General features: G+C 40.6%; 1 protein-coding gene across 1 annotated transcript; it reads left to right on the top strand.

Annotated features, from left to right (window-relative positions):
- The first annotated feature begins 39275 nt into the window (after nt 1-39275).
- On the top strand, nt 39276-40214 carry LOC122733943 (olfactory receptor 1019-like). The gene has a single exon (XM_043974642.1). The coding sequence runs from the start codon at nt 39276-39278 to the stop codon at nt 40212-40214; it is 939 nt and encodes a 312-aa protein (XP_043830577.1).
- Nucleotides 40215-144179: the final 103965 nt, after the last annotated feature.

Below are 144179 nucleotides of genomic sequence, written 5' to 3'. Positions count from 1 at the left end.
ATCCTGTGTTCTAAGAAGTGCACAGAATTTGCCTGCTTTGGAATGCCTTAATTTCATCCTACTATTTGAATAAGAACATTGGAAATGCCACAATGAGTTAGGCCCATGGTTCATCAAACCCCCAATTCTGTCTGATAGGGATACCATGGAATCATTTAAGGAAGAACCTGGAAATTGGGCTATAGGCCCCTGGCTTCAGGGGATGAGATATGTTCCTAGTTGGGGGGGGGGGCTACTTTCCCCCTACTTTCACTTGGGAATTGAGTCTCCTAGGGCAGTAGTATCAAATTCAAATAGAAATTGGGGCCACTAAACAGTACATAAGGATCCCTAAGGGTACATATTGATTTAGAAAAATCATGTATTACCATTATCTACATTCCATTGTATCTTTATTTATTTTGTTAAATCGTTCCCATGGCATTTTGATGTGGTTTGGGCAACATTCTGAAGTGCTATAGGCTGCACTGACTATCCTAGGGGATGACTACTCCAGGTTTAGGCCAGCTAGAGAGCTGGGCCTGGAGTCAGGAAGACCTAAGTTCAAATCTGGCCTCAGACACTTACTAGCTATGTAACATTGGGCAAGTCACTTAGCCCTGTTTGCCTCAGTTTCCTCACGGGTAAAATGAGCTGGAGAACGAAATGACAAACCACTCCAGTGTCTTTGTCAAGAAAACCTCAAACGGGGTCACAAAGGTTGGACATGACTGAAATGACTCAACGACTTCAGGTTTAAGGTACTCTATGGTTTTGAGCTTCATCAGCCAGTTGACAAAATTAACTCAAAGCAAAAGTACATATGAAAATATAATAGTAGGAAGAATAGAAAGAAAATTCACCTCCACCCACAAAAACCTAGGATAAACTTTCCCACAAATACACATCCTTGATGAGTGAGAGTGAGTGAGAGTGAGAGAGAGTGAGAGAGAGAGAGAGAGAGAGAGAGAGAGAGAGAGAGAGAGAGTGTGTGTGTGTGTGTGTGTATAAATAGTTATGGAGGTAGAATCTAGCTCATCAGAAGGCATCACTCTTCAGCCTTTTCTTTTGTGACTCTTCCAGAGTTGTACTACAGAGAAGAGTAGGCCTAGGGAGTCCATCTGAGTGACATTCCCAGCCATAGACACTATGCCCAGGGGTAACAGTGTGAAGATACCATGAGAAAATCAGACAGTAGTGCTGGAGGTGTGAGCTATCTAGGCTCCTCGTGTTCCTTATATGTTTGCCTCTCCACTAGGGTATTCTATGGGTAGGCCTACCCTTCCTACTGATTCTCTGTATATTTGTGGGAGAGGATATAGATATAGAAATATCTATCGTTTGATCCTCACAACAACTCTGAGAGGTAGGTGCTATTATCTTGTTGTTGTTTTGCAGGGCAATGAGGGTTAAGTGACTTGCCCAGGGTCATACAGCTAGTAAGTATCAAGTGTCTGTGGCTGGATTTGAACTCAGGTCCTCCTGAATCCAGGGCTGGTACTTTATCCACTGCACCATCTAGCTGCCCCTAGTAGGTGTTATTATTATCCCCATTTTACAGTTGAGGAAACTGAGGCAGATGGGGGGTAAGTGACTTTCCAGCCTACAGTCACAGAGCCAGTTTGAGGCCAGTTTTGAACTCAGGTCTTCCTGATTCTAGGTCCAGTCCTCTTTTCATAAAGTAGATTCTACTTGCCTCTTAAAGGAATCAGTGTGACTATGTCTTTACACTTCTTTAACAAGCTGTGAATGGGCCCCTCACCAGTTTCACACCCTTCATAATTGGTGAATAGGCCACTGGGGTATAAGCCAAACAAGGTTTCACACCCTTTACAAGCTGTGAATGGGCCACTCAAAATTTTGTATCCCTTATAGTCTCTGAATGTAATACTCTTGGTGGCCATTCAGGGTCTGAAATGAGCAAAGTCTGAAATGGGCTTTGCCTCATATGCTTACACTAGAATATTCTTAACTCTCCTTAGTCACCTCTTATGAATTTATTATCCGTATATTCATTCATTCATTCATTTATTTTTGGTGGGGCAATGAGGGTTAAGTGACTTGTCCAGGGTCACACAGCTAGTAAGTGTCAAGTATCTGAGGTCAAATTTGAACTCAGGTCCTCCTGAATCCAGGGCCTGTGCTTTATCCACTGCAACATCTAGCTGCCCCCTGTCCATATATTTATCTAAGAGTTCCTGGATCCTGCATTTTTCCAACTTATGTGTATTGTTGTTGAAATTCTAATAGTGCTTCTCCAAAGTATAGAAGTGGTATTGGACTCCAGCCAAACTGTCAAGGCTTTGAGTAAGGCTGTCAGTGTCCCTATGTCTGTCTTAGCTAAGTCCAGAAGCCTATGGAGAGGTTCATCACCATCAGATTGGCCACCAGAGAATGGATTTGTCACCAGCAACTAATGAAGGTATGGAGGGTGGAATGCCCCCAGAAACCAAAGCCTTTCTGGACATGATGAATTCCCTGCTGTGCAGGAGTAGGTAGAAAACACCCAGAAGCCTTCTGGCTTTGGGCCTCTTTGAAGGGAGAAATAAAAAAAATCCTCCCTCTTTTTTGTTATTGGTCCATTTCAAGGCAATTAACTTTTAATCCAAAGAGACCAAGCCTGACACAATTGGGTTCTCCCTCAGCAGCCCCAGACTCCCAACTGAAGACATCAGGGACAAGTTTCCCTCTGCCAACACCAAAGGACAAAAGGGAAAGTTGTCAACACATTCTCCCCATGAAATCAAACACACACATGAACACACAGGGACACATGCTTGAGCCCTCCCTACTTCCTCCCTATGCATGCATACATACATAAATACACACACACACACACACACATCTACATATTGTATAAACTGAGCCAGAGAAGAATCTTTCAGAATTGAGACTTGCTTCCAAAGCTTTCAGTTTTGTATCTTCTTTGTTCTTTCATTCATTATTTCATTCATTAATTCAACGAGCATTTCATATCGAGCATCTTCTATTTATACAACTTGATAACTTTTACTTTCTTTAAAGAACTCTGCCTTGGAATACTCCCAGAGATTCTCGGTAAGTGGGCTGGTATTTTTCATCTGTGAACTGAATGTCTGACAGAGATAGAAGTCACTGTGATCTATCTAGTGGAAAGAACACAGATTCTAGAATCAGTGGACTTGGGTTCAAAGCTCCCCTCTGACACTTACTGCCTATGTAACCTTGGGCACTAAGTTACTTCCCTTCACTGGACCTCCATTGGCTCTGTTCTGAAATCAGGGGTTTGGACAAGATACTCACTAAAGGACCCTTTGACCTCTGAACTCCTACACAGCTTTTAGAAATGATTTCACAAGGGGGTATCCTCTCCCTTGTAATTCTCTTTGCTGAGAATTTACAGGAAATCCTCTGAAAATTCAAGGCCATTAGAAAAGGTACCTTTGACTGTTTTTATTGTTATTTCATAGGCTTTCAAGATGAAAAGGTCCTTCAGGGTCATGTAGTACAGAGTCTTCCTTTTCTGGTGAAGAAACTGAACCCCTTAGAGGTGGTATCACATAGGAATGAGGAACAGATGTATCAGATTTGTACCCTGAGCCTCTGACTTGAAAGCCAGATTTTTGCCATATTTTCAAAATTCTTTCTGCACAACCAACCTGTAAGGAAGGGAGCACAATATTCCCATTTTTACTAGGATGCAGAGCAATCCAGAGTAGGAAACTGGGGGTAATAGAGGTCACAGGATTAGTGAAAGAAGGAACTCAGAGATACTCTTAGTTCAACCCTCTCAATTTATTTTGCAGATGAGCTAACTGAGGCAAAGAGGGCAAGATAGATGAAGTGACTTATCTAAGGTCACACAGATTATAAGTGGCAGAGCTAGAGTTCAAACACTAGTCTATTAATTCTAAATTAAATGCTCCTTCCACATCAAAGTAACAAGCCCAAGGCCATAGAGTAAGAAAGCATCAAAGGAGGGTTTTGAAGCTGCAACTGAATGCCTGAACAACCACGTGTCTGTGTATGAGCAAGTATCAACTTTTTAGAAAGTGAAATTCAGTGAAATTGTTCATGGAATCCCAACCCTACCAGATAACTGGTGAGACTGACTTTTTCACTTTTGAAGGAGGAGTATTTGAGCCCCAGGTGGGGGCAGCTAGGTGGTGCAGTGGATACAGCACTGGCCCTGAAGTTGGGAAGACCTGACTGTGTGATCCTGGGCAAGTCACTTAACCCCAATTGCCTCAAACATCCCAGGCCATCTCTAGTTATCCTCATACATATCTTGCCACTGGATCCAGATGGCTCTGGAGGAGAGAGTGAGGTTGGTGACCTTGCACAGCCCTCCCTCACTTAAATCCAATTTAGTGCAAGTCATGACATCACCCTGATGCCATGGCCTTTTTTGGGAACAAAGGACGAATAACTATTTGAGCCCCACGTAGAAATAAGTCCGTGCTTTCATGAGCTGAGCCAGACTGATATGATTCATTTATCTAGATGGAATGGTATAGGAGTGAGACCTCTGGGTTGGAAGGAGGAGATCTGGGTGCTAGTTCTGCCTCTTTGGGTAAGTCAAATGACGTCTTTGGTCTCTGTTTGCTTATCTATAAATAAATTCTTTGTGGGGGTAACCTGTTTGGGGGTCCTAGATCCCTCTAGAAGTCTGGTGAAGACTATGTCCCCCTTCACAGAAGAACGTTTGTAGATGAATAAAATAAAATACTTATGATTACACAGAAAACCAGATCTGGGAATCTTCAACATGGAGATAAGAATTACACTCATGTGAGATGATATGAGAGAGAAGACAGAAAGAGTGGGAGGGAGGGAGAGGAAGGGAGAGGGGGGAAGGGGAGAGGGGCCCCAGGATAGGTAGATATCACACATCAACAAATATATATTTCTCTACAACACTAATCATAGTTTTCATGTACTTAATGTTTCTTAAGTACTTGCTTCATAATGACTGTGAAATAGGCAATGTGAATGCTATAATACCCATTGAAGAGATGAGGAAACTGAGGCATAGTAAGGTACCCTGCCCAGTCACATGGCTCAAGATATCAGACAGCCTGGTGGCAAATCCAGTCCAATAAACCACACGGTGACAATAATGCAGAGTAAATGATAGGCAGAGCAAAAAAGAGATAACAAAGTGTCAAGAAAAAAGAAATTCGTTCTGGATGAGGGTGGTGGGAGGAAGAGAGATGTGAGTGTGCGGGGATGACATTTGAACATGTCTTTAAGAATAAGTAGAATTTTAAAAGGTAGGAGAAGTAAGGAGGCAGAGGAAAAGGGATGAACAAAGGTGTAGAGGTAGGAAACAGGGACTTAAGATCATGATACCAGAGCTCTAGACCTTAAAGGAATCTATCTAGTCTGTCTCTCTCATTTTACAGAGAAGAAAGCTGAGGTCCATGGGGGGAAAGAGATACGTGCAGGGTGATATAGGTAGTAAGTGACTTGAACCCAGGTCCTCTGAATCCCAAAGCAGTGTCCAGTCCAGTGTTTCATACTGCCTCTCAACTACTGATTGGGTAATTCTATCCCAAATTCCAGCTCCCTTCCTGCTGCTATTAGGAAGAAACTGAGGCACAATTGAGCTCATGGCCTACCAAATAGTACCATGTGGTGATGTTTTGACCACCAAATGGAGCAAGCCAATGGGAAGGTAGAGTATGGGCCAGACATCTGCCGTGGGAATAGTGGACTCCTGGAGAGTAAGGTACATAGTATGTGTGCATGTGTAGGGGTGGGGGTGGGGCAGGTTATTCTTCAAAAGGACAGAACTCTCAATGGGCCTTCTTAACCTCAGAGGTAGTGATGCTGCTAAAAAAGGGAAAATCACAGGCAGATCAGGAACCAAATCCTGAGGTTCTTTTCACTGAGATCTGAAGTGCCCAAGAAAGTTCTGGGTGTTCTGGGTGGCTAAAAGAAGATGTGAAACTCAGAGAGAAAGAAAAAGCAGAAAAATGAAAGTGGTTAAATTTTTTAAAAGATTTTTTAAAAGGAAAGTGGGACTTACACAAAGAATGGATCGCGGGATTCTAGATTTAGGGCTAGAAGGGCTTCCAGAGACTGTCTAGTTCGACCACCATATTTTATAGAGGAAGAAACTAAGGCCCAGCCAGGAGAGGTGACTTGTCCAAGGTCATACATAGGATCATAGATCCCAGAGTTGAAAGGAACCTTAGAGGCCATCATTTTACAGAGGAGGAAACTGAGACCCATGGAGGGAAAGTGACTTGCCGAGGTCATATATCAGATCCTAGATTTATAGCTAGAAGGGACCTCAGAGGCCCTGTAGTCTAAGCCCTTCATTTTACAGATGAAGAAACTGAGAAACCAGAGATCATGATATTGGATCTCTAGAGCTAGAAAGAACCTCAGAGGGCATCTAGCTGAGCCCTATCCTAAGAAACTGAGGCCCATGGCAGGGAAGTGTCTTGCCCTATGTCACATGTAGGATCCTACATCTATAGCTAGAAGGGACCCCAGGAGTATCCAGCCTCCTCATTTTATAGAAGAGGAAACTGGGGTCCAGGGAGATTAACTGACTTGCTCCAAATCACACAGTGGAATTTGAATCCCGGTCTTTTAAAAAAAAATTTTTTTGGCAGGACAATAAGGGTTAAGTGACTTGCCCAGGGTCACACAGCTAGTAAGTGTCAAGTGTCTGAGTTCAGATTTGAACTCAGGTCCTCCTGAATTTAGGGCCAGTGCTTTATCTACTGCTCCACCGGGCTGCCCCCAGAACCCAGGTCTTTTGATTCTAGAATCAATGCCCTTTCATCTATACTTTGCTGCCTCTCCTGGATGGTGGATAGTCCAGTTGGAGTGGAGTACTGGGTACGTGGTGAGGAGGAGTATGAGAAGTTGGGCAGCAAAAAAACACTGCTGATGATTTCTTGGGCTCTCTTCTCTTAGATAATGCAGCCTAGCCTCAAGGAAGATGGCAATGAAACTGCAGTGAGTGAGTTTGTACTGTGGGGGATTTCAGAAGACCCTGAGCAGCAGAAACTCCTGTTTGCTCTCTTCTTGCTCATGTACACTGTGACCTTGGTGGGCAACCTGGGCCTCATCTTTCTCATCAGGATCTATCCCAAGCTCCATACCCCCATGTACTTCTTTCTCAGCCATCTTTCCTTTCTTGACTCCTGCTACTCTTCAGTCACAGCCCCCAGAATGCTGGGGGATTTGCTGTCAGGGAACAAAATGATTTTTTGGTCTGGATGTATGACACAGTTGGGCTTGTTCATTGTCCTGGCCTCAGCAGAACTTTACCTCTTGGCCTCCATGGCTTATGACCGCTACGTCGCCATCTGTAAACCACTGCTTTACCCTGTCCTCATGTCCTCTAGGGCCTGTACTTCTTTTGTGGTTGCTTGCTATACTGCTGGGATCATCAATTCCCTAACAGTGACGAGTTCCATCTCACGGCTCTCCTTCTGCAAGGCCAACGTGGTCAAGAGCTTCTTCTGTGACATCCGCCCGCTGCTGGCCCTGTCCTGCTCTGACACCCGGCTCTGTAATATCCTGGTCTTTGCCTTTGGGGCCTTCATCCAGATGAGTTCACTCCTTGTGATTGTGGTCTCCTACACATTCATCATCAGTGCCATCATGAGAATCCGTCTAGCTGAAGGCAAACGCAAAGCTTTTTCCACCTGCGCCTCCCACATGACTACTGTCGGCCTGTTTTACGGGACACTTATATTCATATATTTACGGCCCACTTCCAACTCTGCCCCAAATCAGGACCAAGTGGTCTCCATCTTTTATACAATGGTCATTCCCATGTTGAACCCTGTTATCTATAGTCTGAGGAACCAGGAAGTGAAACAGGCACTGAAGAAGATCCTATTTGAGATCCTATATAAGGGCCCAGCTCTTCAAGCATAATCAGTGACTTACATCTAAACAAGGAAAAAGGACCTTTTCTGCACCTAAACTCTTGTATCTTCATCCAGTTTTAGCTCATTGATTAATTCATGGTAGTAACAAGGACAAAGTCATTAATGTGGGGGTGACAGCAGTTCAAAAAATCAACTTCACAAACCTAAAATGGGAGAGACATGATCAGGCAGCAGTTTGTCTGAATTTGGGGGACCTAAGTAGCCCATAACCTTAATGTGATGTGATATGATAGGACAGACAAAAAGGCTCAAACCTGTTCTCGGGCTGCATAAAGACGTATAATGTCGAGGATTGGTGACGACAGTCTTGCAGTCGTATGTCCTGTTTAGATCACATTCTGAGTCCCCCGTTCAGTTCTGGGCGCCAGAGTTTGGGAAGGATATTTCAAACCTGTAAAGTATGTGCTGGAGGTTGGGAGGGCAGACAAACAGCATGCGGAAGAGATTCCAGTTCATGCCATATAAAAGTGGTTTAAGGAGTTGGGGATGTTCAACATGGGGAAGGGAAGACTTTCTAGGGACATGGGAAGCACACTAGCCATCTTGAAATATGTGAATATCTGAATTGTGGAAGAGAGATTTTTCTGTTATAATAATAGAATTTTAAAATATATATAGATTTTATAATTATTTTGTCTCTTCCTTTAAAGAATCCCTTGACAATTTGATTGGGATAGCGATGAATCTATGGCCTAATTTGAATTGTATAATCATTTTTCATATACTGACATGGCCCAGTCTCGGACACTGAACATCTTTCCACTCATTTATGTCTTCCTTACTTTTTTTTTGGCGGGGCAATAAGGGTTGTGACTTGGCCAGGGTCACCCAGCTAGTAAGCGTCAAGTGTCTGAGGTTGGATTTGAACTCACATCCTCCTGAATCCAGGGTTGGTGCTTTATCCACTGCACCACCTAGCTGCCCCCCTTCCTTAATTTTTATAGAAATTGTTTTGTAGTTATTTAAATCCTGTGTGTGTCTAGGAAAGTTGTTTCCCAGATATTTAATGCAGTTCAATGTTATTTAAAGTGAAATTTCTCTTTCTAGCTTTTCCTCGTGGTTTGTTAATACTCTACAGAAATGCTAATGATTTTGTGAACTTATTCTGTGTCGTCCCCTTTGCTGAAGCTGTTTTGTTGATTGCATTTGAGAGGGGGTTATTTCCTAGGGTTTTCTAAGAAGATTCTCATATAATTTCTGTCAATATGTTCTATACCTGTCTTTCTAGGTACCTACATTCACAAACTGGGATTAATACTTAACTCTTTTCTTTCTTAAATTCTCCATATCCAATACTCAGATCATAGATGTAGAATTAGAAGGCATCTCAAAGGTCATTTAGTCCAAAAGCCTTATTTTAAAGATGAGGAAAGTGAGATCCAGGTATGGTAAGTATAATGCTGGGCCATGTAACACAGGTAAAACATATCAGAGGTGGGATCTGAACCCAGATCCTCTGATTCAAAATCCAATGCTCTTTTTACTGACCAATGTGGCCTCCCAATTATTTGCTAAGTTTTCTTTATTCTGTCTTCTTAACATTGCTCTCATCTTTTTCTTTTCTACTCATAACCATCATTCTAGTTCAGACCTTTATCTTCTCTCACCTATATAATAGCCTCCTAATCAGACTCCTTACTACCAACCCCTGCCTTCTCTAGTCCACATTGCTGCCAAAGGGACATTCATAAATCACAGGTTTGACCTCGTCGCTCTGTTTCTCAAGCGTTCCAGGGGCTCCCTATTGCCTCCAGGGTCAAATACCAACTCCTCCATTTGGAATTTAAAGCCACTCATAATAAGGCTCCAGCCTACATTTCCAGGGCTACTAGACCTTACTTTCCTTCATGCACTATATACTCTGGTCAAACTGGACTACAGGCTTTTCTTCTAATACAACATCTCATCTCCCATCTCTGGACCTTTTCAAGGCACCTCCACAAAATGCATAACTCTCTCATATCTCCCTCTTGAATTCTTAGCTCCCTTCAAAGCTAAGCTCAAGGGTCAGCCCCTAAACGAGGCCTTTCTTGATGCACCTGGCTAACAGGTGTACTTTTACTTTCCTTGTATGAGAAATTATAGATATAAAATAGTCTGCAAACCTTAAAGCACAATGTATTTTTTGCTACTGCTACTACTGCTGCTGCTGCTACTATTATCATCCTCCTCGTTGTCCTTGTTGTCATTGTATGTATTGTTTCCCCTGATACAGAATGTAGGTACAGGGGCTGATTTGCTTTTCTTTTTGTATCTCCAGTTTCTAGTCCAGTGCTTGGCATATATAGTAAACACCTAATTAATACTTGTTTATTGTGATTGGCTCGTTAATATTATCCATAAAAATGCAGAAGTAGCTGGTTGAGATTATCCACAGAAAGAGATAGTATTTCCCCTTCATTGGCAATGCTCATTCCCTTAATTTAATTTTCCTGTCTTATTGACACAGCTGACATTTTTAGTATAGTCAAAAAAGGAGATTGTGAATATCCTTGCTTCACCCCTGACCACCCCTGAAAAGCTTCCAGAATTTCTCCTTTACGAATAATGATAGGTCTTAGCTTTAATTAAATCTTTTCGATCATATTATGAAAAGGTCATTCCATCTCTTTACTTCCTCGAATTCTTAACACAAACGAACGCTGTATTTTGCTAAAGAGCTTTCTGCATCTACTGAGACTATCATGTCATTTTTGTAACTTCTATTATTAATAAGACTAGCTATGCTAATTGTGATGCTAATGTTGAACAATGCTTGTATTCCTGCTAATAATAATAAAAAATCCCAACAACTAGATTTCATATCTGACTAGCATCATGATCCTGGGGTAAGTGGTTCTCTGTATAACTTTGTGTCGTTGTAGCTGTGGATTGCTCGTGGGCCTGGGATGAGTCACACACAAAAAACATTTGTGGGATAGATTGAGGTGACCCCTCTCCACTCTGAACCCCTACTTGAAATGAGATGGTTCCTTTGGGGTTGGGAAAATCCCTTTGTGACTAGGCATATGAAGTTGCATACTGAGCTACAAGACAGTGTAGAAAGGATGCTAATTTTACAATCTCTTCTTATAACAAAAACACTAGCTAGCATTTATATAGTGCTTTAAGGTTTCTACAACACTTTTCAATAATAATTGAAAATCTCCACTCGATCCCCACAACAACCCTGGAAGGTAGGCACTATAATGATCTCCATTTCACAGATGAGGAAACTGAGCCACAGAAAAGTTAGTGACTTGCCCAGAGTCACATAGCTCATGAGTGTCTGAATACAGATTTGAACTCAGGACTTCCTGACTTCAAATCCAACACTCTATCCACTGTGATACTTAGCTGCCTTTTTCTTATTGGGATTTTCTGGAGGGGCATGAGACAAGGAATGCAGAGTTGGAAGATGTGCCAAGAATGGATAAAATACATCTGCCCTAACCTACCCCAGCTTCCCCTGATCCCTACATACACTGTAACTGATCCTGAACAGGGCTATGTGACAGGGGATCCTACTGGGATAAGGATATAAATTGAAGAGCTGGAGAATTAAGCACCCCCCCATTTCTTTTGTGGAAGCCCAAAATGATAGTCATTTTGACTTCTTCCCCAATTCTCCTATGGTCCATTCGAAAATTTTTTATTTTATTTTATTTTTTTCAGGGCAATGAGGGTTAAGTGACTTGTCCAGGGTCACACAGCTAGTAACTGTCAAGTGTCTGAGGCTGGATTTAAACTCAGGTCCTCCTGAATTCAGGTCCAGGGCTCTATCCACTGAGCCACCTAGCTGTCACCTCTTTGATCCATTTTTAAAAGAAAATAATTTTCTGAAATATTTGACAAAAGAGCAAAGTTTTAAAAACATCCCAAACCACCACCTTATTCCCCTATGCATCTACCTTCTTCATCAACATGTGTTTCTTTATTTTGTTCTTCTCCAGTACTCATATTCTCTGTGACATCCACTGTGTGGGGTGGGCCATCTATGGAATATATACCAAGACATTTGCCAAGGTTGTGATGTCCCGGGAGAGATGGTTTACCTGTGTGGAACAGAGGTAAGCGTACTGAAATTGGAATCAGAGGACATAAATTTGAATCCTGGCTATAGCCTTCCTCAGCCACGTGACCTTGGGCAAGTCACTTCACTCCTTTGGGCCCCTGTTTCCTCCTTTATAAAATGAGAGGTTCTGACTAGATGATCTCGCCCCAAGGCTCCTGTGAGACTAGGCCAGAATGCCTGTGGCAGCAGGTGTCCATATCAATGTCGGTCTCCTTTGTTCTTGCCACTCTTACACAAAGAATTCTTGATTTCCATTTCGGTTTCATTCTTTTGGCACAGATCACATTCTCTTATTTAACTTGTGAGTAAGCACTGGCCCCACTTTCCCATCTGCATTCCATAGAACTAATGTCTCTTTTCAAGGTCTGGCTTAAAAGTGAAAGGGATGTGTTATCCATTGGGGACAACAGTGACCTTCTATTGGCAGAATGAATTCTTTCAACTGTTTCTCCTGGGGTGGAACTGGGTTGGTACCAAGTCATCCTTACTCTCTAGAGTAACCCCCCTTGGCACATAGGGAGGGAAGGAGGAAGGAAAAGAAGGAAGAAAGAAAGGAAGGAAGGAAAGGAGGGAGGGAGGGAAGAGAAAAAGAAAGGAAGGAAGGAAAGAGGGAAAGAAGAAAGGAAGGAAAGGAAGGAAGGGAAAAGGGAAGTAAAGGAAAGAAGGGGAAAAGAAAGGAAGGGAGGGAGGAAGGGAAGAGAAAAAGAAGGAAGGAAGGAAAGAAGGAAAAGAAGGAAGGAAGGGGAAAAAGGGGAAAAGAAAGGAAGAAAGGGAGGGAGGGAAGAAAAAAGAAAGGAAGGAAGAAAAGGAAGTAAAGAGGGAAAGAAAGAAGGAAAAGAAGGAAGGAAGGGGAAAAGGAAGTAAAAGAAAGAAGGGAAAAAAGGGAGGAAGGGAGGGAGGGAGGGAGGGAGGGAAGGAGGGAGATTTTTAAACATCTACTAAGCTCATACATTTAGGAGATTATGTTGGGGGTGTCAAGGGGAAGGTAGTACATGGATATGAAGCTCTGGCCTGCATGGTCACCAAATACATAACTTCCGTGTCAGAATCCCAACCTTTAGGCCAAAGGCTAATATTAAATAAACCATCACTTGAACCTCCAATGTAATGAATGTAACTCCAATGTAACTGAAATGAATACGAAAACAGGCCCAACCAACTAGGAGGAGAAAGAAAAAGGCTCTTACCAAGAAATATTCAGATCCTGGAATCCATTTTAATCATAGAAATTGGGGTTTTTCTTTCTTTTTTTTTCAGGGCAATAAGGGTTAAGTGACTTTCCCAGAGTCACACAGCTAGTGTTAAGTGTCTGAGGCCAGATTTGAACTCAGGTCTTCCTCAATCCAGGGCTGGTGCTTTATCCACTGTGCCACCTAACTGCCCCAGAAGAGTTTTTTTTTTTTTAAAGAGCTAGAAGGTACTTTTTTTTTAGTGAGGCAATGAGGGTAAAGTGACTTGCCCAGGGTCACACAGCTAGTCAGTGTTAAGTGTCTGAGGCCGGATTTGAACTCAGGTACTCCTGACTCCAAGGCCGGTGCTCTATCCACTGCGCCACCTAGCTGCCCCTAGAAGGTACTTTTAAGATCACCTTGTCTAGCCCCCTCTTTTGAAATCTGGGGAAACTGAGGCCCAGAGAGAAGAAAGGACTTGTCTCTGATCACACAGTGAGGGAGGGAGAGAGCTGTGAGAAAGCCATAGGTCTCCTGACTGCTAGTATTCTCTTTCAGCTATACCACACTGCACTGTGTGTGACAGAAGAGAGAAATGTACTGGGCAAAGATTGGCATGAGAAGAAATGAGGTATAGTGGATAGAGAGCTAGTTTTGAAGCCAGATAGACCTGAGATCAAGCCACACCTTTGATGCAGAAAAGGGGAAAGGAATAGCATTTCTATAGTACCTAGTACATGCCAGGCTCTGGGCTAAGAACTTTCCAAACATCTCATTTGATCCTTACAACAACTCTGTGAGGTAACAGAGAAATAGAGGTCAAGTGACCTGCCCAGGGTCACACAGCTAGTAAGTATCTGAGGCTAGATTGAACCTAACTCTGGGCCTAGTGCCCTAACCATTGTGCCACCTAGCTGCCACAATGTTTGCATGACCCTGGGCAAGTCACTTCATTTCTTTGTGCCGATGGCAGCTCTTTAAGACAATAAGTTGAAGAACAAGTTCCAATCTCCTTTGGCAGAATTTCATAGGATCATAGATTTAGAACTAGAAGTGCCCTCATTGGGTCATATTTGTTACAGGGGTTTTCTTTTTTTTTCCAATTGGGTGGGGATGTGGGAAGAAAAGAAAAGAGAGGTGGTTAGTGGGAATGACAGCTGGTATCTCAACTTTGAGCTAAGGATTAAAGAATCCTTAGAGCATAAATAAGCTTTATTTTTATTATATATATTATATATATATATATATTATAACATGCTTGCTTTTTCTTCTAAAAGTGAGAAAGAGCCAACAAAATAAGCATCTCCATATACAGTGCAGCAAAAGAAGACGACACAGAAAACTGCAAAACTCTCTGACATTAGCTTGCTTTTCTTTTTAAATATCTCATAAGTTCGACTTACAGCTTTCAGAGCGGTTCTGTCCATCTATGCCTGTGGGAGTCACTATCCCATGCCTTAGCCAGGGATTAAAATGAGGTATCCTGGAGATGATTGATGGAGGCCTAAGAGTGGACAGGCCCTGCCTGAGCTCCAGACACCCATGCTCCATATTGATTGATGGGATAGAGAAGATTCCAGAGGATGAAAAACAGCCAAATCCATAGCAAAGAAACCAGGACTGAGTTAATATTAAGGTCAAGACCCTTCGGAAGAAAGTTGGGCAGAAGGAAACTCAAGGAGGAGACAAATGTTCTGTAACTATTGAAGTCCAAGATTAATGACAAGAACCTTTGTCTGTGAAATCATTAACCTTTACATCTATTGCAATACTCCTCCATACCATAGATTCCTTTTGTAGGGCTTTATAAGAAAGGCCCTTTTAAGCACCTAAGAAATTACCATGTTATTTGGGGAGCATAGAAAAAACTCTGTGGTATTTCTATAGCAGGGGATCTGGGGTAAAGGAACCCCAGGAAGCCAGGGGGGTTGTTGGCATCAATGATTTAAGACTTGTCTGATCTTATGTGCTGTGGAAGTGACAGAAAATCCTAAGACAGGGTCCCTGCCCTGGCAGGGGCTTCAAGAAGCCTAAACTCTTAACAGGGAAGTGAAAGATATCAAAGAAACAACACATAAAAACACATTGTGAGTCTAAACTGTCTATATATATATATATATATATATATATATATATATATATATATATATATATATATGTATGTATGCATGTATGTGTATATATATATGTATGTGTATGTATGTATGTATATGTGTGTATGTATGTATGTATGTATACATGCATCTTTCTAACAGGTTGTAGAGGGCAGCACCAAGATACATTCGGTATTGTTCAAGGCCATTCAAAATGGAGCTTTTTGGAGGAGAGGGTTGAGGATGACGGTGATTGGCAGTGGTTAGAAGAAATGGAGATACCATGACAACCATGTGCCATGATGACTGCTCAAATAGGCTTGATGTCAACATCCCTATTCCATGCCATTTTTCAGATGGGGTCTGATGGCTGAACAAGACTCTGTTGTTTTTCTGGGTCTACAGAGGTGAAGATGTGAGGCAGTGTTTGGCACTAGGTATGGAGTAAGAAGACCTGGGCTCCAATTGTGTCACTGACATTTACTAGGGTTAGGGACCTGGCCAAGTCACTTTCCATGTGTGAGTCTTAGTTTCCCACCACAACTCCCACTCTGTATAATGATAATCATCATACTTACCTCTCATAGTGGAGCTTGGAGGAAAGAACTTTCCATACATATGTGGAAGGTGCTATAGAAATGGGAGCTATGGTGAGAATTTTAGAGGAAGACCATATGACAAGGAGTCTCTCCATAGATGTTTTGTTTTGTTTTGTTTTGTTTGCAAACTGAGATGGTTTCATTCTACCTGCATGGATGTTTTTTGTTGGTTTGTTTATTTGTTTGTTTTGTTTTTTTAGTGAGGCAATTGGGGTTAAATGACTTGCCCAGGGTCACACAGCTAGTAAGTGTTAAGTGTCTGAGGCTGGATTTGAACTCAGGTCCACCTGACTCCAGGGCCGGTGCTCTATCCACTGCACCACCTAGCTACTCCTGCATGGATGTTTTAAGAGAAGATTGCCCAGGAGATGCAACATTAGAAAGAACATCTTATAGCTAAATCACATTGGGTTTCCCTGTACAAACAAGTATAAAAAATCTCCTTTATCAAAGGGAAATTAAGAGTACATTGTCTGCTGTTATGAAAACATTTTTCAACACTACTAAGATGGGTATATTCCATCAACTTTGTAATAGTGATTTGCATGACAAATAGTTGAAGTTACGTTTAGGAAAACTCTACTCTCTGTTTACAGGTGCTTCTCTCATACATAAACAAGAGTGTTTTGTGAATTAATGGAGAGAAGAAGATCACATTCATCTCTTTCCAACATGTTTGTGGACACAAAGTGTCTGCTCTTCCTGCTTCCTTTTTGGAGGTTAGTGCTAAGCAGCAAGTGGTTCTTATTGTTTCTAAACTATCCCCATGCCTGAGATTTGTGGTAATGCAGGACCAGCTTGCCATCACTGCCAAAACACTCATAGAGTGGTCCAACTTCTTGCTCTTGTGAAGGAGCAAAGGACTGATTCACATAGATCAACAGCTGTTCAGAAGCCACAAGTTTAACTCACTTTGTGATGAAGTTAATGAGACCCTGAATGGTTTGGGTTTGTTCCACAGCCCACTTCTTTGTTTTCATTATGGGGTCTGTACAAAGTAGTATGTGAAGGTGGTATTTCTAACAGGCCCCACTCCTCTAGTTTGATGAAATATACAGCAGCTGCACCTGGGGGTGGGATGGGTGGCCAAGAAGAGGGGGGCTGAGAATCACAGTTTGCTGGAATCATGGAAAACCCCTACAATCAGGCTATCCTTTTTTGGGGTGTTTGCCTTGGCATATGCTGTCACCATCATGGGAATCTTTGCTAGAGTCATCCTCTTTGGCATCAGCCCACATCTCCAAACTTCCTTGTACTTCCTGTGAAGTTTATAATTTGTACAATTTCCATTTCTCCTCCATTGTGGTCCCAAAGATGCTGAGGGACTCTGGCCAAGTACAAGATTATTTCCTTTGGTTGGCATGGGGTAAAGTTGCTGTCGTTTCTGCTCTGTCATCACTGAGTGCCGCCTCTTGGCTTCTGTGGTATACGACTGCTATGCTACGCTATGTTACCCACCTGTCACTATCCCGTTGCTATGTCTCAGACATATTGTGTCCAGCTATTGGCTACATTCTACATAGGTGAGGCCTTCAATTGCATCTTCCTGGGAGGTTTGAGGTTTCTATTTAACTTCCATGGCTTCAATGTCATCACCAAAAGCTTCTGTGACATTCCCCTCTTTCCTGCTCAGACACACCTGAAAGACTTCCTTTTGTTCCATTGAGGGCATCTCCCAGATAAGTTCCCTGATTGTCACTTTCTTCCCATCACTGTCATTGTTGCTATCCTAAGGATCCACTTGACTGCAGGTAAATTCAAAGCCTTCTCTACCTTCTCCCACTTGACTGCTATCAGCCTCTTTTATGAGACCCTCATTTTCATGTATGTGCAGCCCTCATCTAGCCACTCTCTAAACTCAGCCTGAATAGTCTCCATTTCCCATGGAAAACCTCATTAGCTATATCTTGAGGGACAGGGAAGCGATAGGATTCATAAAATAGATGCCTTTTTTTTCTTTCTTTTTTTTTGCGGGGCAATGGGGGTTAAGTAACTTGCCCAGGGTCACACAGCTAGTAAGTGTCAAGTGTCTGAGGCCGTATTTGAACTCAGGTCCTCCTGAATCCAGGGCCGGTGCTTTATCCACTGGGCCACCTAGCTGCCCCTAGATGCCCTTTTAAGGATTAAATCTAGTCTGGCTAAGAAACCCACTAATGAGGCATTCGATGGTTATTTTCCTTTTATCTGATGGAAAGTTCCTTTGGTAAGGTCTAATGGAAAGGGCTCTTGGTAAATATTTTCCTTTGGTCTAATATAAGTTGAGGAGCTCTGAATTTGGGTCCTAGCTCTGTCATTAATGTCTTGTGCACCATGGTTACAAATAACTCACTGAACAAACATCAGTCACTGGCCGTTAGAATAATCTGTGATACTAAAATCTCCTTCAGACAGCTCAAACTGGATGTCTGAGATGGTGGCTGTCTGAGACACTGCCCCCTCAACCTTAGGGCACCTTTCAGAGACCCAGACATAACACTTAGTGCAGGATGACTTGGAGAAAGTCACTTAAATGTTCGGAGCCTGTTTTTCTTCCTCACAAAGATGGCAATAAGAGTTGTTCTGGAAAAAAAATCTTTGGTGACCCTTAAAACTCTCTAGAGACATGAGAATTCTTATCATTAAAATTCCTCCTTGACGGCTGTGCTGTTTGTATATTTTATGCATTTGTCATCCCCATTATCTTATGTTTGAGGGACCAGGAGATTAAGTAGACAGGGAAGAGCACTATGGGTAACATTTCAGCTCCCCTTCATATGGGATCCTAGCTCTAGAGTTGAAAGGGACCTCGAAGGTCATCGAGTCCAATCCCATCAATTTGACAGATAACAAAACTGAGGCACAGAGAGGTGAAATACCCTAGGGTCAAGTAGCTAGTATGTATCTGAGGTGATATTTGAACTCAGGTCTTCCTGACTTCTTGACTCCACATCCAGTATTCTCTCTATGTCCTATACTGTATTACTCTTTTGGGCTGAGAAGTTTGTATTTTATCTTTTTTTTTTTTTTTAGTGAGGCAATTGGGGTTAAGTGACTTGCCCAGGGTCACACAGCTAGTAAGTGTTAAGTGTCTGAGGCTGGATTTGAACCCAGGTACTCCTGACTCCAGGGCCGGTGCTCTATCCACTGCACCACCTAGCTGCCCCTGTATTTTATCTTTTTTTTTTTTTTGCTGGGCAATTGGGGTTAAGTGACTTGCCCATGGTCACACAGCTAGTAAGTGTCAAGTGTCTGAGGCCGGATTTGAACTCAGGTACTCCTGAATCCAGGGCCGGTGCTTTATCCACTGCGCCACCTAGCTGCCCCCCCCCTGTATTTTATCTTTTTTTTTTTTTTTAATTTTTAATGAGGCAATTGGGGTTAAGTGACTTGCCCAGGGCCACACAGCCAGCAAGTGTCAAGTGTCTGAGGCCGGACCCGAACTCAGGTACTCCTGACCCCAGGGTCAGCACTCCATCCACTGTGCCACCCAGCTGCCCCTGTATTTTATCTTAAAGGCAACGGGGAGATTTTTTCAGCAGAACAATATGGTCATGTCAGTATCTTAGGAAGATTATTTTAGATTGGAGAGGAGAGAAAGAAACATTTATTAAGGGCCTATTATGCACAAGACACTGAGTAGAAAAAGACAAAAATTATAGTTCTACCTTCAAGGAGTTAATATTCTATCAGTCTATAATGTATATACTAAGAAGTAAAGAAAAAGTATTGACAAAGTCATTTTGAGTCAGGTGAGGAGGAGAGCACATTGTACACATGAAGTATCACCTAGACAAAGTCATGGAGGAGGGAGATAGGATATCATTTTGTCTAGGGAACAGATAGTAGGCCAGTTTGCCTGGAACAAATAGTGCATGAAGGGGAGTAATATGAAATAAGACTAAAAAGGTAAGTGGGAGTCAGATTATATAGGGATTTAAATGCCATGTTGAGGTGGTATTTTTCCTAGAGGACATAGAGAGCCATTGAAGATTATTGAGTAACGGAATAACACTGTCAGCTCTGTGTTTTAGGATAATCCAGATGTCAGCTGTGTGGAAGATAGGCCAAAGACAGTAGAGAATGGAAGCAGGAAGACCAATTAGGAAGCAATGAAAATGGAATAAGGAAGAGGTGATGAGGCCCTGAACCAGAAGAATGGCTGTATGAGAATGGGGCAGAGATTTGAGAGCTATTGTGTAGGTAGAATCAAACCTTGGTAGCTGATTGGAAATGGGGTGGGTGGCGAGGATCACCATAAGTCTGTAAACCTGGCTGCTTACAAAGTTGATCGTTCCCTTAATAAAAATAAGGATATTTAGGAAAAGAATGAGTTTAGGGGAAAATATAATGAATTCAATTTTGGACATGTTGAATTTGAGATATCCATTGGACATCAGGTGCTGATAATCCAGTAAGCTGTTGGTGATGCCAGACTAGAATTCAGGAGAGAGATTAAGGTTGGACATATAGATTTGGGAATTATTTGCAAAGGGATGATAATTGAACCCTTGGGAGCTGACGAGATTACTGAGAGAAGGGGGTGAAAAGGCCCAGAACATTTTTTTTTGTGGGGCGCCCATTGCTAGAGGTTAGGATGTAGATGATGATCCAACAAAGGTAACTGAGAAGTGGTCCAACAATTACCAGAAGGGGGTGGTATCCCAGATGTCAAGGGAGATGGTATACAAGATGAAGGGATAGTAGACTGTGTCAAGCTACAGAGTGATCAAGTAACATGAAGACTGATGAAAGATCATCACATCGGGAAAGGTCAAAAATCACTGGTAACCTTGGAGAGAAGGTTCAATAGAGCTCTGAGCTTGAGGCAGATTGAAATAACCCAGATCTGGTCATAGATTGAACCCTAAGATTGAGTACATACTGAACCCTAAACCCAGCTACCCACTGACCACTAAGAATAGCATCTAGATAATGTTCTAAAGCTGGCAAAACATTTTAGATCTGATTTAATTTCCACTTCTTACATCCCTGTGGGGTATATGCTACAGGTATTACTGTCCCTGTGCTATTGATAAGAAAACTGAGGCTTGAAGAGGTTATGTGATTTCCATGGCAAGTGCTAAGTGTGAGATTTGAACTCAGGTCTTCCTGATTCTAAGCCCAGTACCCAATCCCATACTCCATGCTGCCTCTGTCTCAAAGAACATTACCCCAACTGATTCACAACCATAGCCAGAGACCAGTTCCTAAATCCAGTCCCAAATGAAGTCTGAACTTAAATTCCAGCCTTAAACTGAGTCCTAACCATAGCCCTAGAATTCTCACCATAGACATAGACCGAGACCTGACGCTGTCCCCTGGCTACAAATGAATCCCTCGTACTAGCTCCTAACCTAGTTCACAGATTAAACCATAACCAACAGCCCCAGCGTTAGGCTGGTGCTGATGCCTAAACCCAAGTGAAGGGTAACTCCTCAAACCAGGTACTCCATGACCCCTAGTACCATCCAAGGATTATTTAATATTAATATCGATTAATTAATTAACCACAAGCCAGAAACATAGCAATAATTCCAGTCATAGACCAACCCCAAACATACACTGATCCCCATTCTTGAGGCTCCAAACTAAGCCCTAACCCCAAACCCAGAATGACCCCTAATTTTGATCCCAGAACAGGCACTAATCCCATCCCCAGACTGTCCTTCCAAAATGCCAGGATCACAAAATGTTAGGATTGGAAGGAACATTAGTGGCCATGTAATTCCACTTATACTCCTCCAGAATGATCTGCCCCACAAACCCTGCTCCCCCTCCCCCCGAAAATGGTCATCCAGCCTTTGCTTGAAGACCTCTGATGAGTAGGAACTAAGTAGCGCCTAAACCAAGCCATTGCACTTTTGGAGAGCTGTAACCATTAGGAAGTTTTTCTAGACAATGAGAAGCAGCACAACGGAGTGGATGTAGAGCTGACCTTGAAGCCAGGAAGTCCAGCCCCTGACATATACTGGCTGTATGACCCTGGGCAAGTCATTTATCTTCTCAGTGCTCTAGAGAGTTCTCAGAATCTATAGGTTTCAGAGAGGGCGCCAACCTACATTGGTAGGAATTTCCTCACCTGGGAGTTCCCTATGTCAGTGAAATCATAGATCCAGTCTCTTTCTTTATCCCTTCCTAATATCAAGCTTATATTTTCCTCTTTGTAATGGCTAGTTCTCTTCTCTGGGGCCAAATTGAACAAGGCTAGTAATGCCCCTTCTGTCTTCTCCTTTATAGGGTAAACCTCTTTAGTTTCTTCACCATCCTTTGCCCTCTCTTGAAGCTCTCCAATTTAACAACGTCATTCTTAAACTGTAGTACCCAGAAGTGACTATGATATATCCCAGATGCCCAGGTCAGAGGACAGAGAACTTTTTGTGTGTGGGGGGGGGGCAGTGGGGGTTAAGTGACTTGCCCAGGGTCACACAGCTAGTAAGTGTCAAGTGTCTGAGGCTGGATCTGAACTCAGGTCCTCCTGAATCCAGGGCTGGTGCTTTATCCACTGCGCCACCTAGCCGCCTCCCAGAGATAGCTTTTTATTCCTAGGAGCTAGAGTTCTTTAGATGCAGCCCCAAATCCCATTAGCTTTTTTGACTGCTGAGTCACACTGTTGACTTATATGGAGCTTGCAGCCCACCCATAGCCCCCAGAACCTTTTTCAGACAAATTGTTGTCTAAGCATACCTCTTCCAATCTTGAATGTGTGAGGTTACTTTTGGGAACCTAAGTCTATGATTTCCTATTTATCCTTATTTGTTTTCATCTTATTTGTTCTGGCCCAATGTTCTAGCCCATGTGTTAGTCTATTTTTCAATCCTGACTCTCTTCCAGTGTATTAGCCATGTCTGCCATTGGTTACCTCTGAAAATTTGATAATCTTTGCCTTTATCTAAGTCATTGACAAAAATGTTAAACAGTAGAGATCCGTGGAACAGTCCACTGGAAAGCTGCCCAGTTTTCATCAAGCCATTCATTATTACTCTTTGAGTCTATCCTTTCAATCAGTTCCTGCTCTATCCATCTTTTCTACAGGCATGATGTAGGATAGGTTGTCAAATACTTTGCTAAAACCTAGGTAAACACTATCTCTGGCACCTTCCTGGTCTACTTTTTTAGTAAGTCTGCCCAGAAAACTAGGAAAATAGGAAGGTGAATTTGATATGATTTGTCTTTGATGGCTCTTTGAAATCAGCACTTCCTTTTCTAGGTTTCAGAGAGGGCACCGACCTACATTAGTAGAAGGAGTTTCCTCACCTGGGAGTTCCCTATGCCAGTGAAATCATAGAAATCCAGTCCCTTCACTTATCCTTATCCCTTCCTGATATCAAGCCTATATTTTCCTCTTTATAATTGCTAGTTCTCTTTTCTGGTGGAATTTTGCCAAGAATTGAGTCAAGATCACTGGCCTAGAGTTTGCAGAATTCATCTTCTTTCCTTTTTAAACAAAATTGCAACCACATTGAAACATCTCCCTTCTTGCAGCCCTTCTCTGGCCCAGCAATCCCATTCACCCATTCTGTTAGTAGCCAGAGATACAGTCCTTGTGTGGGCAGGTGACTTGAGTTCATTAGGGAGAGCTAAGTACTCTCTCACTCTCTGCTTGCTTATCTTGTTAGCTGTCTTTGTTCTGTCCTTTCCAGCCTGCAGATCATTATTCTCTTTGGAGGAAGAAAAGAGAACAAAAATAATAACTGAGCAGCTCTCTGCTCTTCTCGCCATGAGCAGCTGCCCTATCCCTTCTTTAATTGTCCGATTTTCTCTAATGCAGTGTAAACAACTCTTTCTGGTGTCCTTAGCTCTTGCCAGACCCAATCCATTCGGAGATTTAGCATCCTTGACATTGTCCTTATGGTACCTACCGGGCCATGCTTCTGCATTCTACCTGCCCTTTCTTCCCATTTTTGTACAATTTTCCAAGAATCTTAGTTGGTTGGTGAGTTCCTTTGGCATGCACATTAGTCTCTTTAGACAACTGCTGTTTTTCTTCCTCATCAGAATTATTTCTCTTTGTGCCTCTTGAATTTCAAACTTTCCATCTGTCCTTGGCTGACTTTCCCTATAGAATTTTAATCCATGGGATCTTACTTATCCTTACTCAGAACCCTTTGAAATTTGTTTTCCCCAGGAGTCTCAGTAAGTATTCTTTTCCTTCAGTGTAGCCATTCTCCATGTTATCTAGTCTGGCATCTTATGTGCTGGGTAAATGTCAGATCATGCCAAGATTTCCTTTCCTCTATCAAAAACTGCAGGTGACAGTTGGAACCTCCCAAGACTTCCCATTATTTCCACTCTATTAATCAGTTCCCCCCATTGGGATGATTAAGATCCAGAAAAGATTTCTCCTTTCTTGATTCCTTCACCTTATATTGAATGGAAATTAATTTTTTTTTTGGTGAGGCAATCAGAGTTAAGTGACTTGCCCAGGGTCACACAGCTAGTAAGTATCAAGCATCTGAGGCCAGATTTGAACTCAGGTCCTTCTGAATCCAGAACTAGTGCTATATCCACTGTGCCACCTAGCTGCCCCTGAATGGAAATTATTAAGGCAAGTCAAGAAGTTATGTGCTCTACTTTTCTTACACAAACACACACACACACACACTATCCAGGTAGATATCTGGATATTTGAAGTCACTAGTATATCTAGTATATCATACACTTGCATCGCTTGTATGTCATTCTCCTATACTAGACTTTCCCCAAAATTCCTTAGCTGTTTCCTCCTCTTGTTCAGGTGGTCTATAGCAAAACTTCTTAAACTGTGGGTTGTGACCTCATATGGGGCCATGTAACTGAACGTAGGGGTCATGAAAAATTTGGCAACAGTAAAAGGTTGTGTATACCTATTTTATATACCTATATACCCAGGGTTGCATAAAATTTCTCATGCAAAAAAGGAGTCTCAAGAGGAAAAATCTTAAGAAGCCCTGATATATAGTATACTCTGATGACATCATTTTTGTGTCTTCTTCCACTGTTCTTAACAAAATGCTCTTTCCTATGCATGGGGCAGCTATGTGGCTCAGGGGATAGAGTGCTGGGCCTGGAGTCAGGAAAACCTGAGTTCAAATTTGGCTTCAGACACTTAATAGCTGGGTGACCCTGGGCAAGTCACTTCACCCTGTCAGTCTTAGTATCATCATCTGTAAAATGAGTTGTAGAAGAAAATGGCAAATCACTCCAGTATCTTTGCCAAGAAAATCCCAAATGGGATCGCGAAGAGTCAGACATGACTGAACAACAATAACAACAAATGCCATTTCCCTTGGGTACCTGAATTTATTTACATGAGTATACTTTCTTTTGGGGTATCTAGTTGGCACAGTGGATAGCTTGTTGGGCTTGAAGTCAGGAAGACTTCCTCTTCATGAGTTCAAATCTGGCCTTAGACACTAAGTAGCTGGGTGACCCTGAGCAAGTCATTTAACCCTGTTTCCCTCAGTTCCTCATTTGTAAAATGAGATGGATAAGGAAATGGTAAACCACCCCAGGATCTTTGCCAAGAAAACCCTTCATGAAGAGCCAGACACAACTAAAACAACTGAACAACCACCACCACCACCAAAACCTTGAAAAGGTCAAATTTGGAAGAAAGTTTCTATTTAGAGAGGCAACTGATAGAGCACTGGGCTTGGAGTCAGAAAGACCCAAGTTCAAATCCAGCCTCACACACTTCCTAGCTGTGTGATCCTTTGCAAGTCACTTAGCCTCTCATTACCTGACAACATGGATCCACTGGAGAAGGAAATGGAAAAGCACTCCTGTATCTTTGCCAAGAAAAATCACAAATGGGGTCCGCTGTGCCACCTAGCTTCTATCTCAGCAGCTATTCTTCCACAATTGTGGCCATTTTAATGTTATTTGGGTCTGGTATCTATACAGGGGCAGTTTTTCCCTTCCTACATTCTCTTTAGTTTAAACCTTTTGAACATTAGTTTTTCAAGACACCAGGTAAACAGATTTTTTACTAGCCTTTCTTTGGCACACTCCATACCTGGCCAGGAGCCTGTAATTCTGATATTTTAAGTCACGGACCAAAAAGTTAAGTCCCATTCTCAAGTACTAGCTTCTTAAACAGTTAGCTGTTCACTTCCCAAATCAACTTTTCTGGGCAGCTAGGTAGCGCAGTGGATAAAGTACTGGCCCTGGATTCAGGAGGACCCGAGTTCAAATGCAGCCTCAGACACTTGACACTTAACTAGCTGTGTGACCCAGGGAAAGTCACTTAACTCTCATTGCCCCACAAAAAAGAGGCCAAATCAACTTTTCGCTTCTGCAATTCTTCAATGAGCTTTGGTGATGAAAATAACACCTGTGCGCCTGTGAGCTATAGATCACTGCTGAAAACTTTGTAATATAACTTGTAATATTTGACAATGCTTTCAAGAATCACAAGAAATGAGCAGCAGCCAGTCATTTTGATAAGCCTTTGGAAGATCTGGTGTACCTTAGATTGATGCCCCAGGAAGACAACAGACCTCTCTGTTGTCACCAGGTCAACAAGTAGCTGCCCCAGCAGGGAGTCACCAGTCTCTACTATTCTTCTTTCTTTCTCCTGACTCTTACTAGGTAATCTCTTACCTGAAAGCTTATGTTGCTCTACTGGATCATTCTATGAAAGACAAGTAGCTGTTTCCTCCTCCTCACAGCAGCTGTGTTACCTTTGGCAAGCCACTGAACTTCTCTCAGCCTTAAGTTTTCCATATGTAAAATGAGGATAATAATACATGTAATACTTATCTTGTTGTAAAAGAAAAGTGGTATATACATTTTACAGCATTATCTAAAAAAGTTAGTATACATTCAAAGTCTACCACTTTCATGAAAGTTCGTCCGATGCCCTATCTGAAAATGCTCTCTCCTTCCTCCAATCAAGATGAATTAGAAGGTGGCTTAGCACTCTTGTGGTATAAGAAATGATGACGTGAATGGTTTCCAAAAAATCCAGGAAGACTTATATGAGGTGATGCAAAGTGAAATGAGTAGAACCAGGAGAAGAGTGTACACAGGAACAATATTGTAATGATGATCAACTGTGAAAGAGTAAGCTACTCTGATCAATACGATGATCCAAGACAATTCCAAAAGGACTCATGATGAAAAATGCTATCTGCCTCCAGATAGAGAACTGATGGACTTATGAGTACAGTTTGAAGCATATTGTTTTCACTTTTATTTTTCTTGGGTTTTTTTGGTGACATGGCTAATATAGAAATATGTTTTGTGTGACTTCACTTGTATAATGAGTATCATTTGCTTGTCAGGTATATGGTTTTGCTCAAACTCCCAGGTCTTTTTCAGATGTCTGGGTAACGAAAGTATCTTAGCAATACTGCGTCTCATGCCTTTCCCCACCAGGCCTGGGATCTGTTTCCCAAACTCTTCATCCATTCCTGTACCGGGGCAGCGAGGTGGGTCTGGCATACACGTCTAATTTGTAGTCTGTGGATAGATGGTGATCATATAACCTAACCTCATCTTACAGAGGAAGAAAGTCAGGACGAAGGAAGGAGGGACCAGCCCAAGGGAAACAAGCAACAATGGCTTTTTTTTTTTTTCAGTGAGGCATTTGGGGTTAAGTGACTTGCCCAGGGTCACACAGCTAGTAAGTGTCAAGTGTCTGAGGCCAGATTTGAACTCAGGTCCTCTTGAATCCAGGGCCAGTGCTTTATCTACTGCAGCCCCACCTAGCTGCCTCCACCTACTACTCTTTTTTTTTTGTTTGTTTGTTTGTTTTTTAGTGAGGCAATTGTGGTTAAGTGACTTGCCCAGGGTCACACAGCTAGTAAGTGTTAAGTGTCTGAGGCCGGATTTGAACTCAGGCACTCCTGACTCCAGGGCCGGTGCTCTATCCACTGTGCCACCTAGCTGCCCCCCACCTACTACTCTTTACTAAAATTGCATCTGCCATCTGGTGACAAGCAAAAAAAAGACCAAGAAAGCTTTCTCCAATATAGATATTTTAAGGATTAGGGATAGGGACTGGACCCGTGACTTTCTGGATATAAGGAACTCCCAGATGATGAAACTCCATCTCCCAATATATGTTAGCACCTTCTCTGCAATTTATGGTCTTAGAGAGCTTAGAAAACTGAGAGGTTAAGTGATTTGCCCAGAGTCTCACACCCAGTATATATCAGAAGCAAAATTTAAACTCGGATCCTCCTACCTCTTCATTCACTACATCAATCTTCCTCTCAGGAGTAGTTTAGAATAATCTGTTTTTTTATGTAACTTTTGGGGCAGCTAGATGGCACAGTGGATAGAGCACCAGCCCTGGAGTCAGGAGGACCTGAGTTCAAATCCGACCTCAGACACTTAACACTTACTAGCTGTGTGACCCTGGGCAAGTCACTTAACCCCAATTGCCTCACCAAAAAGAAAATTTAACTTTTGTTTTATATTATTTTTAAATTTACAGGAATTAATTTTCTTTCACTCCCAAAACTGTCCCCCCCCCCGCCCACTGGAAAAATAAAAAGGAAAAACAAAATCTTGGTAACAAATATGCATGATTAAGCAAAAAAAACCCCAACAATTCCCACATTGGCCATATCCAAAATATATGTCTCATTCTGCTTTTTGGGGTCATCACCTCTCTGACAGGAAGTGGGCAGCATGTTTTCTAGTCTTCTGGGATGGTGACTAGTCACTGAATTGAACAATTTATTCAATAACAACGGTGTAAAAACAAACAACTTTGAAAGATCTAAGAATTCTGTTGAATTCATATACCATAATTTTTTTTAGCCATTCTCCAATTGATGGGTAGCCCATTAGGTTCTAATTCTTTACTACTACAAAATAACTATTACAAATATTGTACATATAGGTTATTTCCCTTTTTCTTTGATCTCCTTAGAGTATAAATCTAGTAGTAACAGCAATGGGTCAAAGGCTATGCAGTTTAGTGACTTTTTGGGCCTAGTTCCAAATGGCTTTCCAGAATGGCTGGACCAATTCCCAGCTCCACCAACAGTGCATTAGTGTGCCTCTTTGCCAGTAGCCCCTCCAACATTTGTCATTTTCTTTGTCATCTTTGGCAATCTGATGAATGTGAAGTACAACTCAAAGTTGCCTTGATTTGAATTTCTCTAATCATTTGTAATTTGGAGCATTTTTACATATGGCTGTGGACAGCTGGGATTTTTTTTGGTGAGGTAATTGGGGTTAAGTGACTTGCCCAGGATCACACAGCTTGCTTGTTTTTTTTTTTTTCATTTGAAAACTACCTGTTTATATCCTTTTATCATTTATCAATTGAGGAATGGTTCTTATTCAGTAAGAATTATTTGTAATTAGCACATATCTCCCATGAAAATTAGATACACTAAATTGTTTTTTTTTTAAGTGCTTAACAAAAAGGACCAGGTCCTGTAGCATTTAGATCTGGAAACGACTTCAGAAATTACCTAGTCCACCTCCCCTGCCCCCATTTCACAGAAGAGAGAAATGAGACCCAGAAAGACAAAGTAATTTACCAAGGGTCATAGAGCATCAGTATTCAAATCCAGATCTTCTCACTCCTAATCTCATGGTCTTTCTAATTGATGCTCCGATCAGATCTAGGGTCTGTTAATTGTGTGTGCGTGTGCGTGTGCGTGTGTGTGTGTGTATGTGTGTGTGTATGTGTGTGTGTGTGTGTGTGTGTGTGTAGTAACAGCAACATTGTGTGATGAATAATTGTGATAGACTTGGCTCTTCTCAGCAGTGCAATGATCCAGGACAATTTCAAAGAACTCATGATAGAAAATGTTTTCCACATCCAGAAAAAAGAACTGTGGATCCTGAATGCTAATTGAACCATACTGTCTCTACTTTGGGGCTGTTTTTTTTCTCCTTTTTTGAGGTTTTTCCCTTGTGCTCTGATTCTTCTTTCACAATATGACTAATGCAGAAATATGAAAAAAATTTGTGTGTGTACACATACATATGTATATGTGTGTATATATATATATATGTATATATACAAATAAATAGCTCTATTTTGATGTCTCTATCTCAATATAACTGGTCTCTTATGTATTTTACCGTATTCATTTACAAGCACAATTCTGAGAAGGGATCCATAGACTTCACCAGGCTGCTCCAGGCATCCAGGACACAGAAAAGGTTAAGAACTCTTGGTCTAATACATCACGTTGCTTCAATAGTTTGCATTCAGTTTTAAGGTGAGTTAACATTCCCCCCCCCCATCTTGATTATGCCATTAATTTGTTTAGCAAACTGGTTTTTCACATTTGGTGCAAAGCTGTCAGGCCAGCCCCTGTCCCTATTATCATATATTCTGTCAATCTAGCTTTCTCCTATGGGAGGATTTTCAGTTTGTTTGTTTGGGAGTGTGTGTGTGTGGGGGGGAGAATGAAGAGGAAGCTTCGTTTTATGCAATTAACTTGCCGACAGAAGGCTGGAGTGGGGAGGGGAGGAAGGGGGAGATTTAATTGCCTCTTTTCTTAGAAGTCTTTGATGCTTCTCAGGGATCCAACTCCCTGGGCCTCCAAAAACTGGGAAGACCTATGCGGCTCCCCAGGCACTGGGGAAATGTCTGTGTATAAATGCCAATGAATAGGCAGAACTGTCTTTGCCTCCTGGGGAGACCAGAGGACTGATGCTTTAGGCCAGGAGAAAGGCAGCCCGGCACGCACCACTACAGTCTGCCTGGCTTGCCTTATTTTGCCTTGGGAACAGATCACTAAGACCTTCATCCATTGTCTCATTTTTCCTGGGCATTTGGCCTTTCCCAGAGGAGATTTGTAAGTCCGGGAACAATTGTTCAAATGGTATTTGACATCTTAAAGCCTGTTTGTTTGTTTTTTAAGGCAGTTTGTAAAAGCAGATTATTGAGGCAGATGCCTCGGCATATCCACCAGCAATTTAAGAGATTTCTGTAAGGTACTGTTGCTCTTTCCTCTGGGGGAAGGTGAGATGGGGACATGGTATCAGAGAAAAGACCAAAAATTTAAAGCCTGCTAATTGAATAAAAAGAGGCTCAGACTTAATGCCAACTGACATGGGTTTCAGCCTAGCCTTCAAAACGGTTACTAGCCAGTTGAACCTGAATAAGTCATTTCCCCTCTTGCAGTTTCCAATTGCCCATCTGTAAAATGCTTCTAGAACAGCTTGGTGGGGCAGTGGATAGAGTGCTGGCCCTGGAGTCAGGAGGACATGAGTTCAAATCCAGCCTGACACTTACTAGCTGTATGACCCTAGGCAAGTCACATAACCCTGTTTGCCTCTATTTCCTCATCTGTAAAACAAGCTGGAAAAGGAAGTGGCAAATGACTCCAGTATCTTTGCCAAAAAACCCTCAAATGGGGTCAGGAAGAGTCAGACACAACTGAACAACCACAAAAATAGAGAGAATTAATACTGGCAGTACCTCCCTTATGGAAGTGTTGACCTTGTGAAGGAAAGTACATAGCGAGCTGCACATTGATACAGAAACATGAGCTACTGTGATAAGTAAGGGTTCTTTCAACTCCTGTAAAAAGTAGATGTATCAGGGCATCTAGGTGGCACAGTGGATAAAGCAACAACCCTAGATTCAGGAGGACCTGAGTTCAAATGCAGCCTCAGACACTTGACAGTAACTAGCTGTGTGACCCTGGCCAAGTCACTTAACCCTTATCCCCACCCCCCTCAAAAAAGTAGATGTATCACCATTTATAGTGGGCATCCTGAAAAACTTCAATTTAGGGTTAAATATTAGGGTTGGTTTCTTTTTCATTGCTATTCTTCATAGAAAAAGTCAAACTTTACCTGGACAATATTATTAGTCCTACCTCTGTGACCATGAGCAGCTTCCTTCCTTCCCTTCTCTGGGACTCCGTTTCCTTATCTGTGAAATGAAGGATCAAACTAGATCAGGAGTTCTTAACCTGGGGCCCATGGACCCTGCATACACGGATATGTTTCAGGAGGTTCGTGAACCTGAATGGAAAAAAAATAATTAAAGTATTTTCACTAACTAACCTTTAGTTTCCTTTGTGATCCTATGCATTTAAAAATATCATTCTGGGGGTGGCTAGGTGGCATAGTGGATAAAGCACCAGCCCTGGATTCAGGAGGACCTGAGTTCAAATCCGACCTCAGACACTTGACACTTACTAGCTGTGTGACCCTGGGCAAGTCACTTAACCCCCATTGCCCAGTAAAAAAAAATTTTTTTAAATCATTCTGCAAAGGGATCCATCTATAGACTTACCCAGATGGTTAAAGGGTCTGTGACACAAAAGAGGTGAAGAACCCCTGGCCTAGATGATCCCTGACATGCCCCCATATCTCTGTAAATGACAATTCTGTTGTCTCATAATTGAATACAATTGTGGAGGTTGAGATGGAGATTAAGGTATGGATCAAACTAAATAGGCTCGGATTCCTTCTAACTGAGGTTTTGTGATTCTGGATATAATTGAGGACGACTTGGGGCAGAGGTAAGTCAAGTATAAGTAATTTAAGTACAAATTATTTTCCAGAAATCTAAGTGACTGCATTTTTTCTGTGTATATATGTGTGTATGAATGTATGATGCATACAATTTCAGCATTAGCAGCATGGAATGAAATCACTTGTAAGAGACCAAGGCATAGCTGGGGGTGTACTGGGAGAGTGCCTCCCCAGCAAGCAAGAAAAGAATTCATGTGGAGAGGCTTGGGGGGCAGAGGGAGTCATGATTCAGCAGCCTCAAAGCCCAACAGTGTGATATGGCAACGAAAAAAAGCTAACACCAACTTAATTTGCATTCATAAATGCACAAGGTCCAGGAGAGAGGAAACGACGCTCCTATTGTCTTCTGCTCCGGTCAGCCCACACCTGGATAACTCAGAGGATGGATTTCAGAACTGCTATAGTCCAAAGGGTTTCTACTAGAGTTGCCATCTCTCTGGTGATGAGCCTTACCACACTTAGCTAGGCTGGTCTTTGAATGCTGGACACCCAAGTCATCTCTGGGTCCACATTTAAAATCTTTCTGATGTAGTAGGACCTGGAAGACTTCAACACTGCGGGAGGAGCCTCTGGGAGCCTCTGGGTTCTGTTCTGGCCATGTTAATAAAAACGTTAACATAATGAAGAGCATTCAGAGAAGGCTGGTGAGGACACTCCAAACCAAGTCATATGAAGAATGAGTGAAGGGATTTGGGACTTGGCTAAAGGGGTGAGGGGGGACTTAATAGCTGCCTCTAACCCTTGAAGGGTCCTCATGGAGGAGAGGACAGAACTAGAAGCAATGGGTAGAAGAAGTAGATAGGCAAATTTAGCTTGATTTAAGGCAAAATTTTCCAAGAATGAGAGTTTGCTCCAAGTGAAATGGGCTGCCCGAAGATGTAGTCACTTGAAGGACATTCTTGGTTAAGTCGGGATTGGCCTACACGGCCTCTGAGATTTCTTCCAGCAAACCCTGTCCATTAAGGAATAGAGGGGTTAAGAGCCAAGTGTGGTGGCAGGAACACAAAAACCAAGGGATTCTGGGTTTTCTGAGGGATTATAGTAAACGTCTAGCCCTGTGTTCTTGAAGACCATCATATTTGGCAAAGACCAGTGAAAGCAGGTGGGCCCAAAATTCTGGGTCTCCTCTAACCTTGGCAAAGTGGTTCCCATTCTGAGAAACTGGAGAAGCCCTGGTCTGAGCTGGCAGATTTGTCCATCCAGGGCAAGGCCTCTGTGCCCAGGGCAAAATTGGCCCCCTTCATGCCCCCACCCCATCAGGGTTGCTTCTTTTTCCTAGCAGTAGAGGGCATGAGGATTCTCTTCTAGCTCATCCTATGCTGTTAGCTACCGACAACTAGAATCGCCTTAGTAGAGCTTTAATGTTATCGAGATAATTATTTTCTTCACTTTACAGGTGGACTAATGGTGGCTTGTGGAGGAAATCTGATTTATCCAACTTGGGGGTGTCCAAGCTAGGATTTGAACCCAGGTCTCTTTCCTCTTCCAGAGACAGAGAAAGAGAGAGAGAGAAAAAGAGAGACAGAGAGAGACACAGAGACAGACATACTAGAAAAGCAGAGAGGTCTATTTCTCTTCATCATTCATACAAGATTGATTGATTGATTGGTTGGTTGGTTGATCGATTGCAGGGCAATGGGGGTTAAGTGACTTGCCCAGGGTCACACAGCTAGTAAGTGTCAAGTGTCTGAGGCCGGATTTGAACTCAGTCCTCCTGAATCTAGGGCCAGTCCTCTATCCACTGCGCCACCTAGCTGCCCCTCATACAAGATTTATTAAGCCCCTACCATGTACAATGCTAGCAATGGCCCAGGGTGGGGATAGGGAGAAGGGGGAAATAATGATGACAGTTCACACTATTATAGGGTTTTTAAGTTTTACAAAGTTATTTCCTCATTGCAAGTATTATTATCCCCATTTTCCCAAGATGGATACTGAGGCTCAGAGAGGTGAAATGACTTGCTCAGCATCATACAGTTACATACCCATGGTCATTGAGTAAGATATAATTCTTAGCCCTGATGTCTGCAGCCTAGTGGGGTAAAAAAATAAACACATACAAATCACTATGAGACAAAACATAACATGATGAGTTTCTAAGTGCTATGAAGGCCCCCAAAATAGAAAGATCATTATTGATTTAGTAGAGAAGAGGGAGTAAGCAGATCAGGGGCAGATCCATGGAGTAAGTAGCATTTGAGCTAAGCCTTGCAGGATGGGTCAAATTTCAGTAGATAGATATGGCTAGGCAGTAAGGCATCTAAGACCTAGAAAACAATGCAAGTAAAGATGCAGAAAGCAGAGAGTGGGGACTTGTATGAAGGATAGCAAGAAGACCACACTGGCTAGAGTAGGAAGTGAGAAGTTAGAATAATAAGGCCCCAAGAATAAACTAGGCCAAATTGGGAAGGGCCTGAAATGTTAGGCTAAGCAGTTTGGACTGGTCAGTTTGGACTCCTTTAGGCAATGGCTAGTCATGGAAGGGTTTTGATCACTCGGACAGCAAACACAGGATGGCAGGTGAAAGGAAGGGGTGGATAGTTCCGTTAGTAGCTGTTTCATTAGTCCAGATCAAAGGTACCCAGTGCTTGGATGGAAAATAGATGAGAGTGGCAGGAGTCTTGGGGCTGGAAGCTCACTTAGGAGGAAATGGTGAGGGGAAAGTTTATGAGGGCATGGATTATTAGGGTGGTAGCTGTTTGAGTAGAGAGAAGAGGACAGACATGAAGGTGGAAGTGACAAGATTTGGCAACTGTATGGTGATATGGGGTGAGTAGGGAGGTGACGCTCTCTGAGAAAGGCAGCTCTGATCCCAGGTAGGGTGACTGGCACATGGTTCATGGATTATTAGGCAATGGGAGATCCCTTCTAGGTATTCCCTCAAATAATACTCTGGAGACAGCTACCTATCTATCCTCCTCCCATTTGTGGTCATGAGTTAGGCGTCCAAAGACAATGAAGTTCTAATCCAGAACCCAGCATTGACCTGGCTTATTCACATCTTTTCTTGTGAAGACTGAGTAACAGTGACCTAAATCAGTTACCAATACTTTTTTGCAGGGCAATTAGGGTTAAGTGACTTGCCCAGGGTCACAGAGCTGGTAAATGTCAAGTGTCTGAGGTCACACTTGAACTCAGGTCCTCCTGAACCCAGGGCCAATGCTTTATCCACTGCGCCACCTAGCTGCCCCCCCAATACTTCTTAATAATAATTGCCTGATATATCATCAGCAGCATCATAATAACAATGCTTTTCTATTCACTCTTTCCTATAGCAAATTCTTTCACATCCGCTATCTCAATTTAATCTTCCCCACAGCACTGGGAAGTGGGAAGGACAGGCAGGATTATTTCTATTTTACCAAGAAGTAAACTGAGGCTAAAAAATTGTGCTTTGTCCTGGATCGCACATCACATAATTAATAGGTAGAAGAGATAGGATTTAAACTCAGGCTACAAGATCTCTATGGTTTGCCCACTCAAACTCTGCACTTTCAATGGGCAGAAACTTTTCCTGGGCATTTGCCAGGTAGAAGGGAATACAGGAGATAAAAGAAAATGTGGATCATTTCCAACCTTATCTCACATCACATCCATCCAAATTATATTATGCTCCTGACAAACTGCTCATCTCTATGTTCCACTATCATCTAATGTGATTTCCCACCTCTATTTCTTTGCCCATGTATAGAATGCTCTCCCCTGCACCTTTGTCTATTGAATTCCTTCACATCCTTTAAAGATCATTTAAAATAGGAGCAGGCATCAATGGTTGGGTGTCAACCTAGAAGGCTGTCTTTAGAGGAATGCCCCAGAGATCTGTTCTGTGTTCAGCCCTGTGCTGCTTAACATTTTGTCAATGACTCAGCTAAAGGTATGCTTATCAAATTTGTAAATGACACTAAATTGGAAAAGATAACTAATACAATGGATGACAGAGTTAGGATGCAACAATTTTCTCACCAGACTACAACGTTAGGCCAAATTTAATGAAATGACATTTAATAGAAATAGAAAATCTTATTCTTGGGTTCAAGAAATAAATTTCTCAAGGACAAAATGCCTCATCAAAAGTTTGTCTGAAAAAGATCTGGCGGTTCTAGTGGATAACAAGCTCAATATGAGCCACCAGTGCAATATGGCATTCCAAAAAAGCTAATATAACCATAGACTGCATTGAGAAGTATGGTGACTAGGAGTAGGGAGATGATAGTTCCATTATTCTACTGTGGTCAGGCTATATCTTCACTTTTAGGCTCTTCATTTTAACAATGACATTGATAGTCTGGAGAGTGCCCAGAATAGGGCAAGCAGGATAGCAAAGGGACTCAAGTCTGTGCCATATTGGAGGAATTGGAGATATTTAGCCTGGAGAAGAGAAGATGGGAAGGGGTCTTCTTTTTTAACTTAAATTTTATTTTTTCAATTAACAAGCATTTTTTCTCATTCTCACTCACGTCTCCTTCCCTCTTCTCCCCAATTTATAAAGAAAAAGAAAACCCTTGCAAGCAAATAGTCACAACCAAACAAAACCAATTCCCATATTGGCCATATCCAAAAAGGAATGCCTTAATCTACATCTTGATTCCATCCCCTCTCTCCATGTAGCATGCTTCATCAGTTCTATGGCATCATGGTTGGCCACTCCACTGATCAGAGATCTTAAATCTTTTGAAGCCAATTGTCTTTAAAGTGTCATTGTTATAGAAAATTGTTTGGATTCTGCTCACTTTACTCTGCATCAGTTCATACAAGTCTTCCCAGTTTCGCTGAGACCACTGTGGGAGGGAGATCATCAAGATAGATGTCTTGATGTGCTTAAAAGACTGTTATATTGAAGAGGGATTAGGTGTGCTCTAGTTGGCTCCAAGGGAAAGAACTAGGAGCAGGGGTGGGAGCTGCAGGAAAGAAAATATAAGCTTATAAGGGAAACCTTCCTAACAATTAGAGCTGATCTCAAAGTGGAATGGTCTGCCCCATGAGGGAATAATTTTCCCATCACTGGAGCTCTTCAAGACCTATTACTTGTCTGGTCTATGGTAGAGAGAATTTTTTTCAGGTATAGGTTGAACTTGATCTTTTTTGTGAGACAATTGGAGTTAAGTGACTTGCCCAGGGTCACACAGCTAGTAAGTGCCTATGAAATGCCACTTTCTCCTTGAAGCCTTCCATGATCTCCCTTGATTGGTTACAGCCTCCCTGGAACCTTATGTAGCACTTTGTACCTTGCTAGGGAACTTATCAGGTAATGTTGTGTTTCATGGGCAGCTCTGTTGGCATCTCTGACCCCTGTCTCTTAGTATAACATGAGTTTGATGAAAAGCAAAGACAACATCTTATTTCCACTTTGTACCCCACTCAGTACACAGAACAGGTGGGTATTGTGTTTACCCTCAAAATGTTTAGACTTCGTGAAGATAAAGATAGAAACCAGTAAGGTCATATTTACAGAGTAGAGTAGGGATGTGTAAATAAGTAGCTATAAATCATGAATCCCTTGGTCTTGAGAGAGCATCAAATAAGCTAATTAATAGGTGGTTAATGGAGGGGCAACAATCAGGATAGGCTGCTTGGAGATGGTGGCATGAGTCCAATTTTGAAGGAAGTAAGTGGCTTGTATTTGTGAGGAAGAGAAAACAAGAGTACGCATCAGCCTGGCATAGTGGAAAATGTATGGGACCAAGAATTGAGAGATCTAGGTTCTAATCCCAGCTCTGAGGCTAACTTATAATATGGGCTTTGATAAATCACATCCCCTCTCTGAGCCTCCATTTCCTCATTTATAAATTGAGGGAGTTGGATCAGATGGTCTTTATGGTCTCTTCTAGTGATGACATTCTCATGGTGATTTTTTAATATGTCTTGGGTAGATCTCTTTCCTCTCTGATCCTCAGTTTACCCATATGACAAAGTACACGGTTTAACTATGTGGTCTCCAATGTTCTTTCAGTTTCTAGTCCTATGGATCAATGATGCTCTCCAGAGAGGCAGCAGGGTATAATGGGTAGAGAGCTGATTTCAGAACCAAGAAGCCCTGGATTCAAGTCCTGCCTCTGACACATGCCGGCATGTGACTCTGGTCAAGTCAAGTACCTTCTCAGTGCCCCAGGCAACACTCTAAGATTATATATTGCAAATGTCTACGTGCCTTGGCATGGGTAGTTTTCTCACCTAAGAATTCCCCATTCAAATGAAATCCCAGGTTCAGTTCACATCTAATGAATGAAGTACTTTTTTAGAAGTATCTAAGTGTTTACTGTGTGCTAATTGTGCTAAAAGCTGGGCCTACCAATAGGGAAGAAAAAGACAGGTCCTGCTCTCAAGGGGTTCACACTCTAATTGGGGGAGATAATACATAGAAGAAAGGGCCAGTAGAAAAGCCCAGAAGTTTAAGAGCAAAGGGAAAGATGGCAAGGCCAAGAGGGCCTTCTTAAGATGCAATGGAAGGGGGGGCGGCTAGGTGGCGCAGTGGATAGAGCACCGGTCCTGGAGTCAGGAGTACCTGAGTTCAAATCCGGTCTCAGACACATAACACTTACTAGCTGTGTGACCCTGGGCAAGTCACTTAACCCCAATTGCCTCACTAAAAAAAAAAAAAAAAAAGATGCAATGGAAGGGCCAATGATAGGGTGTGAAAGTCCTTCCTCTCACCAGAAAGAGTTCTACCTCATCCAAGCTGTGAAAACAGCTCCCTGGTTGGCTTTTGAGATGGGCCAGGCCAGGGATGGGGAGAAGGACATTAGCATGGAGGAAGGGCACCTATGGCTTACTTTGGGGAGTCTGTTGTACCTTTCTTTCTTTCTTTTGTTTTTTGTTTGTTTGTTTTTTGGTGAGGCAATTGGAGTTAAGTGACTTGCCCAGGGTCACACAGCCAGTAAGTGTTAAGTGTCTGAGGCCGGATTTGAACTCAGGTCCTCCTGACTCCAGGGCCTGTGCTCTATCCACTGCACCACCTAGCTTTCCCGAGTCTGTTGTACCTTAATGGTCATCCATTTGCCTCCATCCTCACCAATCCCCTCTCTCTCTATCTCTCTGTCTCTCTCTCTCTCTCAGGGACCATGAAGAAAGGGAACCAAACATCCCCAATGGAATTTGTCTTCTTGGGAATCACAGAAGACATTGCTTGGCAGGGTCCCCTTTTTGGTGTGTTCCTTGTTATTTATTCAATCACTGTGGTGGGGAACCTGGGTTTGATCACCCTGATTCGGATCAACCCCCGTCTCCACACTCCCATGTACTTCTTCCTCACCAACCTGTCTTTCCTTGACTTCTGCTATTCCTCTGTCACAGTCCCAAAGATGCTGGCCGACTTCTTGTCAGAACACAAGGTCATCGGTTTCTCAGCATGTGTGGCCCAAATGAGCCTCTTTGTCATCTTTGCCTCAGCTGAGTGCTACCTCTTGGCCTCCATGGCATATGACCGTTATGTCGCCATCTGCAGTCCCTTGCTCTATTCTGTCACTGTGTCCCTGAAGATCTGTGTCCTTTTGGTGATCGCGTGCTATGTGGCTGGGGCGATCAACTCAGTGACTTTGACCACCTCAACTTTCCTTCTTGACTTTTGCAACTCCAACATCATAAATAGCTTCTTCTGTGACATTCCCCCACTGCTAGCTTTGTCCTGCTCTGACACCCGTGTCTGTGAGCTCCTAGTCTTTGCCTTTGGAGGTTTCATCCAGATGAGTTCCTTGGGCATCATTGTGGTTTCCTATACATTTATCATCATTGCCATCCTGAGAATCCGATCAACCGAGGGCAAGCGCAAAGCCTTCTCCACTTGTGCTTCCCATCTGACTGCTGTCAGTCTGTTCTACGGGACCATTATCTTCATGTACTTACGGCCCACATCTAGTTACTCCCTCAACCAGGACCGTGTGGTCTCTGTCCTCTATACTGTGATTATCCCCATGTTGAACCCCATTATCTATAGTCTGAGGAACAAGGAGGTAAAGGGTACCCTGTGTAAAGTTTTAACTTCAGGCTTGACTCAGCACTAGGAGGATCTGAGACAGGGAAGGGAAGGGGGGCATTGTCATTTTGTGGTTAGTTTTGTCTACGTAAAGCAGTAATTCTCAAACCTTTTAGGCATGGGGGCAAAAGTCCTCATAGACCACCCACTGGACCCTATCCCATTTGCCACAGCAAAGAAAATTCATCAAAATTAATAAGGACATACAAATTGCTTCAGACAAATGAGGTGATATTTAGTTTGTGATAATATTATTTGTTTTAATTCCCTAACCTCATTTTTATCCAGCCGTAATCAAAAAAAGGCATCTTCTGCTACCTTGTTATGGCACAGAGGTGGCCCTAGGTAATACTGAAAGCTGTGCTATTGCAAATTAAGCGACAGAGGAAAGAACACTGGTTGTAGAGTCAGAGGAATTGGGTTCCAATTTGACCTCAGACATTTACTGCATGATCTTGGGCAGGTCACTTTGCTGCCCTGTACCTGAGCTTCCTCTTCTATAAAACTAAAGAGTTGAACTAAGCGACCTCTTAGGTCCCTTTAAGCTCTAAATCTGTGATTCTATGACAGATGACCCAAGGGGGAAATACCTCAAGTAGAACCCTGGCAACAAATTGTTATCATAGATCCACTTCTTCTTCTTCTTCTTGTGGTTTATTTTTGCGGGGCAATGAGGGTTAAGTGACTTGCCCAGGGTCACATAGCTAGTCAGCGTCAAGTGTCTGAGGCCAGTTTTGAACTGAGGTCCTCCTGAATCCAGAGCCAGTGGTCTATCCACTGCACTACCTGGCTGCCCCCATAGACCCACTTCTTGACAATGGCAGTCACTGCTGTGAATAATCTGGCTACATGAAATTTAGATCTAATTGTATCTTCCTGGCACTCAATTTCCCCTTGTGAAGATTATAGAGAGCTCACTAATTTGCCATTCAAACACATAACCTAATCAGCGTGTCCTTGTCCATTGCTCCCCAATACCAGTATTATTGCATAGGAAAGACATTACAACTCGGACTCCCTAGGGGAATTATGGGAATATGGCAGTGTGTTAGGGTTTAGAAGAACCCAGATACCCCACAAACACTTCAGTAAAGTGCTAAAAAATGCATCAGAAGAAATGACTATAAAGAAAAATCATTGCAAACTCTTCTACATAATTCAGGTCTGCACAAAAGCTTGCCAGAGTCCCACAGAGGCATAGAGGGGAGATAAGCTAGGGTAGGTGGAATGCAAAGTACACAACCTCTTGGTTCCTCAAGAAGAGATAGGACCAGAGCAGCACTGAGCACAAAGTGATCCAAGATCCCAATCTGAAGCAGGGGAAAGAGGCTAGAGCAGTGCTCAGCATAAGGCAATGCAGAGACCTCATCTCACAGCAGGAAACAGTGCTAGTTCAGTATTTATACAACGCATGTATCCAGACAGCCCTGACCAAAGTCACAGCAAGAGACAAGACCAAACGATACCTGCAGAAAGCAGGGTCTAGTCATCCTCTAAACAGCCAGGAGTCCTGAAGTAGAGTATAACCTAAGTAAAAGCCCCCAGGCGAAAACCTAGAGATATGAGGAAACAAGAAAATATCAAATGCAATGAAGAAATGAATACCTTTAACTGAGTGAAGACCAGGGAGTAGTCAAAGAATAAATCATAGAAATAATTAAAAATTGCATTGAGGATAATGACAACAATGAGACAACATACCAAAGTTTATGGGATGTGGCCAAAGCAGTTCTTAGGGGAAAATTTACATCTCTCAACACATTCATCAATCAAAAAACAGAAAAGTCACAAATCAATGAATTGGACACACAAATTAAAAAAGCAAACCTAGAAAAGTAACCAAAAAACTCCCTCAAATCACACTAAATATAAATTCTGACAATCAAGAAAGAGATTTAGAAAGTTGAAAGCAAAATAAAATCCTAAAAATTCCCCCACATTAAACTGATAAATAAAATGAGGAGCTTTGGGGGGGGGGCGGAGAATGAAATACATAAACAGCTAGTTTGTTGAGAGACAGAGACAAAGACAGAAGAAACCAAATTATTTGTACTTATGCCAGAGGAAATAAAAGAAACTATCAAATTTTTTTTGTTAAAATATTCCGTTAAAATAACTTAGATGAAGTGGCTGATTATTTACCAAATATAAAATACCCACATTAACAGAAGAACATACCATAAATGAACTCCCAAAGGAAAAAAAAACTCCAGGACCAGAAGGATTTGCAAGTGAATTCTCTCAAGTGTTTGAAGAAAAAAACGAGTTAATAATATTACATGAACTATTTCCAAAACTAGGACAAGAAGGGACCCTTCCAAACTCTTTCTGTGATACCAATAAGGTTTTGATACCTAAATAAGGGAGAGAATACAGAGAAAGAAAACCTTAAATCAATATTCCTAATGAATATTGATGCAAAACATTAAATATTAGCAAATAGGGCAAAACAATATATTGAAAATATTATGCACTATTACTATGGTGGATTTATATAGGAATTCAGGGTTAGTTCAATATATGAAAAATTATCAACATAAACATGATAACAAAAAATAATGAAACTATATCAATAGATATGGAAAATATTTTTGACAAAATTCAACACGTTGCTGTTCTAAAAACACTAGATAAAAGAGGAATACATGGAATATGAAAAGCCATATGAAAAAATGTTCCAAATGCCTAGCCAAATTAGAAAATACAAATTAAAGCAAGTCTGAAGGTCCATCACATTGGCAACGATGACAAAAAAAGAAAATGACAATTACTAGAAGAACTGTAGGCAAACAGGCATAGTAACTAACACACTGTTGGAAAGCAATGTGTAACTAGGCCTCAGGAGTCACTGTACTTACTATGCATACCCCTTAAACTAGCACTATCACTACTAGGTTTATATCCTCAAAGAGATCAAAGAAAAATGAATGGATTTCTCTCCTCTCTCTCTCTCTCTCTCTCTCTCTCTATATATATATATATATATATATATATATATATATGTATATATATATGTATATATATATATATATACATACACACACACATAAACTTATTTAGAGTAATTCTTTTTGTAGTGGCAAAGAACTAGAAACTAAGAGAGTGTGTCCATCTCTTGGGAAAACAAATTATGATATGTGAATATAATGGAATACTATCGTCCCATTAGAAATGATGAAACGGATAGTTTCAGAGAAATGTGGAAAGACCTGTATGAACTGATGCAGAGTGAAGTAAGTGGAACAAGGAGGAAAATTTATACAAGTTGTAAGGAAAACAACTTTGAAAGACCTGAGAAATATGATCAAGGCAATGACCAACAACAGTTCTAGAGGACTAGACTAAGATGCTAACACATCTTGGCAGAGCGGTGATGGAAACATAAATTTTCAGACATAACCAATGTGGGAATTTGTTTTGTTTGACTATGTGTATTTGTTCAAAGGTCTTTGTTTTTTCCTTTTTTCCTTTTTTGGTTTTTTTGGTTTCCAATAGTAGGAGTAGGAGAGTGAGGGCAATAAATACCAGTAGCAAAAGAAAAGAAAGGAGAGTCACTGAGGCATCTTTTCAAAAATTGCAGAGAAGAGAACAAAAAGAAGGTCAGAAAGGAGCACAAACGAGCAGGACAGCTTTGACAACTTTGCTTTGAACTTATGATAAATTTTAAAAGTAAGGAAAGCTATACATAACAAATAGCTGCAATTTCGTGTACAATCTTCCTTTCTCTTTTCTTCTATGTACATGGAAATGCCCATTTCATTTGGCATTTAAGTTCAGAATAAAAATAAAATTAAAAAGACAGATTCCCACATGGAGTGTCTCTAGCTTTGAGCTCAGTGCCAAGCCCAGGCAGCTAACTCTGGTTTTGCCCTTACATCTACCCTAACTCACCCTCCGCTTCTCATATGCAAAATCAATGACCATTATTCAGAAACTTCTATGTTTCCTCAGGAAAGAGTACCAGAGATCTTGGAGCCATAATCTATTAGTTGCTGCCACTCCTGGTATCTTCTGATGATCCCACCACATATCTTTTTTTTAAGGGTCAATGAGGGTTAAGTGACTTGCCCAGGGTCACACAGCTAGTAAGTGTCAAGTGTCTGAGGCCGGATTTGAATTCAGGTCCTCCTGAATCCAGGGCCAGTGCTTTATCCACTGTGCCACCTAGCTGCCCTGGTCCCACAACATTTCTAACCACTCTGAAGCTTTCTCAGGGGAACTCTCTGCTCTTATTGCTTCCAGACACGGAGGCAGGAAGGCTACACACATCTGTGACTGCGATGTCTAGTCACACTTGGAGGTTTTGGCATTGTTTGTCTGTTCTAGTGCTGGTTTTATTGGTGCCCCATTTTCTACTGCCCATGAACTTCTATCTGATGCTTTTGTGCAGTTCTGGATTTGAAGAAATCACTTACTATAGTTTCTCATTGGATTTCTTGATCATTGTTTGGTCTGGTGTTCAGATTTTCTGCAAGAGTAGGTATGTGGTAAGGGGCAGCTAGATGGAACAGTGGGTAGAGCACCATACCTGGAGTCAGTTAGATCTGAGTTCAAATCTGACCTCAGACACTTACCAGCTGTCTGATGCTGGGTTAGTCATTAATGCATCAGTTATTTGCCTCAGTTCCTCATCTGTAAAATTGGGACACACTGGAGAAGGAAATGCAAATCACTCTAGTTTCTTTGTCAAGAAAACCCCATGGGCAAGTCCACTGGGTCACAAAGAGTCAGACCTGACCAAATGACTAAACAACAACAAGGTATATGGTAGGGGGCAGCTAGGTGATGCAGGTAGCTAGCTGGCTGCTTGCCTCTATTAAGGCAACATCTTGGCTAGAAGACTTGCCCCTTGTTTTGTCTTCTGAAGATTTCATTTCTTTACCCCACCTTGTCGTTTGCTTGCTTTATTTGGTGTGTCTGTCATTGTTTTGAGATGATAAAGAAAAGGTGGGCTCAGTTATAACCACTCAATCATCTTGCTGTAATGCTGGCTTAGCATAATATTAATCCCTGATAGCTATACAGCTCTGTTATACTCAGATATTTCAAAGATCCATGATTTCCTTATTTTGGGGGGCTTACCCAAACAATGCAAAGAGTCCAGCCCTTCGTAGACTATCTTCATGAGTTGCTCTGGCTAAAAATTAATTACCTAGCTCTTTGGTGATGATCTTCTCTGAACTCAGATGATAGATATACAATCCTTTTCTGGGTCCATACTCAAAACCTTTACAGGTAGGAGTTTCTAGGGCTTGTCTTCAAGAGCCTAGGTCACCTCTAAGCCACAAGGAGTAACTCAAGGAGGATTTTAGAGTAGACTATCTCTCATTTATTAAAAATTGTGAACTTGAACAATTTTGTCCCCCTCCAGAGTGGTATGACCATTAAACTATAAGTTGTTTGCCTTGCTATGAATTTTCTTCTGGTTCTTGTTAATGAACAACCAGCAGTTTCAATGGAGCTGTGACCATTGTGCATCTACTATAATAGCCTGTCATTATTTCACATACACATGCCCATGTGATATGTCTAGAGTCTTACCATTTTAAAAGATTTAGTGTTCAATTATCTCATGGTGCCAGAGTTTGCTTAGCCATTGCCATTATAAATTGATTCCATTTTTCCATTATTATACATAGCTAATAAGTACTGGACAAGAACTTGAGTCTCTTGACTTTAAGCCTTAGCTCTTTTACTGACTCATTGTAGCTCTAGTTACAAACTACTAGATTGCTTTTCATAAAGACTCAATTACAATGCACCCATTTCTCTACAATCATATGAGCTTTGATCATTTATTCCAATTTGTTTACTAATTTAATACATGTATCCCTTCCCAAGTCTTTTTCCAATCTCTCATTGTGGTATGGAAGTGACTTGAATCTTCAGACATTGTGGCTGATTTTAGGAGAAAAAATAGCTTTGAGTCTGTGCTCAACTACAGACACTGCCTCCATTTCCTGAGGAAAAGATTAAGTATGGAATGATTGAATAAATGAATGAATGAATGAATGAATGAATGAAAAGATATGTATTAAGTATTTCTATGTGCCAGGAATTGCTCTGAGTGCTGGGCATACAAAGACAAGTAAACAATAAAGTCCTTGCTCTCAAGGAGCTTATGTTATAAAAGGGAAGATGACACACACAGAGAAGCTAGAATTGGAAATAAGCGTGGTGGGCAAGGGCAGGGTCACACAGTGGTATGGCTTGGAAATTCCCAGGAAGTGGTGTGGTAGGTCTATGATCAGAAAAGATAAGGTGAAAGTTCACCAATCAGAGTCCAGTGACCCAAGCCTGGGAGTCTAAGATTTGGTGGAATAGGGAGAAAGAGGAAGCAGCATGGCTTACAGATGGCAGGAAAGGCTCGACATTAAAAGAATGGTCCCAGAACCCAAATCCGTACGCCTCCAAGAATCTTGATTATAGTCATTCCGGGGCAGCTAGGTGGTGCAGTGGATTCAGGAGGACCTGAGTTCAAATCCAGCCTCAGACACTTGACACTTACTAGCTGTGTGACCCTGGGCAAGTCACTTAACTCTCACTGCCCCACAAAAAGTAGTCATTCAGCCTTTTCTTGAAGATCTCCAACAAGGGGAAACCCACTACTTTCCAAAGGAGTCCATTCTCCTTTGGGTTTACTCCAACTATTAGGAAATCTTTCTTTATACGAAAGGAATAGCAATGTACATCACAAGCCTCAGTGGAAACTCTGATTGGATAACAACGTCTGCAACAGAGATTTCCTAAGATATGAGCGTAATTAGAGAGATTTTGTTTCCCGTAAGGCATGAATACGTATTTCCCAGCTTGAAATTTCTTGAAAAGTGCATTAGGAAAAAAAGAAAGAAGTTGGAGTTGGTCAGAGGTCCTAATATGACTACAACCATGTGTTTGTGAGCCACTCCCCCCTCCTGGATCTGAGATGGTGTAGGCAGGAATCTTTCCTGTGAAGTGCTAAAACAGACAGCTGGAGCTTCATTCACATCCCACTGAGAGAGAGTGATGAGTACAACTCACGAGATTCCACTAGCTTCTTGAGCCACTTCCATGAGTGGCTGAGCCATTTTCCCTTCCTGCTTTACTGGAAGTCACAGGGACTTATTCACATGGAAGGCAACTACCTGACTTCCCCTCCCATGGGTTTGGAGTTGGCACAGAAAGTGGCTTAGAGATCAGTATCTGGCTTGAAAGTGGGGGAGGCAATTTGGGAGTCATAAATAAAAATGACAGCCATGTATTTGATTATAAATTGTTCAGCATCGTGATATGTTAATTTTGTATGTGTTGGGTGTTTGGGATGCTTACCTGAGTCTATAAAATAATCTGAATGAGCACTGGGTATGATGTGCACCTGTGAATGGTACCTATGCACTAGGGGAGTGTGCAACAAGTGAGAAGTAAAGCAAAGGTCACCAATTCCATCTGGCCTTTTGTTTTTGTCTTTCTTTTGAGTTTATTTACATGGAAACCAAGGGGATTGAAAAGAATTCTTTAACTGCAACTCCAGCCAGCTCTTGCAGTTTTGTTAAATGGATTCCCCAGGATGATTTGAAGGGGACTTACATCAAGCATCCATCTACAAGATACAATAAGAGAGATAAGGAATTTTTCTTTCTTTTCTTTTCTTTTTTTTTTCAGGACAATAAGGGTTAAATGACTTGCCTAGGGTCACACAGCTAGTAAGTGTCAAGTGTCTGAGGTCGGATTTGAACTCAGCCCTGAATGCAGGGCTGGTGTTTTATCTACTGCGCCACCTAGCTGCTCCCGGGGAAAGGAAGTTTTGACCATAACACATTTTGCAGCCGAGGAAACCTAGGTAGACTTTCCTAGTGTTGCCTAGCTAGTCAGTGTCTGAGATCATATTTGAACCAGATCCATGAGCTACATATCTGAACTCAGATCTTCCCGTCTCCAGATGTAATACTCTATCCACATGAGAGGTAGAGGGATCTGTTCAGATGAAACCAGGTAGCATACACATCCATTCTCACCATCTCCAGATACATAACATGTATCTGTAACACTCACTACTACCCAGGTGAGATGGATGGTTTTTAATCTTCTGAGGGACATGCCTGTGCTATGACCATGTATGTGAAGGGAGATGTGACTCCTGAATGGTTGAGAGAAAGCTACGTGGGACATTGTAAGAGAATTTGTTGGAGACACACTCTGAAACATGGCCTTGATAGAAGCAGGTCAAGAGAGGTAAGGAGATAACATTTGAATCGTGAATGGGACACCCCCCATCCCCAGTACCCATAATATCTTCTGACTTTGTGCACTCACAAATTAAGAGGGTGAAATCATTCCTTCTCTCCTTGGTTCAGCTGAGGTGTTTTATCTCACTCCTAGCCAAAGAGTTCCTTTTCTATTGTCTGTTCTTTGATCTATTCTCATTTGTACAAGGTCCACAAATTCTATTAACTGTTTTGCTTGGACAAATGGGTTTACTAATTATTTGTGATATGGTTTATTTTGTAACCAGCATCGGGTGAAAAAGGGCTAAGCTGGCAACGTAAGCTAAAAACTACCTTTCCCCTTGAGTAAAATAATGAAAAAGTTTTAATTTTGAACCCAGACTTGTAATTCTGGACTAGATACATTTGAGGAGTAGCAGAGAGATAGATTTCTAGCCTGAAACCTTTCCTTGAGACTGGAAGAGAGATTGCCCAGGCTTGGCACTTTTGGACCCTGCCTACCCTCCCCTTAGGTAGGCTTCTAATAGTGCCAACATAACCCTTATCACCCTCTACAAAGGCAGGCCAGATCCATGAGCTACATCTTCTATTTAATTAGACAATGTATGTGTGTGTGTGTGTGTGTATGTATGTATGTATATACATATATATATATGTCTCTGTGTATATACATACATATGTTATATATTATTTATTTTTTTATTTTATTAAATTTATTTTTTAAATTTTTGGTGGGCAATGGGGGTTAAGTGACTTGCCCAGGGTCATACAGCTAGTAAGTGTCAAGTGTCAGAGGCTGGATTTGAACTCAGGTACTCCTGAATCTAGGGCCAGTGCTTTATCCACTGCACCACCTAGCTGCCCCTATATATTATTAAGAGCAAGAACTGTGTTAGGCAATAAAGATGGGGTGGAAGCAAGAGGCTCTTGAAAGAGTTGTCTGAAGGTCTAAATACATTCCACATCAACTTTAGTGGCCCCAAATGTGCCAACATCTGCTTCTCTCACTCACCTGTTTTTTTTCCTCTTCTTCCCTAGACTTCTTGCTTTCCCTTTACCACTCTTTCTATATCTTTCTCTCTCTCATCCTCTTTATTAACTCCCTCCCATCTCTTCCTTTATTACCCTAATCTTCATTTTTCCTGCTATATGAGGAAGTTTCTTAATCCCCTTAATCTGTTTCCTAAGATGGAAAGCAGAAATAACAACACCTGCAGTATTATTATCAACAACCTAACAGGGTTTTGTGAGGCTCAGATGAGATAATGTGCTTTGCAAACTTTAAAGTGCTATGTAGATGTCAGCTATATTATTACTCTTTTCTCTCCCCATTTCCCCTTTCTTTTACCTCACTGCCACTCCTTGATTTTCTTTTCTTTTTGCTTTCACTTCTTCACCTTTCTCCTTTTCTCTTCTCTCCCTCTATGTCATAACTGGATTGGTGATACTAGAGCTGATGCTGATTTAGGGGTTGCTCACCTAAACCATCCAAGCCCCAGTTGTTGATAAATAATGCAATCATTCAAGGGCTTTTTAAGATCTTTAATCCTGTGTGAATGGAGGAGAATATAGCCATGGTGATGAAACTGAGTTTCCTCAATATAACAAATAATCCTTAACCTTACTTCCTGCTTTGCAGGGTGTTTTCTGTATTTGTTTTGGGGGCATCTAGGTGATGTTGCAGTGGATAGAGTACTGGGCTTTGAATCAGAAAGACTCGTCTTCATGAGTTCAAATCTGGCCTCAGACACTAGCTGCGTGACTCTGGGCAAGTTGCTTCAATTTCCTCCTCTGTAAAATGAGTTGGAGAAGGAAATGGCAGAGGACTGCAGTATCTTTGCCAAGAAAACTCCAAATGGGGTCACAAAGAGTCAGATATGACTGAGCAACAACAAAATTGTGTTTGTTTAGACTAATTGTCTCCAAAGTGGTGGGTAAGGGACACCTGGGGACTTTGGCTTAACACCAAGATGTATGTGATAAACCAATTATTGGGTGGGAAGATGGATCCCATCTGACTCTCTCTGCCATACAGTGCTACCATTTCCACCATAGACAATGTTATCAGCCCAACCGCACCTACTTTTCACCCATTATAGTCCAAAAAAGTTTGGAGACAACTAGTTTAGGTCATTAAGTTGTCAAGTCAGTGAACATATATTAAGTGACTACTATGTTCTGGGCCCTATGATAAGCTCTGAGGATACAAAGAAAGAAAAAATAATTCCTGATTTTAAGAAACTCAGTCTTATTGAAGGAGACAGCATGCAGACAATTAGGTACAAACTAGATACAGACAGGATAGCTTGGAGATAATCTTGGAGGGGGGTGTGACTCTAGCATTACAGGGACCAGGAAAGGCTTCTTATAGAAGATGGCATTTTAGCTGGTATTTGAAGGAAATCAGGAGGTTTGAGATGAGGAGGGAGAGCACTCCAGGTATAGGGATAGCCAGTGAAAATGCACAGAATTGGGGGCAGCTAGGTGGCACAGTGGATAAAGCACCAGCCCTGGATTCAGGAGGACCTGAGTTCAAATTCCGCCTCAGACACTTGACACTTACTAGCTGTGTGACCCTGGGCAAGTCACTTAAACCCCATTGCCCTGCGAAAAACAAAAACAAAAACAAACAAACAAAAAAGAAAATGCACAGAATTAAAAGATGGAGGTTCTTGTGTGAGGAAGAGCAATGAAGCCAGATTCACTAGATCCCAGAGTACATGAAGGGCATTAAGGTCATTCCCATCACTACTAATTATGAGAGAATGAAACTATGATTCTCAGATCCGGGTCATTCTTTACTGCTACACCTCCATGTACTTCTCCCCCCCCCCCCCTCACTAACCTGGACCTCACTGCCTTCTGTTTCTTCTCCATCATGATCTCAAAGTTGTTGGTTTGTTCTCTAAAAGGGGAACCTTCCCCTGTCCTCCCTCCACCCTCCCATCAGTTATATAATACCAGTGGCTTTTTCCACTATTTTTCCTCAGCTGAGCATACTCTTCTGGCTGCTATAACCTATTACTACCATGCTGAATATCTGTCAACTGATCCTCTACCCTATCCATCATCTTGTCTAAGGCCAACTATATTTTCCAGTTGGTGAGATTGGTCAACATAATGGCCATGAAAACCTTTTCTCCTTTCGTCAGCCTCCCATCCTCCTGCTCTCAGTACTGCCCCTTTCTTTTTTTAAAAAAATAGACTTTGGGGGCAGCTAGGTGGCACAGTGGATAGAGCGCTGGCCCTGGATTCAGGAGGACCTGAGTTCAAATCTGGCCTCAGACACTTGATACTTACTAGCTGTGTGACCCCGGGGCAAGTCACTTAACCCTCACTGCTCTGCAAAAAAAAAAATAGACTTCAATTATAATCTTTTTTTTTGTTACACTGACTAGATTTCCACTTGTCTCTTTCCTTCTCTTAGAGAACCATCCCTTATAACAAAGGATTTTTTTCTAAATAAAAATAGGAAGAAGGGAAAAAACAATCAAAATTGATAAGTGCATCAAAAAAAACTGACATATGCAATGTCCCACACCTGTAGATACCCCTACTTCTGAAAAGGAATGAGGGGAGATGTTTTCTCATTTCTCCTTTGGGATCAAGATTGTTCTTTATAATATTGCAACGTTCATTTTTTTCTTGTTTTGTAGTTTTTTGTTCTTTCTATTTCCATTGATGTGATTGTTGTGTATATTGAAACTGGGTTGCGTTTACTTCACTTTTCAGTTTGCATAATTGTTCTCGTTTCTCTTGTATTCATCATATTCATTCTTTCTTACAGCACAGTAATATTTGGTTTCATTCATGTACCACAATGTATTTTAGCTATTCCCCCAACAAACGGGAATCTTCTTTGTTTCCAGTTTCTTTGCTACCACAAAAAGTGTTACTGTAAATATTTCAATGTATATGGAGCCTTTCTTTTGCTCAATAACCTCCTTGGGAGCAGCTAGGTGGCTAAGTGGATAGAGCACCGGCCCTGGATTCAGAAGGACCTGAGTTCAAATGCGGCCTCAGACACTTACTAGCTGTGTGACCCTGGGCAAGTCATTTAACCCCAATTGCCTCACTAAAAATATAAAAATAATTCCCCTTCTTGAAAAGATGGAGAAACAACGGAAAACTCACAGTTTGGGGTAGCTAGGTGGCACAGTGGATAGAGCACTGGCCCTGGATTCAGGAGGACCTGAGTTCAAATCTGGCCTCAGACCCTTGACACTTACTAGCTGTGTGACCTTGGGCAAGTCACTTAACCCCAATTGCCTCACCAAAAAAATAATAATAACCTCCTTGGAGTATATGCCTAGCGGTGGAGTATCTGAGTCAAAGGAAAGGAACATTTTAGCCACTTTATTTGCATAATTCCAAATTATTTCCAGAAGACTTGTACTAACTCACAACTCCATCAACAATATATTACTGGGGCAGCTAGGTGGCACAGTGGATAGAGCACCAACCCTGGATTCAGGAGGACCTGAGTTCAAATCCGGTCTCAGACACTTAACACTTACTAGCTGTGTGACCCTGGGCAAGTCACTTAACCCCAATTGCCTCACTAAAAAAACAAACAAAAAACCCCAAACAATATATTATTGTGTCTGTATGCCTTTCCATAGACACTCTAACATTATTCCCACTACAACAAAACTCTGGACTCATTCTTCCAGAGGAAGGTCAGCTACATCTCTCCCTCCAGGTTCTAGGGTATCCCTGAGGTACTGGGGGTGTCTTTCTATAATTCTATAAATTTGTGCCCCCATTCCTTCTCACTGCTAATTGCTCATGGCTAGCACCTTAGTTCCACTTAACCAATTAAGATTAATTAGCTTTTACAAATGGATATTGTCTGAAAAGATATAATGAGATGTCCAAACATTTCCCCCCCAGGATCTGGGGGCACAATCTTCTTAAAGCAATTTCTATGTAATATTAGCCCTAGTGAGATTACTCATAAATGCAGCACAATCACTGAGTGAATCACCATAGCCTGCTTTTGTATGCCTCTGAGACATGCTGGGTCAAACAGCTTGCGTGGGACTTTGCATTTCTCTTATTATTAGTGATTGGGAACATTCTTTTTTTATAGCTGTCAATAATTTGCAACTCTTCTTTTGAGAACTGTTTGTTCCTATCTTTTGAGCACATTTATCAGGGAATGGCTTTTGGTCCTATATATTTCTGTTAGTTGTCTATATATCTTGGACATCAAACCCTTATGTGAAGTATTTGATATAAAGATTTTTTTTCAGTGTCAACTGCTTCCCTTATTATAAATGCCTTAATTTTATGCAAAGCTTTCCAGTTTTATGTTATCAGAATTATCTATATTGTCTTTTGTATTTGCTTCTAACCCTTGTTTAGTTAAGAATTCATCTGCTCATAGTTGTGAAAGGTATATGATCTTATCTTCAAATTTAGGGGCAGCTAGGTGGTACAGTGGACAGAGTGCCAGGCCTGGAGTCGGGAAGACCTGAGTTCAAATCTGACTTTAGACACTTACTAGCTGTGTGATCCTGGGCAAGTCATTTAAACCTGTTTGCCTCACTTCCTCATCTGTAAAATGAGCTGGAAAAGGAAATGATAAACCAAGAAAATCCCAAATGGGGTCACAAGGAGTGGGACACAATGAAAATAACTGAAAACAACAATAACTTCTAATTGTTTTATGGCATGGTCTTAAATATTCACATAGCATATGAATATTGAGTTTAATATGGAATAAGATGTTGATCTAAGCCTAATTTCTGCTCATTGATTTCCAGTTATTAGAGTAGCTCTTATCAAATAGGGAGTTGTTCCCTAAATAATTCAAGTTTTCATGTTTATCTAACATTGGTTTCTGAGTGCTACTATTTCCTATTCTCTCTTGTCTAATCTGTTCCATTGATGTACTTTTTTTAAACCATTGCCAAATTCCTTTGAAGAATGCTACATTATAGTACAGTTTGAGGTCTGAAAGTACTATTTCTCCTTCATTCCTGCCTTTTAAAAAACTTCCCTTGATATTCTAGATTTTGTATTCCTCCAAATGAATTCCACTTTTAAAAATCTAGTTTCACAAAGTATCCTTTGGGCAGTGTGATTATATAGCATGAAATCTATAAATTACCCTTGGTATATTATCATTTTATTATATTGGTATAGCCTAGCCATGGACACTGTTTCAGTTATTCTTTATTTAAGGAATATTTGTATTTGGATCTATACAAATATTTTGTGTTCTTTGGTAGTTTGACTGCCATATGTTTTATGCATTTTGTGGTTATTTTGAATGGCCTTTCCCCTTCTATTCTTTTCTCTTAGATTTTGTTGTTATTATATAAAACTATCCATTTTGTGAATTTATTTTGTGGTTTGCAACTTTGCTGAAGCTATTAATTGTCTCCATTAGCTACTTTGCTAATTCCTTAGGATTTTCTAGGTAAACTATCTTGTCATTTGAAAATAGGGATAGTTCTATTGCCTCTTTGTTTATCTTTGCACCTTCAAAGTTATTTATCTTTTCTCATTGTTATTGCTAACATTTCAAGAACTATATCAAATAATAACAATAAGAATGGGCATCTGTGCTTTATTCCTATTTTTATTAGGAAAGTTTCTAGTTATATATTACATATAAAGCTTGCTTGTGTTTCAGATTTTTATTATATAAAAAGATTACTCTCTGCCTAAACTTTATAGAGTTTAGCATAAATTAGTATTGTACTGGGGGGGGGGCAGCTAGATGGTACAGTGGTTAAAGCACCGGCCCTGAATTCAGGAGTACCTGAGTTCAAATCCGGCCTCAGACACTTGACACTTACTAGCTGTGTGACCCTGGGCAAGTCACTTAACCCCCATTGCCTGCAAAAAAACAAAAAAAAAGCCTTATAGAAATTAGTATTGTACTTTTTAAAAAACAAAACAAAAAATCCTTTTTTTCATCTATTGAAATTCCTATAGTTTTCTTTTTTTTTTTATTCTTTTTTTTTTTAAGTGAGGCAATGGGGGTTAAGTGACTTGCCCAGGGTCACACAGCTAGTAAGTGTTAAGTGTCTGAGGCCGGATTTGAACTCAGGTACTCCTGACTCCAGGGCCGGTGCTCCATCCACTGCGCCATCTAGCTGCCCCTATAGTTTTCTATAACAGTGGGATCCACTTACCGCTCCACCAGCACTGAATTATTTTTTGCAGCCCCATAGACATTGAATTTTTCCATCTTTTACCATATTTGCCAATGTGATGGGTGTACAGCGATATCCCTGGGGTTGCTTCAATCTGCGTTCCTCTGAGAATTAGCAGTTTTAAACACCTTTTCAAAGGGTAGTTGAAATAAGGGGCTACATAATAAGAAACTTGGACTAGATGATCTTTATAGACAATCCTTTATACTGCTAATCTATTACCCCCTACTTTTAGTGACGGCAAATTGTTATTATTAAGAAGAAGAAAAGGAGGAAGCATTGAGCAAGTGGTTGTCATGCAGATTTGTTTATAGAAATGAGGGGTTGAGAGAGCAATTCAGAATCAGGGGATTGCCAGGAGAATTTACAAAAAAGTTATCCTTAAGGAGCCGAGACTTACTGATTGATGCTGAGTACACAATGAGGTGGCGGAAACTTTTCAACACAGCATTGCTGGCTGGGTTAAAAAAAAAAGATGGAGCATTTACCAGCTGACCAGAATGGCGTGATCCGCCAGCTAGAATTATATACCATCAGCTAACTACCTTTAATAAATTAAAAGGTGAGAAATTCCCATACACTGAGTACTTATCTAAAAATAACCTTGAGAATTCACCAAATAAACAACTGATCCTAGAACATTATTATAGACAGAATTGCTGCCCATAGCTGCCCAGATATAACATTGATTCATAGAAGTTTCAGAAAAAATGTTGTTAATATGTAATCTTTAAACTACAGGGCATGAAAAGCTTTCCAAATGCAGGGACCTAGTGGACGAAATCAAAATCACATCAGCATAGGATGAGGACCATATCACCCTCATCATTTTGTCTCCTCCTGGACTTATTTCATTGTCATTCCCCTCTTGGCTCTGCCTCTAATGCTCCAGACTTCTTTTCCCACAATATCTCAGCAGTAGTCTTACCCTGGAAGAGGCCTTCAACCCCCTCGCTCCAGCCCTGTAGCAATCTCCCTTTGCTGCTGTAGTCCCTTCCTCTGATTGGTCAGCTCCTTCTGGAAGCTACATTTTAAGGAAAGGCCCAGGCCAGCCCCCCCCCCCCCACACACACACACGCCTTCATTACCCTCTTCATTTCTTCATTTCTAACATTCCTAGGCTCTGTTCCTAACTCTCAACTTCTTTCTCTCTCATGCCCTTGTGTGGAATACCTTTGCTCAGCCTCTCCAACTTTTCAGCTTCCTTCTCGATGTCATCTTCTCCCATCAGAATGTAAGCTCCTGGGGGCAGCTAGGTGGCGCAGTGGATAAAGCACAGGCCCTGGATTCAGAAGGACCTGAGTTCAAATCCAACCTCAGACACCTGACACTTATTTAATAGCTGTATGACCCTGGGCAAGTCACTTAACCCCCATTGCCTGGCAAAAACCAAAAAAATCCACCACTAACAAAAGAATGTAAGCTCCTCCAGGGCAGGGGCTATCTTTCTTTTTTTTAATTTCTATTTGTAATCCCAGTGCTTAGCACGGTGCCTGGCATTTAGTGTTTAATAGATGCTTCCTGACTTGACTTGTCTCAAAGATGCCTTCAATGATTCTACCGAAGGTACTTCAATTACTAAAAACCAGTCATTTTAGCTGCCTTTGCAGGATAGTGATTGTCCTCAGACCATGTCTTTTAGAATCCTATCAAAAAAGATGAGAAGAACAAAATAGAGGTAACAACAACAACAATAATAATAATGCTAAGTTGCATAGCCCATGAAGGTTTGCAAAGCACTTTGCATACATTATATCATTTGATATTAACAACAGCTCTGCGAGGCAGGTGTTATTATTATCCCCATTTTACAGATGAGGAAACTGAGGCTCAAAAAGGATAAATTACTTCCCCAGGGTAACTGCCTCTAATGTCTAGGTTGGAATGTGAACCAAGTCTTTGTGATTCCTCTTCTAACACACAACCCACTATTTTACTCTGTCTAAAAGATCACAGGAATGCTCAAAAGCTACCAGTTGAACCCTGTCTATTAGCTGTTTTTTTTTTAAACAAAATTAATGAAGTCCTTTTTGTTCAGCATTTTGGAAAGGCAGAAAACATTGTACAACCATTGATATTCATACAAATATATAATAATAGATTGGCACACATGTTGCAAGCTTAAAGTGCTTTTATGCTATTCATATATAAATGTGTGAGGACCTGATCCAAATGTACTATATTCTAAAAGATTACCATAAGATTTAACTAAAATAATTTCATATGCAACATGATTCATCTGACACCTTCAGAAAGGATGTGGAAATGTCCATTTCAAATGTGAAAAAGCATTACAAGAATTGGTCTTGCTTGTACCAGGTGGGAAGAGAGAATGTGCCCAGTGCCTGAGTCTAGTGCAGAATAAAGACTAAGGGCTACCAATCAAATTCTCATTCCCTACCTGTCATGCACATCAGAGGTTGCTCTGGGGCCAGGGTTGTCACTCGCTGGCCACCGTTCCTGATTAAAATGTAATTTGGAAATATTTAACCAAATAAATAAAAACACAATAGAACATAGATAATGTTAATATGGAGCTTTCTAAATCAATATCCAGCCTTCAGGGAGACTTAGGCACAGCTTAGGCACTAAGCTCTCCCTGGCTCTCAGAGCTCACTACCTTTTCTACCTTCTCCCTTCTCCCCTTAGGACAGCCTTTTGGGAATGGTACTGTTTTAATCTCATTGGTCATGGGGTTGCCAAGGGAATTATCCAATCAGAGTATGGTTTGTTATGCCCCAATCCTATTGCAGGATTGCCACTCCATTTTGACCTTGTCCAGGCTGTGTTCCCTAAGTACTTGAGCCTCCATGCTCAAATTAGAGTGAGTGTTTGATCCAAGTAATAGTGAATACTAAAAGAAAAGGCTCACTAAGGATCAACTCTCATTTATCCATTCATACAAGCATAAGGCACCTTATTCCAGCCAGCACCCTGAAGAATGGCAGAGCCACTTGCCTCCTTACCAGGGAAGTCTAGGAATTACAGCATCGGTTGGATATGGACTTAATATGGAGTCATAGTCATAGCTTTAAAGCTGGAAGGGAGCTTTAAGTGCATCTAGTCCAACCCCTACATTTTATAAATGAGGAAACTGAGGTCAAGCTAAGAGACTTACCTAGAGTTGCACTGCCAGTAACTGTGTGAGGCAGGATTTGATCTATGTATTCTTTTTTTTTGGTGAGGCACTTGGGGTTAAGTGACTTGCCCAGGGTCACACAGCTAGTAAGTGTTAAGTGTCTGAGGCCGGATTTGAACTCAGGTCCTCCTGACTCCAGGACTGGTGCTCTATCCACTGCGCCACCTAGCTGCCCCATGATCTATGTATTCTTGACCCTTCAACCATAACTCTATCCACCATATTATGTGGCCTCTTAGCTAAGAATAGGGACTTCTTTGAACCTGACCAGTTACCACCATACCAAATTATCTCACTGGTATTATCCTTATGGACACTAATCCCACTGAGACTCTAAGAGAGGTAGGTAACAACAGGAAATGGATTGGCTAAGTATAGAACAGCATTCTGTCCATCACTACACACTTGATGCCAGTAGTTTTCAGAGTGCTTCAGAAGGCAGGAAGCTGAGGCCTGGGGTCGACTATGATGATAGGGCTGCTATTGCTGTACTAGTGGGACTCAACCTGATTTCCATCTGATTCTGCAAATCCTTCAACAAGTACCTCTGGCCTGGTAACCATAATCCTTTGGAAACATAGGTATTTTTAGCACCTTGTAATTCAAACCTGAGTGCTGATCGGCTGACTTGTCAGGCTAAAATAATGGGCCTCCAGTGTTACCTCTGCAATTGACAGCTCGGCTCAGTTTATATCAACATATGTAAAATAAAAATCTTGAGAGCCATTTTTGTTTTCATCCCCAGTGAGACTGAGAGATAGATAGATCTCCCTTGAAATAGTTGTCATAGTATTATTAAAACCAGAGCTTCATTGACAATTGCCCTAGGCATAGCCAATGAAATACTAGATCATCTTTCAATCCATTTTTCCTCCTACATCTCTGAGAATTAAAATAGACATCCTAGTCTGGTGAAGAATCAAACTTTCAGCCAAGACAGAGGCTGGAATTTCTGCCCCACCTCACTACAATTTACCCCTCTATATAGTAAATTCCATCAGAATTAGACTAGATCTTAGTACTTATGATATCGTAATAGTAAAGTCAACTCAGCAAATGTTTATTGAATTGACCTCCCTCATTTTATGCATGAGTAAATTGAGGATCAAAGAGATTAAACAATTAGTCCATAATCAAATGAGAATGAGTCTTACTGAGTACAGGCTGGGTACTCTATCCACTGCAGTACCACCTAGCTGCCTCCAATATGTACTACATTGATATATTATTTAATGGTTGATGAAACCTTTATGAATTTCAAGTAACTGAGATAAAAATATTTTCTTACTATGAGAAAGGTAGAAGATTCTAAAGTCAGTTAATCAAGGCCTCTCCTCAAGGATCTAATCCATTTGGGGACAGTTGGTCATTATGTGACAAGGTAAAAAACAATAAAAGATTAAATGATTAACAGTCCAAGAAGACCCATGAGGTTGACATTGGTTAAGTGTAATCATGGGATCATAGATTTGGAAGTGGAAAACACCTTCTGTGTCATTCAATTCAATCCCATCTTTTTACAGTTGAAGAAACTAAGGTGAAGTAACCTGGTTACAGCAGCACAATTAGTAAATAACAGAGCTCCGTTTTAAAGCCAGGTCCTCTTCCAGTGCCCTTCCCACTGGACCAAAAGGCTACCCACACTAAGAGCTCTGGGAGTTTGAAGGAGGGAAAGAACACCTCAGACTCAGGGATTCAAGAAATTCCTGAAGTGTTGGGAAAATGCCATTACTAATCTCCCACCTCAATTCTGATTTACAAGAAAGTATGTGTATTTGCAAAGGGTAAGGATACAGGGAGGGTAGGGAGTAGAAATGAGGGAGTATATGGAAAGGGCAACCAACTGACTTATATGGAAACAAGTCTGAGAAAGAGAAGTCAAAAGGATGGGATCCTAAATCTAGGCCTAGAAAGGACCTTAGTGGGCATCCAGGCAAATTCCTCATGGTACATATGAGGAAACTGAGACATAGAAAGGTTAAGTGACTTTCCCAGAGTCACACAGTTAGTAAGAATGTGAGGTAAGATTTGAACTCTATACTTAGTTCAGGATTTTGAACTCCAAGTGCAGCTCTCCATCTATTGTGCTACCTAACTACATGTACTTGACCCTCGTAAACAAACATTATACTGATTCCAAGTCAAGTCCCTATCCACTAGTATACCACATTACTATTCTACATGTGAAAGAGCTATTTGGATTGGCTCCACGGACTGATTACTCCCCTTCCTGGGGCGATCTCCAATGACTTATTTTATGTGTATACATATGTATGTATGTATGTGTGCATGTATGTAAAACTTCCCCTCAGCCTCACAGCACTCACAAAGGGAGGGATCCTAGGTTGCCTCCAGCCACTGACTCCCAGTGGAATGAGCATCCTTCATTTTCCTCATCTAGAATAGGAAGGCCACCTCCCTCCCTCACATAAATGTTCTAAAGGTTAGTCATTGATATAGTTCTCCTTTTAACCCATTCCCACCCCAACCCCTGTGAAAGTTGAACTCTACCAGCACCCTCCAAGGGCAAGACAATCAAATGTTCTATGATCATCCTTATGAATCCCCAGACCAGACTCCTTTCCAGGGCCAACACTCCTAAATGTGTGAATATTGTCTCTCCCTATTTCAATGTAGACTACCTGAAGTCAAGGACTGTCTGGCTTTTGCATTTCTATCCCAGGGGCTGGCACATAGTACATGTTTTGTAAAAATTTTTTTTCATTCATTCATTTATATTACACAATCCTGCTACACAGGTCAGTGGAACCAAAATTGTGTCACACATATAAATAGAAGACCATCTAAAGACTTGGATGAGAGACGCCATACATGAACTGTCTAGCCTTGCTCTCAGTATCAGCCAAGTTCACCAGCCAACGGCTCAGTTATGTAATTTCCTTTTCTTTCTAGGCGTAACCTTGTAGACATGAGGTAGTTCTCCACAAACTATCTGCCTGGCCTTCCTACATACTCCTTGGTTTTCTTCAACATAGCCAAATGCACAGGGCAGGAATCAGAGACACAATTCACTGTTACTGTGCAATAGTTCCTGCCCCCTTGATTTTTTGGTAAAAATTTAATTTGTTTCAACACCTATGAGTAATTCAAGTGTTTGCTTGAAAGAATCCAAAACACAGAGGTTAACAAGATAACCAGTAAAAGAATTGCCATGTAAGGAGACTTTCCTGTGGGTATACAGTACAAGGTACATTTTTCATTTAGATGAAGGAATAGCTATTGAGAAAACAGTTAAAAGCCAAATGAAAGACAAGAACTTAAAAGATAGATTGTCTCTGGTGGAGCCTAGTAAAAACTCATAAAACATTATAGACAGAAAAGACTTTGCCTCTGAGGAATAGCTTGCCTCTTTGTCCCTGTGCCACCCCACAAGTTAAGACAGTACACAAAACACGTGGGCACATCCTTTGTTCGGCCCCTAGATGAGGACAGAAAGGGGTGACTGGGGGTTCCAATCCCTCTCACCCATCAAGTAAATGAGGATTTCAATCAGCTCAATGAGATTATGGGATGTGTACCTCTGTTTGGTGGCACCTGAAGGCACCCACCCATGGAAAGTAGGCAAATGCCCACCTTGCTGAGAGGATGCAACTCCTATTTCAGGTTCAAGAGGACAGACTCATCACAGGAAGTGACCTTTGCCCTGACCTATGGAGTCAGAGGAGATAGGTTCAAATTCTACTTACTACCTGTGTGACTCTGTGGACCTCAGTTTCCTCCTCTAGAAAAGGAGAGGATTGAACTAGAAGCATGGTAAGAACCCTTCCAGCTCTAGACTAGGATCCTATGTTTTTCGCTTCTTTACCATGTTGCCCAACGTATTTTTCACCATCCTTCCCTCCCCTCCCCTTTGCATTGCTATCACTTAATATCAAAATCGCTGTTTCAGTGAGGTTCGGATCAGTGATTTCATCACGTGGGGATCTCCCTTAACCAATGCCAAATTAAAACTTGCCTAAAACGTATAGTTTTCGAGAGTTGTCAGGGGGCACTGAGGCATTGTGTCTAGGGTTACATCCCCAGTATGTGTCAGAGTATAGGAACTGAACTTAGGTCTTCCTGGTTTCAAAACTAACTCTTTCTCTCCAGAGCTCACTGTGGCCTTGAACGTTGTTGATTTAATTTGGAGGGTCTTATCAAACTATTCATAGAATTTCTCATTCTCTCTAAATAGATGTTGGAGGATAAGCTGCAAATGTTTTCATGGTGGTCTTCTTGCCAATGCTTATCATGACCACTGCAAAATGACAAAGTGACGAAATATCCCAAGAAATGATGTTTCTTATTGTCCTTGGATAGATGAAAAAAAGCAACTCCATGAATTCCTTTATTTGCCTCTCCAAGGAGAACCTGCGAGCCACCCTTCCATTTAGCTGCAATTTCCTGTTGCCTTATGGTTTCATTTATGGGGAGAATGTCAAGCCTGATATGATCCAGCTCATCTGGGAATGTGTCGCCACTCCTAGATAATGATCTGAAATTTAGAGGAGCAACAACTAAGTTAATATCTATGCGATTCTTAGCAGCCACTACCTCCTTTGCTGCCAGTATACCATGTCATGGCAGAAGCAGAGAGGGGCTGCTGGGACCCGAGAGCCATCTTGTTTTGCTCTTGTTTCCTCGAGTGTTTGCGGCCAAAGAATTACTTGCCAACTGCCCCCTGACTGCCAACGTGTGCCCATGCTTGCTTAGCAGGCTTGTCCTTGATTAGCAGAGGTAGCCAGTTGCTGGGACCGCACCAGAAGTCTGTATAATGTGGTAGAATCTGGCACTTTGTGCTCTCCGGGCATCGTCTCCAGAAACCCAAGGTCACCTCCATGCCATGATGAGGCATTGGAATAGGAGTTGGTGGAGGAATTATTGTAATAGCGAGCTAAAATCAATTCTGCATTAATGACCACATAATTTATTGCTGCAGCTGCCTTGTGTAACTGTGATAAACTTCCTATATTAATGGACCAAGGCAGGAAGTAGAACGAGCAAGTTAAAGTCTGATTTCAGCAAGGTCTGTGTGAAAGTGTTTGTGTGAGTTTTCATGAAGATTCCTTCTTAAAATCAGAACCTCAGCACTAGAAGAGATCTCAGGAGAAATTGAGCCTGCATTTGAACCCGTAACCCCTCTACAGCTCTACCAACAAGGGGTCATCCAGCCTCTGCTTAAAGGCCTCTAGTGCTGAGGAACTCACTACCTCCTGAAATACCCCATTGCATTTTGGGAGAGCTCTAATTCTTAGGATGTTTATTTTTCCTCTTACATCAATCTTGTATTTGCCTTTCTTCAGCTTTTGCACATAGTCTGTCTTCTGGATCCAAGTAGAACAAGTAAGATCCCTGTTCCAGCCATTCAATCAGCCATCAACAGGTACTTATTAAACACTTACTCTGTTCGAGGCACTGTGCTAGGCACCAGGATGACAAAGACAAAGAAAGAAAAGATCCCTCTTCACAAGGTGCTTTCATGTGACATCCTTTCAAATACTTCAAGAATCTAATAACACCTTACCCCAAGCCTCTTCCTCAGTTTCTGCAAACACTCCTTATGTAGTTTTCAGTCCTTCTCCACCCTGGTCACGTTCTTCTAGGTGCACTCTGGTTTGTCAATACCCTTTATAAAATGTGATGCCTAGAACTGATCACAATACTCTGGATGTGGTCTGATTAAGGCAGAGTAGGGAAGGGCTATGTTATCACCTCACTCATCTCCCTTTTGTAGTCAGACTCACAGTAAAAAGTCATCTAAATGGGTTCCCTCCATTTTCTCATCTCCACTCACTCCTCAATTTTTTGCAATCTGGCTCCCAACCCCACCATGCTACTGGGGTTGCTTTCTCTAAAATTACCAACAATCCCTTAACTTCTAAATCTAATTATCTTTTCTCAGTCAGTCATTGTCAACTACTGTTTCTCCCTGATATACTCGCTTCTCTTGATTTCTGTGACATTGCCCTCTATTGGTTTTCCCTACATGCCAATCCATTACTTCTCTGTCTCCTTTGCTATTTCATCATCCTTCCTCCCACTAAGTAAGTCTGAGTGTCTTCCAAGGCTCTGGCCTGTTCTCCTCTCCTCCTCCCTCCTCTCCTCCTCTCCCTTCTCCTCCTCTCCCTTCTCCCCTCTCCTCTCTCTCCTCTCTTTCCTCTTCCCCCCTCTCTCTCCTCTTCCCCCCTCTCTCTCCCTTCCTCCCTCCCTCTCTCTCTCCCTCCCTCCCTCTGTGTGTGCCTGTCTCTTCCTCTTGGTAATCCCATAAGTCTTAGCAGGTTCAATCATCTATACCAATGATTTCCCAAATCTATATATCCAGCCCAATCCCTTCTCTTAAAATCCACTTTCATATTTCCAAATGCCTGTTGGATGTCCCCACCTGAATGTCACATCAGCATCTGAAACTCACCATGTCCAAAAGAGAACTCAGGATTTTTCCCCATAAACCTATGTCTCTTGCAAAATTTCCTATTTCTGTTGAGAACATCATAATCCTGTCAGTTGCCCAGGCCTACAACTTCACAGAAATACTTAATTCTTCCCTCTCCCTTACAGTCCATATTTAATAAGTTGTCACATTTTTCTTAAACTCCCTAACATCCCTCCCATTCATCTCTCCTCTATCCCAGGAATTTTTTTTTGTTTTGTTTTTTGTTGTGATTTTTTGCAGGGCAATTAGGGTTAAGTGACTTGCCCAGGGTCACACATATCCCAGGAATTCTTAACCCGGAATCCATAAACTTTAAAAAATATATTTTATAATTATTTCAATATAATTGATTTCCTTTGCATTCCTGTATGTTTTATTTTATTCGTTCAAAATAATACTATGAGAAGGGGTCCCTAGACTTCACCAGATTGCCAAACTAATCATGTTTTCCGAAACCAAAGCTGGAGAAATGAAGAAATTAAAGAAAACACTAACAAGTATAAAAATGTTTTACAAATCTAGGGATCCCCCCCCAAAAGTAACTCCTTAAAAACTACAAGCAAAGACAGAGTAAAAAAAAGAAAACAAGAATTTTCCATGAGAATTGTTACATAAATACCTAGAAGAAATGAATCAAGAAATAAAAATGAAATAATATCTTTGTAGGAAAGAAGTGGAAGCTTAGAAAAGAAAATAGTAACTCTTGCCCAAATAATGAACTCCCTAAAACTAGAAGAGATCAAAAAGAAATCAATGACTCCATGAGGCAACAAGAAATATTAAAACAAAACCATAAGATTAAAAGAATAGAGGAAACTATAAGCTATCTGATACAAAAAAAAATAAGTCCTGTAGAAAAGAGGTTAAGGAGAGATAATTTAAGAAGCACTGGACTCCCAAGAAACCATGATTTTAAAAAGACTAGCCTATATATATATTTAATTTTTAAAATTTAGTTATTTGTAACATTCATCTTTTAAAAATTTTGAGTTCCAAATTCTCTCCCACCCTCCTGCCCCTCCCTTACAGATTAAGATGGGCAAAATGGTATCAATTGTACATGTGAAATCATGCAAAACTTATTTCCATATTGGCCATGTTACAAAAAAAGCAAGAAAAATAAAGTGAGAAAAGAATGCTTCAATCTACCCTCAGCTCATCAGTTCTCTCTCTCTGGAGATGAATAACTTTTTTCATCGTAGGTCCTTTGGAATTGTGTAGACTATATTTTAAGAATTATAAATGAAAATTTCTGTGTGACCCTAGGCAAGTCACTTAACCTTTGCCTCAGTTTCTTTAATCGGAAATTGGAAATAATAGCACCTCTGTGTCAAAGTTGTTGTTAGAATCAAATGAGATATTTGTAAAGAGCTTATCACAGTCTGACATGTAGTCAGCACTTAATAAATGCTTGTTTTTCTTCTTTCCTTCCTTACTTCCTAGCAACATGTCTTTAAAAGTTACTAAAGGAATTAATTTTGTTTAAAAAACTGAGGACCTGGAGATGGTTTGGTTATTTTCTGTGTGTTTTAAGAGGAAAATAGACAGAGGAGAATAAAAGGAATACTATAATGTAAAAAGAAGTAAGAAGGGGGGTGGAAACTGCTATTTTTCATAGAGGGGATACATGAGATAAAGGGTACACAAATATGGAGAAAGAGGTAGGGAGAGTGTGCATAAGATGAATCTCACTCTTATGTGAAATATGCAAAGGTAGGTTGAATATACACATATACATGCATATAGACAGTTTGGTGTAGAAATAAATCAAACTTAACAGGGAAAGAAGCCGGGATACGGGGTGAGGGTTAGGAGGAAGACTAATGAGGGCAGCTAGGTGGTGCAGTGGATAAAGCACCAGCCCTGGATTCAGGAGGGCCTGAGTTCAAATCCAGTCTCAGACACCTGACACTAGCTGTGTGACCCTGGGCAAGTCACTTAACCCTCATTGCCCCTCAAAAAAAGAGGAAGACTAATACTGAGGAAGGAATAGTCACAAGAAAAACAGACTTCCTGATCTTGAAGGTAGGGAGCTGTTAAAAGAAGAAAATATAAAGCCAAGAATCTAAGGGAGTGCACACTGATTGCAGAATGGCTGAACAAAATGAATATCATTACCAGTAAGAAATGATGTACAAAGGGATTCAAATCTCCTTTCTGTGTTCTGCTGTGTATATAGAAATATTCTTTTCTGGTGTTTAATTTCATGGCTTTATTTTAATTTTAAATCCTTTTCTACTGTATTATTTTTTTTGGTGGGGCAATGAGGGCTAAGTGAATTGCCCAGAGTCACACAACTAGTGTCAAGTGTCTGAGGCTGAATTTGAACTCGGGTCCTCCTGAACTCAGGGCCAGTGCTTTATGCACTGCCCTGGTGTTTAATTTCAAAATCAAAAATTAAATTTCAGAAAACTGGGTAGCCATGAGCTGCAAGGGCATAGAGGAAAGATTCTTTGACTGCAAAGATGACAAAAAGGCCAATCTAATCTACCCACCCATAGAAGAGAATTTGTCAGGGTGGAGGGGCTCAGAGGAACAATCCTCTGGTATTCTTCAGACCAGGACCAAATAGTAACAAAAAGTGAGGGGACAGCTAAGTGGCACAGTGGATAGAGCACTGGCCCTGGATTCAGGAGGACCTGAGTTCAAATCTGGCCTCAGACACTTGACACTTACTAGCTGTGTGACCCTGGGAAAGTCACTTAACCCCCGTTGCCCCGCCAAAAAAAAAGTAAGTTGAGGCAGATTGCCAAAGATCATATTTAAAGACTACAAAATTTCAGGATAATAATTTTATATGCCAAAGAGCACCAATGTATGTCCTTAGTGTTTTTTAAAAATATATATTTTAAAAGAGTAAATTTGAAAGGAGTTATTTTTATTGCACCTGATAATAAACAGTTTGGGTTAATGTATCATAATGGAGTCTCCTATAGCAGTGAGATAAAAGACTATTTAGGTAGAAGTTCTGTACCTACCTTTTAAAGTATCTTTAAAAGTATTCTTCCACACATAAATACATCTATGAATGTATATGTGAAATTTTAGGAAACAATTTGTTTGGGGGAAGTCCAGATGCCAGTTCCAGCTAATGTGTACTTAATGGACCTCCTGCAGTAGCACTGGAGACCACCTAAAAGCAAAGTTCACATGGGAGAAAATTCACATATTGCCAGCAGGCTACAATGAACAAATTTCTCGAACTTGACATTTTAAAAGCAGAATGGATTCTGAATGTGGCGTTTATGGCTACTTAACATTTTTGCTTTGCAAGACCAGCCCTAAAAAAAGACTGAAAAGATTCGATGAAGCACAGTGTCTAGAATTCTTCTGGAATTGGTGAGTGGTGGTTCTTGGGTTCTAGCTGGGAGACCAATTAACTAAGCTATCTCAAGCGGGATGACAAGGAGAGCAGATTAGCACATGGGCTAATAAAAGCAAGTTTGATTTTAGAAAAAATGAGTGAGTTTGCCAACATCATCAATAATACACTAATTACTAGGGTCAGTATGGTGCCACATAATGAGTGCTGGGCCAGTAGTCAGCAGACTTGTGTTTTAACTAACTTTAGTTAATAGCTAGTATTTGTGTGGCTCTTTAAGGTCTGCAAAGTTCTTTGCAAATATTAGCTCATTTGATCCTCACAACACCTTATGATGTAGGTGCTATTATGATGCCCCTTCTACAAACAAGGAAACGGAAGTCTAGAGTGATCAAATGTTTTTGTTTTTGTTGTTGTTGTTGTTTTTTCAGGGTCACACAGCTAATAAACGTCTGAATCTGGATTTGAACTCAGGTCACTCCAAGTCCAACATTCTGTCTACTGTGCCACCTAGCTAGGCCACTGACTAGCAGTGTAACCTTGAGCAATTCACTTATCCTTTCTATACTACAGGGTTCTCATCAGGAGTCCTTAAAGTTATCAATTATATTGCATTGCATTTTTAAACCCTATATGATTATTTTCATAATTGGAAGATATGTTATCCTTACAAGGGGATCATTTTCCTTTGCTTTTTTTGTTATGCCATTCTAACCTTTCCTTTAATTTCTCCTGGGTGATGCATACAGAAGGTTCATAGTATCTCTACATGGCCACTTGCAATATTATCTCTTTGACCCAGAGGCTTTGGAGCTCAGTTAGTTCATTTCTAGATGAGTTACACCAGGGTTCCTCTTTTCTGGCATCTTGTTGATTGCATTGATCTGACTTGCCATTGTGTTCTAACACTTTCAGAAACTTTTCTTTTAGGATTTTCTGAATACAGTATTTAGCATTTTGTTCACTGAATGATAGATTTAGAGTTGGTAGGGCCATCAGAGACCATCTAATCCATCCTCTTAATAACATAGGTGGGGTAACAAGCCCATGGAGGTTAAGTGACTTAGCCAAGGCCACACTGGTATTAAGCATCAGAAGTAGTATTTGAATCTGAGTCCTCTTACTCCAGACACAGGGCTCTTTCTAATATTTTTCTTAGAGGCAAATCATTTGTAGATTATTTTTAAAGCTCTCTTATAGAGACCTTGTGTATTCTTCCAGTTTTATTGTCTTTCATATCTAAATTTTCTTATTATATTATTGCATTTATTAGTTCTGTATCTTTTCTCTTTTTCAGGGTGCTCACAACTTTGTTAATATTTTCCAGCTTCTCAGTAATTGTGAAAAATGACTTGGGACTGGTTAAAAATAGAGAGGTAGATCGGTTTAAAAGATTAGGTATGGGGCAGCTAGGTGGCACAGTGGATAGAGTACCAGCCCTGGAGTCAGGAGGACCTGAGTTCTAATCCGACCCCAGACACTTAACACTTACTAGCTGTGTGACCCTGGGCAAGTTACTTAACCCCAATTGCCTCACCAAAAAAAAAAAAAAAGATTAGGTACACAGTATACAAAAGCAAACCAACACAGTAGGATAATTTTTTATAAACTCAAAGACCCCAGATACTAGGGTGAGGACTCACTATTTGGAAAAACCTGCTAGAAAAACTAGAAAAGATTCTGTTAGAAATTATGTATAGACCAATATCTCATACTATAAGCTCCAAATGACTTAGGTATAAAGAGTAACATCATAAGCAAATTAGAGGAAAAAGAAAGACATTTCCTTTCAGATTTATGGCTGGAAGAAGAGTAGGGCCTTTGAGTGACGGATAGAGAAGATGGCAGAAGATAAAATGGACAATTTTGATCATTTAAAGTATAAAAGGGGCAGCTAGGTGGCACAGTGGATAAAGCACTGGCCCTGGATTCAGGAGGACCTGTGTTCAAATCTGATCTCAGACACTTGACATGTACTAGCTGTGTGATCCTGGGCAAGTCCCTTAACCCTCACTGCCCTGCAAAAAAAATTTTTTTAAATTAAATAAAGTATAAAAAGCTTTTGCACAAACAAATCAGTTAAAATTAAAAGGGAAATAGGTAAGTGGGGAAAATATTTATAGTGAGTTTCTTTGATTAGTCTTTTATCCAAGATATATAAGGGATTTATTTAAATTTATAGGAACAAAAACAATTCCCCAAGTGATAAATGGTCAAAGGATATGAATAGGCAATTTTCAAATAAAGAAATCCAAGTTATTCATAAACACATGAAAAATATGCTCCAAGTCACTAATAATTAGAGAAATGCAAACTACAACTACTCTAAGGTTCTATGTCATACTCATTAGATTAGTAAAGATTACCAAAAAGGGAAATGATCATGGATGAAGGGGCCGCAAGAAAGCAGGCACACTAATTGACCACTGGAGGAAGTATGGATTGATACAGCCACTCTGGAAAACAATTTGGAACTGTCCACCAAAACACCAAAGTGTGCATATCCTTTGACCCAGCAATACCTCTATTTTGCCTGTACCCGGAGGAGTAGAAAATTATTTAAAGCAGCTCTTTATGTAGTAGCAAAGATCTGGAAGCTAAGGAGGTATCAGTCTATTGGGGGAGCATCTACACAAGTTATAGATTATGAATGTGAGGGAATATTACTGATCAAATGTACGGTTTCAGAAAAAAACTTGTAAAGACCTGTAGCAACAGAGTGAAATGAGCAGAACCAAGAGAATATTGTACACGGTATCTTTTTCTTTCTTTCTTTTTTTTTTTTAGTGAGGCAATTGGGGTTAAGTGACTTGCCCAGAGTCACACAGCTAGTAAGTGTTAAGTGTCTGAGGCTGGATTTGAACTCAGGTACTCCTGACTCCAGGGCCAGTGCTCTATCCACTGTGCCACCTAGCTGCCCCTTATTGTACACAGTATCAACAACACTGTATGATGATCAACTGTGATAGACTTAGCTCTTCTCAGTAATACAATGATCCAAGACAATCCCAAAAGACTCATGATGGAAAATGCTCTCCACATCCAGGAAAAGAACTATGGAGTTTGAATGCAGATTGAAGCAAACTATTTTCACTTTTGTTGGTTTTTGTTGTTGTTGTTCTTATTTCTTCTTTCTTGTCTTTTGTTCCTTTTGTTCTGATTCTTTTCTTTTTTGTTTTTTTGGGGTTTTTTGCAGGGCAATGGGGGTTAAGTGACTTGCCCAGGGTCACACAGCTAGTAAGTGTCAAGTGTCTGAGGTCGGATTTGAACTCAGGTACTCCTGAGTCCAGGGCCAGTGCTTTATCCACTGCGCCACCTAGTTGCCCCTCTGATTCTTTTCTTACAACATAACTAATGTGGAAATATGTTTAACATTATTGTAATGTATAACCCATATCAGATTGCTTGCTGGCTTCAGGAGGTGGGAGGGAAAGGAGGGTGGGAGAAAAATTTAGAACTCAAAATCTTTCAAAAATGAATGTTGGGGCAGCTAGATGGCACAGTGGATAGAGCACCGGCCCTGGAGTCAGGAGGACCTGAGTTCAGATCCGGCCTCAGACACTTAACACTTACTTACTAGCTGTGTGACCCTGGGCAAGTCACTTAACCCCAATTGCCTCACCAAAAAAAAAATGAATGTTGAAAATTAGCTTTACATGTAATTGGAAAAAATAAAATAAAATACTATTTTTAAAAAATAAAAAATCAAAAAGACCTGTAGCAAGAGATGTAAAGTGAAGAAAGCAGAATCAGGAGAACAATTTGGATAACAATAACATTATAAAGAAAAACAACTTTGGAAAACTTGAGAGCTCTGATCATCATAGTGATCAAGTATGATTCTAGAAACCTATGACAAAGCATGATACCTCTTGAAAGAATTAATGGGGGCAGCTGGGTGGCGCAGTGGATAGGGCACCGGCCCTGGATTCAGGAGTACCTGAGTTCAAATCCGGCCTCAGACACTTAACACTTACTAGCTGTGTGACCCTGGGCAAGTCACTTAACCCTCATTGCCCAGCAAAAAACAAACAAAAAAACAAAAACAAAACAAAAAAAAAGAATTAATGGACTCAGGGCAGCTAGGTGGCACAATGGATGTGGCAATTTGTTTTACTTGACTATGTATATTTGTTATAAGATCTTTGTTTTTCGCTTATTTTCAATTGTGGGGGGAGAAAGATGAGGGGTTACAGAGATAGAATAACAATATAGCAAAAAAACTCTAAAATTAAAAAAAAATAAATTATTTTAAAAGGAAAGGTCATTGGGACAGAGCTTTTTAAAATGCAGAGAAGAGAAGAGATAAAAGGCTAGAAGGAATCACAGACAAGCAGGACAGGTTAAACTGAAATCATACTTTAAAATAACAGCATGCTGTACATAATAGAGATCAGCAATTTCATATACAAGCCTCTTTTTCTGTTCTATTGTGTATGTAGAAATGCTCATTTTCTTCGGTATTTGTTAGGTTTGGAATAAAAATAAAATTTAAAAAAGACATTTTCTACCTTTTGTGACAAATCATTGGTTCTCTGTTCAGCTTTTTTCCTTTAGGAACACTGATTTTGCTCCTTATGTCTTTTTGTTTTCAACTGTTTCAGTAGGCTTTTTGACCACTCTGGGAATTCTTGTGGGCATTCCACTCTGTTTTGTAGGATTCTTATTGTATTTATTGTAGAATTAAATATAATTTTCTTCTGGAAATTTATCCCTATACTCATTTTACCCCAGAGTATTTCTTCATTACCACAGGAGCATCTTTTGGCTTACTCATTTCTTCAGTACTTCTGACAATCTTCATGTGATGGTTTCTTAATGAGAATTGTCTATCCTTTGACCATTTGCTGGTTTTATAGTTCTTTTATGCTATTTAGTAAATGTATAGCTATTTTAGGGTTATGAGGGGGAGCTGGACTTATGCCTTATTTTCAGAAATCCCTCCATAAGTGTATTTTTTAAAAGTTGAATGTAAATCCCTTTTGTGAGGATAAAAATATGTTTGAAAAGCATTGTTCAATTGGTATCTTTTTTTTTACTTTTCACTTGTAATTAAATGAGGAATCCATTGGTATAGTGCAAATAATTGTGCCCCAATTTATGATTTTGGAAAGCTTGAATTTGGTATGCTGAGGTTTTTGCTTAATGAGATTTCTTAAATGAACATGATAATAATGATAATAATAATAATAAATAAATAACAACATTTATATATCACTTATTGTGCTGGGCACTGTGTCTTTATATGCAATTTATCCATTTTAATGATGCCAACTACTCCATGAGGAACATTTTCAGCACAAATCTTCATCCAAAGGCTTAGATATTTTGATTAAATTTCAGGTGACCCTCTAGCTTGCTTCTATACTTGAAATGTGGAGGGAGGATGAAGGATCTATTTAGATAATTCAAGCAAAACAGAAACCCCACATAATTTAGGCTCATTATCTTTCAAGTGAAATTGTGGTTTTGCGGCAGGGTGGGGGGGGGGCCTTGACAGAGCCCAACAATCATATTAACTTTCTGCTCTGTGTGTCGTAAACATGGGCTCAGAGTACCAATATGCTGAAATACTTAATATTTTTGCATCACTGTCACTAGCCAATCATGTCACTGTCAGGACCTCTGCCTTTGCTGCTGGGTAGACAATAATTGCCTAAAATAGAGGTGTTTATCTACTTAAACAAAAGAGAGAAGCTTTGAAAATTCAGAATGAGTATTTAGGGTCCATTTGAACTAGCATCCTAGGCATTGACGTAATTACTTTGTGTCCCGGGTCATCTTGAAGCCTGGAAGCTTAGGAAACCTCATTCCCAGTGGGATGACCCCTCTGGATATTTACTTGATTAGTTTTCTCTGGACTTCTTTCACAGACTGGTTTTTCAGGGTACAAATAAAAGAGTTTTCAGAAGTGGTAGCAATAGTATAAATCACAGAGCAGATCTTACTGGTTCATCTGACTGGTACCATATACAGTCCCAGGGGTCCCATCAGAAAAGGTCACTGATCCAAAGTAGAAGGAGTAGGTAGAGAAAGCCCTCTGTTATGCATGGTCAGGAGATCCTCAGAATGGTGGCACTGATACTAGCATAGAATATCAGTGTCAGCAGGAAAGGACCCCCAGTGAACAAGGATGTGCCCCCCCCAAAGCCACTATTTAATCTCTGTGGATAGACAGGCAAGCCAACATCATGACAGATTTCTGGTCGCAAAAATTGCTGAATTTCAGATTAGTCATCAGACGGTCAAAGTAACAATCAAGCTAGGAACAATACAACTCACCAGTCATGGCATACTCACTAGGTGAGTGTAACACCCTTAAGGCCAGTGTGTTAGGATGGTACAGATGGCTAAGTAGTGATCAAAAGACATGGTCAATAAGCAACATTCAATACATGCCCAACAGCCAAAAGTATAAAATTGGGTGATGAAGCCAAGAAAAGAGATCATCTCATTGGCCAAAAAAAAATCTTTGTTTCAACACAGGAATGATACTTGAGATATGGCTGATCTTAAAGATGAAGAAATGAGTCAGAAAATATGTGTTGAGGCTGTGCTCAACATATATCACCATCAGGATCATGACATTGTATATCAGCATCATGACAAAGATGCCAGGAAACACTTCAAATAGTGGCTAGAATTTCCAGTTAAATCAGTAAGAAAAATGTGGGGCAGCTAGGTGGCGCAGTGGATAAAGCACTGGCCCTGGATTCAGGAGCACCTGAGTTCAAATCCAGCCTCAGACACTTGACACTTACTAGCTGTGTGACCCTGGGCAAGTCACTTAACCCCCACTGCCCCGCAAAAAAAAAAAAAAAGAAAGAAAGAAAAAGAAAAATGCCATAGCCTACATGGATGTTTTCCTCCATGGGATGTATTATAGAAATACTTCAATACTTCTGGGATCTCATTAAGGTGAGTATTCCCTCTACCAAAACAGACTGAAACTACTATATGCCCTCTCATCCCATCCCCTTTCTCATCTCTTCCCTGAAAGTTACACTCAGAATCAAGTATATTTTGGGTTAGCATCTATTCAATACCTGTGGCTCTAACCTTTAATCATTGGATTCAAATCCAATCCCCTGTACTTCCTAGCTGACGCTAGGCAAGTCACTTAATCTGTCTGAGCTTGAGTGTTCTCATCTGTAATGTGCAGATAACACCTGTAGCACCTACTTATTGAGGTTGTTTTTAGGTTCAAATGAGACAGTGTTTATAGGTTCTGTTTTATTCACCTTGTATCATTTCATAAAGGTCTTCCAATATTTCTCTTATTCATTTTTATCATTTTATAGCACACTAATATCCCGTTACATTAATATGCCATAATGTATTCAACCATTCCCCAATCATTGGATACATGGTTTGTTTCCAAATTTTTGCTATTATAAATAGTGCAGCTTTGAACATTTTTATACAGTTTTGTCTTTTCTCAATGTCACAAAACAACCTTGGGCTATAAACCTAATAGTTGTATCCAAGAGTATGAACAATTTTGTAACTTTTCTTGCATAATTTAAAATTATTTTTCAAAATGTTGGGACCAAGTAAAAGCTCTGCTGACAATGAATAAGTGTGCCGGTTTTCCTTAATTCTTGCCAACATTAAATTATTCCATCTTTGCCAATTTGACACTGAAGTGAATTGTTTTCATTTATATTTTTGATTATTAGCAATTTTGAGCCCTTGTTTAGATGTGTCAATAATTTGTGTTTCTTCTTTTAAAAATTGTGTGTTCATACCTTTTGACTATCTATTGGGGAATGGTTCTCAATCATATGGGTATGTGTTAATTCCTTACAGATCATGGAACCCTTTGGCATCCTGGTGAAGCCTATGGCCCCCTGCTCAGAATGATGTTTTTAAAGGAATAAAATAAAATACATAGTTATTACAAAGGAAATAAAAAGTTAGTGAAAATTAAATTGTAATTTTTTTCCATCCAAGTTCACAGACGCCTCTGAAATCTATCCATAAAACCAATAGGGTCCATTGTCCCTAGGTTAAGAGCCACTGCTTAAAGTCTTTGCATGTCAGATTTTTATAAGTATGCTTTATACAAAGATTTTCCCATTCCATTTCTTTTTTACCCTTTTTCTAGCTGAATGTATTTTATTTGTGCCAAAGCACAAATATAATTTAAAATAGTCTAATTTTTAAAAAATAATATCCTTGGGCAGCTAGGTGGCACAGTGGATAAAGCACCAGCCCTGGATTCAAGAGGACCTGAGTTCAAATCTGACCTCAAACACTTGACACTTAATATCTGTGTGACCCTGGGCAAGTCACTTAACCCTCATTGGTCGCCCCCCCAAAAAATATTCTTTATATGATGACTGATCATAACAATTTTTCTCTTATCCACAGTTATATGATATAACCTTTCTTATGCTCTAACTTTTTAATGGAATGATTTTTAAAATATTTATCTCATTCGACCATTTAGAATTTAATGTGATATATGATGTAAGTTGCTGAGCCAAATCCATTTTCTGTATTTTAGTTTTCCCATCAGCTGCTGTTTAATAGAACTCTTGCCCTAGTCCTTTTGTTCCTGGGTTTCCCAAAGACCAGATTTGCATATGCATTTCCTTTTAAGTTTGCTTAGTCTATCTATTCCACTGATTAGTTTTTCTGTTTTTTATCCAGTACCAGATAGTTTTTATAATTAATTGGTATACAATATAATTTGACATCTGATAATGCCAAAACCCTTCCAATTATTTTTTATCATTTTCCTTAGATATAATTATCCACATAAATTCTCAACCTTTTATTCCTACAGATGAATCCTGTTATTGTTTTGTCTAATTCAATAAAGTATCCCCTTGGTTATCTGATTGATTTAACATTAAATCTACAGATCAATTTAAGTAATATCATCATTTTGCTTTCTTCTATTGGAAGATGTGCATGCTGAGCCACTGTCAGTGATCTTTGAAGGATCTTGGAGAGTAGAAGTTACTGACATGTTAGGAAAGGAAAAATGAGCTTGACTTTGCTTCCTGGTGAAATTCTGCAATCTATTATGAAAGGGATGGTTAGCAAACAACTGGAAAAAGGAGATGGTGATCATGGAGAGTCAGAAAAGCTTCATCAAGGACAAATCAGGGAAGACTAAATTCATCTTTTCTAAGATCAGGGAAATGCTATAGATATGGTTTATCTCAGAATTAGCAAAGCTTCTGATTGAGTTTCTCATACTCTTCTTGTGGAAAAGATAGAGAGAGATAATTTTGTCTTTCTTTATATGCCTAGCGCTTAATACAGTACCTGGGACATAGTAAGCCCTTAATAAATGCTTGCTGAGGGGGCAGCTAGGTGGCGCTGCAGTGGATAAAATACCGGCCCTGGAGTCAGGAGGACCTGAGTTCAAATCCGGCCTCAGACACTTGACACTAGCTGTGTGACCCTGGGCAAGTCACTTAACCCCAAACGCCTCACCAAAAAAAAAAAATTAAAAAAGAAAAGAAACTCCAGTGGCCCCCAGTTACCTACAGCATAAAATATAAAATCCTCTGTTTGGCTTTTAAAGCTCTTCAAGACCTGACTGCCAGTCTTTCTATATCTTACCCCGCTCTATGTATTCTGTGAGCCACTGCTGCTGCCCTCCTTCTTGTTCTTCACACATGATACTTGGTCTTGTATTTTCTGCTGCCTGTCCCTATTGCCTGCAGTACTCTTCCTTCTCTTCTCTACTCCTGGGCTTCCCTGGTCTCAGCTTAAATTCTCTCTCCTACAAGAGGGATTTCCTTTTATCCCTCAAATGCTAGTGCCTTCCTTCTGAGATGACTTTCAACTCACACAATACATATCTTGGGTGTACATAGTTTGAATGCTGTCTCCCCAGTCAGACAGCATGCAAGCTCTTTGCTGGCAGAACTGGGTTTTTTCCTCTCTTTGTATCTCCAGGGCTTAGCACAGTGTCTACTGTAGGTGCTTAATAAATGCTTGTTGACTTAAGTTATCAGGGCAGAGCATCTTGTCACTTTCTTTTTTTATTTATTTTTATTTCTTTTGTCTTTTTTTTGTTGTTTTCCTTTTTGTCACTTTCTTTAAGTGGGTTGGGTGGGTTATCAAGGCACATACACACACACACACACACACACATATATATATATATATATATATATATATATATATATATATATATATATATATATATATATATATATATCTCAAGGGAAGTTATATCTCACAGAACTGTGGAGAGGGGACAAATTCATCATCAGCCATGACATAAAGAATATAATATAAAAACAAACTAGACTGCTTCAATTACATTTGTGCTTTGGCATGAATAAATACATGCATCTAGAAAGAGGAACATGCATATTGGGGAAAAATATTTGCATGAAGCTTCTGTCAACATGAAGGGGTTTGGCTAGATGGCATCTGAGGTCCCTTTCAATTCGGAGTCTCTGAGAAGATGATCTCTTTGAATAGATCATGAATCTAGAATGAAAGAAGGATTTCTTTGTCATGGAGAACCCCAAGTATCTGGTCTCGCCACCCAGAACAGAACAACTGGACTTGCCTTAATGGCTTTTTCATTTCTCTCCTCAAACAGTCAAGGAAGCAACAAGGGGTCACTGGCCTTCTGGACTTCAATCTGGGCATAAAGGAGGAAGAGCTGGCCATTGAGAAGCATGGGTTTAGGATAAATAAGGGGATTAAAAGCCTGGCACAGTCTGACAAGCATCCTGGATGGGAGGGGTGGATAGAGGTAGATGAGTTTGGTTTTAACATGCAGACAAACATAAACAAACTCATGAACAAATTATACTCCCCCGTAAAGAGTCTAGCAAAACAATACAGAGGAGTGATTGAGATTGATAGTTTATGAAACTGTATTCTTTTGGAATTTACTCTGTTAAAAGAAAGAAAAGCTGTGAGCTTTAAGCAGAAAGCAAAATCTTCCAGTTCAACAAATATTTATTAAATATCTACTATGTGCTTGGAACTGCTGCTGAGTGCTAGGGGGTAAAAAGGCAAATACAAGACTTTCCTATCCTTCAGGGAGCTCACAAACTGTGTTGAGGAATTGGGGGTGGGAGGTGATGAGAAATGCGACATCTACTAGACAAGTAGGTAAAAACAAATATATATATATGGAATCCATATCCATATCTATATAAAAGAAGAGGAGGAGGGTTCTAATGCCTGGGTGGGGGAAATGACCAGAAATGGTCTCATATGGGAGGCAGTACCAGAACTGACCTTTGAAGGAAGCTAAGGATCACAAAAGGTAGATGTGAGGAGGGTAGTTGTGTGGAGGACTATTTGTGCAAAGGCATGGGAATGACAAGAACTCTGAGTGTGTGAAGGGCAGTAATGTAATAGAAGTCTGGGAAAGGGGGTGAGAGGCTGAGTATTATATGAGGATTAAGTGGCAGGCTGAGGATTTTGTACTTTATCCTAGAACAATAGGGAGCCATTTAAGACTTTTGTAGTCTTACCCAGAATACCACTATTGGGTCTTTTTCCCAAAGAGATCATAAAAAAGGGAAAAGGACCCATGTGTAGAAAAATATTTATAGCTGCTCTTTTTGTGGTGGCAAGGAATTGGAAATTGACAGGTTGCCTATCAATTGGGGAATGGCTAAACAAGTTGTGGTCTATGAATGTAATGGAATACTATTGTCCTGTAAGAAATGATGAGCAGGAGGAGTTCAGAGAAACCTGGAAGGACTTGCATGAACTGATGATGAGTGAGATGAGCAGAACCAGGAGAATATTGTACACAGTATCATCAACATTATGTGTTGATCAACTGTGATAAACTTGATTCTTCTCAGCAATACAATGGTCCAAGATAGTTCCAAAGGAACTCATGATGGAAAATGCTCTCCAAATCCAGAAAAAAAAAGAACTGTGGATGCAGATTGAACCATACTATTTCTTTTGTTTGGGGTGCTGCTGTTTTTCTTTTTTGAGGTTTTTCCTTTTTGCTCTGATTATTCTCTTATAACATGACTAATGCAGAAATATGTTTAATGCTATTATACATATATAACCTATATCAGATTACTTGCTGTCTTGGGAAGGGGGGAGGGAGGGGAGGGAGGGAGAAAAATTTGAAACTAGAAATCTTATAAAAACAAATGTTGAGGGGCAGCTAGATGGCGCAGTGGATAGAGCACCGGCCCTGGAGTCAGGAGGACCTGAGTTCAAATCCGGCCTCAGACACTTAATACTTACTTAGCTGTGTGACCCTGGGCAAGTCACTTAACCCCAATTGCCTCACTAAAAAAAAAACAAAACAAATGTTGAAAACTCTCTCTATATATATACTTTTATAATTAAAAAAAGACTTGTAGTAGATTGGTAACATAATCAGATCTCTGTTTTCTGGATATTATGTAAAGGATGGAAGGAAAGTAGGGAAATAAGGTTGTTGGTTTTTTGGGGGGGCAATGAGGGTTAAGTGACTTGCCCAAGGTCACACAGCTAGTAAGTGTCAAGTGTCAGAGCCCTGATTTGAACTCAGGTCCTCCTGAATCCAGGGCCGGTGTTTTATCCACTGAGCCTGCCACCTAACTGCCCCAAAATAAGGATTTATTAAGTGCCTACTATGTGCTAAGCACTTTCCAAATATTATCTCATTTGATCTTCCCAATAATGGGAGATAAATGGGAGAAGGGGTAGTCAGTAGTGTCAAAGGCAACAGAGAACTCAGGGAGGATGAGGACTGAGAAGAGGGCAAAGGAAAGAGAATGCAAGAAAGAGGCAGAAAGACTGAGCTGAATCTGACTCCTAGCTCCCACACTTACTAGCTGTAAAACCACAGGTAAATCACCTTACCCTTTCAAGCTTTAGCTTCCCCATAGACAAAATAAAAAAATCATAATATCAGTACTTCTTGCTATTATAAAGAAGGCACTTTTCTAATCCTTAAAGCTTTTTAGAAATGGGAGTTTTTATTATTATAAAATAACTTGTAAAATATCAATGAAGGAAGAAATTCAGGTCATTTTTTTCCTCCTAAAGCAGAGTAATAGTAGTCGGTAGACACAGTTGGAGGCTGTTAATGTTGACGGTTTCCAGTCTCCATGGTTACTCAGGGAGAGGGAGGAGAGGATCCACTCTGAAATGAGCTCCTGGTGGCAGTGGGGAAGAGGAATCATTTTCCTCCCCCACCTCACCCCACCTAATGGCTGCATCTGGTATAGCCTTACCCATCCATGGTGGGGGGGAGGGGGTGATGAGGGGGGATAGGGGGATGGGGGAAGGGGGGACATGACCCCACGGTGCCAAGTCCAATCTTAAGAATAACCTTTGATCTACTGAAAGGGAAAAACATAGGAAGGCAGGCAGAGCTGCAGGTTTGAGATTCTGTTCCCTACAGAGAGATTATAATTAGCTTACACTGGGGAAAAGTAGGACAAGGGTGGGGTGGAGAAAGGGGCATGGAAGAGTGGAGATTCTAAAAGGCATTGCCCCCTTCATCTCTGGCATCATTTTATCTCCAGATATGGTCCCCCTGTCCACCTAGCCCAGCTCTGTGACCCTCCTGTGCCAAAGGAATGTTTGCTCTTGAAATCTGATTCGGATTTACATCTGCTTAAATTAATGCTCTATTTGCACTCCAAATTCCCCTTGGAAAGAGCTTGCCCTTCTCACACATGCTACCTTTTCTAATACTTATTTATGTACTTGTCATATCCCCAATTGAACTGTAAGTTCTTTGAGGCTGAGGATATTATAATTGATTATATTTCTTCTTTCCCTGGGCAGTAATAAATAGTAGGAGCTTAATAAATGTTTACGGATTCAAATTAGCCAAATATGAATAGGACAGGACCTGGAGCTGGGGATGATCATTGAACTGAAACTGTTCTCTCCAAAGGTGCCAATGATCTCCTAATTGCTAAAACCTAATGTCTTTTTCTCACTCCGAGTGCTTTGGGATGTCTCTGCAGTCTTGGATGCCGCTGCTCGCTCGCTCACTCACTCTTCTTCTAGCTAATCTCTTCTCTCTAGGTTTTCGTGGCACTATCCTCTCCTGCTTCTTCTCAGTTCCTTTGGCTGAATTTTTATCTAGGTCACAGCCACTAACTAGTGGGTGTGGGACATCTCACACTGGACATCCCATAGACATATCAAACTCAACAAGTCTAGAACAGAACTCATTATATATTTCCCCAAAACCAGTCCCCTCGGCTGAATTTCCCTATGACTATACTGTCCGGGGCACTATCATCTTCCCAGTGACCCAGGCTTGCAAGCTCATGGTCAGACTCTTCCATCACTGGAATTCATCCCATGCATCTAATCTGGTGCTGAGTCACATTGTTTTTGTTTTGTTTTGTTTTTTTGCAAGGCAATGAAGGTTAAGTGACTTGCCCAAGGTCACACAGCTAGTAAGTGCCAAGTGCCTGAGGCCAGATTTTAACTCAGGTCCTCCTGAATCCAGGGACGGTGCTTTATCCACTGTGCCACATAGCTTCCCTGAGTCTTACTGTACTTCCCCTTCTCTCCACTCATGCAGCCACCACTCTGGGCCAGGCCCTTATCACCTCATAACTGCATTTTTGCAATGGCTTGCTGGTTGGTCTCCCTGCCTTGAGTGTCTCCCAACTCCAATCCCTTGTCTACACAGTTGCCAAAGTGATCTTCCAAAAGTACCAATCTGACTGTGTCACAGTCCTACTCAATAAACTCCATTGGCTCCCTATTACTTCTAGGATCAGATTTCAACTCCTTTGCTGGATGTTTCAAGCTCTTTAAACCCAGACCCCTTCCTTCTTCCCTTTCCCAGACTTCTTATACTATGCTTGATTCACTTCCACTCTCCCCAATCCACCAACATTCACCTTCCTGCTCTTCCTCACATGCAATACTCCATTTTGACACTGCTTTTCCACTGGCTGTCCCCATACCTGGAATGCATCCTCTAACCTCAGCCTCTTGGCTTTGCTCGTTTCCTTTCCTGGTTATGCCCACCTCTCACCACCACCACCCCACACAGATTACTGCTAGTGACTTTGCTCCCTCTGAAATCATCTCCCATTGACACTACTCTACACATGAATATATATCATATGTACATAGTTGTTTGCATGTTATCTCCCATTCTAATGTTATGTGAGCCCCCGAGGGCAAGGACTATGGTTTTTGCCTTTCTTTGTAACTCTAGCACTTAGCACAGTGCCTGACACATGATACAGTAGGTGCTCTTTAAATGCTTGCTGATTGACAGATAGTATCAGAGATAGAAGTTGCCCTGGTTATGCTATACCCCTTTAAGAACTTTGTACACAGTGACTTTGGATAAACAAATACAATGGAGGAAACAAAGAGACAGAGGGTTAAGTGACTCACTCATGATCAGAGCCAAGATTCAAAACTCTGTCTTCTTACTCTAAGCCCAGGGCTCTATGTTCTCTACTAGTGATCAGGTACATATATTATAAGTCAGTGTAACTTCCAAACATACTCAGGGCTTCCAAAGCACTTACCAAATGTTTGTTGGATTGAATTACATTAAATTGAGGATGGACATGGAGAGAACAAGGCTAGGGAGAAGTTGAGAGTTATGTAAGTGGGGGTATGGGGGACCAGGAGATGTGGGAAAGATGATTGGTCTGGACTTTGTTGGTAGTCTCCGGGTCCCCTACAATACAATGTCACTGGCTGGACTTGACCTCACAGAACGTCATCCTGAGCAATAAGTCCCCTTTACCATCTCTAAATCTTTGAACCCTTTTGAAGGTGGGAATTGTTTCAACTGTTCTGCGAAAATATTTGGAATAATGCAAGAGAAGTCAGTGAATTGGTATACCATGTAACCATAAATCCCATTGATGATCAAAAGTGAGGGTGGAGGAGGAAAGAAAGAAATAGAGAGAGAGGGGAGGGGGAGGAAGGGTGGAAGGGTGGAAGGAAGGAGAGGAAGAAGAAGGAGCAAAGGAGGGAGAGAAAGAAAGAGGGTTCTATATTTAAGGTGACTCAAACCTGGGGGACATGTAACACTCAGCCTCAATTTCTCTGCCTTGATCCCAACTTAAAGCTGACCAGTCAGCAGCTACTACAACTTTTCTGTTCTTTCTGAGATGTTTCTTTTGGCTCTTTAATTCTGACCCTCCCTCGACTCACTCACTTTTTAATCCATTTTATCCATCTTTCACCATAAATGACTGAAATATAGCATAATACTACCAATAAAATCCGGAAGCCAATTTGCTGACAAGGCAGTGTCTCTTTTGCCAGAAGACATTTACCAAGGTCTTTCTCAATAGCCAAAGTACCACAGTTTCTAATTGATGTCTGCCAGCCCCCAACTTGGCTCATGGCTTTGAACCCATGATTTATCAGAATATAGGAAATGATTGGTAGAGAAAACCCAGTAGATCTCCCCAGACCCAAAAGAGGAAAGATATGTACCCTTATCTCACTGTAGAGACATATGATGGCAAAAGGGGAGGATGGGAAGGCTTTGAAATACCTTGGAGGAAAGGAGCCTTTCGAGGGCCACAGTATCATCAATTTTCTTAGCCAGAGTTGCCACTGATGCTTCAAGGAAACAAAATAAAGGGCCCTAACAGCTTAAACATCATTACCAACAACATATAGTACAACCTCCTTATGAAACCAAAAAGTAGAATTCAATAGAAGTCATTCATCTTGGACCCTATTGTTTCCATAGCACAAACCCTGGAGACTAGTGTTATTATGAAGTTCCAATGTAATAAAATCAATTATACATCTCATTTCACCCATGTCTTTTTTCCACTGAATCCTCAAACCTTTCCTGTACCTATGTAACCCACGATCCAGTTACATCCAAGGGTCTTTGCTCACATGAACTTAATTAATCCCCAAATTGTCATTTTCTCTCTTTAGCCTATTGCCCCTACCTAGAGTTATGCTAGGAAAATATTTTCGATTCAGTTCAATAAGCATCTATTTAGTACCTACTATGTTTGCCAAGCACTATACTAAGTACTAGGGAATATAAATAAAAAAGACTCCCTCAGGGAGTTTACAATCTAATGGGGGAAGATAATACACAAAAAAGAATCTGAAAAGGTGGAACACCAGGGAGTACCTGGCATAGGGGAATGATGTTCAAAGAATCAAAACCAAGAAGAATCGCTGATAGAATATGAAGTTACTTGTAAATGGGTACAGCACAGACTTTATTTTACCCAACCAAAAATGCAGAAGATGCAGAGGTCTCATAAACAGATAAAGAAAATGTATCAGGAACTTGCTCAAACCATCATTTCCTCCCAGAAGGAAACTGAACTTCATGGGGTTGCTATCAGGGAAACCCTTTAACACTGTGATGAGTCCTTCTTTCCCACAGAGCCATACACAGTCTCTTTGAGACATAGCAGCACCCTGTGATTTTCACTTCCCCAGAAGGAGGCAGCACTGGCTGAGTAACTCATGTGTCTTTGCTATCCAAATAGAATGCTACTTAACCCTCATTGCTCCACAAAAAAAAAAAAAAGATAAAGTAATTGTAGACAATATAAAGTACTTGGGAGTCTACTTGCCAAGACAAACCCAGGAACTCTATGAACACAATTACAAAACACTTTTCACACAAATAAAATCAGATCTAAATAATTGGAAAAATGTCAATTGCTTATGGATAGGCTGAGCTAATATAATAAAAATCACAATTCTAACATGATTTTCTCCAAAGAGTATACTGTATCAGATAATAATAATAATAATAATAATATGATGATGATGATGATGACATAGTTGTCTGTTATCTTTAAGCAAGGTACCAATGGCCACATCCATTTGTATGGGGGAGGTTGCCCTCAGATGCTTCAAAACAGAAATCCATGACCTATCATCTCATTAGATTAGTTGGGGAATTCCCATCTTAGAAAAAGAAATTTTAAAATCCATCAACAAACTCCCTAAGAAAAAATCCCCAGGGCCAGACAGGTTTACAAGTGAATTCTACCAAACATTTGAAGAACAATTGATTCCAATACCATACAAATTATTTGGAAAAATAGGTAAAGAAGGAGTTCTAACAAATTCTTTTTATGATACAAATATGGTGTTGATACCTAAACCAGGCAGAGCCAAAACAGAGAAAGAAAATTATAGACCAATTTCCCTAATGAATATTGATGCAAAAAACATAAATAAAATATTAGCAAGGAGATTACAGCAAGTGATCACTAGGATAATACACTATGACCATTTGGGCTGGTTCAACATTAGGAAAACTATTAACATAATCAACCATATCAATAACAATACTAACCAAAACCATATGATTATCTCAATAGATGCAGAGAAAGCTTTTGACAAAATAAAACACTCATTACTATTAAAAACACTAGAGAGCATAGGAATACATGGAGCTTTCCTTAAAATAATAAGCAGTATCTGCCTAAAACCATCAGCAAATATTATATGCAATGGGGATAAGTTAGAGGCATTACCAATAAGATCAGGGGTGAAACAGGAATGTCCATTATCACCTCTATTATTTAATATTGTACTAGAAATGTTAGCTTTAGCAATAAGAGAAGAAAAAAGAAATTAAAGGAATTAGAACAGGCAAGAAGGAAACTATCACACTTTGCAGATGATATGATGGTATACTTAGAGAATCAACTAAAAAACTACTTGAAGCAATTGACAACTTTAGCAGAGTTGCAGGATGTAAAATAAATCCACATAAATCATAAGCATTTCTATACATGACCAACAAAGCTCATCAGCAAGAGATAGAAAGAAATTCCATTTAAAGTAACTGTAGAGGGCAGCTAGGTGGCACAGTATATAAAGCACCAGCCCTGGATTCAGGAGGACCTGAGTTCAAATCCGACCTCAGACACTTGACACTTACTAGTTGTGTGACCCTGGGCAAGTCACTTAACCCTCATTGCCCCCCCCCACACACACACACACAAAAAAGATAAAGTAACTGTAGACAATATAAAGTACTTGGGAGTCTACTTGCCAAGACAAACCCAGGAACTCTATGAACACAATTACAAAACACTTTTCACACAAATAAAATCAGATCTAAATAATTGGGAAAATGTCAATTGCTTATGGATAGGCTGAGCTAATATAATAAAAATCACAATTCTACCTAAATTAATTTACTTCTTCAGTGCCATACCAATCAGACTACCTAAAGTTATTTTATAGAGCTAGAAAAAAATAATAACAAAATTCATCTGGAAGAACAAAAGGTCAAGAATATCAAGAGAACTAATGAAAAAAATGCACAGGAAGGTGGGCTAGCCATACCAAATTTGAAGCTATACTATAAAGTGGCAGTCAGATTAGTTGGGGAATTAATAAAATTGATCATGGAGTCTCATGATCAAGCTCCTCCCTATTACCCCTGCTTACAATCAGGATGCAGTTTGTTCATTTGAAAAACAAGACACGGGGCAGCTAGGTGGCGAAGTGGATAGAGCACCGGCCCTGGAGTCAGGAGTACCTGAGTTCAAATCCGGCCTCAGACGCTTAACACTTACTAGCTGTGTGACCCTGGGCAAGTCACTTAACCCCAATTGCCTCACTTTAAAAAAGAAAAAGAAAAAGAAAAACAAGACACACACAGTACAATTCAGGTATGCCTCCCTGCTTAGAGGCTTAGGTGTCTCCTGGAGACAGCTATCAGATCATCCCCTCACCCCACAATATTTCTAGGGTAAACATGGTCAGTCCCTTCAGCTTCTCCTCATATGGCTTGATCTCCAATCCTCTCACCATACTGGCTACTCTTATTCATGTCCTTCCTGTACTTTGGCTTTCAGAGTTGAACATGATACTCCAGTGGGTCCAACCAGAGGAGGAATACCTCAAGACAATGTGAGCTCCTTGAGGGCAAGGAACGTTTTGGTCTTGCCTTTCATTCTCAGCACCTACCACAGGGCCTGGTACCCACCAGGGCCTTCAATTCTTGTTGAATAAATTAAATGAATGAATGAAGAAGGTCAATGAGACTACCCCTTCCCTAGTCCTGGGCACCATACCATACCTCTCAATGCAGCCTAGGCATATTTTAGCTTTTTAAAAATTCTGTGACACTCTGCTGGCTAGTTTTGTGCTTGCAGTCCACAGAGTCTCAGGCACAGTGTTTAGTAAATGTCTGTTTAAATCTATTGACCTATGAGTCTATTGGCCAGGAGGTGCAGTAGATAGAGAGCTGGGCCTGGAGCCAGGAAGACTCATTTCCTGAGTTCAAATCTGGTCTCAGATTCTGCTTAGCTGTGTGACCCTGGGCAAGTCACTTAACCTTGTTTGCCTTGGTTTCATCATCTGTCAAATGAGCTAGAGAAGGAAATGGCAAAACTCTGCAGTATCACTTCCAAGAGAACCCCAAATGGGATCACAAAGAGTCAGACACGAGACTGAAGAAAACCAACAAGATATTTCTACTACTGTGTAATTTGGTCTTTGAGTATTTGAAACCAACTGCAGGACTTTACATTTATCTTCGTTGAATGTCATCTTCACTGGATTCAGTCCATCTTTCTAGCCTGTTCAGGTCTTTCTGGATTACTAAGGGAAAGAGCAGCCCTACCTTGTCCCAGCTTTTTTCTATCATAAATAAGCACAGGCCTATGAACTCTGAGCATACTATCCCAAACCCCACCATTTGAACATCAATGGCCTGTCCTTCTCATCAGAGACCACTAGCTCCTCCCTCCCCCCAACTCCCAACCTCCTTCATCACCAACCAACAATGCTTCAAAGACAGACAAGGTAGGACTGGTCAAACCAGGAGAACAACCCTCCCTAATTTTGCTTTGAGTGAAAACAAGCTATGTAACCTCAACGAGGTTCTGCTGCTGTTGCTACTGCTCCTTGAGCTTTTCTTTCTGAAGTCTTTGTTTATCCTCACCACAGTTGGAGAGCCTTCTAGTTCAATCTGCTCATTTTACAGCTGAGGAAACTGAGCTCCATTCAGCTTAAATGAATTGCTTTTCTCAGGATGCTAGTCCAGTAAGCCAGGGAGAACTCCTAACTCTCCTCTTTTGGCTAAACTGGGCTCTACTTTCCTCCTCATACCACAAAAAATGTCCTATACACAACTAACAGCCTAGGAAGTTCTTGGGGAAGGGGAAGGTTTGAACTCTGAACCTAAGAGAAGATAGCTATCCCATGTAACTGAGCAATCACTGGATTGGGACTTAAAAGCCCTGGGTTCAAGACAATTCCAAAGACTCATGATGGAAAAAAACTCTCCATAGCCAGGAAAAGAACTATGGAGTCTGAATACAGATTGAAGCAGAATTGTTAAACTTTTTTTTGGTTTTTGTTTTTTTTCTTTCTTGTGGTTTTTCCCTTTTCTGGTTTTTCTTTCACAACATGACTAATATGGAAATAAATTTAACATGATTGTAATATATAACTTATATAAGATTGTTTGCTCTCTTGGGGATGGAGTGAGGAAGAAAATTTTGGAACATCCTTGTTTACAGAGCCTTGTGAGTAAGCATGAGTAGTTGGGAGTCCCCAAACCCAGGTGCTCTCATGCCAAGTCAAGCCCCATGCCAAGGAGAGGGAAGAACATGAGGCAAATACCTCAAGGGCTGTTTACTGAGTGTTAAACAGAGTGTTTACCAAGAACAAGCAATTCAAATTAACACAGATGTTCCAACACCCATCCACATACATACTCACCCACATTTACATATACACCCACCCACATTTACACATATATCCCCACCCACCCACATTTACACATATATCCCCACCCACCCACATTTACACACATACCCAAATATGCCCCCCCACATCCCCACCCACATTTACATACCTACGTACACATATACCTACCCCCTATAGATACATACCCACATACCCCCCACACCCCCACATTAACTGAGCCCCTACAATCCACTGAATAATTACCAGTCTCAGAGGAGCAAGTCCAGTTTCCCTGGATTTTAGAACATATTCGGGATCAAATGGGGTAACATTAGTAACTAAAGTTCTTTGCAAACTTTGAAGCACTATATAAATGTTAGCTATTATCATTAAAGATGATTGATGAGAGCTAATGCTAGAAAAGTATATCACGAAATTGTAGACAGTTAGATTTGGAGAGGGCTCAAGAGCAGTACTTTGCCCAATGATGAAACCAAGGCAGAATTATCTGCCTGCAACTGGTTGAGACCAGAACTACAGCAAGAACATGTACTGCTTCCCCCGCCCCAACACACACACCACCACCACAGCCCATAATCCACGGGGCTTCCTTTTTAATGCACTGTGCAGGGGCCAGGTAGAATACACCCACAGGTTGAAGCTGGGATTTTTTTTGTAAAGCAATGGGGGATAAGGTATTTGGGCACTGGAGTGAAGTGAGCAGAACTCTGCCAGGCAGCCTAATTGTCAGGAGCAATTTGGGCACAAAGACTGTAAGAAGAAAATCATCCAGAATTATTACTTGCAGAGGTTCTGTAAGCCCTTTGAAACACTCTCCAACGACCCAGGGGCACAGGGGTCAGCAGGGAGAGGCTCTCCATCAAAGGCAAAAGCAGCCCCTGTCTTTCTATACGATAGCATCAAAGGCTCGAGCCCCTCCCCCTCCCCCTCCTCCCCTCTCCTCATGCGTGTTCATTGACGTTGTAACTATGGACTGGCTAAGAATGTATCCAGGGAGAAATGAGCGTCTTTATGTGCGTGATAGGCACGTCACTGCTAAGCATCTTTCCAGCCGAGAGAAGCTATAAACAGAGTCTATTTTTTACTGTGGACATCATTAAATTATGGGAACTTTTGATTGGACTGGAACAGTGAAGTTTTTCTCCATTTTGGATTAAATTGTTCAAGGACTTATTTTTTTTTAATCCCAAAGATAAAAAGACCGATAGAGGGAGAAAAAATGAAAAATAAGGGAATGATTTTTTTTAAACCTTCCTTCTTTCACACCCCCCCCCCATAATGGTATATTGGAAAAAATGCTGGTTTAGGTGGCAGGAAAAACCAGACTTCCAATCCTCTCTACCTAACACTGAGCAGCTGTGTGACCATAAGCAAGTGCTTGGGTCTTCTTAGACTCAGTTTCCTCCTTTCTAAAAATAAGGGAGTTGGACCCAATGGCTTCTGAGGTCCCCTACATTTCTAAATCTATTGTCCTATATGTTTAAACTCCCATCTTCTGACTCGAAAGCCTCTGTTCTTACCATTACCCTGTAATAATTATTATCTCTCCTGCTCCACCCTGGTCATAGTTACAGTATAAAAGGGCAGGAACTATGATGGTAGAAGATGGTATGTCAGGGTATGGTGAGACACGATAGGAAGAGCCCCATACCAGGAGCCAGGGGATCCAATTTCTTAAGCTGGCCATGTGACCTTGGACAAGTCACTTAATTACATCTCAGAGTCTCCATTTCTAAAATAAGGAAAATACTCATTATCTCTTCCAAACTCACCTGAAATGTCTGTTGTGGGGATCATATGAAATAAGGAATTTCCAAAGATACCACATAGAAAGCCTTAGGTAAGTGTAAGATTTTATTGTTAACCATAGGAAAAGGGCATGTGAAGTCCTGGGAAGGGTTTGGAAGGTGTTATGGTCTAACTCATGATGCTAAAAAAGAACCAAATGACAGGGTTTTAATACATAGGAACAGTATGTTTTGGGGGCAGGGCAATGAGGGCTAAGTGACTTGCCCAGGTCACACAGCTAGTAAGTGTCAAGTGTCTGAGGCCAGTGCTCTATCCACTTCGCCACCTAGCTGCCCTGGTTGCTTTTTAAAAAATATAGTGTTGGGGACAGAAGCCAGATGCAAGAGGTTATAATATGCTAAGTATGTAGAGAAGTGGAGGTAGCATGTATAGGTGACTCTTTCTTTGATTTTTTTTATCATAAAAGTATTTTAGTATTTTCCATTTACATATAAAGATAGTTTTCAACATTTGTTTTCATAAGATTTTTAGTTCCAAATTTTTCTCCTTCCCCCCTCCCCAAGATAGAAAGCAATCTGATATAGGTTATACATGTACAATCAAATTAAACATATTTCTACATTAGTCATGTTGTAAAAGAAGAATCAGAACAAAAGGGGAAAACCTCAATAAAGAAAAAAAAACAAAAAAAAGTAGAAAAGTATGGTTCAATCTGCATTCAGAATCCATATTCTTTTTTCTGGACGAGGAGAACCTTTTCCATCATGAGTTCTTTGGAATTGGGTGACTCTTTCTTTGTAAAATAATTCTTCACCAGATAAAAGCATTCACTCCCAGAATGCCTTTCATCAATAATTTCCCCTACTACAATTTACCACGAGAGGCAGTGTGGTACAATAGGTAGAGTACTGGACTTGAAGTGAGGAAAATCTGAATTCAAATACTACTGCTGACACTTATTAGCCCTGAATCCACCAATGAGTCATTAAACCTCTCAGAGGGTTTAACTGTCTACAACTGTTAGTCACAGACAGGTTATGAACTGAGTCGGTGTAGGGAACCCACATTAGCATTAGGTATTTCCACCCTTAGGCACATATGAAGGGAGTTTTCTCATGGGTCCTTGATATAGTGGTGAAATTTACCAAAATTCAAATCATATGGCAAATTTCAGGAACACATCTATTCTGTTGCTTAGGGATGCTAGAGTTCTTGTCCACACTGTCCTGGCTTTGGGATTGTGTATTACCTTTACAATTTGCCATGAAAATTCAATGGCATTTGGAATTATGCCTAAAGGGTTATAAAATCGTGCATCTCCTTTGATCCAGCAATACCACTACCAGGTTTTTGTCCCAAAGAGATCATAAAAAGAGACAAGGAGCCACATGTACGAAAATATTTATTGTTGTTCTTTTTGTGGTGGCAAAGAATTGGAAATTGAAGGGATGTCCATCAATTGGGGAATGGCTGAACAAGTTGTGGTATATGAATGTAATGGAATACTATTGTGCTATAAGAAATGATGAGCAGACAGATTTCAGAAAAACCTGGAAAGACTTACATGAACTAATGCTGAGTGAAGTTAGCAGAACCAGGGGAACATTTTACACAGGAGCAGAAACATTGTGCAATGATCAAGTGTGATAGACTTAGCTCTTCTCAGTAATACAATGATCCAAGACAACTCCAAAAGACTCATGATGGAAAATGCTCTCCACATCTAGAGAAAGAACTATGGAGTCTGAATGCAGATGGAGGCATACTATTTTCGCTTTTGTTGTTGTTGTTTTTTTCCTTATTGTGGTTTTCCCCTTTTGTTATGATTTTTCTTTTATAATATGACTAATCTGAATGCATACTGAAGCATACTATTTTCACTTTTGTTGTTGCTTTTGTGTTATTGTTCTTTTTATTCTTTCTTGTGTTTTTTCCTTTTGTTCTGATTAATGTAGAAATATGTTTAACATGATAGTAATGTATAAGCTATATCAAATTTCTTGCTGGCTTTGGGAGGGGGGAAGAAAAATTTGGAACTCAAAAAATATATTTACATGTAATTGAGAAAAATAAAAAATTAAAAGTTTTTTAAATCTGATATATATATATACATATATATATAATATGACTAATGTGGAAATGTTTAACATGATTGTACTGTATAACCCATATCAGACTGTTTGCTGTCTTGGAGAGGAGGGAGGAAGGGAGAAAAATTTGGAACTCAAAATCTTATAAAAATGAATGTGGAGGGGGCAGCTAGGTGGGGCAGTGGATAAAGCACTGGCCCTGGATTCAGGAGGACCTGAGTTCAAATCCGGCCTCAGACACTTGACACTTACTAGCTGCGTGACCCTGGTCAAGTCACTTAACCCTCATTGCCCCACAAACAACTTAAAAATTAAAATAAAAAAGAAATGAATGTTGAAAAACTATCTTTACACTGAATTGGAAAAAATAAGATACTATTAAGTGGGGAAAAAAGAAAATTGAATGGCAATTAGCCCAACCTTTCTTGTATTTCCTCCGTTGTTTCAGTAACTGACCACTGGAGCAAAGGAGCCCAGTTTGGGTCACATGCTGGAGATGGTCATTGGAGTCTCTTTTCTCACCTGGTTCAGTAGAGAGGAGGCAGTGTGATAGCACTCTGGAAAGGGCATTGGATTTGGAGTCTAAAGAACTTGGTTTGAACCCTGACTCTAATACTTAGTACCTGGGTGACCTTTGGGAAGCTGCTGCCTCTTTCTGTGTCTTCTTTTCCCCCATCAGCCTAAGTGAGCTCCAAGTTGCCTTCCAACTCTGGCATTTCTGTGATCAAATCATGCTGTAATCAGTGCTGGCCTACAATTGTCATTCATTGTGCAAGGTATAGGTGACTTTGGGAGTAAGATTCTGGAGAGCTTCCAGAGGTTTGGCTGTGGTGGGCTGACTGTGTTTTGAATAGTCCTGGCTACTGACCGTCTAACCAGAAGAGGCAGTCAGGAAGTCCTGTGTTGTATATTTGTTCGCCAGGGTGCTTGTGTGTGGTCCCATTCACAAGCAGACCCTGGGCTGCTCTGGGACCAGGACAGAGAGTCCATCAAAGAGAGGATCTGAATGATGATGACCTGCAGATTCATCCTGTGTTTTGTCCTCCACAATTGAGCTCCATTTCCCCCTTCTGTCGGCAAGAGTACCCCATTAGGGGCATCGGATGTGATATCTCAGATTTCAAACATGGCCCATGCAGAGAAGGGAAATCACACTTCCATGTCCAAATTCATCTTGTTAGAATTTGAAAAATCTCCCTGAGCTACAGTTTCTGCTAATTGGAATAATCTCAGACATCTACCTGGTGACCATGATGACAAATGTCCTCATCACCACTATGTTGTTTGTCAGATCATCACCTCTGTCTCCTATGTACTATTTCCTCAGTAACTTCTCCTTCCTAGAGACATGCTACCCAGCTTTGGTGGTCCCTAAAATGCTCAAGACTCTGTTGTATGACTACAAAGCTATCTCCTTCACTGAGTGTATGACCCAACTTCATTTCTTTTTGTTTGTTTGGTTTGGTTTTTGGTTTTTGTGGGGCAATGAGGGTTAAATGACTTGCTCAGGGTCACACAGCTAGTAAGTATCAAGTTTGTGAGGTTGGATTTGAACTCAGGTCCTCTTGAATCCAGGGCCGGTGCTCTATCCACTGTGCCACCTAGCTGCCTAATTTCATTTCTTTTTTTTTTTTTTAATTTTTTTTTTACATATAAGGTATTTTATTTTTTCCGTTACATGTAAAGATAGTTCTCAACTTTTGTTTATACAAGCTTTACAATTTCAGATTTTTCTCCCTCCCTCCCCTCCCTCCCCCCCTCCCCTAGACAACAGGTAATCTGATATAGGTTATATCTATATATCTATATATCCATATACATATCCATATAGATATAGATATATACACACAAATATATATATATACACATAATAACATTAATCCTATTTCTGCATTAATCCTGTTACAAGAGAAAAAATCAGAGCAGTGATGCAAAACCTCAAAATAGAAAAAAAACCCAACAGCACCCAAAACAAAAGAAATAGTATGGTTCATTCAGCATCTATACTCCACAGTTCTTTTTTTTTTTCTTGGATTTGGAGATCCTCTTCTATCATGAGTTCCCTGGAACTCTTCTGTACCATTGCATTGGTGAGAAGAATATAGTCCATCACAGTAGGTCAACACTCAATGTTGATGATACTGTGTACAATGTTCTTCTGGTTCTGCTCATCTCACTCATCATCAGCTCACGTAAGACCCTCCAGGTTTCTCTGAACTCCTCCTGCTCATCATTTCTTACAGCACAATAGTTTCCATTGTATTCATATACCACAACTTGTCCAGCCATTCCCCAATTGATGGGCACCCCCTCAACTTCCAATTCCTTGCTACCACGTAAAGAGCAGCTATAAATATTTTTGTACATGTGGGTCCCTTTCCCCCTTCCATGATTTCTTTGGGAAAAAGACCTAAAAGTGGAATTGCTGGGTCAAAGGGTATGCACAGCTTTATCGCCCTTTGGGCATAATTCCAAATTGCTCTCCAGAATGGTTGAATCAGTTCACAGCTCCACCAACAATGCATTAGTGTTCCAATTTTCCCACAGCTTCTCCAACATTTATTATCTTCCTTTGTCATTTTAGCCAATCTGATAGGTGTCAGGTGGTACCTCAGAGTTGTTTTAATTTGCATCTCTCTAATCATTAGAGATTTAGAGCATTTTTTCATATGGGAATAGATAGTTTTGGTTTCTTCATCAGAAAACTGCCTGTTCATATCCTTTGACCATTTCTCAATTGGGGAATGACTTGGATTCTTATAAATTTGATTTAATTCCCTATATATTTTAGAGATTAGGCCTTTATCAGAAGTACTGGCCTCAAAAATTGTTTCCCAGCTTTCTGCCTCCCTTCTAATTTTGGGTGCATAATTTCATTTATTTTTAAAAATTTTAAATTTATTTTTTGAATTTTTAAATTTTCAAAAAATTTTAATTTTTAATTTTTAAAATTTTTAAATTTTTAAAAAAGTTTAAATTGGTAAAAAAAATTAAAATTATTTATTTAAATTTTTTTTAAAAAAAATAAATTTTCCCGATTTCATTTCTTTGGCTCCATGGCTACAACAGGTTTCCATGTCCTGTGATTGATATCTGGCCATCTGCAACCTCCTCCGATACCCAGTTCTGACCCTCCATGTTTGCATCCAATTGGCTTTTGGTTCTTGGATGATGGATTTCATGGCCCCCATTGTCTCGTTTGTTTTTTTTAACTTTCTGGCTTCCATTCTGCACAGCCAATGAGATCAACCACTTCTTCCGTGACCTCAACCCTCTCATGAAGCTGGCCTTGCACTAATATCCACATGGTTGAAACTAGGAAGGAGGTTACCAGTGTGGTGCTCCAAGGATCCTGGTCCTTTGTTCTTTAATATTTGTGTCAATGACTTGGACAAAGAAATAGATAACATACTTGTTAAATTTGCCAATGACAAATAGCTAAGAGGAAGAGCAAATACACTGGATGATGTAGTTGACAGGTTAGATCATTCCACTGAATCTAATCGGATGAGATTGAATAGGAAGAGGAATAAATGTAAAGTCTTACACTTGAGTTTAACAAATCAACCTCACAAGTACAGTACGAGATTAGGAAAAGTGAGGTTAGATACCTGTTAGTCTGACAAAGACCTGGAGATGTCAGTGGACTGCAAGCTCAACATGGGTCATTGATGTGATCTGGCAGGCTAGGAAGCTAATAGTAATATATAGCTTTGCTCTGCATGAATAAAGGCATAGCTTCCAGGAATAAGGGGATCAATTAAGGCAATCTATAAATATATTCAAGTAAATGCTCCATAGCATGCAAACCTTCAAGAGCTATATAAATGCCAACTATTATCGTCATCTAGTCCAAGTCCTTCACTTTACAGAAAGGGAAAATGAGGTCCATAGAGAGGAACAGGAGCTACAGCTCACTCATTCCTTCCTTTGGAATGTGATTTCCTCTTCGATAATACAACTGTTAGGAGACCTCATTGGTATAGGGAGCTCCCAGCAAGGAAAATCCATCTCCTAATGCGGGGCAGCAACTTCTCTTCCATTTATAGTCTTAGAGAGCTTTCTAGAACACTGAGAGGTTAAGTGACCTGTCCAGGGCCATCTAGCCAGTATGTGTGAGAGGCAAAACCTGACCCTGTACCTTTGTGGTTTTAAGGAAAGAAGGTTGAGGCACTGAAAGGCCAAGGTGTTTGAAGGAACAGGGGAAAAGATTGTCAACCAGGTACTGAACTCCTTAGGAGGGAGTGACCCAAAGGGCCATACAAAATAGTAACAAAGATCTGGACAAGATAGAGAAAATTTGGGGCAGCTAGATGGCACAGTGGATAGAGTACCGGCCCTGGGTGAGGGGGACCTGAGTTCAAATCTGACCTCAGACACTTGATACTTACTAGCTGTGTGACCCTAGGCAAGTCACTTAACCCCAATTGCCTCACCCAAAAAACAAAAACAAAAACAAAACAAAACAAAAGATAGAGAAAATTTGACTATCACTTACCAAACTTCTTTCCTCAGGTCTATACTTCCATTTGCTAACATGTTGTGTTGTTCAGTCATTTCTCAGTCATGTCCGACTCTTCATGACCCCAAGTGGGGTTTTCTTGGCAAAGATACTGAAGTGGTTTGCTACTTTTCCAGCTCATTTCACAGATGAGGAAACTGAGGCAAACAGGGTAAAGTGACTTGCCCAGGGTCACACTTGCCCAGGAAGTGTCTGAGGTCAGATTTGAACTCAGGAAACACTGTACTCTATCTGCTGCAGCATCACCTAGCTGCCCCATTTGCTAACACAGACACAGAATTATCCTCCCCTTTTCCAACACTCTTACAATGTCATCACATAGGGACAGGAACTAAATCTGTGATTTTGCTGGTTTAGGAAAGTCCCAGCTGAGAAAATCCCCTCTACCCTGCAACTTATAGTCTTAGAGCATTACCTAAAATACCCATAGATTAATTCACTTACTCAGGGTCACATCACTGATATTATGAGAGGAAAAACTTGAATGTATATCTTCATAACTTTGAGACCAATTCTATATCCACCATGCCACATTATCTATATTCTCACATACTGTCTTGAATTTTAGATTGGGTTGCGATGGAAATGAGTTGCTAAGGCAGACTGCAGGCTCCTTCCCTGGGGATTTTTATAAGAGAGATACCTTTCTGAATGTGACAGCTTAAACTGAATTTTGCTCTGAGACAGGAGGAGAGACTTAATGAATTAGTCTGATACATGCTGGGGATACAAGAATATGTACTTATAATATTCCTTCTTGTCATCCCTTGATCCCTACTGGAAACATGACTGGCTTGGTAAAACCTGTAAGATCCTGAACTCACCTAAAAAATCTTGGAGATCCCAGGGGTCACATCACCTCTTCTCTACAATGAGGTGACTGACAAACCCTCTATGTCTCCCCCAAAAAACCAGCCTGGCTAAGTTCAGTGAGGCTCCTTACCAAGCTGACCCTAAGGTATGTATCTTCTTTTTTTTCCTCTTTTTTTTGATGGGGCAATGAGGGTTAAGTGACTTTCCCAGGGTCACACAGCTTGTAAGTGTCAAGTGTCTGAGGCTGGATTTGAAATCAGGTCCTTCTAAATGCAGGGCTGGTGCTTTATCCACTGTACCACCTAGCTGCCCCCAGGTATCTTCTTGACCACAATGACTATCAAAGACTACCTAGTACATCATAGAGAGATTGCAATGAGACTTATTGGAAATAATCCTTTGAAGAAGTTCATCTCCCTCTCCTGTTACTCATTCCCTCATTTTACAGATGAAGAAACTAAGGCCCAGAGACTTTAAATGACTTACCCAGGATCACATAAGTAAGCATGTGGCAGAGCCAGAATGAACCCCAGAGCAGAATCATAGGATCTTAGATTTTAGAGCTGGAAGGGATCTTAGAGGTCATGGAGTCCAACCCCATCGTTTTACAGGTAAGGAAACTGAGGCCCCAAGCAGTAAAAATGGCTTACCCAAGATCACTACACAGGTGGTGACAAAAGCAGTCCATGAAAATGAAGAAATCCCATAGTAAGATCAAAGGAGACATTGTTCATCTCCAAACCAGGAGGGAGCTTCTAATATCATCCTTCCCTCTTTTTTGGGGTGGGGGGGCAGGGCAATGAGGGTTAAGTGACTTGCCCAGGGTCACACAGCTAGTAAGTGTTAAGTGTCTGAGGCCAGATTTGAACCAATACCACCTTTTTTTTTCTTTTTATTATTATTTTTTTCTTAATAGAATTTTATTTTCCAAAATATATGAGCACCCTTTTTAAAGAGAGTGATTTCTCATGCTTTAGAGCAAGACGCATAATGAAGAGCCACCAGTTCCAAGAGCTATCCTTTCCATTCTCCATTCTATCCCAATTTGTGGTTAGGACTAGTCACTCTGTGTCAACTTCAATTTCTCTCCTGGTAATAGGGAGATGAGATTCTTCATTTTGGACTCTTCTCACAAATATTGTAACCGTCTGCCTAGTATTTGATCATTTATCCATTTTCATTCATCAAACCAATATTTCTTGAACATCTGCCCTATACAAAGTCCTGCTACTGCTTACAATTCTGTCAGCAACAAAACCAATGGAAAGAGGAGCCAGCCTGTGATAGGGGTCTCACAAGGATATTCGCCTGGGGCTAGTATCATTAAGAGCTACCAAGTCAGATCTAGAAGCCAGGTGTCATTTAGCTTGCAACTTGTGGAATAATGGCTTTGGAGTCAGAGGGCCTGGATTCAAATGCTGCCCGTGAGTCTTACTACTATGTGACCTTGAACAAGTCATTTCCTGTCCTGGGCCTCAGTTTCTTCATTCTCTCAAAGAAATGAATTGCACTATATTATCTCCAAAGGCCATCCATAAACTTCAAGGACATTTACTGTCAGGAAATTGGGCAGCCTGTTTCTCATGACCCATGTGTGCCCTGGGCCTCTTCCTTGATTTGGAATGGTTCTTTGGACCACTTCCCTCATGGCTGTCTAGGAGCATGACACGGCTCTCCTCTGATGCCTTCCAATTTATGGAGCACTGTCTTCTTTCGGCCCTACATGGTGCAAATATTATCACCTCCATCTTCTTTTTTTTTTTTTTTTTTTTAGTGAGGCAATTGGGGTTAAGTGACTTGCCCAGGGTCACACAGCTAGTAAGTGTTAAGCGTCTGAGGCCGGATTTGAACTCAGGTACTCCTGACTCCAGGGCCGCTGCTCTATCCACTGCACCACCTAGCTGCCCCCTCCACCTTCTTTAAGCCCATGGGACCATATATTTAAAACTGGAAGGGACCTTTGAGGTCATCAAGTCTATCCCTCTGATTTTACAGGTAAAGAAACTGAGGCAAACAGAGGTTAAGTAACCTGACCAGGGTCACACAACTAGTAGATGGCAGAGGCAGGATTTCAATTCAGGTCTTCCTGACTCCAAGACCATCCAGTGTTCTTTCTCTCCACTATACCTGAGGTGTCAAACAGTGGCAGGGCTGTATGACCTATAAAACTCTTGTGTGGTCCAAACCAGATTCAAATGTTTTTTGTTTTGTTTTTTTTGCGGGGCAATGGGGCTTAAGTGAGTTGCCCAGGGTCACACAGCTAGTAAGTGTCAAGTGTCTGAGGCCTGATTTGAACTCAGGTCCTCCTGACTCCAGGGTCGGTGCTTTATCCAGTACGCCACCTAGCCGCCCCCAGATTCAAATGTAATGAGGAAAATATAGCCCTAGTGACTCCAGGTTAGTTATTAATCTATTTATAACCTCTCTAGGCCTCTGTTTCCTCATTTTTAAAATGAGAAGGTTGGGGGGGCAGCTAGGTGGCACAGTGGATAGAGCACCGGCCCTGGAGTCAGGAGTACCTGAGTTCAAATTCGGCCTCAGACACTTAACACTTACTAGCTGTGTGACCTTGGGCAAGTCACTTAACCCCAATTGCCTCACCCCCCCCCCCCAAATGAGAAGGTTGGGTTTTGTGGTCCATTCCATCTCTAATATCCTATAAGTTGGATGATTTTTTTGACACTGTTAGGATTTGAAAAAGAGCCTAATCAAGTCCCACCCCCTTCAGTCAAAATCAGATTGACACTGTGAAGTCACAGCCTGAGGCTACATTTTAAAGCTGAAACACAAATCAGCCATTCCACCATGATTTTGTTCCCCAAACCCTTTTGCCTCAGATATACATGGAACTTAAGCTAAAATTCTCTCTTGTGACTTCTCCCAATAACTGTCTCCATTCTCTATTTTTACTTTTTAGGCTAGGTGTGTCCCAGAATAACAGTTGCCACTTATATAGCGCTTTACATACACGAACTCATTTGAGCCTTATAATAATTCTGGGAGACGGGTGCTATTATCACCCCCAATTTGCAGATAAAGAAACTGAGGCTTGGAGAGGTTAAATAAATTTGCCAGGACCATGTAGCAAGTAAATGTCTGAGGCAGAATTTAAAACTAGGGTTTCTCTGACTCCCAAATCCAGAGCTCTGGCTACTCCCCCCCCCCCAGTAAGGATTTGTCATTAGCCCAAGGCACTTTCTTATCTAACTCATTATCTGCTTCCACAAAGAGTAAAACAAAAGAGAAGAATGCAAGTCTCTAAAGACTACAATTCACTTAGAAATACTTTTCTTTGGTTCTCAATAATCCTTGTGATATATCTCAATGACTTGTTTCTCTGTTTCTCTGTAATGATGGAGACTCAGTAATAAAGGGATTCATAATGTCACAAATTTATATCTGGAAGGAACCTAAGAGGTCATCTGGTCTTACCCACTTATTTAACAGATAAGGAAACTGAGACCCAGAGAAAGGGAAGGATTTGGCCAGTCACATCAATAGTAACTAGCAGGGGGGCAGCTAGGTGGTGGGCGCAGTGGATAAAGCACCAGCCCTGGATTCAGGAGTACCTGAGTTCAAATCTGGCCTCAGATACTTGACACATACTAGCTGTGTGACCCTGGGCAAGTCACTTAACCCCCATTGCCCAGCAAAAAAAACCCCCAAAAAACAACATAGTAACTAGTAGAGTCTGTTTTCTAAACCATATGTTCTGATTTTAAACCCAGGGTGCATTCTTTGGACCCATATTGCTGTTCTCTGGGCTGCAATAACACATGTCTCTTGATCTCAATAATTCCCGTCTCCGGGTCTTAATAATTTCTGTCTCTGGCTCTTAATAATTTCTATCTCCCATTCTCAGCAACACCTGTCCCTGGGTCTTGATAACGCCAGTTTTAGGTCTCAATAACATCTGTCTCCTGGTCTCAATAAGTCTTGTCCCCAGGTCTCAATAAGTCTTGTCTCTTGGTCTCAAGATATAATAGATAAAAATATCACAACTAATTCTCCTGCCAGGGAGACATTTCATTCATTAATGTGCAATCATCAAAAAACATCAGCTGAACAAAGTACAACAAGGGTTTTGGAAAGGAAAAAAGAAAGAAAACTTCTTCTTAAACTCGCATCTTCCGTAAGTGTCCAGAACATCATAAAGAATGAGCGCAGCTTTTAATCAAAGTAGGTCAACAGCTGAGACTTCCTTCACTGAGAGAAAGAGGAAGAGTTGTCCCTCCCAAGACTGATCTAGGCATTGGTCAGCCTGCCTCCTTCCTGCCCCATTCTTCTCTAATACAGTGCTAATATGGAGGTCTGGGAGAGGAGGCAGCTGCTTATTGTGATGTGATTTCAGAGGACCCAGAAAGCCTGCCATTTGCTGGTGAGTGCCACAATGTCTACCGTCAAAGCAATGGAGGAACCACAGAGATGGCAGCAGTGGAGGGGGGAACCACATGACCCCAAATCAGGAGGAGCAATAAGGGACTAAAGTTATCACTCGGAGAGGCAAAATCTAGACTTGACCCTCCACTACTACTGTGAGTTATTCAGATGATATAGGACCAAGAGGAAGGGAGAATCATCTCTATCAATCTCGAGTTCATTTTAGTGTAGAATTAATAAGGCACTCAAACAATGCCAATAACCAGGGCCAGGAATCAACTTGTGATTCCTGTTGGGTGAAGCATTCTTACAAAACTTGACCTTTTCCAAGTTTATTCATGGCTGATCATCAATCATCCTCTGCAACAGCATTAATCATCAAGAGGCATTCTAAGTCAAATGCTTTTATTTTGGAAATTTTGTTCTTCCTCTAACTTTTAAGTGTTTCATAGAGACCTCATTAGAAAACAAGGATGCAAAGCACAGTACCATCCTTCAGTGACATCTACATGAGAGGACAAAGATATGGAAAAGTCTTGTTTCACTGGGCTACTTGTAACTAACTGTAGTTCAGTGTACAGGTAAATGGCATGCATCAACATTGAGATGGGTCACAATGGTTTATTGATATCCACAGCCAAGCTCAGTATGGGAAGGCATGGGCAGATGTACAGCCATTCAGTCAGGAGACCTCCCTTGCTTCCACCACCCTAAGAATAACATGAAGGGTGATGGCCTAGATGAACACTGGAAAGTATGCTACTGTCAAAGGCACAAACATTGGGGGGGGAGGTAGTGAGGAGAGAGGGGACCCAGGTTTATATGGGATGTGTAGACAAAGGGCCTGCAGCAGCAACTGTCATGTCACAGATAGGGCAACAGGGTCAGCAAATATAGGCCAATAGGAAGGGGTGGGGCAATCTCTAAAAATGAACCAGGAAGCCCTACTCAGGATGAGGATTGTACCACATCAACAGGTTTGCAGGGAAGTTTCAGCAGCCAGTTCTAACTAGAATTGGGTGCAATTTTACCTTAAGCATCCCCACATTGTTTAATAGGTGCCCAGCCTAGAGAAGTGGGATCATAAACTCCTCTGGCTACTCAGTGGAGAAAAAGGAACTTCAGAGATTCCTGTATCCATGCTGCTCATCTTTATCCTCCCCCAAAGAAATCATGCCTTTCACGTAGTCTGGGGGCCTCCCTGATTTCAACCATCATTACTGAGCCATTTTCTCACCTGATAGGAGGAGGTGTTCTGTGGCTTTTGACTTGTTAAGTAGGAGGACACTGAAGGTAGGCAATGATGCTTGGGGTCAGGAAGAGCGGAGTTCAAATCTAGCCTCTGACACTTACTAGCTGTGTGACTGCACAAGTCACTCAACCTCTGTCTGTCTCAGTTTTCTCAACTGTAATATGGGAATAATAACAGTACCTTCTTCTAAGGGCTATGATGAGAATCAAATGAGATAAGATTTATGAAGTACTTAGCATAGCCTGGCATTGTGTTTATTTCTCTTCCTCTCCTACTTCTTTTTTTTTTTTTGCTGGGCAATGGGGGTTAAGTGACTTGCCCAGGGTCACACAGCTAGTAAGTCAAGTGTCTGAGGCCGGATTTGAACTCAGGTACTCCTGAATCCAAGGCCGGTGCTTTATCCACTGCGCCACCTAGCCGCCCCTCTCTCCTACTTCTTAAAAAAATCTTATTGATGTTTTTTCAAAAATTATTTCTGGGGGCAGCTAGGTGGCACAGTGGATAAAGCACCGGCCCTGGATTCAGGAGGACCTGAGTTCAAAGCTGACCTCAGACACATGACATCTACTAGCTGTGTGACCCTGGGCAAGTCACTTAACACTCACTGCCCCGCAAAAACAAACACAAAACAAAAATTACTTCCACTTCCCCAGTAGAGCCCTTATAACCAAGAAGTGCAGGTAGGCAAAGCAACCCAGAATGTTACCCATGTCTCTCAATGTATCCCCCATTCTGAAAGTAGGCTTTGGCTTTACAGGAAAAGAGAATGCTTTTCCCTTTTGTGAATCATAGAAGGTTGATCAACTTGAAGAGGTAACAGGGAGTAGTGATACCTTCCTAAGAAGGGTATGGTGGGGGCAGCTAGGTGGCACAGTGGATAGAGCACTGGCCCTGGATTCAGGAGGACCTGAGTTCAAATTTGGTCTCAGACACTTAACAATTACTAGCTGTGTGACCCTAGGCAAGTCATTTAACCCCAATTGCCTCACCAAAAAACAACCCCTCCCCCCCAAAAAAAAACAATCAGAGGGGGCAGCTAGGTGGTGCAGTGGATGGAGCACCAGCCCTGGATTCAGAAGGAACTGAGTTCAAATCCGGCCTCAGACACTTGACACTTACTAGCTGTGTGACCCTGGGCAAGTCACTTAACCCTCATTGCCCAGCAAAAGAAAGAAAAAAAAGCCAATCAGAGCTCAAACTTATATAGAGTTTGAGACAAAGAGCTGATAATGACATCACACATAGGACAAGGCAGTGGGGTAGGCTAGACTTGTGTAATCAAGGTATTCTCTCAATTGCCTGAAAAGGACCAAGGAACAATGGGCCGGGTGAGTAATGATTTGGGAAAGCACCAGGATTGAACCTGGGGAGATTCAGGGAGGAGGTGCCAGGAACATATGAGATTTAGGGATGGAAGGAAACTTAGATACTATCGAATTCAGCCTCCTCGTCTTATAGGAGAGGAAGCTAAATCTAGGAAAGGTCATAACCAGGATTCAAGGCCAGGTCCTGTGACGTCAGAACCAGGAATCTTTCTACTACATTATACTCATTTCCCTAGTTGAGAGTACTCATGTAGCACCCCCACAGCTACACTTAATACATTCCTAATTAATGGGATTTGGCAACACTTAATAAAAGTGACTGGTGTTAATGTTGATTCAGAGTTCTGGCTGGCAATCTCTGAAGACAAGGTAATATGGTAAGAGGATATTGTCATTTGTAGCCTTTATTCTCCCAGCTGGAAGTCAGCCATCATCCCCAGGGACAGCATGACAACTGCTTGTCTTTAGATTCCATAGCTATAGAAAGGCAGCAGGATATAGTGGGAGAGAGGGGCTGGCTTTAGAGTCAGGAAGATCTGGGTTCAAGTTCCATCCATATTGTCTGTGTGACCATGGGCAAACTCTTAACCTCTTAGTAGCTGTCCCCTCTAGGACTTTTGCAAATGACTTAACAATCTAAATCAGCAACGGGATTTTCCACACTGGGAGTCCCACATGAAGATGAAATCACAGGTCCTGATTCTCCCCCCCACCATTCCAAAAAACACACAGCTATCAAATTTTGTACCACCTTCTCCAAAACATCTTTTACCAGAGGTTCTTAATCAGGGGTCTGTGAACTTTTAAAAAAATAGTTCAGTAACTGTATTTCAGTGTAATTGAATTTCAATATAATTCAACATAATTGGTCTTCTTTTTAATCCTATATATTTTATGCATTTAGCAACATGATTCCGAGCAGGGGTCTGTAGGCTTCAGCAGACTGCCAAAGGAGTCTAAGGTACACACAAAAGAGTTAAGAATGCTTTCTTTAAGGAAATTTGATTGATGAAAAATTGGTTTTACATAAGAGATAAATTAAGGAGGGATTCTTTATTTTTTTTTTAAATCTTTTACTTTCAAAAGGATTCACAGTAGGACTCCTTTAAAAAGCCAGCTCCCCTAGTGCATTGAAAGTAACATTTGATTTACTACATTTTCGTCTGCCTACGCCTTTTTTTTAGAAACATAGTATTTCATAAAGCAAAGACTCCAAAAAAGTCAGCACTGGTCTCTTGCATGGCCTGGACCTGGGTCCTAACCCTAACTAGGGACCAAGATTCAGCCTTGTCCACAGGTAGAGATTTACCCCAGACTGGGGAGACCGCCCCCTCAACCCTATTTGTTGCATGAGTGCCTGGTTGATTTGAACTGTTAAGTTGAACTCTGGACCCAAACTGAACCCCAATCCCTCCCAATTTGTGAATACGAGCCACCAGAGACCCTGGGGCGAGAATCTGAATAACTCAATGGAAATTTATCCTGACTTCAAAATCTACTAGAAGAAAACATTTTACTGAATTAAGAGAGTTATTTTTGATCATTAATTAATGTGCATATGAGGTTTTTTTTAAAAATCTGGTTATTGATGTCATTTGCTCCTGACTATCATTTCTGAATTTCCTTCCCTCCTCTCCTACCCATTCCTTGGAACAAAACAAGACCAGCTGACAACTCAGCCACGTCTCAATTCATTCAATCTAATACAAACTTATGGTTACATCAACTTCATGAGAATTGTAGGATGCTAGAATTGGAAGGAATCTTAAAGATCATTGATTCCAACCTCTTTATTTTCCAGAGGAGGAAACTGAGGTGAAGAGAAGGGAAAGAACTCACCCAAGGTCATATAGCTAGGAAGTAGCTTAAAGAGATTTGAGTGATAATTTTCTTAAACTGAAAACATATTCCCAAGCAGTTATGGAGAAGCAGTTCCCAGTACAAGATGTGTTGGGGGCAGCTAGGTGGAGCAGTGGATAAAGCACAGGCCCTGGATTCAGGAGGACCTGAGTTCAAATCCGGCCTCAGACACTTGACACTTACTAGCTGTGTGACCCTGGGCAAGTCACTTCACCCTCATTGCCCTGAAAAAAACCAAAACCAAAAGCAAAACAACATGTGGCTGAAATTTCCCCTTCTTCCAGAAATGCAAGACTTCATATTCAACAAGGCCAAGCCCTCCCTCTTCCCATGCCTGTGACCCCCCACAGATAATGCTGCTCCCCTTCACACCTCCCCAAACATGAATCCTGGATGGCCCATGCCATTATTTTTTATCTTCAATATTGGCATAGCCTTTCACATGACTAGTCCATATTTGGGCAGCAAACTTTTCTGTTGCCCCCTCTCAGTCTTATCACATTTTCATATTGGTGCCTCAGTTGACCTGATTACCCTGGCCCAAAGTCCTACTACTTTGGCATTCTTAAGGTCTTTTCAGAACTTCTTGTTGAGGTCTGGTAACTCCTGTTATGTTGGTTCCTCCCGTCTTTTCTCCCTCTAATCCTTAAAATGGTGGATAGTGCACTGGCCCTAAAGTTGGGAAAATCTGAGTTCAAATTTGACCTCAGACATTTACTAGCTGTGTGACCCTGGGCAAGTCACTTAACCCCAATTCCCTCATCTCCAGTCGTCCTGATACATATCTTGCCACTGCACCCGGATGGCTCTGGAGGAGAAAATGAGGTTGATGGCCTTGCACGGCCCAGCCTCACTCAAATCCAATTCAGTGCAAGTCATGATATCACCCTGATATCGTGGTCCTCTCTGAGAACAAAGGATAAACAACCTCCAACCTCCAGCCTCCTTAAGATAAAATGTTTGAGGAAAATAATGCAAATCTACGTTTCAAAATGATAAATCCAAAACTAGCAAGGCCATTTCTAAATAGTCTCAAGGCTCATCCTGGGACCTTAGCAAAATCTGCTTTCCTCATGCATGGTTGAGGTAAAGCTCGCTGGTCTATCATTTACTGAATCTACTTTTTCCTTTTTTGTAAACTGAGATACCATTTGCCCATCTCCAATCCTGTGGCAGCTCTTCCATTTTTCAGAATCTTTCAAAGATCACTGATGGTAGCTCAGTGGCCTTCTTCAAGGACCCAAAGATGGAGATCATCTTGCCTTGATACTCTGAACTCATAAAGGGCTTTGAGGGGCTCATTCACTTTCTATGTAACTGGACTATCAACCCCATTCATCAGAACATCAAACTCTAAACCTGCAGCTTTCATATTTTTCCATCAGTTAGGGAACCCCTTTGCCCCCACCCCACCCCAACTTTGCTGTCTATGAGAGTAACACGAACAGGGGCTGATCCTATGGTATCATCAAATCCTCAAGGCAGTTTTTTTTTTTGGTGAGGCAATTGGGATTAAGTGACTTGCCCAGGGTCACACAGCTAGTAATTGTTAAGTGTCTGAGGCCGGATTTGAACTCAGGTCCTCCTGAATCCAGGGCAGGTGCTCTATCCACTGTGCCACCTGGCTGCCCCCCTCAAGGCAATTTTACAAGAGTTTCTAGTGAATAAGTGCGGCCCCATCACCTCTCCCGGTTGCCTCTAGGATGAAGTACTAAGGCTTTGTTCAACATTGAAAATCCTTCACAATCTGCCAGCAGCTTGTCTTTCCAGGATGATTACATATCACTCCCACTCATATAATCTCCATTCCACTTAAGTGGCCTGCTTGCTCTTCCCTGTTCAAAACAGTCTATCATCTATCTCCCTGCCTTTACCTAGACCAACTCCCTTAGCTGGAATGTTGTTCTTCCTTACCTGGGCCTTTTGGAACTGCTAACTTCCTTCAAGGTTTAGTTCAATGTCCCCCATACAAAGTCTTTCCTTATCTTCCTAATTATTAATGCTTTCCCTCGCACCCTTAAATTACTACTACTACTACTACTACTACTACTACTACTACTACTACTACTACTACTACTACTACTACTACTACTACTACTACTCTTCCTCCTCCTCCTCCTCCATCCATTTATTTATTTAGGATTCCATCCATTAGAACTCCAAGAGGGAAAAAAAGAAGTTATCATCTGAGTTTCTGTGTACCATACCAACAGATCCCTTACCAGGGATGCACTAGAGCCAGCTGATAGTGGCTCATGGTATATGACTGTTAAATTTTCAGTGTGAGCATTTATACCTTGGAAATTGGCAGACACTACAAATCAAGGTTCAATTCATTGATTCGTTGATTGTCTAGACTTAAGAAAATGATGGGGGCAGGTAGGTGGCACAGTGAATAGAGCACTGGCCCTGGAGTCAGGAGGACCTGAGTTCAAATCCGGCCTCAGACGCTTAACAATTGCTAGCTGTGTGACCCTGGGCAAGTTGCTTAACCCCAATTGCCTCACCAAAAAAAAAAGAAAAGAAAATGATGGAGAAAATATTAATGATGCAAGTTAAATTGAAGTGTATTATACATTCAGTGAGCTGGTCATTAAACATTTACCAATATATCACTGTGCTTAACTTATGTAGATTTTTCCCATGAATGAAAAAGCCCCAAATGAATAGCATACCAGCTACCTTTTCTTTGTTTTGTTTTGCAGGACAATGAGGGTTAAGTGACTTGCCTGGGGTCACACAGCTAGTGTCAAGTGTCTGAGGTCGGATTTGAACTCAGGTCCTCCTGAATTCAGGGCTGGTGCTTGATCCACTGCGCCACCTAGCTGCCCATACCAGCTACCTTTGTAAGTGACTAGCAGAGTTGAGGTTGAGCGGAAGGAGGGGTGTTACCCTGTCTACAAATAAAAAAGGTTGCCCCTTGGTCTAAGGAAGAGTCTAGAGGGGACATTCTTTCAAAGTCAAGTGATAGTATTTGCTATTTTTAATATTCCTGATTAAAATCTTATTCAATGCATCCTTGAGTTAGAGGACAATGGAACACATAGATAGTGATGTCATGAAGGGAAGGAATTTTCCTAGTAGAATGAGGGTTGATCCAAGAATATGATTGGGTAATTCACACATTAAAAACTCCTACACTAAAGATAAATAATACTTCCCACAAAAGTATAGAGCTATGGGAAAAGAAGCCACTAGTTCTCTGAGAGCCAGAGAGAATTTTCAGAGCACTATTCTATCCTATGAAGACTATGTTTTGCCCGTTTGCACCTAGTTCCTACTACTGAAAAGGATTAGACACTTTTACCATACCCTCCGATGTGATATTTGCTATTGTCTTAGCATATAGTAGGCATTTAATAAATTCTTATTGGATTGGATTGGCTTGAATTGTCATTAAGGAAACCCTAGAGTAAATTAAAATAATTTCTTTTTGATGTTGTTTTGAGTAAGGATGAAGATAGAAAATGGACCTGTGATTTCCCTGGTATAGAAAATTCCCTGGTGAAGAAACTTCCTCCACTATGTGATGTTTAAAATCTAAATTGTGGTCGCCTTAAATCAGAAGCTTCAGCTCCAGTCTAGAGTTCCAGCCTGGTTGGGTTCTTCCTGAAGTCCTCCTCCACGAGCCTGCTTTAATCAGGAACACCCTTAGCAAGCTGTTTGTGGAAGCTTTTTTATAGATCTGGAACAGAGGCGGTCCTTACACACTGTTTCAAGGTGATTGGTTGGTGTCATCCAAATCCATTGTCTTCCAAGGTGTTCTCAAGTCGAGTTCACAGTCTAGTTTCTGAGAACAATACCTTCTTAAGGGATAGCCAGGTGTGATTACAATCCAATTAACTCGAAGTAGGCTTAATCAGCAGTCAATCACTCTCACTCGATTCAATCAGTATCTGCTAAATCCCAATATCTCATCACAACTAATGCAGGTCAGCAACTTCTCTAAAATTTATAGTCTTATAGAGTTGTCAAGAACAATAAGGAGGTAAATACTCAACCAGTATGTGTCAGAGGTGAAATTTGAACCCAGGTCTTCCTGGCTTTGAGACTAACCCTCTATCAACTACCACCAGGTTTTTTTTTTACCACCTTGTTTTGAATGCCAAGATGGAATTCATTGATTTTGGGAATTTGAAATGCAAATTCATGAGGCAAGATTCAGGAACTAAAGGGTAGGTCTGGTTCAAGAAAAAGGCAACAAGCCAAATAAGACTGGTGATATTAAACCAAGTTGTACTCTGCCCATTTATTAGGTTCTCCTTGGTCACTGACCATAGCTCCTCTTTGGGGATAAAACACTTTCATGGAGCCAGCTATAAACACTTGTTCTAGAAAAACATTTGCACCCAGTCCCAGAAAAGACAAAGGAATCTCTGTCAAGAGCCAGGCAGAGAACCTTGTCCCAGTGTTCCAGATTCAAAACCTTTAAGTCTTCACTTTCTTTTGTCCCAGTTAGGACACATAATGATCCTCTGGGAGGTATGATGAGCCTGGAGTCAGGAAGATCAGGATTTGACTCCCAGCTCCAATGGGTAACCCAGGTGACCTATTAGTAGGGTGACCCTGGACGAATCATTCCCTTCTTTTCTTTAAGTTCCCTTTTCTATAAAATGGTGAAAATAATATTCACACTATCTACCTATCTCATGGGGTTGTTGTGGGGAAAATGCTTCAAGAAGGTGAGTTATTCCTTATTGTATCAAGTCCAAACTCTTCTGCCTGGCATTTGAGGCTCTGCACAATGTGGTCCCCGATATCATATGGTCTACAAAGAATGTTCACTTCCATCCTCTCCTCTGATCCTCTTGAATGTACTCAGGGAAAAGATTATCATTTTACAGATGAACAACCAAGGCTTAGAGATAGAAAGTGACTTACTGAAGGTCTGCAGCTATTAAGTGACTAATAATAATAATAATAACAACAACAACAACATTTACACAGCACCTACTATGTGCCATGGCATTGTGCTAAGCACTTTACAAATATTGTCTCATTTGATCTTCATAAATAACACTGGAAGTAGGTGCTATTATTTTCCTCATTTTATAGTTGAAGAAACTGAGGCAGACAAAGATTAAGTAACTTGCCTAGGGTCATACAGCTAGTAGGTGTCCGAGGCCAGATTTGAACTTAGTTCTTCCTAACTACATGCCCAGCACTCTATCCACCACACCACTAAGCTGCCTAAATCTTAGATGGAAACAGAACCAAGAAGAGTCTAGGAAGATGTGGAAAGGATTCTTCAGGGCGAGATGGGAAGAACCTTGGCCAAGGTGACACAGGTAGCAATTAGCAGAGCCAAGATTTGAACCCAGGTTCTCTGACTGCCAATCCAGTGGTTTTTTTAAATCACCAAACATTGCCTTAGGGTGTTGGTAAATCAAATTGGATTAGGAATGCTAACATGATAGAGTGTAAAGACCACTGGACTAAGAGGCCTCTTAGAGATTTCATAGCCATACAATGTCATCAGAAGGATATCACTGCTAATAAAAGATGGGTTTTTGCTTCAAGGAGAATCTTAGGATCACTAATTGCACAATTTTCCAAGTTGAACCCAAACCACCTTTCTCCTATTCAATTTTTGGTCCAATTCATCTGCATTGTTAAGCAAAGATGTATTTGTTGATGGGCCAATTCTGTTAGCTACCCATCATCAAACTGCTTTTTCTAGACTGGATGATAACCATTCTTCATCCACCAAAAAGCTAAAATGCACTTGATTTACTGGGGCAAAGAGGAAAAAGAAGCCGAACTCCCTGGAGTTATGGCTTTCATGGAGGACATTTTTATTGTTGTTTGGTGCTCCCCAGTATTTCCATCTCCTGGTTCTTCTTTTTTTGGGGGGGGCAATGGGGGTTAAGTGACTTGCCCAGGGTCACACAGGGTCACACAGGGTCACACAGTGTCAAGGGTCTGAGACTGGATTTGAACTTAGGTACTCCTGAATCCAGGGCCAGTGCTTTATCCACTATGCCACCTAGCTGCGCCCCCGGCTCTTCTTTTTTTTTCCTTTTCCTTTTTTTAATAAAGTATTTTATTTTTTTCCAGTTACATGTAAAGATAGTTCTCAACTTTTGTTTATACAAGCTTTCGAATTTTAGATTTTTCTCCTTCCCTACCCTCCCTCCTCCCTCCCCTATACAGCAGGTAATCTGATATAGGTTTTATATATATATATATATATAATAACATTAAACATATTTCTACATTAGTCATGTTATAAGAGAAAAATCAGAGCAATAACGAAAAACCTCAAAATAGAAAAACAACAGCACCAAAAACAAAAGAAATAGTATGGTTCAATCAGCATCTATACTCCACAGTTCTTTTTTTCCCCCGGATTTGGAGATCCTCTTCCATCATGAGTCCCCTGGAACTCTTCTGTACCATTGCATTGGTGAAAAGAATCTAGTCCATCACAGTAGATCAACACTTAATGTTGATGATACTGTGTACAATGTTCTTCTGGTTTTGCTCATCTCACTCATCATCAACCCACGCAAGACCCTCCAGGTTTCTCTGAACTCCTCCTGCTCATTGTTTCTTACAGCACAATAGTATTCCATTACATTCATATACCACAACTTGTCCAGCCATTCCCCAATTGATGGGCATCCCCTCAACTTCCAATTGTGGTACCTCAGAGTTGTTTTAATTTGCATCTCTCTAATCATTAGAGATTTAGAGCATTTTTCATATGGGAATAGATAGCTTTGATTTCTTCATCAGAAAACTGACTGTTCATATCTTTTGACCATTTCTCAATTGGGGAATGACTTGGATTCTTATAAATTTGATTTAGTTCCCTATATATTTTAGAGATGAGGCATTTATCAGAAGTATTGGCCACAAAAATTGTTTCCCAGCTTTCTGTCTCCCTTCTAATTTTGGATGTATTGCTTCTGTTTGTACAAAACCTTTTTAAGTTAATGTAATCAAAATCATCCATTTTGCATTTTATAATATTCTCTATCTCTTGTTTGGTCATAAACTGTTCTCCTTTCCAAAGATCTGAAAGGTAGACTATTCCTTTCTCTCCTAATTTACTTATGGTATCACCTCTTATGTCTAAATCACGTATCCCTTTTGACCTTATTTTAGTATAATGTGTAAGATGTTGGTCTATGCCTAATTTCTGCCATACTATCTTCCAGTTTTCCCAGCAGTTTTTGTCAAATACTGAGTTCCTATCCCAGAAGCTGGAGTCTTTGGGTTTATCAAACACTACATTACTAGTGTCATTTACTACTGTGTTTCCTGTGCCTAGCCTATTCCATTGATCCTCCACTCTATTTCTTACCTCCTGGCTCTTCTTAAAGAAAGAATTCATGATATATAGTTATGAGGCTTCTGTGTAAATTCAAGTGTTTGGACTCTTCAATTTCTAACTCCCAATCCATGTTTTCCATTTTTTTTCATAATATCTTTCTTCTATACTCACTTGAGCACACAGTTGATGCTCAATAAATATTTGTGGGACAGATGAATGAATGGTGTTCATCTTGCCTTCATAGATAGCATATGAGGTCCTTGAAAGCAAGAAGTATGTCTTATTTTTGTATGAAATCCCCTCAGAAAGAACACATAAGGTATTTAAGAAAGACTTCTGAAAAAGAAAAAAATTTACCCAACTCCTCCATTTCCTTCACTTCAATTCTCCTTGTTGATTCCTCTTCTGTGAAGCCTCTGGATTCTGATTGGCTATCTGTGGCTTAAGTTCTCACCTCATTTCTCCTTTTCTCTCCTCATATTTTACATTATTTTCTAAGTTTCTGAGGAAATAATGGCTATATAGAAAGACCAAAAAAAAAATAAGAGTGGGATGAGAAAGGTGGGGAACACTATGGAAAATGCTTGCTTCCCATTGATCCATCCTCAGGCACAATGAGAAAAGCGCTATGGAAAATGGCACTGGAAACCCAACCCAGCTCTCCCTCTAGACCACCTAAAAAGCTCCCTGATGTACAGTGTTTAATTGTCTATAATCTAGTTTTAACATCTTGTAATTACCCTCAATTGTGAAATTGAAACTAAGGAATATGTTTCTTGTGATTAATATACTATTACAGAGCAGAAGTGTAATTATATCTAAGAGTCTCAAGGGTTATGCTTGCCATTTGGTGGGAACAAAGGGTGGTTGGTTGTCTGTCTGCTATCGAGCAACCTATGTGTCAATTAGAACCTGGCTCTTGACATGAAAAACCTGAGTGCGATTTGAGGACATTCTCTCATAAAATTTTTCTGACATCCACCCCCCCCCCAGTGAAACCCTAAGAATACTATTTGGCTCACATCTCTCACAAAATGCCTCTGGCTCATATCCCTACCCAAAGAAAGCTTAGAAACATTAGTGTTTGGGTCATTTTTGCTCTGCCCAAATGGGCCCTCAACTCCCCTGCAAGCACTTAGGCTAAAACAACATTGTACATGGAACACATTTTTATCTAACCCAAAACACAGAATGAGCTACTCAGTTCTTAGAAAAACTTTTCTACTCTTTATTGAGAACATATCGAAACATGATCTCTAGGAGTTCCTAATTACCTTGGGATTTAGAGGGTTTCTATGATTCACAGTGTTAGTAAAGGTACACATCTGAAATCCCTGAATGCAGTTCCATGATGCTCCAATTTCTCTAATATAAACAAGGGTAAGAGAGCCATTAGGCTTGTTTCTCCACATTATGGTTCTAGGCTAATCTGTCCTCTGTGTACCTGCTTTCCTAAGGTGATAAACAAAGAATTGAATTGAAAAGGACTTCAGAGGTCATTGAATCCAACTGCTACCTGAAGCATATTTGCCCTTAAAATATTCCCAACCATCATCAGATATCCACTTGAAGACAATTCGTTTACTGCCAAAGGCAGCCAATTCCATTTCAGGATAATTCTAATTACATTTTCCTTTTTTGAGTCAAAATCTGGCTCTCTGTCACTTCCACCCTAATTTTGCCCTTTGTTGGACAAGGAAAACAAGTCCAATACCTCTTTCTCTTTTTGTTTGTTTGTTTTTTGCAGGGCAATGAGGGTTAAGTCACTTACCCAGGGTCACACAGCTAGTGTCAAGTGTCTGAGGCCGGATTTGAACTCAGGTCTTCCTGAATCCGGGGCTGATGCTTTATCCACTGCAGAGCCACCTAGCTGCCCCTCAATACCTCTTTCTTAGAGCAACCATTCAAATAGTTGAAAATAGAAATCTTGTCCCCATTTAATCTCATCTCTAGACTACACTTCCCCAGTTCATCCAGTTGCTTATCTTTTAGCCTTGTTTCTATTTCCCTCACCATCTGGGTCACCCTCCTCTGGACTTTCTCCCTTCTTGTCAATGTTCCCACCTAAAATTATATCCTACAGAATTAGATACAATATATTAGATGTGGTATGAGCACAGTAAAGTGAGCCCATCACTTACCTCATTCTGTACTATTCTTATAGAGCATATTTTTATAGATGTGACTGTTGTCAAGGCAGATTATGAAGGACAAGTCAAGACACTGCTACAATTAATGGAAAACATCTCAAATTGAATTAGCTTTTTTGGGGGCTGGCACAAATACACTGTTGACTCATATTGTTTGCAGTCCACTATAACCCCTAAGGTGTTTTTTTTAACATAAACTTCTATATAGCTACTCTTCCTCTATCCTTTACCCATGCAGTTGATTTTTTGAACCTAAGTGCCAAGCTTTACATTTATCCCAATTAAATTTCATCTTATTAATTTTAGTCCAATCACTCCAGCCTGCCAAGATTTTGTTGGATCTGATTTTTGTCCTCCAAAGTATTCACTAACCCTCCACAAATTTGTTAAGTATACCTTCTAGGCTTTCATCCAAGTAATTGAAAAGATGTTGAACAGAACAGGGCCAAGGGCAAAACCCTCAAGAATTCTGCTAGAAATTTCACTCTGGGTTTACATCAATCCATTAATCAACACTTTTTGGGTTCTATCATTTACTGGCTACTGTCATCTGGTCTCCATCTCTATCTTGTCTAGAGAGATGTAGTGAGAGATTTGGTCACCTATATTGACAGAATATGTTATCTTCCCTCTCTTATTTTTTTTTTATCCTGTATGTAGCCTGATTGTACATATTTGCTTGCTTGTTGTCTTCCCTACTGAACTGTGAGCTCCTTGAGGGAAGGGATTATCTTTTGCCTCTTTGCATATCCCTAGTACTTATTACAGTGTCTGGCACATAATGGACGCTTAGTAAATGTTTATTGACCGACACAATGGAGCTATAATATGGTCATAGCCTTCCCCTGATCTAGTCACCCTATCAAAGAAGAAGATATCTTGATCTCACAGAACTCATTATGCAGGATCTTTGAGATCCTCATTTTCATTTTGACTTTTTTCTTTTTCTTTTTTTTTGTGGGGCAATGAGGGTTAAGTGACTTGCTCAGGGTCACACAGCTAGTAAGAGTCAAGTGTCTGAGTCTAGATTTGAATTCGGATCCTCCTGAATCCAGGGCCAATGCATTATCCACTGCACCACCTAGCCGCCCCCTCATTTTCATTTTGAAAACCTGGTAGTACTGTGCTGTCTCATATCCTCTATCAGCCTGAAGCAGGAGGTCTCAGAGAAGGATGAAATGAGATGGTGAAGCTTTTACTTGTTGGCCTCTACCTGTTTCCCATTGAGGCAGTCTAGAGCTGGCCTAACTGTCATTTGGCTATTAGCTAGCTCAATGGATCAAAATGGGGTCGTGGGATTCTAAACCTTGAATTGGAGTCCAATCTGCCCACTTTACAGAGGAGGAAACTGAGGCCCAGGGAGAAGAAAAGACTTGCCCAGGATCATACACAGGGTACTAGATCTAGAGCTGGAAGAGATCTCTGAGGCTATCTTCTTCAACCCCTTTATTTTATGGACGAGGAAAGTGACTTCCAAGGACATGAAGTGACTTGACTATGGCCACATGGCTAAGAAATGTCAAAGGTTGGAGTCTTTCTGCAGATCTTCATCACTCCAAGTCTGTCTTACTTATTTTGCCACATGACATCTCAGATGGTAAAAAACAAGGAGATTGGTAAAAGAGGAGGTAGAGGTAGGTGAAACAATTCAGCCAATGTACCATTGTCTGCCTTCTTAAAGCAAATTGACATCTCATGACCTTTGAGAAAACGTTTGAGATCCCTGGGCAGTTATAGAACAGTAGGATTAGGTCTCAGAATAAGTAACAGAAATACTTTTGCATAGGCCCAGATTGGATTGTTAGGTTTGGTGTTAAGAGGACCTGGGTTCAAATCCCAGCTCTGCTACTTGCTACCTGAATAACTGAGGACAAGTTTCTGAGGCTCTGTTTTCCCTTCTGTAAAATGAGATTGTTAGACTAGATGACTTCTAAGGTTCCTTCTGGCTCGAAATCTGTGATCAGACAATCATATAATATGCCCTCCCCCAAAAAAACCGAAACAACCTTTAGACCAATCTTGAACTGTCTGAGCTCAGATTCCTTTCATTCCTCTGATCAGAGACAATTTTCCAAAGAACTCCACAGGGAAAAAACAATGTCTGCTCAAGGTCCACATTGATGGCAGCCACACAAGGCAAAGTCATATCACTGAACTGCCCCTAAAGTGTAGGATAAATTATGCCATAGTCGCCCTGCCTTAAGGTGGTACATGGATGCCAACATGGGTACACTGGCACATTGGGACCTCAGCTTGGGTCAGCAGCACCCTTTGACTTAGGGTCACTTACCACATTCCTCCAGAAAGCTGGAGATTCCCATAGATCCAAAGGCATGGATTCCAATACAGTAATGATTTCAGATATAGTCATGGTAAGTCGACTGCTGAAAGACCAGCCAGGAGTTTGGGGTGGGGGTGGGTTGTGAGAGGATGGGATCAGAAATAATTATGTGTGTGAAGACTCAGCTTTTAGCCTGTAAAGATGTCCTATTTATGAGATGAGACACTCCAGGCTTCTTTCCTGCATGTGTGTACATGTGCATATGTGTGCGTACATGTGCATGTGTGTTAGATGCATACAATATGCTATTGCTTTATTTATTCAGATGTGCCTCCTATGGGGTAAGAAACAAAATCTCACATGCCTGTGGGGTTGGCCCCAATGAGATAGGCCAGGCTTGCCACATTATATACATTCAACTTATTGAAATAAATCCTCAGTCTTCCCCAAAGAGAGGTATACATTGTCCCTGCTAGCATTCTTTTCTAAGGTTAACTACAGCCTGGATGCAAATATCTAAATCATTCCTAGGGGATGCTCATGCTCCCCAATTTCATGACCCCCACTAGAATCCCATTTCATTCTGCACCATGTTTGTATAGCTGGTGGGACCATTTTCCCTTTGAATGACCAGCCACCATTTGCAAACCACTTTAAATGGGCAAACATATAGGTAGAGAATAAATGGACCCAGATGTACTTGGCTCACGACATCCCCTGCAAACTCACAGGCAGTAGAGGAGGACATCACTGCAAAAAGACCAAGATGGACATAGAATGCAAGCACGTGGCAGGAAGAGAGCAGCCCCGCTGGAATGATTTTCTCATTAGCTGCCACCTCCATTGGAAGCAGTTAGCCTTGACCTGGATCACAGACTTCTGGGACAATGGTCAGATCTGATCAGTTGAAAGATTGATGGACCTGCTGTCAGGAGAGACCTAGGTTCAAACCTTGGCCTACATACTTCCTGTGACCATGAGCAAGTCACTTTGTTCCCATGAGCCTTAGCTTCCTCACACCTGTAAAATTAGAATAATAATCCTTATGCTCCCAAACTTAAAGGGTTGTTGTAAGGAAAGTAAAATTTAAAATTCTTCAGATCTGGGGCTTCTTCTTCTTCTTAATTATGATTATTATTTCTCAGCTTACTGAGAGCAAAGCAGGAATTTTGAAGTTTCTCACATGGGATGCTCATTCATCACTAAGTACTCTGGGAAATCCCCCTCCTGTGGTGATAACTCACTTTAAATTAGCAGACACATGGAAAGGAAAAAAGGCGGAGCAGTGTCCTACCCTGGTATTGCCAAGACAGTGGAAATGCATTGGTAAAGAGAAGCAAAGAGTAACTGGGAAATTGGTCTGAACTATTCAGATTGCTAGGAGTGATATCCACTGATGACAAGGTTGGTTTTTTCTCCTCGTTAGACTCTATGGCCTCTAAATTCTCTTCCAGCCCCAAGTGTATGACCCCTTGCCTTAACTGGTCCAAGACTAGGCTTTTGTCAAGGAACTATCCCAGGGGAATGAAATCATACCCCCTTCTTTTTACTCTGCTGATAACAGCCCTTCTCTTAGGTGTTGTTATCTACGTCCTTGGGTGTTATTCCTTGAGAGCAGAGACTAGCATTCATCAGACTTAGTGACATGCTGCTTCCTCCTCCTCAACTTCTGCTACTGCCACTGGGCCAGCCCCCCCCAGCTCCCTCCCTACCGTACTCTGTTTAGAAGAAGCTGGGTTTCCAGAGATTTTGTTAATGAAGGCATTGCCCCTTAATCTCTGTACTTTCTAGTACCTAAGGTGATTCCAGTTCCCAAGTAGGGGTCATCAGGGAGCCACTTTGATAATAAGTGTGATTTGAGGGGGCGGCTAGGTGACGCAGTGGATAGAGCACCGGCCCTGGAGTCAGGAGGACCTGAGTTCAAATCCGGCCTCAGACACTTAACACTTACTAGCTGTGTAACCTTGGGCAAGTCACTTAACCCCAATTGCCTCACTAAAAAAAAAAATAAAATAAGTGTGATTTGAAATCATCATTTCAGTTGTTCCTATGGAATTCTTATAAAATCAAGCATTTAAAAGTATTGGTTTAAAAAAACAACAGATCCATTTTCCCCAAGCAAAACAAACAGCAAACAAAACCTTTTTTAAAAAAAATTCCATAAATGGATAAGAAAAACAACAATAAAAAGAGGTTATGCATGCACAGGTACATTTACTTGTTGATTGAAGAAAACACTATGCATATTAACTTTAACCAGGTAGCACCATTGTATTCATCTTTGTTTTTTCTACTGTCTGATATTATCTTCCTTTCCATTGTTGAAGTCATTACTTATACAGTTCTTTGGGATCTGCTATTTTCGCTCCATATCACTTCATATGTCTTCCTCCATCTCTTTATGTTCTTCATATTCATCATTCCTTACAGTGCAATAATATTCCAACACATTCATATACCACAATTTGTTTAGCTGTTCCCTAGTCACTAAGTCTGTATTTTGTTTCTATTTTTTTGCTCTTACAAAGAGTGATGCTATGAAAATATCTTATAAGAGATGTGTCATTTCTTTCTGTCACTAACTTCCTAAAGGTAGGATTGCTGGGATAAAGGAGATGAATATTTTTGAAACTTTTATTATACACTGTTATATTACTTTCTAAAAGAGTTGAATGAATTCCAAGCTTCACAACAATGGATGAATGTGCCTATTTCCCCACCTCCGCCCCAACATTAACTGTTAATATTAAATCAGCATCTTGGTCACTTTGGTGGATGCAAGGTGGTACACTAGAATTTTTCCATTTTGTATTCTCTCCTGAATGAATGAATGATATTGAAAACTTTTCCAAAAGGCTGATAGTTTATGGCTTCTCTTTGGAGAATTACCTGTTTTATCCTTCATCTACTTATCTACCAGAAGAAGGAGTTTATGCTTATAAATTTGTGTTGATTCCATTTAGATTTGTTTGTTTTTGTTTGTTTGTTTTTGCAGGGCATTGAGGGTTAAGTGACTTGCCCAGGGTTACACAGCTAGTAAGTGTTATGTCTGAGGCTGGATTTGAACTCAGGTCCTCCTGAATCCAGGGCCAGTGCTCTATCCGCTACGCCATCTAGCTGCCCTCCATTTAGATTTTTAATACCAGACTTTATCAGATGTTTAATAAAAAAGATTTTCCTAGTCTGTACTTTTTTATTCTTTTGCTAGCTATATTGCTTTTATTTGTGCAAAAGCTTTTAATTTTCATGTAATTTACATTGTCTATTTTTTTCTTTTACAGGGTGAGCCAAAAGTCATGATGTTTTAATAACTTTCTGAAAAATATTTTTTTCTTTATTTTTTGCCATTTACAAGATTTGATTTTTTACATGTAATATAAAATCATTTCATATATATATATATATATATATATATATATATATATATATATATATATATAATGCTATGGTATTATAATTTTTTTTGCGGGGCAATGGGGGTTAAGTGACTTGCCCAGGGTCACACAGCTAGTAAGTGTCAAGTGTCTGAGGCTGAATTTGAACTCAGGTACTCCTGAATCTAGGGCCGGTGCTTTATCCACTGCGCCACCTAGCCCCCCGCCCCGGTATTATAAATTAAAAAGAAAAAATAAAGGAGTTATTAAATATTAAAACCCCTTGGTGACTTTTGGCCCACGTATATTAATACTGATATCTATGTACATACATATGTATCTCAAGGCTGTTTAATTTTCCCTCTATCTGTACTTGTAAAAAACACAGCTTTCCATTGTCCTCTAATTTTTCTTTTCTTTTTTGTGGGGCAATGAGGGTTAGGTGACTTGCCCAGGGTCACACAGCTAGTAAGTATCAAGTGTCTGAGGCTAGATTTGAACTCAGGTCCCCCTAAATCCAGGGCCGGTTCTGATTTTTCTTAATGGTATGACTTTGCATAGTTATGTAGCTCATGTAGTTCACATAGTTCACAGAATCACAACCTCAGAATCCCAGATTTGGAAGGAACTTCAGATGCTACCTACTTCAACTGGTTGGTACCTGAAAAAAAAGCCCCTCTGTGACATAACTGACAAAAAATACCCCAGGCTTTGCTTGAAGACCTCAAGTGAGAAGTAGCCCACCAACTCCTATGGCAATCTAGTCTATATGTAGATAGATAGCTCTTTTATGACAATTTTCCTTACCTAAAATTTGCCTCTCTGCAATTCCTACACATTGCCCCTGGCTCTGTCTTCTGGTGCCAAGTAGAATTAGTTTAATCCCTCTGAAGGGATATAAATTTTCTTCCAAGGACTTCTTTACCTGAATCCCATTTATTTCCCTAATATGAGTATTTTTTCTTTCTTTTTCTATGATTTGTTCATTTTATTGCATTGTGGTTTGCAAACGAAGTGGTTAAAATTTATACTTTTTTACATTTATTTATTCCTTCTTTTTGACCTAAAACAGTGGTTTTCGACATGTGGTTTGGGGACTCCTAGTGGTCCCTGAGACCCTTTCAGCATGTCCACAAGTCAAAACTATTTTCATAGTAATACTAAGACTTTAAAATGTTTAATAAGGTAAATATCCATGGATAAGACCAGGGCTGTGCTGAAGCAAGGGCCAAATGTTAATTTTCAGCGTGACCATTTATGCCTCAGGAAATAGACAAACACTACAAAATCAGGACTTGGTTTGTTTGTTTTGTCTGCACCAGAGGTGTCAAACAGGCTTGGGGGAGGGAGGGTTGGGGGGATAGAGAGGAGAACAATTAAGAACTAGATTCAAATGTAATTGGGAAATATTTGACAAAACAAATAAAAATAAAATAGAACAGAGATGATATAATATGTGGTTTTCCAAGTCAATATGCAGGGATCCTTATGTAAGTTTAGTGGCCCCCATTACTATCTGAGTTTGACACCACTGATCTAGACTCAAGAAAGTGATGGAGAAAATGTTAATAAGGCAGATTAAACAGAAAAATGTGCTGTGTACACATTTCCCCAAGATCCAGTTCATAAATTTTTACCAGTACATCCCTGGCTATAACATATATAAACAAAGGCCCTTTGGGGAATCCTCAGTAGTTTTTTATTTTATTTTTTTAGTAGTTTTTTGAGAGTATAAAGTGGTCCTGAGACCAAAAATTTCGAGAAACACTGACTTAGAGTATGATCAATTTTTGTCAAGCTCCCATACATGTTAATTAGCTTTGGTTTTTTGTGGGGTTTTTTTGGTGAGGCAATTGGGGTTAAGTGACTTGCCCAGGGTCACACAGCTAGTAAGTGTTAAGTGTCTGAGGTCAAATTTGAACTCAGGCCCTCCTGAATCCAGGGCTGGTACTCTATCCACTGCGCCACCTAGCTGCCCCACTCCCATACATGTTAAAGAAGAAATTGCAATATTGAATATTTCCAGTCAGCCTATTCCATGTCAATTAAATTTTTATTTCTCCTTCTGTCATGGGGTGCAGAGCACCCCAGAAATTCTCTGGGTCACATCAAGGAACCTTCTCCTTGAGAAACTAAACTAGAGGACAGATAACGCCTAGAGAGATAAACTGAACCAAATGCTTTATGCCGAATCTCCCCATGAAAAGTCCAAGGATTTCTTTCATGGTTTCCCTCCCCCCATCCTTCCCTTCCCTTGTTCCTCAATAAACTACCACCTTATTCTAACTACTTTTGTGTGAAAGAGGGTGTAATTCTTTAAAGAGGAATTCCAAAGAACCCCAACCCCAACCCGTACCCCATTTCCCACCATTACACTTCTGTTTGACTTGTCAAGTTCTGGGAAAGAAGAATTGAAAACCTCCTACTGTTAATGGCTTCCTGTCTAGGTCTCTTTACATTTCAGCTAACTTTTAAGTTAGCTGTGTCATTCATTTCATACACACACACACACTTGTACTATATCATTGTCTTTGGTACCTTTTAGGCAGATGATGTCACAGGGAATATTGTGCTGAGCCTGGAGTCAGGGTAATCTGAGTTCAAAGCTAACCTCAAAAATTTACTTGCTATGTGACCATGGGCCAGTCACTGAACCTCTGTCTGACTCAGTTTCCTCAACTGTAAAATGGTGATAATTATAGTATCTACCTCCCAGGGTAGTTGTGAGGATCAAAGGAAATAATTGCTGTAAAGTGCTTAACATAGTGCCTGGCATGTAATGGGTACTTAATATATGCTTATAGCCTTCCTTCATTTTAATGTGATATTGTTTCACTATTTCTCTATCTTAATGCTCTGTATTTTTCTTCCATTTGTTTAGTGATGTGATTACTACTTCTGATTTTTTTTTTTTGGAGTTATCAGATGCATAATAAATCTTATCCTATTGCTTGTTTGCTTTGGGAGGAGGGAGGGAATGGAAGAAGGGAGAAAGATTTGAAACCCCAAATCTTACAAAAATGAATGTTGAAAACTATCTTTATTGGGGTAATTGGGAGAAAAAAGTTAAAGACAAATAAATAAATAAATCTTCTCCTGGCCTCTCACTTTGATTCTGTATCTGTCCCTGTGTTTTCAATATGTTAACTATGGGCAGGAACTTTTAAAAATCCATTCTGAGACTTTTCCTTTTTATTTTGTTTTTTGATACTATGGACCCTGATGTCAAATTAATGTATGTTGACACATTACCAATAAAAATTATTTATGGGGGGCAGCTAGGTGGCGCAGTGGATAGAGCACCAGCCCTGGAGTTAGGAGGACCTGAGTTCAAATCCGGCCTCAGACACTTACCACTTACTAGTTGTGTGACCCTGGGAAAGTCACTTAACCCCCATTGCCTCACTAAAAAAACATTATTTATAATTTCAACACAATAGACACTTTCCAACAAACCCCCTTTCAAAGTACATTCATTAAAACAGCTAATTTGTAGTTAATGATAAGGAGGCATGTGTCTTTTAACTTAAAGAATAACTTACTACTAAGTTACTATGAGAGTTTTGTAGCCTTTCAATGTTGTATTTACTTACTTTGTTGCTATTGTTCAGTTGTATCTGACTCTTCGTGACCCCATGGACCATACTCTCTGTGGGCTTTTCTTGGTGAAGATACTGAAGTGGTTTGTCATTTCCTTCTCCTGTGGATTAAAGCAAACAGAGGTGAAGTGACTTGCCCAGGGTCACACAGCTAATAAGTATCTGAGGCTGGATTTGAACTCAGGTCTTCCTGACTCCAGGCCCAGTGTTCTATCTCAAAGTTGTTGTTTATTTTCTTTTTTACAGGGATGAACCAATTAAATTACAAATGTGGATTGTTGCATATACTTTCAGATGCAGTAGCTGTGTTGGTGGGTTTTGCTTTAGAATATTTTTTTGTGGGGCAATGAGAGTCAAGTGACTTGCCCAGGGTCACACAGCTAGTAAGTGTTAAGTGTCTGAGGCCGGATTTGGACTCAGGTCCTCCTGAATCCGGGGCCCGTGCTTTATCCACTGCACCACCTAGCTGCCCCCCAAAGCTTCTTAAACTGTGGATTGCAACCCTATATGGGGTCATGTAACTGAATGTGGGGGTTGTAAACAATTTGGTAACAGTAAAAGAGCACATATACCTATTTTATATACCTATATAACCAGGGTCACATAAAAATTTCTCAGGTGAAACAGGTGGAAAAAGTTTAAGAAGCCCTGCTCTATCCACTGAGCTACCTACTACATGCACTTTTGTTGTAGTAATTGTTCAATAGAGCAGCAAAGAGGGTAGGGCCTATGTAGATTTTCCCCAGGGCACCTGATAAGAAAGATATCAAAGAATATTTTCTTGGTGCTGATCTGGATAGCAACCCTTGTACCTTAAATCCTTCCCACCTATTCCAGGTAGCTCCACCCACCCCAGGGTTTTGTTGCCCATTGGTGGCCCTCCCTCCCAGGGCCTGCCTTCCACCACAGGCACACTTACCCCAGGGCACTGCTGCTCATGGTTTTCCCCTCCCAGGGGCCTGTTGTACCAGTACTCCCCCAATTTAGACTTTGTATGAGCACAGTCACATTCCTCTGTCCTCCACACTACCTTCTTAAACACAGGTTCCCAGTTTTATTGGGATGAGCTTTTTAAAACCTCTCTGCCCCTACCCAAGTCATATAGGCAAAGGATGTAAGAAATTTTGACTTCAACCAACACTCCTCACACTCCTATTAACTTGGACTTCGTCAGTGGCACCCCCACTGCAAGTTGCAACAATTCCTTCCTCCCTCCCCTCCCCACCCCCTTTCCAAGGTCATCTGCTATCTTTTAACATCCTCCTATCGGATATTGCTAACCAATTCCCAGTCACTGTTTCCTTGAGGTCCCTCCGGTAAACTGGGACCTCAAAGAGATGCCACCCTTTTATTCTCCTTGAAGTATTTAAATGCATTCCTTGTTTTAAAGACACTTTACTTTGTTAGGGTTCTGCTTAGTGGTCAGTTTGCAAGCCAAAGGACCAATCTAAGTCTGGCCTCCTTCTCAGGAATGCCTGGAAGGCCTCCAGTGAATTAAAAAATGATCTTTTCTAATGAAAAGATTATGCTCAGTTTTGCTGGATAGGCAATTTCAGGCTTGAGGCTAATTTCCCTTGCTTTTCTTCCTTTTTAATACATTTTATTGATGACTTTTGTCTTTATAACACAATCATTTCTGGAAACCACAACCTTCCCTCCCCCCACCTCCGTTGAAACTTCCTTTGTAACAAACAGAAACAATTAAATAAAAACACCCAATATAGTGACCATAGCAGATATAGTATATGACATTCTGCCCTAGTGATCCCCCACCTCTCTGTCTTGGGGGGTTGGGGGGGGGGAAGGAAGGATGCTTCACCACAGGTTGGAGTGGGTACAGGGATCTGCTTGTGGTCAGTAACAGTAGAAATTGTAGCCCAAAACAGATTAAAATTTAATTGGGAAATATTTAACAAAAGAAATAAAAATGCAATAAAACAGAAATAATGTTATTATGTGGTTTTCTAAGTCAATACGTCCCCACAGAGATCCTTACATCTGGCTGACTTAGTGTTCCAGTTTCTATTTGAGTTTGATACCACTGGGCTTCATCATCAGCTCTCCCACTGAGGAATTCAGGAAAATATGGGAAGATTTGTATGAGCTGATGCAGAGTGAGACAAACAGAGCCTAAACAAAACAGAATATATATATATATATATATATATATATATATATATATATATATATAATCACCACAAAAAGGATAGCTTACATGAAATAGAACTCTTGAGTAAATGGAAACCCATTATCAGTCCTGTACTTAGGCATACTCTTAGATCATAGGCGATGGATGCTGACCACATTCTGGAAGACCATTCCCATTGACCTTTCACCATTACAAAATAGTTTTGTTGTTGCTGTTGGTTCTTCATTTTCTTTTCTTTTTTTTTTTTTAGTGAGGCAGTTGGAGTTAAGTGACTTGCCCAGGGTCACACAGCTAGTGTCTGAGGCCGGATTTGAACTCAGGTACTCCTGACTCCAGGGCCGGTGCTCTATCCACTGTGCCACCTAGCTGCCCCGGTCCTTCATTTTCAAAAAGGACCAAATAGTTTTAGGATCACAGTGTAAGAGTGAGACTCTACTGATTATCCCACACAACTTAAAAGTAGTTACCTTTGTAAGGTAAAAACCCTTCTTGATTGAGGCAGTCAATCATAACTGAATGTGAACAAGGTCTGTACACATCCTTGATCAATAAAAGTCGTTGCTGAGACTTGGTCCTTCCCTAAACAGCTTGTATAAAAGAGATGCGGTATCTCAGAACCATATAGAGAGTCCAAATGTCTGGAAACAGAGAGGGTAGAGCTAGGTCAGATAGAGCTGAAACAACTGGCAGCTCAGATACAACCAGCAAAAGGAGAAAGTGAAGGTAGAGCTGAGTGAGCTACGGCAGAAAAGGGAGATCTCAAGGGTGGTGGTGGTGGTAATGACGTTACAGGCATCTCAGAGCAGAAGACTAGTGCTGATGCCACGAGTGTACCTGCCTACTCCCGGACTAAGAGAAGTCCTAGGAAAAGGTGGACTCCTTTCCCAAATTCCCCCCGGTATCTGTCTATCCATAGACACTATAACATAATCTGTGGTTTTATTACCCAAATATTTCTAGCAAACTGACTTTTTCCCCAACTACAATGAAGCTAGGGGTTATGTAGAGATAGACATAAATGTAAATCCAGGCAGAGAGCCTGACTTCTGCCTTAATGTTAGGAATTTTCCTAATTGGTGGTTCAGAGCACATATGATTAAACTCAATTTTCATCTAAAATAAACTCCCTAAAAATACAGGGATAGAGGAGAGAGGAACCCTATAGACTTTAGGGGCCATTATACTTCCCCATGGCTTTAAAAAGGGCTAATATAACAGGGTGTTACAAGATGATTATAGACTGAAAACTAGAAGGGCTCTTAGAAGCTAATACAACTCCCTCATTTTACAAAAGAAGAAACTGAGGCCCAGAGAGGTTGTGATTTGCCTAAGTTCACATGGGCAGGAAGTGGGAAAGATGGGATTAAAACTCTGGGATATAACTCCAAACCCAGCATTCTTGACACTGCATCATCCTGCCTTTTCATGACTATAGATTTATAGTATACTTTGAGATCAGGTAATATTACACTATGCAGGCATTCATACTTTTCCTTCACTATTCCCTTGAGATTCTAGAGATTCTTTTGTTCCTACAGGTGAATTTCATTATTATTTTGTATAGTTCTATAAAGCATTTCTTTGATAATGTGATTGGTATAACCTTACATATATAAAACAGTTTATATCACTGCCATTTTTATTATATTGGCACAGCCCAACCATGAGCACTGAATTTCTAATTATTTAAGTTTTCTTTTCTGTACAAACTACTTTGTAGTTGTATTTATAGAAATTGTACATATGTCATGGTATATTAAACATCCAGATTTCTTATTCATTTTATAGTTATTTTGAATGGAATTTCTCACATTATCATTTCTTCCCAGATGTAAAAAAGTGCTAATGATTATCTTATGGACTTATTTTGTATCCTGCTATCATACTAAAGCCATATAATTGAAGTATCACAATTAGTTTCTTTATTGTCTGGAACTTTCAAAGTATGCCATCATATCATCTATAAATAGGGATCATTCTTTCTATCTCCTCTTCACAAATGTTTATACCTTGAATTTTGCTGCCCTCTCATCTTATTGTTACAGCTTACACTTCTAGAATGAAGTAAAATGAGAGAGGGTAGAGGGTACATCCTTGCTTTACCCTTCTTTTTGTTAGGAAACCTTCTAGCATTTATCCACTGTGAACAATGCCAGGCCTTTGTTTTACATACATGTTTTTCATCATACTAAAGAAAGACCCTTCTGTGTCTATGCTTATTAAGGTTTTTAACATAAAGGAGTATTGTATTTTTTCAAAGGCTTTTTCTATACCTACTGAAATAACCATATGTTGTTTGTTATTTTTGTTGCTCATAAGATTAATTATGCTAATTGTTTTTCTAATGTTGAACCATCTTCGCATCCCTGGTATCAATCCAACTTATTCATAGTGAATTATTATCTGGATATATTTATGTAGTCTCCTTGCAAGGATTTTATTTAAAATTATTGCATCAATATTCATTAGTGAGATTGCTCTATAGTTCTTTTTCTCCTGCTTTTTGATATATTGTGTGCCATCTCTTCCTTTCATTTTTTTGTTCCAGGAGAATGATTCTATGTGATTTGAATGGGTGGTTTTGGGGTATGGAATTTGCTTCTTCAAGGACAGGTCATGCCAAACTAACTTTATTTTCTTTTTAACAGGGTTATTAAAGTAGAAAATTGGGGCAATGCTATAGGTATAGGTTATCTATATTTTAGCAAAGCATTTCATGAACACTCTCTTCCTATCTTGTGGAAGTGAATAAGAAATATGAACTACATAGTCATACACTATATAGGTTCAGAACTGAGCAGATTCAGAGTCTGATTGAATGTCCAAGTAGCAGGAAGCCTCTAGTGGAATGTTGGTCAGCATTTTTATCATTATCATTTATTATTATAAAGTATTATAACATTTTAGAAATCACTTTATTTTAGTGTCTTGGATAAAGGCATAGATGTTATGCTAGTCAAATTTGCAGAAGGCAAAAATCTGAGATGAATAGTTAACACACTGGATGAAAGAGACAGGAGACATCTTGACAGGCTAGAGGAAGGGGCTGAATCCAGTAAGGTGAAATTCAATAGGGATTAATGTAAACTATTATACTTTGGTTGAAAAAATCAACTTCAAAAGAACAGGATGGGGGGGGGGGATGATTAGACAACAGCTAGTCCCAAAAAATGGATTGGGGAGATGTGATTGAGTAGAACTCAAGCTCGATATGAGTCAGCAATATAATGTAGCAGCCAAAAAAGCTAACAAGATATTGGGCTGTGTTAACAGATGCACAACTTCTGGGAATAAGGAGGTCATATTACTTCTGTACTTTGCTCTGACCAGACCACATCTAGAGCATTGTATTCATTTATAGGTGTCACCATTTCAAGAAGTACATTGACAAGCTTTAGAGCATTCAGGGGAGGGCAACAAGGATGGTGAAAGGACTTGATCCTATGCTATATGGAGATCAGTTTTAAAAACTGGGAATGTTAAGCCTGGAGAAGAGAAGACTTAGCAGAGACATGACAATGGTCTTCAGCGTTTGAAGGGTTGTCATATGAAAGTGGAATCAAACCATTTTTGTTTGGCCCCAGAGAGGAGAACCAGAGGCAATGGGTAGAAATTTGAAAAGAAGTAAATTTAGGTTTGATGTAAAAAAAATGTAAAAATCACTTCCTTACAAGTAGAAGTGTCCAAAAATGGGATGGGCTGCCTCATTGTGTGTTCCCCCTTCTTAGAAATCTTCAAACAGAGGCTGAATGACCACTTATTGGATATGTTACATTAAGATTCCTTGGGTGTATGGGGTGGATTAGATGGGCTCTGATATCCTCCCTTCCAATGTTAAAATTCTCTAATTCTGTGATCCTTCCTGACTGCTTACAAAGTTCTCTCCTTTTTGCTGAAATTCTTGAGTTTATTGACTATATTTTTGGGTAAGCTGAATACTGGGTTCCTCTCTGTGGGTGTCCTGTGTAGGCTATCAAGTTTTACTCTGGCCACAGTTACAAAATCTACAGGAAATTTTCTCATATGGTGTCCTGAAATATGGCATTTGAGCTTTTTGTTGCTTTAAATTTTTCTGAGTAATCAGCAACTCTCAGGTTGACTCTCCAAACTCTGTTCTTTAGTTCTTTTATTTGCATTTGTCATATTCTCAAAGCTTATTACAATTGTGTAAATTTTTAAATTCTAGTTAGTTAATTATTCTGACATCTTTGATGCTTTCCTTTCTTATCAATTAAGAATCTCCAAAAAATGTTCTAAGCAGTCAAGTCCCTTGTTGTTTTTCTTGACTTTTCTTTCTTCTTTAAATTCCATCTTTTGAGATGCCAGATTATTGCAGGACAGATTTGGCTCAGGCCACATTGGTACCTCAGGTTCAAGTTTAGAACTAAATGAGACCTCTTTGTTTTGTTTTGTTTTGCTTTTTGTGAGGCAATTGGGGTTAAGTGACTTGCCCAGGGTCACACAGCTAGTAAGTGTCAAGTGTCTGAGCTCAGATTTGAACTCAGGTCCTCCTGAATCCAGGGTCAGTGCTCTATCCACTGTGCCACCTAGCTGCCCCAATAAGACCTCTTAGTGCTTCTAACCTGTTGTTAACAAAAGATTTATATAGCCACTGCAGGGGAAAGGCCTTCAAAAAAGGGAAAAGATGTCCAATAAGGATCAACCTTGATTCAGCTGAATTCTCTTGTGCTCATTTTTGTTGTGCTTCTAGTATTCAGTCAGAAGCCCGAGAGAGGAACTAGAGCTCCTGTTGTCCTGCCTGTTTTTGTACTCAAATATCTAGGAAGCTACATCAATAGCCTAACACTTAATAAGTCACCTGAGCCTATTAAATATTGAGATCAGTTCCATTACCTTTTAAGGAAAAACTAGCCTGACTTATAAGGGGAAATGCCATATGAAATTGTTCCTACCATACACTTCTTAATTTTGCTTAGTGAGTTTATTAGTCATGTAGAAAGCCCCATAATTGATTCATGTTCATTTCTTGGGCCTTTTCTTTCTTTCTAGAGCCTACTCTTCGGGTGCTTTTATCCTTTTTTGCTGCTTATTCATTTCTTGTCAATTTCCCTCCTTTTTGCAAAATAATTTTCATTGTGATGAAAATTGGGGGTTTTGGTTGTTCTTTTACTTTGCTGCCATTTTTGAGATAAACTTGGGTTGCTGAGCTCTAATATGGCCACTCACCCCACTATCTTGTCCCTTTTCCTTTAATCATTTCCTTTTCACTAATATATACATCAATATGTCAAGAATCTGTCATTCCAAGCATGTGTCTACTCTATCCATAGATATCTGTCACAACCCTTTGCCCTTTAGCTGATAGCCTTTATAAATTGACATAGATAATATTTATTTCCTCCCCCTCCTGCTGCTATTGCTGCTGCTACTACTACTACTACTACTACTACTACTACTACTACTACTACTACTAGAATTCATATAGTGCTTTAAGGTTTAGAAAGTGCTCTGCAGCTATAGTCTCATTTGATCTTCACAACAATGCTGTCAGGTAGGTACTATTATTATCCTCATTTTACAGATGAGGAAACTGAGGCAAACAGAGGTCAAATGATTTGCCAGTTCCTTGTGGATGAAACCACAGACCAAACCAAATAAATACAAACCGTCATGGTCCTGTTTGAGAATGAAGGGCAAACAACCACCAACATTCTGTGAGTAACAGCTGCCCCACTGGGGACCCAACTGGCCTGCTCCAGTTAGACAACATAGCTCCTTCCTTTCTTTTTTCCTTTCTCCTTTCTCCTCCTTTCTCCTTACTCCTCTCCTTTCCTCTTCTCTCCCTCTTTCCATTTAGGAAATCATACCCCTACCTGCAGAACAAAGGCATACAAATTTGTCTGCAGAAACCTCACAAGATTTCTTGGAGTTTACCTTCAAGATATCTTAATAAGGACCACTCCTTAAACCTAAATAACTCTGACCCTCATAGATTGGCCAACATTTAGGTCCAAGCCCAGGCCTCATTTTGCCATTTTGGGCTTCTTGATGGCTCAGGGTAAGCCTAAATAGCAATTGTATCTCTTCGGGTCAGAAACGCTGAGAATCTTTCTCTCCAGGCCCCACCTCTGCCTTTTATCTATTTTTTTGACTAGGTAAAAGAGGCCTTACTTTGCTGCCCTTCTTACCTAGCCTTAGTCACTAAATGGGTGTTGCCTCAGACAAACTGAGACCTGTGAGAGACCTCAACTTAAAAGTCCAAAGACTCCCACTGCATGGGACCATCTCCACTTGTCCTGAGAATATATCTTGTCACTGGACCCAGGTGGCTCTGGAGGAAAGAATGAGGCTAGTGACTTTACACAGCCCTTCCTCACTTAATCCAATTCATTTCAAATCATGACATCTGTAATGGTCCTCTTCAAGAATGAAGGACAAACAACAACCATCATTATGTGAGTAACAGCTGCCCCACAATGAAAGACATACTTAGAGCTGCCTAACAGTGAAGGAAGAAATAGAAAAATTGTAAAAAGAAGATACAAAAATTCTAGAAACAGCAGTCTGGAGCCACTTACTACAGGGGCAAGCACTGTAATATGGCACGGTCCAATAACAGATATGCACAATGATGATCCTAAGTCACCACAAAAAGGTTCAATCCCATAATTCAACAACAGTAATAAGACATCTATGCCATCTGTTTAAGCAGACAGAGAAATATGCAATACGTTTTAGAAAGATTTTTATTCTAAATGGTTAAAAGAAGGAAAAAAAGGATTTTGTATTTAAAGAGGTAAGCCTCAGCTATTTGAAATTCCACTTATGTAGTCGAACAGCTCATTCTCCCACTCTGCTGGGAAAATGATGTGTAAATGGTCTCAGAATTATCATGAAGGAAATTTGTGTTAATAAAAGAGAGAGGCCAGTCATGTAATAAGAGAGAGGGATGATGGATGGAGTGCTAAATTGGTACCCACAAAATGTGAAAAGACCTGCAACTCATCGGACAGATTTTCTGTGTAGGATTTAAGAGAGAACATGAACAAGAAACTTCTAGTACACAGTACTAGTACTTCTTGCACACAGTAGTCACTCATTAAATAGTTATTGAATTGCAAGGTGTATTGAAAAGAGCAGTAGATTTGGAGTAGGATGACCTACTTGGTCAAGTGTGTGACCTTGGGCAGGTCACTTCCCCTCCTATGTATTTGTTTCTTCATTGATCAAGTCAGGGGGTAGGACTTATAGGGTCATTCCAACTCCTACCGTCCTATGTCCTATAGTTCTATGATTCAATGAATGGAATTGAATTGGCACATTGTTTATACGCAACTGGGCGTTGATAAAGTGCTTGAAAAAATGCCTCTCTGCATGTTTCAGAGATGACGCAAAGGTGCACCTCAGCCAAGCCTGTGTCTGAATTGTTACAAAGCTTGAATTAGTGGGGTCTGAGTAAATGAGGTTTGCTAGTATTGAAAAGCAGTTTCTTTGGGGACTGGGGGTGGGGAAGGGCAAGATTCCTTCTGGGAGAAAATGCAGGGTTTGGGGAATTCATTAACACTCCACTTCTGACAAAAGGGTGTCTCAGGGCAGAGGCCGATTCAACAGCAAACACTCGCCTTTTCGACAGGGTGTCTGTGTGAAGAAAGCTAGTCCATCAAAAAGGGAAATTGTTGCTAAGAAAAGTTTTCTAAGTTCCTAATGAAGCTAGGAGGCTTCATTCTCACCTCATTACCAATAATGAGCCTGCCTGCAGTGTCCCACCCCCCCACCTCCCAGAGCAGTTATGTGTTTGCTTTTAATAATTCCCCTTGAGGCCTGTTTCCAAGTGGAGTCCCTAGTTTGTTAAAATGTCTTCTTTAATGATGTCTGGCGTGACCAATTAAAACCATTGGCTTTGTGTTGAACAAGATACCAGAACCATATTCTTGTAGCCAAAGGAAGCAAAACTTGGACTGGCTACAAGAAAGAAGACCACCTATGTCGTATGAGGATGCGTGTGGTGTGTGCATGCATGTAAATGCTTCTATGTACATGTGTCAGCAAGGAGATTTTCTCTGACAAAGCACAAAGCCAGGAAGTTACAGGGACAGATTTCTGTGTAATATTAGGAAGAACTTCCTAACAATGAGTGCTGTCCCCAAATGGAATGGACTGCCTTGGGGGGATAGTGAATAACCCCATCACTGAGAATCTTTAAGCAAAGACTGATCGATGGCCACTTGTTGGGGATAGTGGAGAAGGCATCTCATTCAGGGCTAAGATCCATTTCAGCTCTGAGGTTCTATGTGGTGAGCCAGGCAATCTGGGCTGGAGGTTGAGCTTGGCCATCTCTAGACAATTTACAGACTGAAACTCAAGAAAGTAGTTTCTCCATTCCCACTTCTCAATCTGACTCATGAAGGGCTGTGAGTCTGTCTCAACTCAGCTTCACAGAATCATCCATAAGCATTTTATTCATTATGTAATGCAGACCCCATGCCTAGGTTCTGGCTCAGAGATCTAAAGCTGAGAGGAACCTCAGAAATTGTCTAGTCCAGCTCCCTCACTCACCAGAGAAGGAGATAGAGACCCATAGAGGTTAAATGATTTCTCTAAGGTCATAGGGTAGATAGTAATAGAACCACGATTTGAGGCCAGGTCTTTCAGGAGGTAACTAGGTGGCACAATGAATAAAGCACCAGCCCTGTAGTCAAGAGGACCTGAGTTCAAATCTAGCCTCAGTTACTTACTAGCTACATGACCCTGGGCAAGTCATTTCACTCTATTTGCCTCAGTTCCTCCTCTGTAAAATAAGCTGGAAAAGGAAATGACAAACCACTCCAGGATACTTGCCAAGAAAATCCCAAATGGGGTCACCAAGAGTCAGAAAGGACTTATTGACTAAACAACCACCACCACCACCTCTAACTTTCTTCTGTACTATACTGTTTCATTTCCTCTTGGGTTGGAAGGCATAACTCCTATTCTTTTACCCTTTATTATCATTTTCTATTTGTGCCACTCTTGGAGTTGTAGGTTATTTCATCTCTCTAGTCACTTATGCACAGAATAGGATGTGAGGGAGGAAGCTGACTTTGGGGGCCAAAAAAGAGAGGGGTGCATATAGCTCTATTATGGGAATCAGGACCCTAGCCCTGAGCCAGCAAAGTAGATTGTATACTATTTTTATATATTGATACTTCAGCAATTCCATGATCTCACTGCTGTGAATGCTCCCTGCAATAGTACAGAATGCAGTTCCTTCATAACCATTGTTATATGGTATTAATATTGTCTTTTATTGGTGTAGATGATAAGGAATCAAAGCAATGTTCACTAATTCCTTTGGATTGTTTGAATGGGGGGAGCACATGGAATTGCCCACTGCTCCCTCATTTAGTTCTAGCCAATACAAGAGTGGCCTCCAATAGTTCACAGTATAGGGAGTAGCTTTCTGTTCCTTAGTGGAGTACGGCCACCTTGATTCAAATCTGAATCCTGCCTTGGAAAAGGGATATCTCCTCCAATAACCTTCAGGACTGCAAGACTACAGGGTGTACACAATCAGAACCATTGCCCCACTCTTGAGGGGAGAAGCTGATGTGGAGTCTTGGCTCCTAGCAAGAAGGAACCATAACACAAATTTTATAAAAAATATCAACAAAGGGGGGCAGCTAGGTGGCATACTGGATAAAGCACCGGCCCTAATTCAGGAGGACCTGAGTTCAAAACCAGCCTTAGACACTTATTAGCTGTGTGGCTCTGGGCAAGTCACTTAACCCTCATTGCCCTGCAAAAAATATTAACATGGATAGACTGAGCTAATATAATAAAAATGACAATTCTACCTAAATTAATTTACTTATTCAGTGCCACACCAAACTACCTAAAATGATTTTATAGAGCTAGAAAAAATGATAACAAAATTCATCTGGAAGAACAAAGGCCATGAATATCAAGAGAATAAGTGAAAAAAATGCAAGGGAAGGTGGCCTGGCTGTGCCAGATCTAAAACTATATTATAAAGCAGCAATCATGAAAACTATTTGGTGTGGTGAAGAAAAATAGTAGTGGATCAGTGGAATAGATTTGGTGCATAAGACACAGTAGTAAATGACTATAATAATCTACTGTTTGATAAACCCAAAGACTCCAGCTTCTGGGATAAGAATTCACTGTTGACAAAAACTGCTGGGAAAACTGGAAAACAGTATGGCAGAAACCAGGCAAAGACCAACATCTTACACAGTATACCAAAATAAAGGCAAAATGGGTACATGATTTAAATGTAAAAGGTGATAACATAGACAAATTAGGAGAGGAAAGAATAGTTTACTTGTCAAATCTATGTAGAGGGGAATAACTTATGACCAAATAAGAGGTACAGAATATTATAAAATGCAAAATGGATAATTTTGATTATATTAAATTAAAAGGGTTTTGCACAACCAAAACCAATGCAAACAAGATTAGAAGGAAAGCAGAAAGCTGGGAAACAATTTTTACAGCCAGTGTTTATGATAAAGGCCTAATTTCACAAAACAGAGAACTGAATCAAATTTATAAGAATACATGTCATTCTCCAATTGAGAAATGGTCAAAGGATATGAACAAACAGGTTTTAGATGAAGAAATTAAAGCTATCTACAGGAGCAGCTAGGTGGTGTAGTGGATAAAGCACCAGCCCTGGATTCAGGAGGACTTGAGTTCAAATCCGGCCTCAGACACTTGATACTTACTAGCTGTGTGACCCTGAGCAAGTCACTTAACCCTTATTGCCCTGCAAAAAGAAACACAAAAAAGAAACAAAAACAACAACAAAAACCCATCTACAGTCATATGAAAAATGCTCTAAATCACTACTGATTAGAGAAATGCAAATTAAAACAATTCACACCTATCAGATTGGATAATATGAGAAAAAAGGAAGATGATAAATGTTGGAGAAGATGTGGGAAAATTGAAACACTAATGCATTGTTGGTTGGAGTTGTGAATTGAGCCAACTGTTCTGGAGAACAGTTTGGAACTATGCCCAAAGGACTATAAAACTGCAAATCCTTTGATCCAGAAATACCATTACCAGGTCTGTACCCCAAAGAGACCATGATAAAGGGAAAAGGGCCCACATGTACAAAAAATATTCATAGCAGGTCTTTTTGTGAATTGGAACTCGAGGGGATGCCCATCAATTGGGGAATGGCTGAACAAGTTGTTGTATATGAATGTAGTGGAATACTATTATGCTATAAGAAATGATGAGCAGGTATATTTCAGAAAAACCTGGAAAGACTTAAATGGACTGATGCTGAGTGAAGTGAGCAGAACCAGGAGAACATTATACATAGTAACAGCAACATTGTGTGATGATCAGCTGTGACTTATTTCTTCTCAGCAATACAATGATCCAAGACAACTGAAAAAGACTCATGATGGAAAATGCTCTCCACATCCAGAAAAAGAACTGTGGAATCTGAATGCAGATCGAACCATACTATTTTCACTTTTTTTTTCTTGTGGTTTTTCCCTTCTGATTCTTCTTTCATAAAATGACTAATGTGGAATTGTACATATATAATCTGTATCAGATTGCTTGCTGTCTTGTGGAGGGAGAAAAATGTGTGACTCAAAATCTTACAAAAATTAATGTTGAAAACTATCTTTACATGTAGTTGGGAAAAAATAAAATATGATTAGGTGAAAAAAGAAGGAACACATATAGTAACACATCACCTGACTTGACCAACAATAAATAGTGGGTGAGGCACTAGGCCTTCTAGGGTCTTTGTCTTGACCTTATTCTTTTATCTTCTGGCCAATCAGGAAAATAGCAGTCTCTTGACTGCTATAATTCTTACTCTTTTCCACCTTGGGCTGGACAGGAAATTCTCTCTGTCTCTGTCTCTATCTCTGTGTGTCTCTACCTCTCTGTCTCTGTCTCTGTGTCTCTGTCTCTCCCCCACCCCCAGCACCTTCCTCTACTGGAGGATGTAGCAGTATGGAGAATCATGGCTTCTCAACTTAACTTCAGGCAGAGATGGATAGGCTCCTTTCAATCAAGCAGAAGAGCCAAAAAAAGGTGTTTTTCATTCATTTTATCTCCTTTTCCTCTCTCTACAAGGAGGTGGGAAGTCAATGTGGCCTTATGTCAAAGTAGGTCCCACTAAACCCAAGACAGACACAGATTATTAATCCATTGCTATTATCTTTCCAGGAGTAATTATGTGTCATATTGTTGGTATATGGGAAACATTGTTGATAGAGTAATATGTTTCTTCTAAGATAGGAGTTTGCCCCAGTCATTCACTACTCCACTGTGTCTCTTTTATCACCTACTTGATCCCTACGACTCCATGGAAGATGAGATAGGGATGTCAGCTAGCTGGCAATAATGACACAGTGACCTGGGAGCAAAGTAAGGATGGTAAAGTAGAGATGGTGACATCATTACTGGTTTCTGGGCAAGAGCCGAAGTAGAACTGGACCATTTGGGCTTTAATGGAAAAATTATGAAAGTTACCAATGTATTTTTTCAATGATCAATACCTTGAACTCATGATGGAAAATGCTCTCCACATCCAAAAAAAGAACTGTAGAATCTGAATGCAGAATGCACCACACTATTTTTACTTTTTCTTTTCTTTTGTTTACTTTCTTGAGGTTTTTCCCTTTTTGTTCTGATTCTTCTTTCACAACATGACTAATGGAGAAATAAATTTAATGTAATTGTACAGAGATCACCTATATCAGATTGCTTGCTGTCTTGGGGAGGGGGGAGGCAAGAGAGGGAGGGAGAAAAATTTGGAACTCAAAATCTTATAAAACAAATGTTGAAAACTATCTTTACATGTAACTGGAAAAATAAAATACTATTAAGGAACATTTTTAAATTTAATTTTTAAAAAATGTTCAATACCTTGAAAAGTGTGGGTTGCAGGGGTGGGGGGGAGGCAAGATCAAACTCATCTCCAATGCAATGCAGATACAAATTCTCCTGCCACTGAGAGCCTTGGTCTTTGTCACTCTGATCACTTGTACTAAGCACTTTTTAGAAAAGAGGACAAGGGAACATTGTGTTTCATTAGGAAATATTTTTCTAAATTGCTTAAATTAGTTTAATAACGTGAAAAAATTTAAAATTCCACTGATCTTGAAGATACTCAGTCTCTTGTCTCTTGAAATATTTTTTAAATTGCTGAGATTAGTTTAATAACTAGCAATAATTTAAAATTCCACCAATCTTCAAGATTCTAAAGCTCTTGTCGCTCACTGACAAAGGCACAGGGACTCTCCAAGCTGTCTTGCACTCGGTCATTTTATTTCATGTCCTGAACAAGAAGGGGGTGAGGCATAGCTGTAGGAGAAGATGATAATGGCATAGTTACTCTGGATCTGTTAGGACCTTCCCTGAAACTAACAAGACAGTCCTCTTTCCCTGCCAGGAGCCTTGAAAATGGCATTCAGGGGTACCCTTATGAATCCAGCAGGGCCTGCCTCTCTTCTACTGTCCATATTCATTTTCACTGTTAGGAAGATGAAGATGATAGATTCAGAGAAGACCCCAGTGAGGGTTCTTTTTTTTGGGGGGGGGGCAATGAGGGTTAAGTGACTTGCTCAGGGTCACACAACTAGTAAATGTCAAGTGTCTGAGACCCGATTTGAACTCAAGTCCTCCTGAATCCAGAGCCGATGCTTTATCCACTGCACCACCTAGCTGCCCCTAGGGTTCTACTTGGTTCTGGTTCCAAGAAGTTCCACAGAGGGAGGGTGCTGGAGGTTTAGGTTTCCAAAATGATCCTGATAAAGCCGGGAGTCCACAGTGGCCTACTAAGCTTCAGGAGCTGGTATTCCTTCATGACTCAAACCCCAGACACATTGCCAAAATATGTCCAGGCAGCCTAGGAGAAGAGTCCTACAGGCTGGCCCATAGAGGGACCTTATAAATTCTCATCTGCTAGAAGATGACCAGACCACAGTGAGCCCCCTGGATACCATGAAGCAGTATGTCGGAGTTGTGCCCCAGGTGCCTCAGCAGCTTCAGGGTATGGACCCAGGACCAGGAGAGCAGGGTCCAAAATAAGCACAAGTACCAATCCCTCACAGGCTTTGGTGTGGGTGTGAATATGCATATAGAAGGTTTCAGTTGCCGGGGAGATGGAAAAGCCCAGTGATCTCTAGGGTACAGTGGCAAAGCAGATGATACTGCATTTTATATAATGTCCTTTCTATTGAGAAAGCCATATCCCAAAGATCAGTGATATCACAAAAGCATGGAGGATAAAGAAGGAACCATTACTGCTCAAAGCAGGAGGACTGAGTTTTAAAGAATGGCTTCATGTTGCTCACAGATGTAACCCTGTTGCTCAGTACCTATGTGACCTTGGGTAAGTCACTATCCCACTAGTAGCCCTAGTTTCTTCCTGCAAAAAATGAGGGAATTTGGTGAGATGATACCAGGAACTCTTCCAACTGAAAAGCCATGATCCCCTAAGATGTTCCTGAGGGCAATCTTCCCCCTGCATGGATTCTAAAACAAATCATCTCAGGCTGGGGGTCTCAATTTCATTCTCATTTTTAGATGGTTTTCTTTATTCCTCTCCTATTCAACAGCAACACCAGCACCTGTCTATCAACTCCAAACTGATTACCAAAATGAATGTGCTAACTTAACACTACATTATCTCTACTGTCTACTTGTGATCACTGTCCAGATACCTGGGCTTCACTTTTCCCCATTGTTAAGCTCTGCTATAATAATGCTGTCTGCACAAAACATGTGGAATGCAGCTTCTACACTCTGCCAACCCTTAACATTTCCCAATCCTACCCATTGTTATCTAGAACTCAAAAGCTTACCCCAGGGAAAACCTCATGTCAGCAAGAACCCTACAAGTGTAAGGTTGATTCACTCAATCACCCCAGCCCATTTAAAGTAATTAACAAGATAGAGCCCTGATACTTCTCTCGGGTGAGAACATCTCTATTGAATCAATCAATCATCAAAGGCATTAAACTAATGTATACCCTGTCATGCCCCCTAGGTCTTCTATACGAGCCACATCAAACACTGGGCCTTAGGCTTCCCAAGTGTGGCCTGAAACAGATTAAAATGTAATTGGGAAATATTTAACAAAGCAAATAAAAATACAATTAAACATAGATAACATCCCATTTGAAAACTAAGTCAATATGAGAGGAGCAGGGGTCTTTCCCTATGGATTAGTGACCCCTTTCTATGTGAGTTTGACACCACTGTTGTATAAATCGGTAAGGCGATTCAGAACCCAGAATGTAAGTGTCCGGCAGCTTACAGGAGACCCTGAGAGGGAGTGTCTAC

This window comes from Dromiciops gliroides, chromosome X (assembly GCF_019393635.1).
Source record: "Dromiciops gliroides isolate mDroGli1 chromosome X, mDroGli1.pri, whole genome shotgun sequence".
In the NCBI taxonomy this organism is placed as follows: domain Eukaryota; kingdom Metazoa; phylum Chordata; class Mammalia; order Microbiotheria; family Microbiotheriidae; genus Dromiciops; species Dromiciops gliroides.
This window is presented reverse-complemented; position numbering and strand designations above follow the sequence as displayed.

Excerpts from the sequence above, each read along its gene's own strand:
- LOC122733943 (XM_043974642.1), top strand. The coding sequence starts at position 39,276 with ATGAAGAAAGGGAACCAAACATCCCCAATGGAATTTGTCTTCTTGGGA.